Below are 144179 nucleotides of genomic sequence, written 5' to 3' on the forward strand. Positions count from 1 at the left end.
ACCAGGGCTGGCAGTAGTGAAATTCTTAGAAGTTTTATCCATGTGATATGCCAATTCACAATGGCATATGATGTATCTTTCAAATCAGGAAAGCATTCAGAAAGGGAGCAAATTTTAAACTGGCAATTTTCTTCACTGGTTACTTTTCTTTCAATAGGTCAAAAAATCAAAACAGAATTATTTGACTCAGCAGCATCCGACAAAGCCAGTTCTATGTATATAAGGATAGAGCTGAAAGTCTCCTGCTCCTCATTGAGACAGTCCTTTCCACTGAATGATACGTGGATGAGTCATTCTCAAGTTGCCAAACTTCTCTCACATTATTGCCTTGATAACAGGGTGGGTTTTAGGAGCCCACTATTTTTTTTAAAAAAACGAAGCTTCATCCTAGACAAAACCAGGATACCAGAGAAAAGAGTCAAACACAGCTACCGAATCCACGCTCCACCCAATATAACTAAAATTAAGCGTATCACCTCTAGGCCGCCTATCGACCAACCAACTGCAGGACAGCTAGATCGACTGCGACGCTCAGTCCGAATCTGTTACAGTACTCTATCAGCTTTTACCGGCGTCGCGGTATAATGACATCAGCGCAAAGGAAGCGGCGCCGGAAGTTGAAGCGAGTGGCAAAGAGGTGTGTCTGGCAGGGAACCCTTTTAGCCTTCAGCCACTGGGCCGAATCCGTCGACATCTGGGCCCGCTTGGGTCGTACAGGTGAGAGACGAATCCTGGGGCTGAGCCCAGGACCCTCCGCGTTGCGGACCACTGGCGTCTTTCTTCCTCAGCGGGTTTATGTTGGATGCAGGGTGGGGCTAAGGACCCTCCTGCCTTTCCGGTGGTGAGGTCCTGTGGTCCTTTAGCATAGGCCTCACCCGGCCCTTTCTAGATCCATCGATGTTCATTCATTCCCCTTCCCCCTTAATAGATCTCCATATTAAAGTGTGTAAGTTTGGGCCTCATTTGCTGGTCGCCATTTTTGACAGCGTCATGATAAAATCCGGTGCTCTGAAGCAGTAACTCTCAACTCACGGTATAGGTACCGTTGACGTTGCTCAGAAAGACCCTGGATGTGACACTCTTTCACCTCTTTGTTGCCCCACATCCATTAAGAGCAGAGCAACCTGTGTCTGGTCGAATTTAGTGAGTCTTCTTGATCGTGGTGGTCTCTTTCACGTTCATTTTGCCTAAAGGGCTGAGTACAAGATTAAAATAAGAATAAAACATTTGAGTTCATAGTCAGGGATGGGAAGTGGAGCTAGTAAGTTTTCAATAGTAAGAAATAACTGTTTAATAGAACTGAAGTTGTTTAAAATGTCTAATTTCAAAAATATTTTTCTCTAAAGTTGTCATTCAATTTATAGAGGGACTTAATGCAGAGTGCAGATGTGCATGTTATTTTTTAAAAGACATAGTTGTCCGAAATTAGTGGCATGATTTACTCCCATGTAGAAGCATGAAATGCAAAAAATAATGTAAGCTTCCCCAAGAAGGCCAAAAAATACATAAAACACTAAACTTACCTCCAGTTCCCCTCAGAGAAAACAGAGGAAAACTTTGACCCTCATCATTTTCCTCTTGTAGTATCCGTTATTCCCCTCCAACTGCATCCATTTCCTCGCAACTTCAAATAAACAGTTGCTGCTATACATTTTTAATAACATGTTGATTATCTGCTGCTAAAGTGGCTGTCACTAGATTTTGGAAATCATTAAATGGTATTTCAGTAGAAAGTTAGCAAAATGTGGTGTGAGAGACTGTTGTGTCGGAAAAAAAAAGACTTGTAAATTACATTTTAACTGAAAAAGGAGACATCAGGTTATATGAAGTTGGATATAAACTACACAGCAACATAATAAAGAAATTAAAAATACTATAAATATGTTTAAGAGTCCAGAGAATGTAATCTGATCCCAAATTCTGTAAAAAAAAGTATTGTTAGCATAAAAGTTGATGAATATATATGTTCATATCTTGATTTGGGTGTGCACTCTGGCCTTGTGTTATATGATGATATACTAAATGTTTTAGATGTTGCAGTCTTGTACTAGGAATTTGAGGCAGAGTGTGTCATTTCCAAATTTTGAATTCTTCAATTTAAGTATCTTATTGACTTTTATACAGATCACAATAAAAAATCTCCAAATTCTTTCATCATAATGATGGACATTTTTTCCATTTGGGTTTTGAATAGATGTTATCTTCTTTTGGGAATTATTTTTAAATAAATTTACCAACTTTTATGTCTATTCATTTTGAGTCTTCTTTCTTGATAGTTATAGAAGATGGCAAAATTCATTACGCCTGTAGTACAGGACAATCCATCTGGTTGGGGTCCATGTGCTGTTCCTGAGCAGTTCAAAGATATGCCTTATCAGCCCTTCAGCAAAGGAGATCGGCTGGGAAAGGTACTTTTGTCTGAATCCTAGCACAGAAGTTCTTAATTGATTTTAACTCATTGTCTGTTTGAGGCCCTCAGTTCATACTAGGCCTTCTGTTAATGATTTTTTATACAAGGCACTGCTTTCAGCAGTTCATTTATCATTCAGAAATTTGTATATTGCACAGTTCCCAGAACAAAGATTGAAATGGAATCAAACTACATAGCAAATAAATTGTGAAATACAACATTTTTTAAAATTAGTTTTTCTTGCTTTCTGGTTTTTCCGTGTATCTCAACCCATGGTTGTATCCAGTTACAAGGAATATGAATCTTAAAATCAATGATAGACTTTCTCCCAACATCATAAATATTGCCAGTAGTGAAGAATGCTGGGACATACAGTCCTGCAACATTTTGAAAAATACAGATTCCTCATCCCTGCACAAGATGATAGAAAGTAGGGAAAACTTTGCTTAAAACATTGATATTTCCTAATTGTTTAGGGAATTATGGCAATATGAGTGGTGGTGCATATGTTGCTTGCTAATATAAGCAAATTCTCCTCTTTAATTTGTAACAAGGTGTTACATTGATAGCCTGTTATACCACCAATCTCTAGTACAGTGTGTTTAAGCAACGCATGGGATAGTTTCAAAATGCAAGGTGATGGATCACAATAAACAGTTCTGTATATTATACCTACACTACAATAATTAAGAGTGCAAAATTAAATTACTGTATACTGACAAAGACAATTATAATATGGGGATATTATTTTTGGCTGCATCCCCCTAATATATACATAGGTCTTTGTGCTGCCTCTAGGGAAAGAGGTTTAGAACTCAGAAATTCCACTGGATTGAGGGATAATTTTAGAGGATCTGTTGAAAATCTTTTCAATGACTATGTTGCATATATTAGCATAATAATATTCATTTTTATTTTGCCTAGGTTGCAGACTGGACTGGAGCTACTTATCAAGATAAGCGATACACAAGTGAGTCAGATGTCGCTCTTGTCTGAGATAAAGTACATTGTTTCAGGGTATCTGTAGTGTGGTAATAAGAATGTAGCCATACATGGAAAGAGAAATACCAGATGAATACGCAAGTTTCAGAAAAGACAGAGGGACGTGAGAACAAATCATTAACCTAAGATGGATAATGGAGACTCCATGGACTCCAACAAGGTCATTGAAAAGACCTTGAACATAGAAAAGGCTATTGGGAGTGCCAAAACACATAATTCTTCTTCTGAGAAATGCTTATAATGGAGATAAGAATGCAGAATTGAAAGATATGAGAGCTAGAATCAACAGTAGGAAGTGAAAATATTAATTAGTTGATATATGCAGGTGATGCCACTTTTTTACCTAAAGTAAATAAATATAGAAGCCCTAATTGAGAAAATAAAAATGGAATGTAACACATCCAGGGTAATGTTAAGTATTAAAACAAAAACAAAAAAAAATCAGTCTGTGTGCTTAGTAACTTACAGTTGAGGATAAGAAGAGAAGGTAGTAGATCATTTTGTTTTCTTGGTTCAAGAGTAGATAAAGTTGGGCAATGTGCTGGAGAAATAAACAGGAAATTAATGCTAGGAAGGAAGGCAGTGAGTAACAGGATCATGCAGGACAAGGGTATTCCTATGATAACAACAGTCAAAATAACTAAAGCAGTGGAATTTAGACATAACACACAGGTATGGAAGTTGGACATTGAGGAAAAGTGAGAGAAAGAGGATAAACACCTTCAAATTATGGATTTGGAGAAGTTACTAAGTGGACTTTAAGAAGAACCAAGCAATCTCCTGGATCACAAGTAGAAACCCATATGCATGGGTTGATATGTGATGTGGGTGGATATCATAGAAATAAAATAGGCTTGGCAAGGTTGAGGGAAAAGAAGACGTGAAAAGTTAGGATAGTAAACATATGTCCATCTAGTCCCCCGGAATCAAATCCAACTACTGCTAACTGTCATGAATAATATGTAGACTTGGTGTTGAGGTTCTGTTGCTAAAAGGCCTTTCTGATTGATTTAGAGCAGATTATCATCTTTCCACTACTATGTGTAAATGTAAACATTACTGTCCCTCTGCTAAGGCTTTCAGGGCATGGACATTATGGTTCCCCCATTCCATCATTACAGAATAGAAGATATTAACTCTAAGCTTTTCTGCAATCCTACTAGTACCTCATCTAATGAATAGATTTCTACTGAATTGTGATGGCACTGAGATGTATAAAACATTGATGGAATTACACGATATGCTTCAAGTAGTTGGGAAGCTATGGTATATCATATCTCTATTGATCACAATAGAAGTAGAGTTTCTTTTGTACTTGTAGGCTTTAAAAAAAGACCAACTTCATTTCATGATCAGCCTTGAAATTTCTTTCACTTGTATTTCTTGTTCTCAATAGTTTCCCTTTATGGTTATTCTCATATGGCTCTTATTTATAGAAGAATCATTTCAATCCTAGGTCTTCCAAACAATCCAAAACCTGAGCATAAAACTGATAGTGGTTAATATATTTGTAGATAAATACTCATCCCAATTTGGAGGTGGAAGCCAGTATGCTTACTTCCATGAGGAAGATGAAGCCAGTTTCCAGCTAGTGGACACAACACGAACACAGAAAACTGCATATCAAAGGAATCGTATGAGATTTGCACAGGTATGATGTTCTCATTAAAGATCTTACATTTGAACTGGTAGTGGGTTGTACATGTGTGTGTGTACCCATACCTACATACACATACACTTTAAGATATATACAGAGAACTCTATCTCTGCCTGCCAACCTGGTTGATATTTTGCTGCAATTTGTGGAAGATGTTTCCTTCTCTGTAACTCAGAATTGTCTTTTGAAACAAGTTGCAAAGCTGAGAGTCCCTAAGTCAGGAATGGGCAACCTGTAGCCTCTGAAGTTTAAAATACACATCCATTATGCCTCCTAACATGCTCAGTGACATGTCTGACTATATCTAGTGCACTGCAATGAACACTGTGCAGGTATTGTGCAAGACTGTTGTTATTCTCCCTATTTTCCAAGAAATTCTAAAATGAATTGTTCTCTCTTCTTATTTGCACAAATATATTTTTTCAGAGGAACCTTCGAAGAGACAAGGACCGACGGAACATACTTCAGTTCAACCTGCAGACTCTGCCTAAAAGTGCCAAGCAGAAGGAGAGGTAATCTTTCTTGGTCTGTGGGAGAACAGTTTGGTTTCTGTTTGTAACAGTAACAAGAAGTCAATTTTCTGTAAAGCAAACTGTTCACTAAATGAGTTGCTGGGTTCTGCTATGCTGTATTCTGAATTCGTTCAGTTGCTGAATTGTTGCTGCATTAGAATATGAATCAAAAATACCATTTGTTTTGTTATATTAATTAAACTTGCGTTTGTACCCTCTTACACCCACCCTGCAGTAATGTACTTTTCAAGCAATTGCATTAAAGTTTGCAGGCATGGAGTGAAATTCTGCTTTTCACCAAGTACATCTGGAATTAACCATACTCTTTAATTTAGCAGCCTAAATTTATTGTGAATGAAAGATTTGGAATAAGCAGCTCCTTTATCAAACTTGTCTTATCTGACAAAAATATTGTTGGTTTTCTGTTATTTCAGAGATAGACTGCGTCTGCAAAAGAAATTTCAGAAGCAGTTTGGAGTGAGGCAGAAATGGGACCAAAAATCTCAGGTATGGTAATCTCTTTCTTAACCAATTGGGATTTCTCTCTGGTTGCTATTATTGGGCCTAAGTTACTCCATTTCAATTGTTATTGCTGCTGCATTAAACACTGATGAGTTTTCTATTTCCTTTTTTCCATCTCGGTATGTTTCATCTGTTGGCTCAGCAGAAGCCGCGTGATTCCTCAGTGGAAGTTCGCAGTGACTGGGAGGTGAAGGAGGAGATGGATTTCCCTAGATTAATGAAGATGAGATATTTGGAGGTGTCAGAGCCTCAGGACATGTAAGACTTGGAATTAGCAATACAAAGTGAACTGTTCAGTCTGGTGCTGTTCACATTTATTGGACTACAGTTTCCCAAATTCCTAAGAATTAAGAATCCCAGACATCTGAAGTACGCTTTATTAGGAAAGGCTGAAATAATTTTGGTCTTTTTTCTTCTTTTTTTCTTTTTTCTTTTGTCTGTGTTATAGCTCCTTTTGCTAATGTACTTAGGTCCTGAACAAGCAACAAATTAAGATTTAATGTCTGAATACCATTAATCAAAATCAACAAATTTTGTTAAATGTTCTGATGACTGGCATGGACTTAAATGGTGTTTGATTAATATTATCTGAGGTATAAACAGGAGGGCAACAACAGCTATTTAGACTGGCCTGAAGGCCCAATTCCTTGATAAGAATGCCCATCATGTTCACATCTCTAAAATGTGGTTTTGCTACTTGGAGATTGAAACTAATCTGATTTAGCGAAGATGGTGCCAGAGAATAAAACCTTCATGATGTTTTAGAACCCCAATCCCTTTCCAGATTAGTTGGACTACAGTTCCCATGGTCATGCTGTTGGAAATGGTGAGATTATGTACTGGCACACTTGGAGGGTCATGTGTTAGAGAAAGTTGTCATAGAAGTGTGATCATTCATGTTTGTTCCTTGAATTGGTTGCACTGCAGTTATACAGTAGTTACTATCGTGTGACACCTTGGGGAGAATATCTCATATTCTTCAATTTGCAGAGAATGCTGTGGGGCTTTAGAATATTATGACAAAGCTTTTGACCGCATCACCACAAGAAATGAAAAAAATCTTCGTAGCATTAAGCGCATTTTCCATACCGTGACTACCACTGATGATCCAGTCATACGCAAGGTATAATACCTATTTTATTGTTTAGTTTGTATTATTGAATAGAAAACTGTTGTAGTAGTGCTTCGCTTGAAAAAAATAGTATTCTTTCCTTTACCTTCGAAAGAGCAAGAAAATTATGCCTTTGCCAGTACATTATGCTGGGCGAGGCTAGATAAAAGATTCCTTACTAAGAGTGTAATAAGAAATTATAATAAATTTATTAGAGAAGATATCATGCCTTTATGGAAAAGGCATAGAGACGATTATGTATTTGAATATGCCATAATTCCTTATCAGAGATTCCTTAAAGCCCATCTTCAAAAACTGGTAAATGATTTACAGTTGACCTAGTGTTGCAGGTTTTCATATTTACAGTGATACCTCGGGATACGAACGCCTCTGCTTGCGAATTTTTCGGGTTACGACCAGCTCTGGCCCCAAAATTTTACCTCGGTTTGCGAACTCCGCCTCGGGGTACGAGCCATTTTCCGCCTGTGCCACGTGGTCCGCGGCCATTTTCTGCCCGTGCCACGTGGTCCGCGGCCATTTTTCCGCCCGTGCCACGTGGTCCGCGGCTGTTTTTCCGGCCCTGCCGCGTGGTCCGCGGCCGTTTTCGCGCCGTGCCGGGCTGTTTTCGCGCCGCGCCGGGCCGTTTTCGCGCCGCGCCGGGCCGTTTTCACGCCGCGCCGCGCTGCACCCGGCCATTTTCGCGCCGCACCACGCTGCGCCCGGCCGCTTTCCGTGTGGTCCGTGGACGCCAGAACGGATTAACGGTAATTACATTGAACCTTATGGGAAATTGCCTCGGGTTGCGACCAAATTCGGGCGGAGGGCGGAACGGATTAACCGGATTTACATTGAACCCTATGGGGAAATTTGCCTCGGGGTGCGACCAAATTCAGAGGGCGGAACGGATTAACCGGATTTACATTGAACCCTATGGGGAAATTTCCTTCGGGTTACGACCAACTCGGGATACGCCCAGAGTCACGGAACGGATTAAGTTCGTATCCCGAGGTACCACTGTACTAGATTTGTGGATAATGAGTTGTATTTATTACACTGATAATAGTCGAGAGAATTTATAATTTCTGTGAATCTTGGAAAGATAGTGGGATAACTAACAAGCTAAATAGTTGATCTGGCAGGTGGTTAGTCACCCTCTGGGGGAGACGGGTGCCATATAAATTTAATTAACAAATTTCCCATTTCTGTCCTTCACCAGTCAAAATTCTTAAATGTAAAAGGAACAAATATTACAATAATGTTGAAATTGAGGGAAATAGAATGGCAGATATTTTTTTCATTTCCCTCAATATTTTAGAAAAATATTCTGAAATCATCTGTCTTTTTTCTCTCTTGAGTTTGAATTGCTGGAAATGGAGGCACGGACCACTGATAAACTAGGAAAAGTAGATGGGAATTCAGTTCACTTTTGTTAGTCTGGGCAATACATTCCTACTCTTACCCATGTGACTTTTCTCTGTACATAGCTGGCCAAAACTCAAGGGAACGTATTTGCTACAGATGCTATCCTAGCCACCCTCATGGCTTGCACTCGTTCAGTATATTCCTGGGATATCATAGTCCAAAGAGTTGGATCCAAGCTGTTCTTTGACAAAAGAGATAACTCTGATTTTGGTGAGTCTTTGCATATATGTATTGCAAAAAAACAAGGCAATAGTGATGGCCTTGTAATTTCTCTGTATCAAAGAGGGAAAGTGGACATCTGGAGTAAGCAGTGTCTGAGAAGAATCAAAGTGTTCTAATTTTTAAGATTCGCTATCTTAGTATTGAATAGTTTTGTTTTCTACAGATGAGATATTAAACTTTCTGATGATACTTGCATTTGGCTGTATTCTCAGATCTTCTTACAGTGAGTGAAACTGCTAATGAACCACCACAGGATGAGGGCAATTCTTTCAATTCACCTCGCAACCTTGCTATGGAAGCCACCTACATCAACCACAACTTCTCTCAGCAGTGCTTAAGAATGGTAAGGATAGAATATTTAATTTGCCAGAGATGTTTAATATTAATTAGATGTCACTGAATCCAGTATGAATCCTGATGCATCTATGACAAATATCCACCATCCTGACATTCCTTAGACCTGTAGCTTCTTTAAGGACATTCTAATAATTTCATTGATCTTGTACATCCACCATATCTATTGTCTTCCTATTCTTGCATTTCCCTCAAGCTTAGTGAGTGTAGTTGGGTTTGGGTTTGGTCCATTATCCACTTGCATCACAAGTCTAAAGTATGTGAATTTCTGCTTGCTGAGCATAATCACACAGGACCAGTCAGTCCTTTTAGTCCAACATAGAGTGATTGGTTCTTCTTGCAGTCCATTAGTACTCTTACTTAGTTTTCCAAATCCATAATTTGAAGATATCTACTTTCTCTCATACTTTTTCAGTATTCAGTTTCATAGCTGTGTATTATGTCTGGGTACACCACTGCTTTAACTATTTTGATTAATGTTGTCATAGAAATATATGTGTATTTCATGATCTTGTCCGAGATGGTAATTGCTTTCCTGCCTAAAATTAATCTTGTCTTCTTAATATTAAACATTAACCTGGATATTTCACTTTCTGTTCCCCCCGCCCCCCGAGCTGTTCTGTGTCTTCTTTAGCTAATAAAGTAGTATTCTCTGGCTATCTCAGACTGTTAGTGTTTCAGTCTTCTGTTTTCATTCCAGTTATAATTTCTTCTACTCTTGCAACTTTTCTATATTTGCTGAGTATATTAGATACAGGGATAATATGCACCGTTATCTCACTTCTCTATTCTGAATCACTCTGTTTCTTCAAGTGCCATTCTTACAGTAACTTCTATTCGTTATAACTGTTTCTCAGAAAAATAATCATGTGTTCTGGCACCTTAATATGTTCTGCTTTATAGCATGATCTATACTGTCAGATATGTTGCTGTAGTCAATATAAATGTAAATTTCCTTTTTGCATTCTTTTGTTTGTTCAGTTATCAGTCTGATCTCTCCATTATCCATTTTATGCTAGTTATCTGATTTTGAGTCGCTCTGCTTTTCTGAAACCTTCCTGCCAATTTGACATATTTCTTTCCTTGTATAGCTCTATTCTTGGTTTCCCAGTTTACTGCCAAGAGAGTCATACAGAGCACAATGCCTGTATTGACAGACTTCCTTAATAACAGCACTTCACACTGTGTCCCTGCTGTCAATAGTGCTTATGTATTGCTGTCTGCCGCTCTTGCTCTTGGATTGTTACCCTGCAGAGCCCAGAGTGGACAAGCCACTACTAGATAACTGAGCAGAACTGGAATAAACCCTTGAGCACAGAGCAAGTCACCAACTATCTCAACTATGCCTAAACTAACTTATTACCAAAAGCTTTGATTCCCAGATTGAGAGCTCATTTATGCTGTCTCTAGCTCACAAATCCCTCTACAAGCATTGAATCATTCATGCATGTCTCAGATAACCATAAATACCACTTTCTTATACTTCGATGCAGCTATATTACAAAAGGCAAGTAAAGAAGGCATTTTGTAGTAAAACATGAGCAAAGAATACATTTTTGTACCTTTTACTTAAAGAGTTTTACAGTAATTATAGTAAACATGAAGCAAAAATAAGAAACAAGAATAAGAATGTATCTAGATTCAAATGCAAGGCAAGTTGGTTCTGCATCCAATGACTGGGCAGCCTTGGCTTGAGAAAGCAGGGAAGCTTAAATTCAATGTTAGCTGGAATATGAAGAATGAACAGAATGTGAATATGAGGAAAAGCTGAAGTCTAGCTGAAAGGATGAAACACATGTCAAAATGGATGGTGAAAGTGCCAAGTAGGTAAAAACAAAGCCTTTAGGTTTCCATGTAATGTTAGTTGCTTCAAAGATTCACATGTTCTCTGGCTCTCATTGGTTCAACTTGTCCATCAAAGTTACATTTCAGTACTTAGGCAAGGAAAAGATAGACAGTACACAAAGTGCTCCAGACCACTGCTCCCCACAAGACAGCAGTCTCCGGCAGGTTTAGAACTCTGGGAAATGAGGGAATAGCCATCTTGCTCAAACCGTGGTTGGTGCCTTTGAAAGGACGCTGGGTTTGCATACTTCCTTTTCTAATCACTTTTGGAAATTGCTTGTTAACTACTTTTCAGCTATTAATTCACCTTTGGATCAACAAGTTTTACAGCTTCGGATGAGTTTCCTTCAATCCTTAGCAAAAGACGTTTTAAATACAAGTTTTTTTAAAAAATCTGGAATAAACAGCAAAAGGATGATTAAAACTTTGATTTTAGAAAGTTACAAATGGACTAAGGTTCCCCCAGATAAATTTGAAATAAGATTTTGGAATTAATTATAAAGAATCTGTGCGAAAGTGCTTTTGTTTTGAATTCTTTTTTTTTTTTAAAGATAATTTCGAATAGGGCCAAAATGTAACAAGGTCTTCATCAAAACTTTATGTGAAGAATTAATGTAATGGTTCAGTGTTTTCCATTTGGTTTAGGTATATATTCCAATCTCTTCCTATAAGTAGACCACATAGTCTTGTTCCTTAATTATTGGCACAGTGCTGTTAGGATTTTAACTGCCTTTTCTCTTTCAGTTTTAAATAGTTCAGTGGGTATTTCATCTACCTTTGGTGCTGCCCTATTTGACAACTGATATCTTGCCTGTCATGCCTCACTGTCTAGTAGAATAAGATCCTGAATATATCCACTCTGTACAAATATTTCTGTCATTTTGTAATTCCGCTTATAAAGGGGCTTCTTTCCCTATATCTTTAAACTGTACTTGCCTCTATCAGAGCTCCTCCATGATTATTCTTGAGTATTCATGAGTAAATGTTCTGATATTTTTTTTAAAAGCTGTCATTTTCTTTTTCTTGTTATTATTCTCCATTTGTTGATATTATTCACTGAGATATCTTTCCTTGTCCTTTGCCACTTGACATTGGAAGTCTTATTGTCTGTCTTTCCCTGGGTATCATGATAGCTTGAAATTGTGGGAAGATTTTTTTTCTGTTTTAGTTTTTACAGCGTTTCTTATCTTTTGTCATTGCTCCTTGTGTTTCTTCCACATAAGTTAAGTGTGCTAAATCTATTATATACAGTGATCTATATTATGTATTTCAGGTAAAATCTTTCTGTAAACCTATTGTCTTTTACCTTAACCCATATATTTGACATCAGTAATTCATGGTCTGCATCTTGATGCCTGCTGGCTGACTGGAACACACTTCTCCATTTTTTGTTTCTTGTTATGTAGTCTGTCTGATTCTAATGTTACCCATATGGGTACACCCTTGCATAGAGTCTGTGTTTATGTTGTTTGAAATAGGGACTAACAATAAACAAGTCTCTTTACGAAACTATCCCCTGCATAATTTTAGGTACAAGATCCAAATCTTGTGGTTCCAGGTTCTCAATTTTTCCAACTTTTGTATTCTAATCATTCATTAGTAATAATGCATGCTTTCTTTATGTTTTATTTAACATTCTTTTAGTTTGCTATACAATACATCAGTGTCTTCCTTCATTTGTCCGTAGTAGCTACACATACTTGTAGAACATGTGTTATACTGGATATTTATTAATGTTACAGATCTTCTCCTGTCATTGCCATTCATACAGATTCATGTCCTGAATAGTTATAATGTAATCATCTAATCCACCTAAGCTCACCTCATTTCTGCTTATAATTTCAAGTTTTTCTTGATTCATGTTTCTGAGATTTTGGTTCCAGGTCTGTGTATCCTTATAAAATTAGAAATTCCTCTTTCAATATTAGCACCATCAATTGCCAGATTTTCTCTGTGGCTTTGGGCTGGTCATATAATGTTTACCAGATCTACTTTTGGAAATTCTGCATTCTTCTCAGAAACTAGAACACCTTCTGATTTGAGATCTCATCACCTGATACCCAGATTAATCTAAATGTTTCAGCCATGTCCATACAGTTTTCTTGATAATAATGCAAAAATGGTTTCTGGGATTGATTTTAGAAGTTGTTCTAATTGGACTAATTTCCCTCATGCATATAGAGTCAGTTCACCCCACCATGTGGATTACTCTTCCCTCTATCCTTTCAACCTTATTGGCAAGGATGACCCTACCAAGACCTCAGATTCCCATAGTATTGCTCTCAAGGTCATTGGATATGCTGAGTACTTGTCAGGCCTAGCCCAAGGAACTCCAAGAGACAATGCTAATTCAGTTCAGCTATGTTTATTAGCTACAACCTCTAGCAAGAATCTTCCCAGACTAAAACCCCAGTTCCCAAAGTCCTCCAGCCACAACAGTGTGAATTCCTCAGGGAGGTGCCAGTCTTGATCCTCCCACACGGTTCTGGCGAGCTAAGAAAATGTTTGTCTCCCTGAGCTTGGCCTTCATAATTCCATTCCATCACAGTACTCCCACCTTGTCAAGATGGAGGTGTTATGCTTATCTATAAAATGTTGCTCAACCAGCAGTAATCCAATTAAACCAGCAAAAATGGATTCTGAACCATTATTTCTGCTTTTATAAGTTCTTCAGATTTTTCTTAGAGATAATATTTACTCTAAGACCAGAGAAAATATTCTACATATAATGGTGAGGAAATCCACACAGTGACACCCCAAAGCTATTATGAGAGGTTTGGGGAAAAGATTGATAAAGAAGCAGTAACTACAGTTTTGTGATTCTAAAACAGAACTATGAAGCAGACATTACTATCTTGATTGTATATTTATTGCTGTTGGTCATATTTCTGCATGACTTCTTTTATAGGGGAAAGAAAAATACACATTTCCCAATCCAAACCCATTTGTGGAAGACGATATGGATAAGAATGAGGTAGCTTCTGTTGCATATCGGTACGTTGTTCCTTCTAGCTCATTGATGGGACTTGGTGATCCCCATTAGTTCAGGTGTAAATTCTATACCTGTTACAGTTTTCACTGAAACTCATTGTTTAAATAAACAGCTGTTAAAACACTGAAATCAGCAAAACTGTATTTGATTGTAGGTATCGAAGGTGGAAGCTGGGAGATGACATTGACCTGATAGTACGTTGTGAGCATGATGGAGTGATGACTGGAGCCAATGGAGAAGTATCATTCATCAACATTAAAACACTGAATGAATGGGATTCAAGGGTAAGAAATAATAAAGTGGCTCAGCATGTTGGCTGAGATACTGATCAAAACAAGAACAGATTCATGTACAGGTAGTCCTCACTTAACCATTCTTTAGCGACCGTTCGAAGTTAGTGTGAGTGAGTTATGGCAAGTGTCCAAAGTTACAACCATTGCAGCACCCCTGCAGTCACATGATCACGATATGGGCGCTTGGCAACCAGCTCGCACTTTTGATGGTTGCAGCATCCCCAGGGTCACATGATCACCACTTGCAACCTTCCTAGCCGGCTTCCTGCAAGCAAAATCAATGGGGAACTGTGAGATTTGATTAATGACCATGTGATTCACTTAACGACAGCAGTGATTCGCTTAACAGCTGCCGCAAAAAAGTTCATGAAATCAGATCTGGTCATGTGATGATTTGCTTAACAACCACATCTCTTAGTGATCTAAATTCTGATCCCAATTGTGGTTGCTAACGGAGGACTGCCTATATATACTTTGTCACTGATTCTGTTAGATGAGCATTACATAGGTTTTTTGTATATACATTATTTGTGCTGACTAATCTTTTTATTGTAATTACTTGTGTTAGCTTATGAATGTTTTCCATCTCCTTTTTTGTCTTCATCTTGATGGAAGATGATTAATCATCACTGATTGAATATCTGTGCATACCATACTATTGCCTTTCTCTTGTCATACTAACCAGGTTCATTACGCATAGTTTGTTGAGCCATAATTGTTGAATAAACTATAAAGTGGGGATTCACATTTTATGCAAAGCCATACAGCCATAGTTTATGAGTGCTAAGCTAAAACAAAACAAAAAAAATGTGATAGTTCAGCATGCTACCTTCTTTCTATGCTGCCAGTCATGTGAAATACATACATTTGCATGAATTTGTCAATTTTATAGCCTGATCTTAGAAGCTGTGTAAAACCTAATACGCTTGCTTATTTTTCTAGCACTGTAATGGAGTAGATTGGCGTCAAAAGCTGGACTCCCAGAGAGGAGCTGTGATTGCCACTGAACTGAAAAATAATAGTTACAAACTTGCTCGTTGGACTTGTTGTGCATTGCTGGCTGGATCAGAATATCTTAAACTGGGGTAAGATCAAAAAATATATTAAAAAGGGTTTGTGTGATATACAAGGAGAAAACTAAGTCTTCAGGCAGATCTTTGGAATTGCAGCAACCTCTCTAGAACAGTTATCCAAGAAATAGTTTATAAAGCCTAGATCTTTCAATGACTTCTGATGCTTTTGACCATAGCATCCTTCTTGACTTTGGATCAGGAGTTGGAGGCATGGTGTTATGGTGGTTCTGCTCTGACTTGAGAGGGTGGGTCCAAAGGGTGGTTGGAAGAAGTTGTATCCCCAAGCATTTTGTTATGGAGTCCCTCAAAGTTCAATCCTTTCTTCTATTTACATGAAACTCCTGGGAGAGGTCATCCACTGGCTTGGGGTGAGGTATCAATATGCAGATGATATCCAGTTATACATCTTCACCCCAGGCATATTGGAGATGATGTAGAAATCTTAACGCAGTGTCTGAAGGCTCTTAGGGGAAAAACTGGCTCAGACTCAACCCAGACACATTGATTCAGAGACCAGATTAATTCAGATTACTGTACTTTGGTCTACACGGGCTATCCTTGAAAATCACCCAGAAGTTCAGTTGGTCCACAGCAGCACACACACTTAATGGCCAGTCATGTACAGCCACATTAACACTTCTATATGACTTAGACTGTAGGTGTCTTGGGGACTGCCTTTCCCCAATAATTTCTGCCAGGTCTACTTGAGCAACTAGAAAATGCCCACTAAGGATCCCCACCTACCAGAATGTACAGTCTGAGGGCACTTGATGTTGGGCTCCCTTCCTATGAAATAGCTTGAAGTAACATCCTGAAACATGGATGACTCCCACCCTAATGGCCTTTCAAAAGCAAATGAAAATGCAGCCTTTGAGGATTAATTATATATAGCAACACATTTTTTACAATTCTACAATTTTAGCCATCTTACTTTTAATTACTATTTTAATTAATCTAATTACATTGAAAGGTATCAAATGCCCAGCCCCTGAAGAGGGACATAATATGCTTGATATGCAATGGGCAGACATTGTTATATTTATGCTTTCTTGTTAAAGCTGCTTATGGAGCTACTGCTTCTACAGAAACATTTTAAGCATAATGGATTATTAAGACTGTCATATTCTTTTTTATTTATTTTGTGTAAACATTGTTCTAACAATGAAGTAAAGGATACTTTGAAATTACTTGGATCATGTTACTACCTAATAAAATACTAGGAGCTATCTAACTTGTTATTCAGAATTAGAAATTTAGAAATCTCCAATGTTAATCAACTCAACATTGATTAATTGATCAACATTGATAGTTATTGCTAATCTGAGAACTTTTTATACCATATACTCAGTAGAAATGCTAGTGATGTAGTGATACTATAGTGATGAACATAATGGTATCATTGCTTAAAACAATAGTTTGAAAGAAAAGTCTATCCAAGAAAATCAGGCTGCAAGTTTTCATAAAATCATAGCTCATTTTATGTGTCATACTAGTGTCAGCTTTGAGTCTTGTTTCATTCAGTGAGTAGCACAGTGTTAATTGGTTCTGCTGCTTAAATAGAACTATTCAGCCCTTTATTCAGAAGTGGAGAACAAACAAGCCCAAAGGATTTATTGGCCCCATCTGATGGCCATATTGGCTGTAAAACATCAAGCAGTGTTATCTTCGAAAAGTATAAATTAATTCAAAATTGCTAAGCACAGCTAATTTATTTTAATATAAGGGACTTAATATGGACTGCCTGGGTTTTAGATGTGGCTACCAATTGACTGCCATACCAAACTTCTGAAAAGCCACTTCTTACTGCCTGACACCTGCAGAGTACCAGTTTTCCTAAAGCTATATATATTTCAATCTTGCTATAAATATGTCACTATCATTATAAATATGTCGAAGATGAAAGAATTGAGATAGATAAATAACAGATTACCCAAAATTTAATGGTTTGTGGAACAGGTAAGATTGCAACTTCATAATTAGCTGTGTCCAATCATCTCCCTTCAAATCTTGAAATCTTCCTTTTGCTACTAGGTTGAGCTACATCATTGCACTTTCTAATTTTTGCTTCTTCATGATCGCTAGATATGTCTCCCGATATCATGTGAAAGATTCTTCACGCCATGTGATCCTGGGCACACAGCAGTTCAAACCCAATGAATTTGCAAGCCAAATTAATTTAAGCATGGAGAATGCCTGGGGCATTCTGCGCTGTGTCATTGACATCTGCATGAAACTGGATGAGGGCAAGTACCTTATCTTGAAGGATCCCAACAAGCAAGTTATCCGTGTTTATAGCCTGCCTGATGGCACCTTCAGCTCTGATGAAGAGGATGATGAAGAGGAGGAGGAAGAGGAGGAAGAAGGTAAGTTTCAGAACACTGCTAAATTGCTGCTGTTAAGCTTTCTTTCACCACCAAACCTACCTCATCTGACTAGGGTAGCCTTCAGTGATGCAGCAGTTATTGCCTTCAACTGGTATTTGTTGCCCTCACCTTCTTTCCCTCAACCAGGGTTAAAGTAGCAAGGCCAAAAGTAGGAAAATGCATCCTTATTTTGCTACAGGAAATACTAGGGAGGGCACCTTAAATCAGGATCTGGTAGCCACAATGTAGAGCCCTAGACCTTCTGGGGCATGTAATTAGATTAGCCCCAAGATACAAACTGCCTCCAAAAATGTTTGTTATTTAAAATAGTATTTTTAGTATTTTTACAATTGCAAAAAAAAGGGGGGGGTGTTTAAGCTTAGATAAAAAGGATTACATTTTAAAGAGTTTGTATAAACAAAGAATAGCATATTAAAAAGCAGAGACGTCACCTTGCTGACAAAGATCCGCATAGTCAAAGCTATGGTTTTTCCAGTAGTAATGTATGGCTGTGAGAGCTGGACCATAAAAAAGGCCGAGCGCCGAAGAATTGATGCCTTTGAACTGTGGTGCTGGAGAAGACTCTTGAGAGTCCCCTGGACTGCTAGGAGGTCAAACCAGTCAATCTTAAAGGAAATCAACCCTGATTGCTCATTGGAAGGATCGATAATGAAGCTCAAGCTCAGATATTTTGGTCACCTAATGCGAAGAGAGATCTCTTTGGAGAAGACCCTGATGCTGGGAAAGATTGAAGGCAAAAGGAGAAGAGGACGGCAGAGGATGAGATGGTTAGATAGCATCACTGAAGCAATGAGCATGAAACTGAGCAAACTCAGGGAGGCGGTGAAGGACAGGAAGGCCTGGCGCAATATGGTTCATGGGGTCACGAAGAGTCGGACACGACTTAACGACTAAACAACAACAACAATAAACAAAGAAAAGTGGGTAGCTCATCCAAAAGAGAGATTGAGCCTTAGAGAAAAATAGCTTTGAAAGACATTAGGCAAGACTTGAGCGCATCCAGAATAAAAACTCTTAATGTACTCTGATTAGTCCTGCCTGTATGCCCATAGAAGGCTTAGTATATTGGGGTTCTTCCTGATCCTGGAAGAATTCACCCTGCAGAAGGTTTAGGCTACATATTTTTTTTTATTTAATATATTTATTTTTTTTGTAACAAAACTACCTTTAATCTTAAAAAAGGAAACTTTAAAAAATTAAAAATACAAACTAAGAAGGCTACATATTAATTTTGTGTATGTGTTTTGATCTACGGATCTTTGGAAGCTTGCCTTGCTAGAGGTACCTGTTTGAGATACATCACTTTGAGGGTCTAGTTTGTAAACATCTACTTCACAAGAAGTTGTTTGATGGGAAGCTAGTTCCCATTCTATTACCAGCATCTTTTACATGATAAAACTATCCCTAGCATGCTCTATTAGGATATTGGGTTACACATTTTACAAAATTGAGACCATAAATTAAAAAGGGTTAAAATAAGATGTCTTAACAGCATCCTGTGATTTTCAAATAGTACATGGGGAAGAAATAATTAAGTGGATCTAGATAGAAATCCAGTATGGTATTTAGTTCCTTAGTCCAGAGTTTAAAAGAGTGTGTATGGCACTGAATATTAATCATGGATTTTTTTTTTTGCCAGATTCTATCTTTGTCTTTTCTGATTTCAGCTGTATATAAACAGCTTGGAAGTTTCAAAGGTTTTTGCTTAAAACATTGCTGGCATTTGATTGCCAGATGATTATAGGGATTTCTACCATGCAGAAGGTTATCATCTGTATATACAGAAATTAATGTTGAGGATTGTATGTGAACTGCAAAAATTAAGGCCTTTTTTTGTTTGTGGCTTGGGATAGAAAGACATTTTGCATCCTAATGTCTCTTTGAGTTGCAGAAGAAGAGACCTGAACATTACGACCAGGCAATAGGATCAATAGCATCTTGAAGGAAATCCAACGTTTTATTCTTCATGGATGGATCAGAGCTGAATCTGCACCTTGTTTGGCTACAACTTAAGAAATAAAAATAATACCTTGATAAATGTTTCCTTTTGTCTGATTACTAGATAGGAGAATAGGATAGGAGATAAGATAGCGAGATTGATGGATTTAGTAATACATTTAATAAATCTGGGAAAAATTCTTTGCTGTAAAAAGTAAGTTTGTGATCAACACCATCCATTTTAGAGCTTATATGCAGCAAGATAATCCAATGTTTCCCTAAATTATTCTAATTTATACTGCAGATGGAGAATTATAATGATAATAATGCTATAAAGATAGATGTTCTGAAATATTATGAATGTTAAATGATAAAATGATGAATAACTGCATTTTTATCACCAACATAATTTCATCAAAAATAATATTTTACTCATTATGACTCCTTTCTACCTGTTCCACTGAAGGAGCAATTATGTATATATTGCTTCTTCTGAGACCCTATAGCACATGTCCCCCAGTGAAAGAGACAAAAATGCTACCATGAGAAGTTTAATGGATGCAGCCTTTGTCCTTCTGTGACAAAATATACTGAATAGGACCCATGCATGGGAACTATTTCTCTGTCAGTTAAATTAATGTTTGTGTTACAACCGTAGCAAAGTGCTTAACTGAGCCTCTGTACCATAATCAGTGTCTTTGGCAAACTATCTGGTGACATGAGGGTTTGCTCTAATCCTCCCAGTAGCTTCCATGAGAATTACCTGTTTGCAACTGTGGCATGAAGTTCAGGATTCTGTAAAAAGAATGGAGAGTTCTTTTCACATTTGTTTTTTTATATATAATTTTTATTAAAGATTTTTTTAAAAGGAAGATAAAAACTAACAAGATAATGTAAGAAAAAGAAATCGGAGAAAGCTAAAAGTGCAAGAAAGGAAAAAAGTAGAAAAATAGAAAAGAAAGAAAAAAGATACAAAGAAGTTTTTGACCTTTACAGCAGTTAGTGCAATTATACATTTACCTCTTACTCTATGGCTACAACATAATTCTCCTCTTTCTATCATCTGTCCTGTCTAATCACCAAATCCATAAATCATAAGTTCGGGTTTTTTTGTTTCACACAGAGAGTCTATATCCAGTCAGCAATAAATGCAGATACTGTGTTTTCTCTGATCAAAGAAGTCAGTGTAGCCATCTCAGCAAGTTCCATCATCTTCACCAACCATTCCTCCATTATGGATTATGCCAAATCTTTTCATTTTTTTGCATGCAATCATCTCACTGCAGTTACCATGTTCAAAAACTGAGTTCCATGACTTTTTTCCAACTGTCCATCAATCCAAAAAGAAAAACCTCTGGTCTCAGTTGTATATTAATCTTTAAAATCTTCTGAATCAGTGTATGTATCAACATCTCTAAAATACTTTGTCATAATAGGCATTTTTCACCATCCACTCAAGAATTGGTATCTTTTAAGAATGAGGCAATGAATTGCTGGATGATGTGGCATGCCTGTGGTGGTTTAGCAGTAAGGGAGGCTGGCCTCATTGCTATTTGTGAATTTTATTCTGTGAAATAAGCTGTTTTCAACTCCATGGCATTCTGTAAACAGATTCATTTTAAGAAAAATTACTCATGGATTTATACAATGCAGTATATGGGACTGTTGAAGTTATTAAATGCAAGGAACTTCTATGAGCCATGCTTCATTTGTATATACAGGAGGTCAAAGATCTTTTCAGCAGAGAAACATTTTTAAAAAGTCTAAAATGGTAGAATCTAGGAAAAGGTGCTTTTGCATGTGTAGAATGGAGCATTTGTTTATCTGTGTTGTGGGATTTTCATCCTAAATTATTAAACTAAGAATTTTTTAAATTGGCATTTGTTGAATAAAGCAAATGGGTTCACATATATTACACCAAAACCAAATCACATTATTAGTAAGTATGGTATGTGAGCCAGCACTGTCACATTTGACCCAAGTCCATGTGGCTTTTGCTCAAAGGCCCAAAGTTATTGTGAAATGCCTCAGAAATCATGATTTGGACACCATTCCTAAAAGTACCATGGATTGCAAGAAAAACTAGTCAACTTCTGGAGCAAATAAAGGCTAAATGGTTTCTTGAGGTGGTGATCAGCAAGAAGAAACTGATATGCATTGGGCATACAATACAAGAGGATAGTCTAAGGAGAAAATACTTTGGTAGGGTTGAGAGAATGGAAGTCAATAAATATGATGGATGTATGGGGTCAAGGAGACTAATGGAATATCCTCAGAAGAGCTATGAGCTCCTGCTGGACACAGATCAGGATGGCCAGTGCTTCAGGACTGCCAGTGTTTGTCCAGGCGGTTGGCAGAAATCAGTGCCAGCTTGATTGGACTTAACTCATTGCAATCAAAGGTTCCCAGAACTTTTCATCAGGCAAAATGATGAGACACCAGAAAAATAAGAGTAGCAGTCAGTATCTCTGAGAATAAGGACAGAGGTGGTCTGTCTCCTCTCCTTAAGCCTACTGGGGCCGGGGGAAATGATCTTCTGAGTCCTATTTTCAGAAATACAAATTCTAGCTTTTAATTCTGTTTCCATCCTTATGCTTTTTAATATGAGGTAATTTTCTATTGCCGGTAACAGCAATAGCCGTCCAAAACACTTCTCTCCCTTAAAAAAGCAGAAGTGGATTTGTAAGTGAAAGGATTTATGAACCATGCTTCAGTTTCTGGTCTGAACGTGTGCTCAGCGGCAATCTCTTCTTTCAATCCCATTCCACCAGGTACATACATCACCGGTGAACGGGGGGGTAGTAACAAAGCAACGTCTTCATGGTAGATTCGGCAAACCCGAAGTCCGCCTGCCCTCAGCGGAGGCTCTTCAATTCCTCGCCTTCGGGTTCCGCCCAGAAAATAGCTCACAGGGCAAATTATACTGCAAAGCACGGCCTCAAACCCACAGGCTAACAGACGGATAATTTGCAGTAAGTTACTTTGCAAACAACCCAGGCCGGCGAACAGATTTAAGCTGACTTTTTTACTCAGGATTTTAAGGGTGGGTGCTATTCAGTTCCTAATGTCATCTATTGACATCGCATTAATTGGCCCGCATGTTTTAACTGCAGTTTTCGTATTTGATCTTGCATTGTATAATCTGCGTTTAGAAGGGAGCTTTCCGCGCTCCTACGTCTTGGACTTTAAGGGACGGGCATTTTGGCGCCTGCCTTTTTCAAACAGTGCGACGCGACGCGATGCGACGCTCGCCATTTCCAGGGACCACATGACGGCGGCGGGGGGGGGGCTCCAAGGAGGCGGGGAAGGCCTGGCGCCCGCTCGAAACGCCGCGTCACGTGAGACTCCGGCTGCTGGCCGGGTCGCGGGGCTAGCTGCCCTGGTTAGGCGGCGCGCGAGGCGAGCTGCTCCAGCCCGGGGTCTCGCGGTGCGCCTTCCGGCTGCTTCTGCCTGGGAGGATCTGCACGGCCATGGCTTCGACCGTGCTGGTCTGGCGCGCCCTGCTGCGTGCACCCGCCAGCGCTTGAGGCTTCCCTAGCAGCTCCGCTGACAACGGAGACCCCAGGTACGTCAGCACATCACGCAGGTTGCCGATCGCGCCCCTTTTCCCTTTGGGAGTCCGTCGGATGTTGTGGCTGTTTACGGTGGAGGTCCTTAAGAACGGCCGCGTTGTTTCTGTGCCGTCAGAACCGGAGGAGGACTTGCACGTGTTGGGTTGATCAGGCTGATCAGCCTTTGGGCTCCTTTTAGCCCCTCCTTCCTTCTAGGTGGTTTGCAAACATGTTAAACAACGACTTCCATAATGTTGGCTAGCACAGTGGGAGGACACCGGATCGGGTTAGGTTCAGTTGATATTGAAACCTCATTTGTTAGTGGCTTTTTCTTCAAACGCCCAGTGTCTCTTTTTCTAAGACGCTGTTGGTCCATGGGGAAAATAGTCCAAACTCTTTAGCTGGGTAATACTTTAATTAGGCCAAACAAAATAATGGACCTGCAAGGTTTTCTGTTCATGAAAACCTCCCTGAAGAGTGCTAGGGAATTTGAAGGCTTCTACATCATTTTAGGTTGCTTTGGGTTAGTCCCAGTAAAGAAATTGTCACAGCAGGTGGCAGCAGGTAGCCAATCTTGGCTGATCTTGAAAAAGCTAAACAGGTTCAACCTGCTTAGGACTTGAAAGGGAGACCAGCAGGAAATCCCAGGGCCAAAGACTAGAAGGGTGATCAGGAAAACAACAAGGTGTTGTGTCAAGCTCTCTCAACCTTTTAGCAAAGATATCACCCGGGCTTGTATTTGAATGTTTTTTCTCTGATGATATGCGTGGGATGGAAATGCTAAATAAAAAGCTCCCCCACCCACCCACCCACCACCAGATTGAAAAATTTGCTTCTGTTTGTTATGGACCACACAATGAGAGTGGGGGGCAGGATTTTAGCAGAAAGGGATTATCCCAATCCATTCCTTTTTCCTGACTAAATTATTGAATCCAAATCTTTTCTAGAGAGTCCTTGTTTAAGACATTAACATTACTTTTTTTTTTTGCTCTGTTTTGCTTTTCTTGTGCTTAGGAGGTAAATTTTAAGTTTATACAGTGGTACCTTGGGTCACGAACTTAATTCGCTCCGCGACTCTAGTTGTGACCCAAATTGGTCGTGACCTGAATCAAATTTTCCCATAAGGTTCAGTGTAAATACGGTTAATCCATTCTGAACCATATGTATTTTTTTTTTAAACCACAAAAATATGAAACAAAGTACAGTACAGTACAGTATGAAGAGAGAGAACACTAACCTTGCTTGAGGTGACTTCTGGTGTGGAGGACAGGAAGGTGGGTGGGGAGGCGGTTATTATTTGGAGGGAGAGTCGCCCTCTCTACAGGAAGCCACGACCATGTGGGTCAGCAGGGAAAATGGCCGCGGATCCTGTTCGTCACCCGATGCGGAGTTCGCGAACGGAAGCAAAATTTTGCGAACGGTGCTGTTCATGACCCGAATTGTTTGTGAACAGAAGTGTTCGTGATCCGAGGTACTACTGTATTGACAAAGTTTTTTCTAGTCATGCATTAGCATTTGTAAATGCATATATAGAAATAACATGAGGTTCAGTAATGTTTTGATCTGATGAAATCAAAACTGGATCCAGACTTCAGGGAGCCCTGGCAGCCTCTTCAGTAGCTCCTGTGTCCTTTTCTCACCCTCCCTCATCCCTGAATGGTAGTAAAATCCTCTTTTCCCACAAGGTTCAGGGGTGGCGGATACTATTCTACCCATTCTGTCTCCCCAAAATGCTGTCACTGAATAGTGGTTTTTGTCAAAGACTTTTGGAGAGCTGCTAGAGTTTGCAGTAGGCAAAAGGTTGTTCAAGTCAGTGATATGACTTTATATGAGCAACTTGGACCGTTTGTAGTAATTTTTTTTGGCCTGCTGATTTCTGTCACAAAGGGTTTTTACATGGCTTAATTGATGGTCAGTTATGAAAGCCTCCTAAGATTTCTATAAGGTTAGGTGCTTGAATAATTTCTATAAACTAAAAAACTAAAATTGAAAAAATACCAAGATAAAGAGAAAAGAGCCATCGGGAGACTATTTTTGTCTGAATTCTTTGTTTCTATGTTAGGAGGTCAAGCTGGCATACATAGTATTTCTCTGCAAGTTTATCCTCCCAGCAATCTTGTTTGGGAGGTGTGCTAACAGGAACCTAAGGAATGGCTGCATAGGCCAAATATTTGTGCTTGCCACATTGGCCCAGAGCAATCAGGTTTTGTCTTGTATTCTGGTTAGGCAATGGTTTTCGAGATGATACAGTTTTCAAAAGAGGTGCTTAGTTATCCTTTTCCCCTTCCTGTTTTCTGGAATGGAATTGAGCAAGACCTTGTTGTGGTTAAACCTCAGAGACAGGGGGAAAAAAGACACTGTCTGGATTCCTACATTGTGCTAAGCCATAATGTGGCTTGTTTGACTTCGGGTTTGCACAACTTGCTAAACAGATCCTTGTGATTTGGCAGCCATGATGTATCACTTACTGTTACACAAGATTCCAGAGTAGAAAAGCAGTAAATACACTGAATAAATATTCTCCAACCAGTAGTTAAGTAAACCATGACCTAATGCGATGTGTGAACCACATCAAAGCATAGAATGTGTGATCTGTGTTGTCCAATGCAATTAAAGCAAGCTTGAAAAATTTCAGTGAATTTTTTTCTTTTTCTTGTCAGTTCTCAAAAGTGCCTTGAACAAACTTAGCCACCTTACCAGCAATATGGTGCTATCGTTTCTGCAGTATGTGCAAGAACTTTTGCTAATTTTTGCCTTGTCCATAGCCTCTTCCTGGTCTAATGGCTTTCTCTATCATGACTATTGTATTATTGGGGCTGGGCCTTCAGGCTTGCAGATGGCCTATTTCCTTCAGCATGCAGGTCGGGACTACGTTGTCTTTGAGCGTGGAACTACACCAGGGCGCTTTTTCACCTTGTATCCCCGTCATCGAAAATTGATCAGCATCAATAAACGTTACACTGGCAAATTCAATAGCGAATTCAACCTTCGCCATGACTGGAACTCATTACTTAGCCACAATAGCCAACTGCTTTTTCGGCACTACTCTCAGGATTTCTTCCCTGATGCTGATGCTATGGTGCGCTATCTGGCTGATTTTACTTCCATACTAGACCTCCAGGTGCACTATAACACATCCATTGTACTTGTGATGCTGGAAAAAGACTCCAAGGCTTGGAATGGTCATTACTTCATCCTTACTGACCAAAATGCTCAGAATTACAAATGCAGGTAAGTGGTGAATAACTTCATCTGTCCGTAGAAAAATGTCATCATATTTCATGGATGCTCCCAAAGTAAAAATGCAGTTTTTCTTGGTTATTGGTATTGTGTGCACATAAGCCATCTTTTGGGGATGAAGATAATTTAGGTACCAGTGCATATTTCAAAGAAACCCCTCTCAAGATGTAGCTGGGTACCTGCACACACACACCCCGTTCCATCCCCTTTCACTCACAGATAAAACAGAACTTTCCTCTCACACATACATTCGGAATATGGACATGTTGCTGGAGATGACAGACCTGCCATCAGTACGATGGGAGCTGCTTGCATTATTCTAGTATGCTGTTTATAGAATTGCCTTGAAGACATTCCAGAAAGTGCAGCTGGTCTGAAATGCAGCAGTGGGGATGGTGAGCAACTTCCAGGAGATTCCACATTATCCCTGTGTTGAAACAGCTGCACTGGCGACTGATTTCTTGCGGGACATAATTCAAGGTCCTTCCTGTGGTGTGTGAAGCATTACATGAAGCATTAGCTTCAAATGACAGGTCTGTCTGCTCCTGTACAGTGCATCCTGTTCATTGAGTTCCTCAGTAGGATACTTTTTGCCACTCTCCCATAAATAGATTGATCATCAACAATTACCAACTTTAACATGGTGAGACTTACACAGTTAGTGAGACTGGGAGGCATATAAATCTGTTAAATAGATAACATAACTGAGAAAGATTATTTCCTTTTTTGTACAGTTTATAATTTTGAAAAGTCTTGTATTATCCCTCTGTGCAAATTTTTCCCTTTTCTTATACCAGTAAGTGAAAACATACTTTTTCTACTAATTAAAGGTGTTCCAAACTTGCTGGATCAGTTTTGTTGCCTGTTTCTGTACCCTTTCTGATTTTGTTTGCCCTGTTTGCCATTGTACCAAAAAACCCTTCAGTATAGTCACATCATACATTTTTAGAAGTAGCAGAATGAAAATACAGTAGCTATTTTCTAATCAAACTCTCTTTTAATAGTCTCAACTCAGATTTTCACTTTATTAAAATACACTGCATGTTGAAATGCTCTTTTCAGTCTGTTTCTGGTAATTGCTATAGTGTGATCTTTTGCTTTTTCTCTTCCACTAAATTGATAAGTAAAAATGCCTACCCTACTCTAAACTACTTGAAAGCTAATTTTGAAGTTTTTGGATTTCTCAGTCTATACACCATAGTTTTTTGCAAAATTTATCATACATGAACACAATTTATTGTTCATGTATGATAAACTTTAGATAAATGTTTGATGATTTTGTAAAGCATGTAAATAGCTCTGGAATAAGATATTTTGACATATAATATGACTGACCCTAACTCAAATCCTTTTTCTCTGTTTTAGTGTTCTTTTGGTGGCCACAGGTATGTGGGTTCCTCACCAGGTGAACTTTCCAGGTTCAGAATATGTTGAAGGTTATGAATCTGTGTCCATTGACCCAAAAGATTTTGTTGGTCAGTCTGTATTGATCTTGGGTCGGGGAAATTCTGCGTTTGAAACAGCAGAGAACATTTTGGGTGTCACCAATTTTGTACACATGGTAGGCCGCTCTCGAGTTCGTCTTTCTTGGGCTACTCACTACGTTGGAGATCTGAGGTAAGAGTTCATATTCATATGACCTGTTACATAGATTCAGAGATGATTTTTTTTTTTTTTGTATTCATCCAAATTCCAAATGAAAATGTTGAAGAGTTCAGGACCCAAGACTGAATCTTGTTGCCCCTCACTTTATACTTCCTCCAGTGTAACAGAATTGTTGATCAACACACTTTGAATATGAATTTTGAAATAGCTGTGTATTCATTTAATGGTCATGCGATGCACCTCCCATTTAATTAGGTTGCTAATTGGAATGTCTTGGGGTATTCTGTCAGATATATTGCTAAATCAAGATATGTCTAGACTGTTTCTCTAGCTTATTAAGAAAATTAATTGATCACAAAATAAGTTTAATCTGGCAAGACTTATTCTTGGCAAATAGCATTTTTAAAGTACTTACAGAACAATTGCTTTATAATCTGATCCAGAATTTCCCCAAGTATTGATGTCAGTCTGACTGGTCTATAGATCACCTTCCAGTCATTACAAGTTCTCCAGGTTTTCTCAGAGATAATATGTAAGTACTCAGCCAAACCATCAGCAAGTTACTTCAGTACCCTAGGATGCAGTTCATCTGGCCCTGGATATTTAAACTCATTAAGAGGAAAAAGGATTCCCTGATCATGTTTTGATTGGTTTTAATCCTGCTCCTTTTTTCTGCTTCTTATAATTGCCTGGTGCAACACATACCCTCTTGTTAGAGAAGCCAAATTAGGAATAAAATTGTTTTGCTTTTTCTTTGTTATCTGTTAATATTTTGCTCTCTTCACTGGTATATCAATTCTTTTTTTTCCCATTGAAGTTGAATGTATCTGAAGAAATGCTTTAGTTCTTAGGATCCTTTACCAACCTATGTTCATTTTGAACTCTAGCCTTTCAAATATAATTTCTGCAGTTCTGGACTGTTCTACAATTGCCATTCTTTAGTGATCTGTCCTTCATTCCATCTCCCATATATTTCCTTTTTGCTTCTGGATCTTTACTAAGCTTTTTGTGCAGCCATATCATTGTCTTCTGCCATATTCCACTTTTTCCTTGCTAGAATTGCTTCCAGTTGTGCTTGTAATATCTCCTTTTTTAGGAACTCTATCCACTTTGGGCTCCTCTTCCTATTAACTTCTCCAGCAATGGAACCGTACTTATAATTACTCTGAGTTCATTCAAAACTTTCTTGAAGTCCAAGATATGCTTTCAGTTATACTCAGCTTTATTTTCCTTTCAAATAACAACTTCATTTTCTAGATTAAGTGTCCCTCTTGATTAGCATCACATCAAGGGTAACTAATTCTTCTCTTGTGCCTTCTTCAACCCTCTGAAGAAAAAAGCTGTTAATGACAGAAGTCAGGAATTTCCTGGAAGGACTATGCTTTGCAGAATTTGTCTCCCAACAGATGTTGGAATAATGAAAGTTTCCCATCACTCAATTTTTTTCTGAAAAAATCTGCAATTTGTTTTTGGGAAGGCACATCTTCTTGGTTGGTCAGGTAAACAGTAGAGATCAACAATGGCCTCTCTATCCTGGTTTGAACACACTGTAATATTATTTAGGAAGAACAGCCAGGCCCACCTGAGACAGTTGGGAGGAGTGTTGAGTGGACTAATAGCTCAGACTGCCATAAGCCAAACAGCCCTTTTTGGCTCACTTTTTTTCTAGCAGCCAGTCCACATGCACACTTCTATTTTGTTTGATAACTCAGTCCTGCCTGGTACCATTGTTCCACGCCCCATCCCCCTTTTCACTCCTGTCCCTGCCTCAGCCTGCTTAGAGTAAATAGGACAACAGCTCTTTGAAGGACCAGGCAGAAGCATTTTGGTCACTGATGTTTGTCATAGAGTGGGCCTTTCTTCTAGTCTTCAAGGAACAGGACATGGGATAGATTTGTATCTGTGGAAGAGGTATGGTATGAGCAAGTGTAGACACATAAGTGAGATATCCTTGATTTCAGTGAGGCATGGGATGATGATGATGATCATCATCATCTCAGACCAGTGCACTGCAGGATGAAGCTCTCTTCTTTTAATGTAATGGACCATACATCTACCATGCTGATCCAGTGTGGGTTGGGAGACTATGTTTTTCAACCTCCTGGTTTAGGACTGAGAAAGAGTGATTGGAACAAAGTCACCTAGCTGGCTTCTGCACCTAAAGGAGGACTAGAACCTGAGTCTCCCCACATCTAGTCTGATACCTTAGCCCCTACACCATAGAAAGCTATGGCCATTCACAACTTAGTGTGAGGACATCCAGGGAAGTCATTGTTTGGATTATAACAAACAATTGTTTTTTCTTTTCCTTTTCTTTTGGGAAGGGCTTACATTCTTACAAAGAATGCTCCCTTACTTTTTTTTTTTCGTCGCCTTCCACAAGTCATTCTGTTTGTTATATTTGTTAATCGTCTTCCTAGTATATTTACAAAAGAATATATAATAATTTGAAATCAAACAAAAGTAACGTTTTCCCTTTTCCATTAAAATATTAAAACTAATGTTGAACACAATAGTAACACAAGAAGTTGCTTCATATGTAGCCGGAATGTTTCTGTATTTAATCTTGAATTGTCACAGTGAGTGGCAATCATCTTTCTAAAATTGGCATGTAAAGTTTATATCCCACCTGTTGTTTTTTTTCCCCTTCCTTAGAGCAATTAACAATGGCCTCCTGGACACATATCAGTTGAAGTCTCTGGATGGACTAATAGAAGGTGATCTAGAAGACCTAGTTCTCATCAAAGATAGAAAAGGAAAGCTGCATATCACCCTCCGGTTCTACTTGGAGAACAGCAATAGCAGTGACCCAGAATCTGTGACTCTTCCACAGGACGAATTAGACAACTTTGCCACTCGTGCCCCTTATGACCGTGCCATTCGCTGCCTGGGTTGGAAATTTGACTTTTCCATATTCAACAAGTAAGATAGGATTGGTTGTAAAGTGACAGACAGACGGGATGTTTGAGAGGGTTGATGTGTATAGATAGGCATGTGGCATGGCTGAAACATTCTGAGCCTCAAAACAAACTAAATGTCATGTGAAATGCTTTCCCACCTTTTATTAAATAAATGCAATATTTGCAGTATTTTGTAATGATCCATTTCATGTTTGCAAACTTTGTTCCATAGCAGAATGGTTTGGAGTTTTGACAAAAGTTTTTGCAATTCTCATGACATTGTCTTTTATCCTTCTGGGTCTGTGTGAGCAGTAAGATGTTCATCCATCTTTTTTTAATGCAATCATTTTGCAGTTGCTATCCCTTAATTCAGTCTAAAGTAAAATAACAATTACTTGGGTTTCGTTATGGTTACTCATTCATTTAATCTAGCATTGTTTCAGATATCTATTGTAGCGGTGCTTAACTCACTTGTGATTTCCTCCTCTCCTTCCAGTTATTACTAGTGCGACCAAAAACTAGGCTTGCCAGTGTTAAAGCATGACTGGGCACTGCAACAATGTCCTTTGTGAGAGAGACATGTAGACTCTTTAATACTGTAGCTCTAAAGCCAGATGGATAAATGAAAGATTCATGAATATTTTCCATACTACAGAAATATTTTAAATAGAACAAGAGTATTGTGCTACCTATGAAGCTTGCTTTGTTCTCCTTAAAAACCCAGTAGCTGTGTAAATAGGGTGCACTCACTTAAGTATCATCGCATCATAATCCTGTTTAATTTCAGGGCAGCAATGTGTTGATATGCTTCAGTTCTGTCCCCAAACTGTGATAATGTGCCTGATTGTCAATAAGTTAAACCAGTGTTGTCCAAACTTGGCCACTTTAAGATGAGTGGACTTCAACTCCCAGAATTCTGCTGGCTGGGGAATTCTGGGAGTTGAAGTCCACTCATCTTAAAGTGGCCAAGTTTGGACCACACTGAGTTAAACTATAGCTGTCTGGGGGACTTATCAGAAGCTGAAAGCAGAGCCCCTGACCCTTTACTGCTTACAAAGATAAATCACATAATTTTGATTCTTTCAGGAATTCAGCACTCAAAAAAATACAGACATACTTGATTTTGATACACATGTATGCAATAGAGAATTAGGTCCATTCCCAAATATACTAGTGAGATTTAGGACCTATTTCATAAGCACTTCCTGCATGTTGCATGAATAAAATCTATAAAGAAGAACTTGCAGTTCAGGCATAGGGACACCCACAGTGACACTGTTGACGTTCTCTGTCTTAAACGTACATTTAGACAGTTGCCTTATGCTGAGGAAGAGTGTTGTTCTAAAAGGGATATTTCCTGAGCCCTTTTAACTGGAGGACACATATAGATGGTCTTGAGATCAAAGCTGATGTGCTGCCCCTTCTGTTGCAATCTGTGAAGCCAGCCAGATTCCATTCTCAACTTGGTGAGTTTCTCAGTTGTTCTGCCCCCCTCCCCCCACAGGTCTGTTGGCTTGATGCAAGGTAAGGGCAGTAAGAAGAAGTATCCTTTGATCAAGCCCAGCTATGAAGCCAAAGCTACTCGAGGTCTCTTTCTTCTGGGAACTGCAAGCCACTCGGTGGATTTTAGGAAATCTGCTGGAGGTTTTATTCATGGGTTCCGATACACAGGTGAGTTTGGAGATGGGGGAGCGGGTGGTGTAGAAAGTGAATGTGAGCAAGCCCAGCAGTGAAGTTGTTCAGATATTTGAAGCCCATCCTTTTTTTCCCCTTTTAAGCAAATTATTCCATTTTACATTCTTTATTCACAGTTTATTATCAACAGAAATAGCATTGTTGTACTGCATTTTATCAGCAATACCTTTTCCATTATAAGCAAGCAGAAGATCTAATGAAAAGTAGCAAATGCAGGTGAAGAACACAACTTGAAATTCCACTTGAAAAGCCAATTAGTTATTATGCAGTGCATAAGAATTATTATGCTGCCAAATGTTTTTAAGCACTGTAAAAAGATTTAAATTACCATTTCAATATACTGTAATATGATAAAATGCAAAAAGAAAAAGGGATAGGAAGGGACAAATATATTCAGGTGGTACACCTACAATAGCCACCCACTATATCAGATTTTCTCTGATCTTTCTCATTGTTGCTACAAAGAAAAGCATTTTCTGTATTGAGCTGGCAGAATTTGTGGTTCTCCAGGTATTTCTAAGCTACAGCTTCTGTCATCCCTCATCACTGTTTGGAGGGACATGGTCTCCCCAGCTCTGGTTATGATATTACTAAGTCTATCAAATGAAGGTCAACAGAGGTTCAGAAAGCTGAATCTGTAGTTTTAAGAGGCTGTGGGACCGTCAAAGAATATGTAGTAACAGCATTATCCATGTTTTTCTTCAGTCTGCTATAGCGTGAAACTATACGAAATAGTTGTAAGCTGTTTAACTATGGCCCAAAATTCACTTGTTGCACATTTCAGTGGTCTTATTATGTGGGTAGTTCTCTTAGCATGTAATATTAAATGATAATATCTGCCTCTTTTGTTCTTCCCCCCAATGCAGCCCGTGCAGTTCATCGCTTACTAGAAGTCCGTCACCACGAAGTGCCCTGGCCAGCCTCCAGCTATCCTGTTGTGCAGCTAACAAATGCTATTGTCAGGCGGGTGAATGAGGCATCTGGGCTCTATCAGATGTTTAGTGTATTAGCAGACATCATTCTGCTGAAAGAGTGAGTGAGTAATGATACCCATTTTTTTTCCTTTAGAATCAGTGAATGGAATCAGTTAACTCCTGTGAGCAGAACTTTTGTCAAGTGTAACCAACTAATTCTCTCCCTCTTCCTCCTTTCCCTTTTCTGCCACTTTCATGGCACTTTATATACCCTCCAAGCCTGCTCTAAAAGTGTTTATAAAAACTGGAAAGCAGATTTTGGGAGGCATAAGAGCTGCAGGGCAGAAAAAAGAAAAAGGAAATCCAGTTAGACAAGTAGATTTCCACTCATCCAATAATAGGTTCTGCCCAGTTTCCCCCTAATGACCCTATAAGGTAGATAGGGTGGAGAGTTAATGATTGGTCCAAAGGCATCAGTCATTAACTAGATTTGGTATTTAACCTGGTCTTTCCAGTTTTTTGTGCAACATGTTAACCATGTTACACTGATTCTTTTTATGTTTTACAGTCCTTGATGCTAAAGAGGATTCCCCTAAAACTGTTCTTTTGAGAAGTATGTGATCAGTGCAAGAGCTCATTTATGAAGGGTAGTGGCATTGGTTCTGGTGACACATTTTTGCTCTGCTAAATTCAGAACTTAGTGCATGAACTAAAGGATTCAAGCAAGAACATACTCAAAGTTGTTCCTATACTTTATGAGGAGCTGCTTGTAGTATATGTTACAATGCTCTAATCCATAAGTCATGAACGTACAATTGACAGTGGTCAGATCTCTTTGGAGTATAGAGTTTAGCCAAAAGCATACAGCCATAGCTGATGCTTGACAATTATAGAATAAAGCAGAATTTAAAATCACCTCCAAATGATGAACTGGGTGGGGTAGAGAATGGAGTCCCATTTAAAAGAAATGTTTCTCCTTTGCAGTGCAGTCAGTTCACTGAACACCCCATTATTAGCATATCCAACTTGCTTTGATATATTTGAAATGTATTTGTTTTGATTGGTCCTAGGAACGCTACAAAATTTGAATACCTGGAGGAGTATCCAGCTGGAGTCCTACAAGACCTGGAGTGGCGCACAGGGAGGAAGGTGCAGAATGGGCTTTTTGTCATTATGATGGAGTATGGAAAGAACTTCTCTGGTCCTGACAAGGATGTCTTCTACTATAACCGTGCAGTAGGGGAGCCACAGCATGCTTGGCAGTCTAACTTCCTGCATCCTGTTATTTATTATTATAAGCAGCTTCCCACTGGTAAGCAATGTATTTCTTGTTCCTTCTCTGCTAATTACAGTGTTTCATGTAATGTTAAAAACGTCAGAAATTTGGATATATTTTAGTATGGTTTGGATAGCTTGGTAGTGTGCTGGGGCTGATTTATAAAGATAGGATAGCTAGCATTAAGGAGGCATTAGGCAGTGATAGGTACAGCAAAAGTGGCCACACCAGATCAGAGACCCCTTTGGCCACTTTGGATGTGCTTTTATATTAGTTTTAACTGCTGTAGGTTTTTAACTTGTTGATTTTGAATGTGGTTGGACTGGGCCCCAGTGCAGGACACACTATAAATAAAATGTTTGTTAAGGAAAGAAATCTGTCATGCTTTCACTGTTTATGCTTCCTATAGTGTTTGATTGACAGGTTAAGGAAGGGCAATTCATGACCTGCAAGTTATTCTTTTCCTATTCCCCAGACTCTTCCAAGGGTCTTCCAAGTCTAAAGGCAATCATTTTACTCTTTAAAAACCAATAATTTATCCCCCCGGCAAAAGGAGCAGTTTCTACTTATTTCTGTATTTCTTTGATTTCTATTCTGCCTTTCTACTCAAGTAAGTGCTCAAGATAGCTACCAAAATTTAAAGTAGAATCCAGCATTAAAAATCTAAATTACATTATTACTTAATAAAAATCCTAAGGAAATCAGTGGACCTTTACTAGTGCATTTATTTCTTGGCATAGGTCAAGTGACTATCAAGATGATTAAGTAGTTTCAGTACATATCCCAGCCAAAACCCCAAATGAAATGGGTCTAGAAAATCAGGCAGATGTTTGGAGTTCCAAGGAATTGAATATTTGAGACTGCCCTGTTTTACAGATATTCTGAATCAAGGGAGGGTTTCTTCAGTTAAAGTCTTATTATAACATTCTTTGGACATGGGGAACACATCCCTCTCACAATGAGGCATTGATCATATCCCTTAAATATTAAATATTGGTCTGGACAGTTTAGTCAGTCAAGAGAAATAAGGGTCAAATAAACCAGGGGCAGCCCTCATCTGTATACACCTTGTCCATGTCCTCACAATCTCCAAGCCAAAAAACATCAAACTAAAAGGCCAAATATTTGCTGAGATTACATTCCTAGCACTAAATTTGAGCACAACTTTGTCAGGAAAGAATTATACACATTTTTCTAAGCCACCATCTGTACACAGTATTCTGTGGAATAGAATAGTGGTTTGGTGGGTACCTTGACCAGGAATGGTGTTGTTAGCAAGAAGGATATTGTTAAAGGCTCCATTTGTAACTTCTCACTTGTGACAACTGTATAAATATGGCAGGTTTTATCTGGTTTGATTATGCAAATCATAATTTGGCAGAAAGTATGATTGAGATAAGTCCAAATAATATGTGGATGCTGTTTTATCCCATTTTTGGAGGGATTTTAATGCACTCCCACAAAATGCACCAAAATGTTGTTCTTGTCCTTTCTGGTGACATGATCTGCCATAATTTGTGGTCCCTGGAAAACCAAAAAAAAATTAAAGTGCAGTTCATCCTTGCAAGGAAGTTCTCAGCCTTGCATTAGGAAAATACAGTTTGTTTAATCGGCCTTTTGTTGTTGAATGCTAAGTTGTAAAGCAAGCTTCTGCAATCCAGGACTCTCCAGCCAGCATTGTCACATTAGCTTTTTGCCCATTCTTTCACTTTGCTCTTTCAGTCTCTCTCTCTCTTTCTCTGTCTCTGGCATAGTGATAAATTTCTCTGACTTCTCCCAACAGAACGTGAGATGAGACTTTGCCCACCAGACTGGCCCCTGCCCCGCCCAGATGCAATCCATCACATTGTGGAGGACTTCCTGACTGACTGGACTGCTCCAAACGCACACGTCCTCCCACTGAGACGTTTCTTGGAGAATTGCCTCGAAACTGACTTGCGCAGATTCTATGCAGGTATTCTGGGAGCTAATTAGGAATGAACTCACAGGGAATGGAAGCAGGTAGATAGGCCAGGTAACCATTCAGATTCCTTTCAGCCCAGATCCATGTGTACACATAGCCCCTCATCAAAGTGGTCTATCTCGTGATCTCTATGGAGCCCTTGGAAGGTAATAGTACCAGAGATATTGCAAATGAATTCATGATCACCTGAAATGAGCACAAAGTTAACAAAAGACAATTTGGACTTATAGGTAAAATATTTGTGCTGAGAAGTGCACTGTGGAGTCCTTGGGGTTCTCTGAGCTTGGTTGTTTTCTTGCAAATGTTTCGTTACTCAGCTAGGTAACATTTTCAGTGCTAGAAGAACTGCATATTAAAACTGGATTTAAGAGCTTTGTAGAGTTCTGTGGAGTTCCTGCAAGAAATTTATTCTCTGGATTAGCATGCTAAAGGCAAAGTGAATTCTTCCAGACGTGTCATAAATACTAGTAAACATATCTGCATGCCTCCTCTCAGTCAAATACCCCAGAAAGTTACAGTTTCTGATTATGGGCAGATTGTAAACTCATTCACAAATTCATTTACAAGTCTGTTTCATCCATCTCCCAAGTTTCAGCACTAAATTTGTGCAAAGATTTTCAGTCTGTTTGCCAGGGAAGCAGATGGGTATTCTTCTTGCCTACAGTTTTTGCTCTTGTGGGGACAAGAGAACAAACACATTGAGCTAAATTTTGCTTGTACATTGTCTATTTACATCTCCTAAACTAATAAGCTTTATATGCTTGGTTTGATTTGGGCTTATTATTGATATACAGATACAGCTACTGTGGTTTATAGCTGAGCATTAGTTGTGTTATAGCTTGTTCAATAAAGCAAATCTTAGCACGGAATTCTGTAATCTACCTGCAAGTCAGAGAACTATTTAGAAGACAACAAAGTCCATGTCTTTACATCGGAAGAGCAAAAAGTACAATTTGAGGGAGGCTCCCTGTGGCCCACCAGCATCCTTTTTGGGTGCCCCCAGAACCCTCTTCAGGAATGCAATTAGCTAGAAAATGGGGTCTTTTTATTTTGAGACAGTTTGGCAGTTTTAATTTCCACCTAAAGCCTTGTAGATGTTTAAGGTACCATTGTATCCTTTAAACCTCCTCCCAAAATGGGCATTTTTGAAGTATGGGCCTCAAGATGCCACGTAAAGCCTGGTTAAACCCTCAAAGCCAACGACATTTATCCAGACCTGCTTTATATGCTGAGGTTTCAGTGAGCATTGACCATACATTGCACAACTTTAAGGACTACAAACTTGTGTTGCTAATTTTTAATTTTTTTTTAGGCTGAACTTTTGAGACTATTGAAATCTGCTCTAGAGCATAAGATTTGCTCAACCAACAGTTTAATTTTTTTTTCTGCTATAGTATATACTTATTTCTGAGTGGGCTGGCCTCTAACAATATTACATATTTCCTTATAATAGAGGTTTATATAAACTCAGACTGTCTAGCTCAGTGTTGTTGATTCACATAGGAATCTTTGCTAGAATTAGCAAATCAATTACAAACTAAAAACCATAGTCTTCTTGGTGGAGGAAAATGCTGCTACCACTTACTACTATTCTGTTTCAGTTCTTGGATATAACCATTTATAAGGCCTTTGATGGAGATCACTTTTTCCCTCCCTTTGTACAGAGTCCTGCTTTCTGTTTGCCTTCACTCACTTGAAGTTGCCTCCCTTCTGCCAGCAAGGGTACATGACAAAGCAAGGACTTGTGGGAAGTGAAAAGCTTCAGCGTCACAGAGTAGCAACAGAACTGGTTGAGGACTACACAGCTATGGAGTCTCCAGATGAACAGGACAGTGGCAGTGTGCAATCCCACAACCAGCTGCCAAAAGATGCCAAGATATCCAGTCATCAGCTGCAGCATCTTATGAGCTCCAAGGATGAACTTTAGCCTCTACCCAACTGTTTAAAATTCACAAGTGTTACAGCACAATACCATGGCCCAGATTTTCAGAGGAGCTCCAACTTCCAGTATATCTGCTTGGGTTACTACTCATTCCTAGAGGAGGACCACATCTCAGCAAGAATTATTATATGTACCATGTTCTTGCACAAACTTGCAGATCGGTATGAGCATGAATTTATATGCTGCTTGGTGGAACCAAACAGATGAGACTTTAATGGGATGCTGTTAGCCTCTGGAGGTGGGAAATGTTATGCATTGTAGACAACAGAGAAGAGGGATGTCTCTAGGCCAGTAAGAGTGAATAAGTAAGCCTGGCTTCTTTTATACCACGTTGCCAAAATGCACTGTTACCATAGTCATTAGTGTGTTCTGCAGAACTGGCATTCTTGTATGCCAACTTGCTTATTTCAAGACAGAATGTTCTTGCATGTTAACAGAATATCTCTTCTGTTTGCACTATGCCCCACTTAATTTAGTTCAGTCAAGTGTTTCCTATTGTAAATGTATTTCTGATATTTTTTAAAGTAGGTTAGGAATACTGTCTGCACTTTATTGCACCCTTACCTCCAGTGCATTGATTCCTCTGACTACCATTGAGTTGGGTGCAGCAAACTGGAAATAATCCAAGCCCATCTCTTATTTATATCTTCTGGTTGTTTAGCAGATAGAATGAATGATGTTCATACATTCTCTCCTTCTGTTCCAGCAGAGTCCATAGAGGAGGGGCCCACAGCATAAGTGGCAAGCAAAGCGCACATTTTGCACATAGAACATCTCTGCTTTGATTCCTGGCACATACTGCCTCAATCTGATGCCCTCAAGACGTGCGGGCTACATTTCCAAAATTCTCAGCTAGTCATTGTCATGGCTATAAATTAGGGAGGAAAATCCAGCACATCTGAGAGCTAGCAGGTTGAGGAAGGCTACACTAACATTACCAAATTAAACAACAACAAAAGTTGCAGGGTAGTTCTACGGTCTGTGCCCTAGAGATGACGAGAGCTGCATTCCAACATGTTTGGAGGTGCAGATTAGAGAAGGATAAATAGTATTGAGCTAGATATGCCAGTGGCCTGATGCCAATTGTGTTCCTGAATTCATATTAGAGAAACTAGGGGTATTTATATGAATCCAAAAAGGGATGCTTGATAGCATTTCTACTGGGCACTTTTGGTTTAGTCACATTAAAATATGTGAAGATCAGACAATTCTGTCATATAGGAAAATTTGAATTCCTTAGGTACAAGCAGACTCGCTATCTAAATTTTTATATTCTTTTTTTAAATTTTTGCAGCGACACCAGAGAATCTATTTCGTGTTGCTTTTGTCAGTTTTTTTTCCTTTAAGATGGTTGCAATACCTTATTTTTGCATCTTTTCAAATAATCATTTCTCTATATGTTTTTAAATAACAAAACATGTAGTTTAAAACCTGCTCGGGGGAAATGGTGCAGTGGATGGTTGTTGATAATGTTATGAACACTACCCCAAATTGCCCATCACTGCTATTAATGGTCAGTGTTGAAGAAGGAACTAGTTGTGTTCAGTTACAAAGCCAGAAACCAGCATAACCCTCATTTAACGATACTGATACATATCAAGCTACCTCCATTATTCTACCGTATTACATCTATCTTCATTCTCGCCTGTTCTTATTGTCCAGATATTGTTGCTGTTTCCTAAATATGCATGATCAGTACAGCAGCCTGAATGGAACTTAATCCTCTCCAGGTTCAAGCATGAATACTTAAGGAAATTATAATTTGCATGGCTCAAATTAATATGAATATGTCATTGCTTTGTGAGTTAGGGCTGGATATTAATATGGTTTTTTAAGCAAAGCCTGAGTTCCACAGTGGTTGTACGAGACTTTTTCCGAAGGTCAGCTACTTTGCTACTGTTCCACAGAGAACAGTGATACCTTGTTCTTCTCAGGCTACCATATACTTGAGTAGCTTGGAAATCTCTTATTCATTAAATAGTCATATAATTCCAAGGGGGGAAAGGGCAATTGCAGTTCCTTCATTTTGAGAACTATCATATTTTCTAGAATATTTTTATTAACTTAAAATACCTGCCAAGATCAAGCAAATAACTTGTGTAATGTTATACTGACAATATATTTTGTTATGGTTGTATTCTTCTGGATGAACCTTTAAAACGTTTTCATTTTACCACGAAAGCCTAATAGCAGAAGTAGTGTTTGTCTTTGCTCGGTTATGGAGTGGGAAAGACTCACGATCCTTTCAACCTTTCAGGATATTTTTATGAGCTCATAAAAATAGTGAACAAAGGCAATGTTTTTTGCCAGCTCTGAAGTAAACAAAAAACAAAAAAACCCAGTGTGATAAATTGGCTCATTGCTTCCAAATCATTAATAATTGTTTTAACAGTTTGACAGACAATCCTTTCTTCACTAACTTGATCTATGGCACTGCTAGCCTCAAACGATCATGTTTGAGATTTTAAGTTTTCAAACTTAAAAGGTTTAGAACTAAAATTTTAAATTCCACAGTACTTTTGCTTCTTGTCTGTTGGTTTTTGTGTCCATCTGCTTTTGCATTCAGACTTCCAGTACTGCAATCTTTTCTTGGATAAGGTTTGCGGAGCCATTCCCAAAAGTTCCGCTGAATTGTAATTTCTTAAGGTAAGAGAAGGAGAAAATTCTAAATATGGGAATAATATTTATATTTAATTTAAATGTAATTAAATCAATTTAGTTTTTATATCTCACACGCACGGACATTGGAACACACACACAGACTTCCAGCATACTATTCAAAGTTCAAGTGCTGCCTTTGGCCCCAAAAAGGCCTTAGGCACATGAGGATTAAAATTAGTTCTATTTTGCCTTTTAAAAGGAAGAATTTCAAATTTGCAATTTTACAAAAGCTCCTGGAGCAACACTGTTAAAGATAATTTGTGTGATACTGTAGTAATAGTAGAAAAGGCCCCTTCTCTTTAGGCTTTTAATAATATAGTTTAATAACAAACTTCATTATAAAATAAAAGCTAGTTTTAGAAAACTAACAAATGCCACAATGAAGTGGCGATTTAACTAATGCACATACATTTTTTAAATCAAATTATGTGGCAGCTATTCCTATTATGGAAACTTAGAAATGTTTCTTATCTTAAAACTCAGCAGTGTAGTTATATAGATGAAATGCATGGTGCACGCAAACACATTGTGGGAAACTAGTAAATTATTATCCTTCTCAAGTGTTCATAGATGTAGTTTGTTAAGTGTCATGCTGCAATATGACTCAATGAAATTAGGTTTAGTGGTTTAATAAAAATCATTTTAAACAGATTCTTCCCTTCATGAAAGAAAAGGAACATCTACTTCCTTTTATGCTAAAGCTGAAGAGTTAGTAAAATTATAATCCACTGGAAACAGAATTTTGGTTGGGGGGAGGAGTAACAAGAATAGGGAAAGGTAGCTTCAGCAATTAAGCTCAAATCTGTTTCCTTAACAGATTTAATCAATGACGTACTGTATACTCCCCAAGATAGTAAACTGTGTTCCTAGTATAAAGGTTGCACATGCCCGCTATTTTCACTCTAACTCTGTTAATCCATTTATATGGAATCTTGTGATAACCAGATCATACCCTCCTCTATTAATTACACTAATGAGAACCAGAGGTGAGTGAGTGTTAAGGTAAGTGGAGTAAAAAAAAAGGATATATTCTGAAATTCCTGGGGAAATCCCCAAGGCTTTCAAAAAGAAAAGGAAAAAAATCAAGGGGCAAATCTAAACATTCAGTGAGACCAAAACCTCTCACTAGCTACAGAATGCTATGTGTTATGGGCAAGAGGTGGGGAGGATAGAAAGGAAATGTTCTGCATATGCTCCTTGCAATCCGTGAGCCCTTCCCCACTGCGTTGACACAAACTTGCCCTGGAAACATCTTTCTTCTGCTGTGCTCAGTGATGTCTCCTCCATCTCATCCCCAGGCTATAAGTGATACAGGCTTAAGTCGCTCTTAGCAGTACTAGTGTTAAAGGAATGAGTTTTCCCTTAGTGTGACACTGTCCAAGGACAGCTGCAAGGTGTGTAGAATCTGATAGGAAGTCAGATGACTGGGAACAGGGGAAATAGAAGCAGATTGGGCAGTGGCAAGAGGGGACAAAAGACATTGTTGTCTGCCAACTCCAGGACGGAAGGACCTCCCTTCAACTCAGCTGTGGAAAATCTCTCTATAGGAGGATTGAGAGTGCCTTCAGTCACCTTCCTGTATGTTGTACTAAAACGCGGATCGTCTATCAAAGGTGGCTGTGTTGGCTAGGGCTGCTGGCAGTTAACTTTAACATCTGGAGGGCTACAAACATCCCATCTGTGGCATATGATATCCTGGAGGATGGCGGAAACAGTCCTACTGCAGACATCTGAAAACAGAACAGTCACAAATCCCACTAGTATGGAAAATGTCCGCTCCTGGCTTCTACACAGTTATTTTAGAATCCCCAACACTTTAACAGCATTTGATTGAACGGGGGAAATCCACTAATAAAGCTACTCTCACCACTAATAATGGATTTTATCTGATAATTTGGGAGCTTTGGCAGCTTGTCACAATTTTATCTCCTGTTTTATTTCCCTGCCAATACATATACATATATATACATACATACCCTTGCCATATATGTATATACATATATGTGTAAGTTTGGTGTAGTAGTTAAGGTGTAGAAACCAGGAGACTCTGAGTTGTAGGCCTACCTTAGGCATAAAAGGCAGCTGGGTGATTTTGGGCCAGTCACTCTCAGCCCATCCCACCTCACAGGGTAGTTGTAGAGAAAATAGGAGTGTATGTTCATCGCCTTGAGTTATGTTTATATTAAAAAGGGATAAAAATAATAATTGCAATGTAGTGTGCAATTACTCAAAATAATTCATTTTAGAAACCGATTAACTAAGCTAACCACAAACACGGGCGCTTTAAGAAACCTACAGAACAAAACCCTTTAGCAGACTTCAGTCCGCTGGGCATCCACCCGTCCGACCAGGCTCAGCCCGTGTACTTCGACCACGCCCGCGGCGAACTGAGCAAAGACTGGGCAGAATGTACGTTCGCCATTGGTGCAATAAGAACAGGCAGTGAGGTCAGATTTCCTCCAGAGCCAATCAGCACCCAGGCCGAGCCGTTACTTAGCTTCTCTCTAACCAATAAACATACAGGATATGCTTATTGCTCCCGCCTTGCCCAATCAACCACCAAAGTTGTCAAGAGCTTCCTTTCAGCAGCCAATCATCACGAGAGGATTTAGGTTCTGTTTTAAGGCTACGTCTCTTCGTCCAATCAGCTGCAGGAGGACAGTTCAGCTTTTTGGTTCCGTAGTGTGGCCTTGTGGGGCTCTTCGGGGGGTGTGAAGGTGAGAAGGGGAAGCGATTCCTTTGATGGCTTTTTATTAGTATTATTATTATTATTTCAAATCGGGGATAAGGCAGCCCTGGGGGTCACTCCTCGCTGTATAGGGGATGGTGGTGTAATAACAGGTAGGGTATTCAGGGCTCCTGCAAGTGGAAGATAGTTGGCTGAAGAAATAGGGGTACAAGTGGGAAATTAAGAAGCCGCAGGCAGGCTGGGTTTAATTTTCAGCAGGGCTGGCTACTCTTCGAGAAGCTGTCATAATACTGACTAAAGCTAGGAGGTTCTTCGAGCATGTGCAGAGTTCCATTGCCTTATCACTGCAACCACGTGTCTCAAGCTTGTGGGGAGAAAAAAAACTTTCAGATCAGGACGTGAGACTTTGGATAAAGAGCTTCTGTTCTGGACGTTTCAGAAATTCAGATTAAAGTAAGAGGAGCTGAAAGGGCCAGGTAGCGTTGCCAGTGTTTCTTGGCAGAATTTCTGTCCCTTTACTAAATGCATAATTGGAAATTTAGTAAACGCAGCTTTATTCATAACTGTCCTCTGTCTCACAAAAGCTGTTTACATTAGCTGCAAGCTTGCTTTGGTTAAGTGCCAAAAGAGCCAGGCCAAGGGGGTTAGCGAGCATAGATTTAAATTAAGACAAGAAAAGTTGTATTTCATATGTTTAGGGCCTCTTTAAAAAAATAAAGAAGCAATGTGACAAAAAATATTTACCTACTTCTGAGTTTGCTTGAATAAAACAAATTTGACTCTTAATTAATGGGAAAATGGCTCTTAATTTTCTTAGCAAACTTTAGTAAATTTTGAAGACATTAATTTTGAATGTAGAATGATTATTAAAATGTGAATTTTGGGGGAAACATATTTTAAAGCAGATACCCCATCTTCTTTTCCAAATCCCTAAACAGTCGAATTCATTATGTTTAAAGAGTATTGTATTTGCGATACTGCCTTGTTTCTTCATGTTTCTACTTTTCATGAAAGTAGTTTGCTGTTGTGGGATAATGCTGTTACAAAATTGTTGTGGATCAGTCTAAGTAATGTAAGTGCTGCAATATTAATATCGAAGCCATGCATCCTGGCTGTGGTATCCCTTTTAACTCTGTCAATATTTTATAGATGTAGTACTAGCAAAACTGCTATATTATGGTCATCCACTCTGTGTTTTCAGAATAAATTAGAAATGAACCATGAAGCCCATTTTGTACTTTGAAAAGTAAATTGGGAAACAGGTTCTACCATGAATCTCTTTGAACGGCAATGGCAAGTTGCTTAGTATTGCTTAACTATTATACCTTGTGCATTATTTATGATTAGAATTGTAAATAATTTAGCCTCATTGAGATACTCAGTTGATATTATAGTAATAATGGTGTGCTATTTAAAAAAAGAAGGCTGTTTATGTTATGATGTCAGTAAGTGCATTTTAGTAATACACTGGAACTATGATGTCCCAGGATAGAAGGCCTTGCTTTCAGATAAAAGGAATAGCAAATCAAGACAAAACAAAAGGTTCACTCCCAGCTTAGACCATAAAATGGGGAAACCAAGAACAATTGAGTTGGTAGGCTTAGGAAATAGGCCAAAGTGTTGCAGCCCAGAGTGTCTGGAATTCTTGAGAAACTCCTGTTCTGCTTTAAAGGCTGTTTCATGGTCCATAAAATTAAAGTCACTTCATTTGTTTCATTAACCACAATTCTAGTATGGGCTTTCATCATTTCATAATAAAAATTGGCAGCCTAAATGTTCCAAGTAGAGATAGGTGAGATGGCAAACTAGAAGCAAGGACTTGATATTTCCTTCTCTGCCCAGTGTGTAGGTGTGCCCACTGTATATAAAATAAATATGCCAGCATAGAGACTATTTTAAGCATTGTGTGGCATGTATGAAGGACACTGAATTGCAGGAGATTGCAGATAAGGTAGTCAAAGTACTGTTGGATTTGTGAGAGGCAGCCCAAATTGAACACAGCAAAGACTTAAACTGTTTTAGGAATATTGGCAGTAGTTGGGAGGGTGAATGGGGACTTTTGGAATCAGTTGGGAAGAACCAAAACAGCAACAGAATGGCTAGGTTAGAGGGGCAGTGCAAATGTATGGAGGTCTTAGGTCCCCTGTTTGCTCCTTATGATGCTTTTGTTTGTTCTTTTTCCAGATGGCCCAAAACCTCTTCAGATCATTCCTGTCTATTCCAGTCAAGCATCTCACACCATTGCTTCGTCCCCGACCCTCATTGGTTCTGTACAGGGTTTCAGCTCTGCCATGCAGGATGCCCTGGTGTACTTCCTTTTCTTCTCCTGCTGTGCCCGCACAGACTAGGACATTTTCTACTACTCAGGTCTTTTGGCATACTTTTAATGTCCAGGATGAAAATGACTTCCAAGACAGAGTTTTGAAAAGTCAAAAACCAGTGGTGATAGATTTCCATGCCCAGTAAGTATGGTGAATGTATCTTTGTTACAAAGGTGTCAAAAGTCAGTAAGAGAATTTCTGCCCTATCTTTAGTGTGGTGTGTATGTATTAGAGATTATGTAGGATGGAGGGCTTTGGCCCCAAATGGTTTGGCTAATAGGGCCTGCCTCTCTCTCTGCAACTGGTTATCACTGTATTTGCTTGATGGTAGTGATAGCTTTTTCTCCCGAAATTGCTTTCTCTAAAGACAAGAATGATTGAATTATCAGAACTAATAGTTTCCCTCTTTCTTATAATTTTTCCCGACTTGGAAGTCTGCTACAAGATTGTTTTCCCCAGCTATCAGTTCCCTTGCTACCAGTTGTAGATGCCATAGGATAACTGAGAAGCTATACCAGTTGATTACTATTTACATCCTCCTTTTCTCTTACCCAGCAATATAAAATTCTCAGCCATTTGAGTAGATATTACATTTTAAATGACATCTCACATTCTTTTTCTCATGAAACACTGAGCAAGCATATGAGGCTCTTCGGTTATTGAAAAAGAGCCTGCGTGTTTAGTTTATTGGTATTTGCTTTCATCAGAGCATAGGCAGATGCAAGTTAACAGGGCATTAGGGAATCAATAAACGTAAGAAGGCATTATTGCTTGGACATGGTTCTACCAATTAAAGAGGAAAGCCTACAGATGCTTTTATAATGCAGTCCCATGTACCTTTCCTTACTGGAAAGTAATTCTCATCTCTGGTTGTTAGAAGCCTGAAACACTTCCTAGCTGCTTCCTCCTCCTTCCTATTTCTAAAGATAAAATAAAAGGGGAGATGAGGTAAGGTGAAGTGAAGTAAGTGCTGTGTGGTGGAATGGGATATAAACCATGATGAGGTTTCTCCTTTTCCACAGGAGAAAATTTTTTAAAAATGCCTAACCAAGTACTTGAAGAGCTCCAGCAAGAATAGCTACATTTAAATTTCAAAATATGTTTCCTGCTCTCTTGATTTCTAAATTTGCCTAATACAGCAGACATGGAAAACATGAAAAACAAAGAGGCAAGTCAGGACATATTTCAGTTTCAAGATCCTTGCAGTAAAAGGTAAACTAGATGTGCCATCACTTGGTTTGTTTTTCCTTCCTTGCTTGGCTGCTGGATTACATCTTCCTGTTAAGTTGTCACAAGTGAATGGTAAATTCTGTTCAGCTATTTTCTGCCTTATCAGCCTTGTATTTTTATTGGGGGAGTGGCAGTTTAAAGAGTACCCAGAAGTGGGTTACATCATAGCTAGGATTGTTTCCTGGCACTAAACACACACTACAGATTTCTGTGAAGTTATTTGAATGGTATCATACCTTCATGCAGCTCTCCATTGCTCCAGAATTTTTGTATTGATGGACACATAATGGAATATTGATTTGCTTCTTTCGAGATACCTTGTTATATCTGTATTGTTTTGCTCCATATATAATACATCGGAACCATTTCTGACTGTTTTAGGGCTTCCTTTTTTCATTTTTTATTAAAAAAAAAAAGCCACATAAATGCCTAACATAGAAACTAACTGCTGAATACTTGTTCTCACAACATCCTGCTGTTGCTCTAACATCTGAAAATATCAATAGCTGTTCAATGTGTTAAAGCCACTTCCTGTGTAATACAGTGTCAGTTTCCAGAGCTACAAGAAACTGCAAATGCTGCTGTGACACAGAGAGTTGATTTTGGCAATTATTGTTTCATCATGCAATGTATAAATGATGTAAGATCAAAATAACTGGAGCAAAAAATAAGTTTTAGTATGTAAAGATCAGATCAAGAATCACCTGGCCAACAGTCACAGCACAGAATACTATATTAATTTCTTGTTGATTTTTTTTTTTTTTAACCATAGCATCGGTGAAGAACTTTCCATTAGCAGTAACCAAGAACCCCTGATGGCTTAAACTTCTCTCTCTCTCTTTTTTTTAATCCATTCAATTGTGTCTGATTCTCGGAGACTGCCTGGACAAGTCCCTGCAGTTTTCTTGGCAAGATTTTTCAGAAGTGGTTTGCCATTGCCTCCTTCTTAGGGCTGAGAGAAAGTGACTGGTCCAAGGTCACCCAGCTGGCTTTGTGCCTAAGGCAGAACTCATAGTTTCCCAGGTTCTGGCCTGGTGCCTTAACCATTACACTGGCTTTCAAAACTTCTCTTACAAAGGGATAAATTAGTATAGGAGATATGAACCTAGTCCTTTATGAAGTTAACCCAAGTGTCTACTTTGTCTGTTATACAATGTTTGGGAACAAGTTACTGCTAAGTAAACACCAGGTAAAACAAACAGGTAAGATCTTTCCACATGGTCATAGATGGTGCTCTTCCTTCACTGGTTTATACATAGATGGAGAAACACACTCTGATATATAGTAAATTCTGCATTGTGAGCTGCCTTATTAGTTTGGACGGCAGCTCAGTGTGCCCTCTTATGTAGTCTCTCTCTCTCTCTCGAAAGTAACAGAATTCTGTTGGCTAGAAAGCTCATGAGATTTTGAAATGGTTTTGGTAAACATAGTTGTTTGCTGCTCATTATTCACCCACAGCATAAACAATATGCAAGTGGCTTAGGAATACCTTGTAATAAAGCACTCTGAGCAGTTTGTAAGCTGCAGCTTTTAAATCTTGATGCATAACCTATCAAACAAAATGCAGATCTGTATATCATCTATTAATGTAACAATCCAGGCATCAGTATTAAACCTGATACTTCAATGTTCAGAGGTTTCTGCCTGAAGGCAGATGCTTATCCTTGTATTTTGGAAAGTACTGTTAAAAAAAAATGGTTACTATTGCTTTTTCCTGATTAAACTCTAATGTCTTTTTTTGTTCTGAGATGGTGCGGTCCCTGCAAAATCCTGGGTCCCAGACTAGAAAAAGTGGTGGCCAAACAAGCCGGGAAGATTCTGATGGCAAAAGTGGACATTGATGATCACACTGATCTTGCCCTTGAATATGAGGTTTGTCCCCATAACAGCTCTGTGATATACACATGCACATTTTAGAGAGCTAAACTAGTTTATTTTGTTTGTTCTGATCACTATCTTAGATTTCGGCAAGAAGGAATAATAGAATCTGTGACTGGGTGGCATATAGCCCAAATAAAATAAAAATGAGGAAGAGTGTTGTTCAGTTTTCCCCAACTTGTTCATCTTCAGATGTACTGGATTACTATTTCCAGAATTCCCACAGTTGCAGATCCAGCATATCTAGGGTGGGGAATAACATAGCTGGAATTCAGTAAATTGTGGGAGACATAGCAGAAGAGTTGTAGCAATTCTAGGCTAGAAGAAAAGATGCATCCTTTGAGTAATGGTTTATGAGGCATTTTTTAAAATAGCGAGACTTAATGGTCTTCATTGTGTGGGAAACTGAACTGAAGAATGACTGACTCGTGGAGGAAAAAGAAAATCATTATTTAGGCCAATGTTGTTAGGCTTAGAATAGCCTTCCTCAGGTTGCGCAGGAGTAGTGAAAATTGTAATCTAGCACTGGGAAGTCAAAGAACATCTCTGAGAAAGGAAATGGCAAACTCTGCACGGTTGCCAAAAAGCCCACATAGACTTGCCCATGAAGTCACCAGGAATCAAGCTTGATCCAAAGGAGACTTTAGCCTTAGTAAGTTGAAGCTCTTGGCTGACTTTGTATGGGTTTGGAAAATATGTTAGTTTGTGCCAAGTTAGTATTTGCTAGAAGATTACTAGGGAATATCGGGGCCAAAGTTTAGACTGGAAAGTCAAAAACATGCTGGAAGAAGGCCATAGATCCTCACCTTAGTATCATGCCCAAGAACATTCATGAACGCATCTATGAAATTGCCATGAGTTAAGCTCAACTCCAGACACCTTACCTCTACATATGAAGGGCTGGACAAAGGAGAGTTTATAATAACCTCCCATACAAGATCCATAGTCTTCAAAAGAAATCCAACTCTAGAAAATGGATGCAACTCCTTTAGAAGAGAGGGGGAAGAAGGGGGGAAATAAATTAATTTTGCTTTGCCAGAATTCTTTTGCAAATCTAGACACGCTATGTATTTTCATAGAAAATTACAGAGCGGCAGGACTTTACCACAGTTTCCACCTGAACAACCCAAGTACTGTTCTGTATTTCATTTATCTTGTTGTAAAAGTTGAAAGGATGCAGAAGACATACAGATAGGAGATGGCAACTTAGATCTCCCCCACTATTCCCACCTACAGCTCAGTGGTAATATTTTGAATGCAAAAGGTCTTGGCTTATATCCCAGGATGTTCGTTGTATTGAAAAGGAAGGGGACTGAGCTACTTAAAAGCTTGAAAAGCTACTATCAATGGAAAAAACAATATATGCTGAGTTTGATGCAAGTGATCCATGACTATAAGGCAGTTTCATCAGGCGGACCCTTCTGCTTGGGTTCTTGAGATCATAAATAATCTCCTCCTCCTCGGGTTTTTCAAAGTTCCCTTTACAATCTTGTGGATTATCAACAAATTGCCAGTAAACCTCCCACTCCTGTTTGCTGCCCTCACCCACTTCTGTTTACCAGGCAGCTGATATCTAGGCCTGAGCATTTCACAACACCCTCTCTGGAGTGAATTCTTTAGACGGGAGCAAGGGAATGAGAGACTTCCCCTTTGTATGCCTTGGAATGCTTGCACATTCTTCACATGAGTCCTGGCTTGCCCCTGGCTCCAAGTTGTCCCAGAGGAGCAGCCATCCATGAACTCTTTCCTGATATGAAAAAACCTGCAAGGATTCTTCCTATAATAGATACTGTGCAAATCAAAGATGTATTGTCTGGTTCCCAAATTGGGAAGGAGTTTGAATGCCCAGGGACAGAGCCCTTTTTCTGCTGTTTTCTCAGAACCATTTTGAGTGGAGAAACCTTTGATTTCCTACAGATTTACTTTTACTATAGCCTTGCCCAGGTCTGGCTGGGAATTCTAGGAGTTGTCGTCCTTAAACATTCTATGGATGCCAGGTTGGGCAAGGCTGGTTTGCTGCCCTGTAACAAATGCATCATTTGATAATAGATGAACCAATTCTGACCTTTCCTTGTCCTCTGATTTAGAATGCCCTTTCCTCCTTAAAGCTGGGGCTTCTCCTTGCAATGGGAGCCCATCCAGGCTTGCTAGAAAGGTGGGAAGAGGGACCTGCCTCAGCCTGTAGCCACCTTGCCCTGAACTATTTTTTCTTGTACTGACTTGTTGCCACCTCTCCTGCTGCGTTCCAGTTTGATCAGTTCTACTCTAAGGATGATAACCCTTCTCTTTGTGCATCTGCTGGGCAAGGCAGATTGGAGTGCAGTGGAAAAAGAACAGAGGGGACAATATGTTTCTTTCGCCCAGAACACAAATGTCAGCTGCATGGTCTACAACTAGTGTGGATGATCAACCATAGCCCTTATGGGGTACTGAGTGAGTTAGAGAATAGGAAGGCATCCTTTCGGAATGTTATTGTGAAAAAAATATGAAAGCCCATTAGCCTGCAGGGAAACACTGAGCATATTAAAAGGAAACCCGTTGGCATCCTCTAGATGAACTATAACACTCATAAACCTCAACCAGTATGATAGCAGGTAGAGATTTTGGAGCTGGACACATTGAGATTGAGAAGGCTCAAAGAACAGATGCTCCCCACTACTACCATAAATTATTTTTCCATGCACGTGATATTTCTTCCATTGTTAAGAACAGAGTCAGTGTGATATACTGGTTAAAATATTGAACTCAGATTGGAGAGGTTTGGGTTTGAATCACCACATAACCACAAAGTTCTTTAGGTGGTTTTGGATGTCCCATTTTCAGCACAGCCTGCCTCACGAAGTTCTTGCCCTGGCTCTCTTAATGTCTAAAAGGCATTCCTAGCTAAGAATTCTGGGAGTTTAAGGCAGTGTCTAGGAATAGACTGGGGGAGGCTGTGCTAAGGAGTTTGCCATTTGTCAAAGAATGGGTTCTCTTCTGTTGCCGTCCCTGCTTTTTTTTTTTTTAGAATTCTTTGTTTTAATTTGTTTTATTTTAAGACATATCACCCATTATATTATTTTGATACTGTATTTATACAATATTGACTAGAGATTATTAAAACTAATGTTTCGATAACTTGGACTTTTAAAGATAGAGAAAAAAGAGATTTATATCAATGTTAACTATGATTTAAAATGATGATGTTAATAAGCATAAGGTTGTTTAAATTTTACATCCAAAGCTAAATATAACATTAATAATCAACTGCAAATTACATCAAAATATTTCTGTCTTAAGCTGAATACTTAAGGTCTCCACTGTACTGTTACTTATTGTCTGTGCATTTAAAAAAAACAACAACAAAGTTGAAAAGGGAAAAGAAGGCTATTTGGTTTCTAACTTCCCCCTTTTTGCGCATCTATTAATTTGTGGTATTTATAAACACTTAGCCCCCTTAGGAGCCAAAATATAAGTGTTTATATTTGCTGTGCTTTGTAATATATGGTATGCATGGGAAACATTCTTGCTTAAATTCTGTTGTGAATATATACTGTTAATTTTTCCCTTGCTGCATCCCTGCTTCTGACAACTGCCTTCTACTTCAGCTTATTTTATAAGGCTTAACAATTTAACTACAGAGTCTAAGAGGGTCTTGGTATGGATATGAAGCAATTAGAGGACAGCACCTGATCGATCTCTACTGGCCTGTACTCAAAAGCTGAATAGTTTTGAGCTCAGACGAATGATTCATCCATTCCACTGTTCACAGTCAAACCTGAGCCACCAGTTTTCCTATGTGACTTGGGGCAGTTTTTTGTACAGCCTGATCCTCCCTGTGGAAATGAAATGGGAACATGGCAAAGGGAATGCTGGGTCCTCACTTGGATCGCTTCTATTTTATTTGGCTCCAAGAAGACACAAATAAACATGGGCATTGTTAGAATGCTTACGTCTTGCCAGAAAGGGGGGGGGGGGGCATTGGGGATGCATTTTGAAGGCCTGTATGAAGTATTAAGAGTTGAACCCTAGAGGGCACTGAAGGACATCAGACAAAACTGAATAATTTGACTGTTAAACTTTGAAAGAGGATGAGTTTGTATTTCTTTCTTAAAGCCATCCCGGATTAACCATGGGGTGTGGCACCCTTAAGAAATTAGCTTGCATTGGCCAGCAGAGGAAAAGCAGAGGCCAGTGAAAGCAGGCCTTTGAGTCTGGGATTTTGTGTGGCAGACTGCTGATGGCAGCAAGATGCAGGGCAGCTGGATGGATGCATGTTTGATGAGAGCGCACATTCCAGGGAAGGATAGCATGCAAGATAAAGATGGGACATGACCCATTGGCTGAGCTGTCTAAGATAAGGGCGCCAGAGGAGCTGTGGAATGTATCAGCTCCTTCTGAAATTCTTACAGATTCCTTCCAGTCATTCTCTGGACTCACGATGGGCTGGCTTACAGATGGGGGCCCTAGTCTGTGGTTTTCAAACTTTCCAGGATTACACTCTGTGGCATCAGTTTGTTCAGAGCTCCCCACCCAGTTCTCTTGCTGTTCATCTCATTGGTAGTAAGATACTGATAGATCAACTTGGTGTTTGTGTGTGAGAGAGAGAAAGCAACGTTGCTGGGCATTTAGCGTTGTGCTGCAGAAGTGCAGAAATATAAAGACAACGAATCTGTGTTTATGCATGCATGAATTCATACTTGGAGCTAAACGTTTTTTGCTAGCTCTTGTGGCTGGTTTTTGACTAGCTGAGTCTGAAGTTGGACAAGAATAGTACAGGATAGGATAGGCCTCAGTGTTCAGATCCTCCCCATGAGAAGCAGAACTGTGCAAAGAAGATTTGTGTCTGATTTCATACTGTTGTTTTTAAAGTTGATACTGTTTTTCATGCTTGTGAAGACCTGCCCAAATACATTTTCTTCTGACTTTCTTGTGTGCATCATTAAAACAAGCTAGACACAGATGGCTCTCCAAAATTCTCTTTAAAGTCATAGGCAGAAAAAATTGGATGGATAATTTCTCTGGATTTTTCCAGGGCAAGGAGAAATTCTCAAGAATTGCTGAAGGACATGACCCACCCACCCCCTTTGTGGTGATAGCACCATTCCTGAAAATGCAGTGGGAGGAAGTTCCATCATGATGTTTTCCCTTGGGATTGAACTGAAGTGTGGGAAGCCAGGATAGCTGTAAACCACCAGAGAGATGATTGTACAATGAAAGACAGGGCATTATACAAACGTTCCTTAGCTACTATTTAGCTTAATCAATGAAAGAACACCATATTCCACCTATGAGAATTCCTTCAAAACTTTCTTTTTAAAGAATTTCCAAACCAAGTTCTTTTTCGTCAGATTTTATGAAAACTCATAAGAAAAATACAGAGGGGAATGTCTCTGTGTGGCACTAGATAAAACTACTATCAGGGAAAAGTGAAGGAAAAGCACTTGGTGTGATAGCAGCATTTCCAGAATTGTTACTATATATAACAGTATCAGTTGCTGAATCAAGATGAGAGTTTTGCCCTGGAAGTGGCCAAAGAATGAAGAAGGAGCTGCTTAAAAGCTTATTTAATCATAACTGTCAGAGATTATCTTCCTTAGCCTCTATCCATTCAATAAGCTCTGTAATATGTTGCACCTGGAATGCCTGGGCTTGTGGTAAAATTCAGAAGTAACAGGCAAGCTACAACAACCACAGCTGAAGATACCATGTCACAAAAGCAGGCTGCTTCATCATCTTTTTTGAAGAGCTTCCATTTCAGAGTGTACCTTTAGACTTAAATAAAGTGTAGTCTTTTCATCTTTACTCAGCAGTTATAAATCCCATTAATTCCAGTTGTGGAAAAGCTAAGTATTTTAAAAATTAGTCAGGAAATGTTTTCTTACTCTGAAAAATACATCATTTTTTACTTGAAGAATCCTTTGTGCTTAGTAAATAGTATGAACTTTATTTAAAGTTGATTTGATAATCCAAAACAGATTTCATAGTCATCTAGGAAAGAATCTTTCCCAGCTTGGTGCTCTCCAGCCTGTGCTAGGTGACTGCAAATCTGGAGGGCACCAACTTGGGGAAGGCTGGTTGTTAGAATGGCCAAGATGGGATGGATTTACTAACATGCCTGAGTTACAACAGGTTTATCACCTTTTAGAAGTTGTCACATAAAGTGTCAAAGACGTTTTCTAAAATAAAGTTCACTACTGCAAAATTTTCAGGGAACTCTCTAACAGGAAGAATTAATCATTTACCTTTCACCATATCTTTTGTTTTAATGTTTGCCTTACCTCTCGAAATGATGTTCACAGGTCAGTGGAGCTTAGCGATTATTGTGCTTATGCCTTTTCTTTTGTGCTCTTGTTCTTAGGTGTCAGCTGTACCCACTGTCTTAGCCATGAAGAATGGTGATGTGGTGGATAAGTTTGTGGGAATCAAAGATGAAGATCAGCTAGAAGCCTTCCTCAAAAAACTCATTGGACCCTGAGCAGCTAGGACAGTTGCGTTCCATGAGCCAAGGCTTTTTCCATTTGTCCTTTTTTTGAAAAAACATGTTTCCTTAGAGGGGAATGAGGGGAAATTGTATAGTTGGACTAGCATCTGATTTTTTTTTTAAGACAGCGGACGATGCCTCCATCCTGCTTCTTCTCGGGGGAGTAGTGCTAGTAGTTCCTAATGTGATGGAAAGGCTGATTGCTCTGTGATAGAGAAAGAATGGAGGTTGCTGCCTACTAGCAGAGCCCAATGACAAGAAAGTCTTCCTTAATGTAGCCTCTTCCTAATGGATTTTCTCATATATTGGAGAAACTTCCTTTTCCTATCTAATGTAAAACCAGCGCGATTAATTATTGTTGCTTGTGATGGCGGTCACTTGCTTCATTTCTGCAGCTTTCCTCCTCTGTCTAGTGATAGTTTAAAATCATCTGCAGCTTTTGGCTGTAGCCTCAGTGCCTCCCCTGCTGTACATCAATTAAATGGAGAGAAACATTGATGGAGCCTTTTTTTTTTTTTTAGTAGATCTGTAATAAAGATAGCTTTAATTATTCCATTTTCTTTTGGTATAGAATTCCCCTTCTGCAGGAAAACTAAAATTGTTCAACGCAGCTTGTGTGGTATGGGTTTGAATGAGGAATATCAACAAGGAAGTGTTTGGCACGAATCTTCTCCAGGTTAAAAGAATCTTGGCTAGTCCTTGGACACAATGCCTGGTGCAAGGAGAAGTTGTCCCATCTTTTTTGCCAAAGCATTTGAACTCGAAACATCAGGGGACATAAATACATTGGAAGTGCTTTTTTTTTTTTTTAGAACCAATGAAAGGAAATACTTTTTGATGTTACTTTCCATTTATTTTTGAATCTCTTCTCTAGTAATGATAAATCAGTTCAAATTTTAATTTTCCAATGTTTTAATTATAGTCCAGATGTCCAGTTTGTTAGATTTTGCTGTGGATTTTTAAATTTTGAAAAATCTGTGGAAATATTTGCTGGACTAGAACATTAAAGGAGTTAGGCTTCCTTTATTGATTATACAAGGAGGCTGAGCATAAAAAATAATTTTCTCTTCTTTAACAAATAAAGTACCTAGTAGAAAGGCAGCGTCTCTGTGAAGCATCTGGTTCTGCAACAAGCATGCAGGCTTTGCATTTTAAATATTAAGGAAATTAAAAGGAAAGACACATGCAACCACCTGGTACACCAGTAAAATCAATTATATCCTTATTGCCTCTGTGGACTTTTAAACCAAACATCAAATTCCAGCTTCTTATGGGTAGAATCCAAACTACTATGGATCTACTGAAATTGAAATGCTTCAGTTTGCTTCCTGTGTTGTCTGAGGTGGAATTCTTATGCCCCTTCCATTATTCAGCATTAGAACACGATTGGAAATATTTTAATATAGGTCACAGAAACATGAGAATGGTCAGAGGCTGCCTTCACACGTTACTATAAAGCAGTGTTTCTCAACCACGGCAAATTTATGATCCTGGGATTCCAACTCCTAGAATTCTCCAGCCAGGAGGCTGGAGAATTCTGGAAGTTGAAGTCCAGACATCTTAAATTTGCTAAGGTTGAGAAACACTGCTATAAAGGATACTGTGATTTGTTTGGGTTTGGGTTAGAGTATTGTGTGAAACCATCATTACAAAAATGTGGGTGACCCATGGCTTACTGTGCTGTTCAAACCCAGCCAATTATAGTTTGTTTAACAAATCATGGCAGAGTATGATGGGTCAACCAGGTCAGTAATGAAGGCAAGATATTTATGAAGATCCTAGCATTGTCCTTTTTGTTGACAGTTCCCCTAGATTAGATGGACAGAATGTTTTAAATAGTCTCAAGGTGGAAGTAGGTTTTGAAGTTGCTCTATTTCTGCCTTGTACTGTTACATATTTCCTATAATAACAAGGATATTAATCTGTGCCAGGATAATGCATAAAAATGGCTCCTATTGGAGAACAGGATGTTCTGTGAGCTTGTCATCAATCCAATAAAGCAATTCCAAATCTTCATTGCACAAGCTTCAGTAAATTTTTTGGGAGTTCTAGTCTGGAATTAGCTCAGTGTACCATTTGGGCCTTCAGGACATAGCTGATCCTCTGAGCGCACTGACAGAGATGAAACAGGTTAAGACTTTAGATCAGGAACGGCCAATAAGAGATCCCAAAGCCTCATGCAGCCCCATGAATCTATTTAACATCCCCTGGAACTGTGTTTCTGAAACTGCCAGTATGTTTTTCCATCATTTTCATGTGGGAAATACACAAAAGCTATATACTTTGTACGGTTAGCTTAATACAATTAACAAAAGCCCACTTCAGCTTCTGTGCTCTTGTGAGATTTTAATTACCTATAAAGTGACTAAAAGATTCAGGATAAACTTGTAAATGTAGTTTTTTCCCCATATGGTTTATTCATTGCCCACACTTTTTACCCAGAAAAGCTCCCACAGTTCACAAAATATTTTTTAAAAGGCACTCCCTGCCTTGAAACTTGCCGTCTAAGAAAAGAACACAAAGTCTCAGCTGGGTTTTACAACAAAAGATAAAGTAGTTGGAGTCTCAGCTGGGTTTTACAGCAAAATCCTGTGCTAAGCCTTCAGGCTGTAGCTGGTTGTAACCTTTAAACTAGAACTGCTGTTTTTATTTGTTTTTGCCTTTAATTGAGTGTAACTCCTCCCAGCTACTTCTCCATTCCTGTTTTTTTTTTTTTCCCCTCCTCATGTCTGTCTATTCAGTGAGCGTGGCTAACCCATGCACTTGCCACACCCATCTTTTTGTAAAGGCACATCATTTAGAACAGTGTTTTTCAACCTCAGCAACTTTAAGATGTGTGGACTCCAAGTCCCCGAATTCCTCAGCTAGCATACTGTCTGAGGAATTCTGGGACTTGGAGTCCACACATCTTAAAGTTGTTGAGGTTGAGAAACACTGACTTAGAACCTGAAACGCTAAACTGAATGGCTTGCCATGCTAGATGCATCCGTTACAGCTGTCACTCTATTCCAATACTGATTTTTACATTTCTTTTTGCCCTTATTTGTTCATTGGAACTTGACCTGTGTCCCTTCTCTCCACATATAATATCAAGCTTTTAAGAGTTTCTTGAAAGGGCAGGATCCAGGCAGCAGTGTAAAATGTTTCAGGAACAACTTCAGAGGCACTGAAGTCAGTATTGCTTGCAGCTGTTAACTGCACAGCCAGCACAGTTTTTGCCAAATTTCTTCTGGGGGTGCTACTGAGCCTCCTCTGTTACCAGAAGTGGTGTCAGCAAGAGGCCTGACTTTTGACTTTGTCTTTTGAGTGAAGGAAGGCCCTGGTCCATAGGTTTAATCTAGGAAGCAGGTTTTTAATGAAATTTTAAACAAAATAATTGTTAATTCATATTAAAGATCCCTTGACAGAGTTTAAAAGAACAAGGAGTTTTTAATCTGCACCTTCTTAATTTTCCTCTCTGATGGCCACTAAGTACAGTATTCTTCCTGTATTAAAACTGAAGCCAACACTGTGTTTACTTAAATTGAGGTGTTGAGTTCGCAGGTCACAATGCAGAGAAGTAGACAATCTGAAGGCTTCGGGCCAGTTTTAAGGCCCTTGGTCAACAAATCAGTTCAGGCATTTAGAAGTATGACCCCTTCCCATTTGCTACCAGACAGGGAGCAAAAGAGAAAAAAGAAAAGGGATACCAAAGCAGGGAAAAAGGAGGCCTTGCTGCCCCAGTCCTTGGGCAAAATTATCTTATCCCATTCAGTGAGGAAGAAAGAAGCAAACTAAAACGGGATGCTACGCACATTTTTGGTCCAGCCCTGCTCATTACAGGTTTTCAGGCCTCCAAGTGATGACATCCGTATGAATGCAACTCAAGATGGAAAAAGGGTTCCTCATCACAGTTTTAATGGATCCACTGTCCCTTCTGCTGGGCAAAGATTGTTTTGCCCCCAGGAGGGAAGTGTAAATGATTGAATTAGGGCTGGAGAAAGCCCACCTGCCACCTCTTTCTCACCTGTTAGCATTTTAAGGAAATAGACACATTTTCCAGTTTGCAATCTAGCAACTCAGTTCTGATTGCAGAGTTTCAAAATTTGGGATGTTTTTATAAAAAAGGAAATGGTAGTCTGGAAAGGAGAGTAGGGTGATGTACCTTGAAGGGGGGTAAAGAAATGTGCAAGACACAAAAAGTTCCTCCCTGAATTATGTTCATTTCCCTCTTTGACTGCAGAGTTTTTGGCACATGATGAAATCTATTCCCTGAAATAATGAGGGATAGAAACTTAGATTCCTTGGCTGAATTGTACATTCCACGCTTGCTCAGTGCAAAGTTGGATCAGGCACATTTCCTGCTTGTAGCAAAGAGAGGTATTGTCAGCAATGTGCAGGAAAAGGCTGGGAGGAAGAACGGGTCTGCTATGTTTCTACCGTGGTTAACTTTCATGCCATACCATAAACACAGAACAGGAAAAAACAGCTGTAGGCACTATGACTTTGCATTGTGTATTTAAAAGCCTGCATAAATTGGCTCTTTTATCATTTCCTTCCAAGACTCTGGGGCTTGGGTGGTATTGTACATTATCAGGACAAGTCGGAGATTTACTGACAAAACTTAATGTGTGCACTATTTGTGGCAGCCACCATTGCTTATTCTTTGCAGATGAAGTTGGGGTGCCTGAGTTTTCAGAGAAGGAGAAGGCCAACTTGCATAACCTCCTCATATTTCCAAACATTAGCAACTTTTTAAATGCCCTTTCAGAAACTCTCAACTTTTGAATGCTTTTTGAATTGTGAATTTTAAAAAGAATTTTCACTTGTGCAAAGAGGAATTGCTATGGTCCCAAGCTCATTACTACTGTTAAAACAAAGAACACATTCATATTCTTTGGTCTTCACACAGAAAAAAATAGATTTGATACTCGGTTTTACTGCAGTATATTTTCTGTAGAAGGTCTTACAAAACAGTTTCTCAACTTGGATTGTTTTTGCTTCTTCATTGCAATACTTCCTTGTGTATATTCTAGCATAAACACCATACTGTCACTTCTGCTCACCCTGAACTCTGATGGTGGGCGCCAACAGGACTAGCACCCAAACAGGACCCCTGAGAAATCAGAGAGAAGTTTTGGAGTATGCTTATGACATGCCCTGTGTCTGAACACACACAAAGTTTTCAAGACATCTAGGATTTGAAAACTGCTGCACTCTGGAATTCCAGTGAACAGTGATGCTGCTGGGATAGGCATTCCAGCTGATCAACAATTCTTGAGGGGCAGCGAGTGCAAACTCTGAAGCTCCTGGCAAGGTTACTACAGTCCATCCCTCAGAGTAACTCCTGGACTAAGAGCAGAATAATTGGGCAGGAGGTTCAGGAATTCCTCCGTGGAGGATGATTACCAGGAACCATGGCTGTAATAGTTGTATCCTCCATCTGGCAATACTGTACAGGATACCATGAAACCCAGCAACCTTGGTATGCTATAATTGTAGGTTAACTGACAAGATCCCAATCTAGGCTGGCAAATGGTTCCAATGCTGTAAGACAGCCATGCTGTCTGGCCTGAGAAGGAAGCCAATAAAATGTAGGGACTTCAAAGGATGAATATGTGACTTGTGGATATTGATCCAGAGGCTGATTGCAGATAAGAGATGGCGAGTAAAGTGAATATGCTCCCAAGATCTCAAGAAGGGCCAGGCCTTGAAAAGTCATTTGTCACACCATAAGCACATGTATGTTTCATATCCATAAAATCTGGCATAATTTTCCATTTCAATTTACTATGGCCATTAGCCAGCACACCTGGTGTACATTTCATGAATACTTATTGAGTGATAGTAGGCCAAATGGCAGGATCTAAATCTGGAACTTTTTAAAACCTACACCAAATAACTTGGCTGGGGCCAGATTGCAACGTGTCTTTTAAGCTGTTGGAGGCAAATCAGTTTTCCCACTGAAGCAGCAATAATTTGTTCTAGAGCAGCGCAGGACGTTTTATTATCTGGGTAAAGGTACTGAACTTGCACAGCATATCTCCCTTTTTGTTTCAGAATGGTTCAAAAAAGAAAATAAGTATGGATGAAAACTACAAGCAGATATTTTTCGTCAGCTAACTGAACATTTTACTGGGAAGGTTCCCTTACATTGCTGCTGGGCAGTCAAAAAGGGATCTGAGGGGACGGTGGGTACCACACCCAGAAGCCTGCACAGTGAGGATGGCTTCCCACCAAAACATTTCCTCAGTTTGAGAAGGTCCCCAACTGTGACTCTGTGTAGGCCATAATACCAACCTTATTCACCCATGTATAATGCAGAGGAATCACAGGGAAGAAAAACAGTTGCCCTTCCATTCTGTGTCCCAGCTCACTTTCTCCTCCTTCTCATTTCTACTCTTTTTAAGTGGGGGCAGGGGACACAGCCTTTGGATGCTATATAAAACATATTGAGGAAAGTCTTCCATAAGAAGATGGAGGGAAAAGATGTCCTTTACCCCTTTTCCATTTCTGAAACTGAACTGCCCACTGAAAGGCCTGAAAAGCCCTATACATTCCTACTCAAAACTGCCTGGAACAGGAATACTCCTGGAGCTGTTGAAACACCGCAACATCTAGTTGCAAGACCCTCTTGTATTGCTCTATTCTGATCCCAAGAAAAATTGCAGTATAGCTCTGTTACAAAGTTGTACACCATGGTTCTGCTTCGGAGCCAGAATTTATGTTCTAATGCACCAGTGGCTTTGAAACAGCAAGTTGTTTCTAAAAATAGTTGACATAAAACATTCCTGTCTTGCATTTATCCTTGGTGTTTAAAAAGGTCAGATCTTGAACTAGCTATGCCTGGGATTGTATAGTTCAGTGTTAGGCAAGTGAATCCATACTTCATGTGAGATTTGCAACAAAGGTTTCAGTCTAAAATACCTCTGGTTAATGTCTTGGCATTCTGTCTCCCAGAATACTTTATTTCTCCTCATTTTCTTTTCCTACTTTTCTCCAACCAGCATGTTATGGTTTTAGCATCCTCAGTATTCATTGCACTACTCAAGACAGGGTGGGCAATCTGTGCTTTTAGGGCCATATGTCACTTTCTGCCTAATTTCAAAAGCCCTCTGATGGCCCAGACTTCTGAAGAGAACTAATTCTTCTATGAAGCCTGCTGCTTGGGAATGAAAGAAAAGAGTGGCTTTTGATCTTACTTGTTTGTTGACTCAAAGCCACCTAGTATGCTGCCCTCTCCCAAGGAGTTTATCTCTGTGAGAAAGCAATCCTTGATTTTGGGGGGGGGGGGGGGGAACATTGCACATCCACAATTTAGGCATTTTCCATCCACTTAGCTGTTTCCCCCCCCCGCCCCCCAGACTGTTTATTACTTCTGCATAGCTTAGCACTTTGTCAGTTGCTAGTTCAACCTTCTTATTCATGGATGGTATTATCTGGCTATGTAAGATTTCACTCTTGGAGAACTGAGATGTATACAGAGGATGTTCTAGTTTTGTCTTGGAAAAAGTCTTCTTGTCAATCTGTTTAGAGAGCTTGTGAGCCTTGTCCAAATTTTGGTTAATTATTGCTAGACATAAACTGGCTTTACAAGCTGGTGGTTTCACAGGATTTTTTTTCTCAGTGTGTTATTACTGATGCTTTATTCCACATTGAATCTGATCTACAATTAGATTTCAATTTCTTAATCTTGGCATTGTATCTCCTGTACCATGGACCATTGGTGAAAAGGTTGCAAGCAGCATCATTCCATTCTACCTTACCCCATGCCCCTGGACTAGGCCTTTAACTAACTTGGAGCTAGAATGGGAAAGTGGCAAAACTTTTGTCAACTCTTGTTCACAAATATCAGAGTCAATACTGCTGTAAGGTCATGGCAATAAGTGGCCACCACCAGCAACACCCAGAATTATCTCACAAAGTCTGCAAAATGATTTTGGAGCAGGCAAAGTGGTAGATTGACTCATTTACAGTTCTAGAGGCGATGCATGCCCCATTGGAAGACCTGAAGGACCAGGTTAGGAACAGATTGTCATGGAGAAAATCTATGTGGTTGCTAAGAGTTAACCAAAAGTGGTCAGTGGGATCCCAGCTGTTGACCACTTCATGGAAACATTGTCAATGAGCATCATAGAACATTTGTACCACAAGATTTGTCTCAGGAGAAGAGGAAAAGCAGTACTTTAAAATGGACACTGAATGCAGATGTATGGTATCTTCTGTACGGCGATGAGGGGAGAAACATATTGTCCTTTGCCTCAGATAAAATAAAATAAAATAAAATAAAATAAAATAAAATCTTTATTACAGTCATAGACCAGTATAAGGAGGGTGGGGTACAGTCAATTAAAAAGCATAAAAAATACATCAGTGTCTAAAAATTTATGAAAAGCTAGAAGATATTAAAACATATGTATATATAAAAGTCTATAAGAATTTTTTAAAAAGGGGTAGGTGTAAAGATGGGTGTAAGGGAGCATAACAATATGTGGAAGACTATATCTATCAAATTACAGAGCACCCTAATATGGTGAATTAGATGCTCATTTAGACTAGTTTATGGCACTGGTCATCATCTGATGAATTTTAATCACTGTTGTGCAGAATCTGACAACATGTTGTAGGAGGGTTGGCATCTGAAAGCAGCAGGGAGGTGTAGAATTGTCCTGTGCGCCCTGGGTATTTATGCAGTAATGGTGAGATAAGGCTAGTACGAAGGTCTCTGTAGTACAGGTACTAGAGAAGCACATGCTCTGTTGTTTCTGTGTGTCCAGAGTCACAGAGCATTGTCTCAAATCTTTTGGGCCAGTCTTATTTCCCCCTGCCTCCCCCTGCTAATGAGTATTGAGTGATCATAGTAAAAATATGTTTGATTGTCACTGGGATAATAATTATACACATCAGCCCTCAGCTGCTTTTTTTCAAGGAGATTTTGTCACATCCGGCAATAACATTGCAACTGGCTGCATACACACACACTTATTGCAAAACCTACAGACCACTTTGTATGATGAGGCCCTGATAAGGGACAGAGCTTATGTTGTTCTTTAGCAGTAATGAGATTCCTTGTTAGCAACATGATGCACATAAGCTGAGGAATGTCTTTAAATGTTTATATAACATTGTTATTTTTTAATCTAGATTCTTAGCAATCGGCAAGGTCAGCTCAGCAGGGTTATTTTTCATTCCAATTCCAGTTTCATCATCTCGAATTTAAAACAACAAAAATGGTTATAAGGATCATAAACCCATTCTGAAAAAGTGGATTTTAAAACACAACAATGTTCTAATTTAAATCAGTTTAAATTCAGATTTCCCAGAAACATTCACCTTAGGTTGGTGGGAATGATGCGGATGTAGGGGGAAAAGTGTATGGTGGGGAGGAGTCAGTGATATTTCCATATTGGAATGCTGTACTCATCTGAAATAGCATCTGAGGTTTATGGATGGGAGTATAAAACAATTTGTTTTGCAACTTCAACTGTTGCAATGACCAATGCCAACTGCCAGATGTTTCTGAAATGCCTCAAAATAGGAGGGTGCTATAGAAATTAATTGTGCTTTAAATAGCCAACTAGTTATTCTGTCTCGCAGCAATCTTAGACAGCATTTTGCATGCTGGAAAGACCTTAGCACCTCACTGCAAGGCAGTGACTAATAATGAATAAACTATACTCTGCAGGAGACTAAGAGCTTATTCTAGATTAATACTGAAAACCACCACCCCTGCCCCCATGGCTAGTTGGAGAGATATGTCTGAAAGATGAGAATGCTTCTCAAGTAAGGCAGGACAAAAACCACATCCTCTTTCCTGAAGCTGAAATATTCTACTTCAGTATTAACTCTCCAGGGAACAAAGGAGATCGACCAGAATGAAAAGCATGGAGGCTCAAAACAAAAATCAAGAGTGAACATGTAAAAAAGTCCTTGGTGTCATTCATCCTGCTGCTTAAAGGAAGTTCTGCAGGCATCTAGTTTAGGAGTTCAAGGAACAAAACATCTATTGTTCCATATTTATAATGATACAGTTTTGCCAATAGGCAGGAAACCCCCCAACATACAGTAACCAGCTCTTCACATATATTTCACTTATTTCCTGAGATATCATGCCCCTGGCTTCAAGCCTTCCTTAAATATTTTGTATACATGACATCATTTACTTTGATTTTTTTTTCACTAGACACACGATTAGTCTCTGGCTTGTTTAAACACCAAAGTTGCTTGCATGACAAGTGGGGCTACAAGACAAAGCAGGAGGGTATAATAGCAAGAAGCTATTAGGAAAGTGGACTCCAGCTGCAATAGAACACAGGGAGTGTAGTTACTAAAACATCTGGCCTGAAAACAGCATTTCCTGTGGGAAAGTAGGAGTGCTCCTTTAAATATTATGGTATTCTATGTTTATTCTAGATTTTCCAATTTGGTGTCCTCTGAATATGCTTGACTACATCTCAGGACTAAGCCGAAGATGCTATGCAGGTCTTTACTCTGTATTTGGAAACTCTGAGGAATTAGATGGGACAAAACCAACTAAAACAGAATCTCAACAAGATGGAGGTAATTTCATTGTGGAAATGGTCTGACTTCCTTGTAGTTCCAATGTTGGGAATCCATGTAGGATTGCACTCCCTCTGGAGGAGCAGATCTACAATTTGGGATTCTCCTGGAGTCAGGATTCCTGCTTGATGTGCAAGTGGAGACTGCGATAGAGGAACCTTTTCCCACCAGCAGCTGGTATATCAGTTGTGATATTTTTCTGAGTGGAAAGCCCTAGCAATTGTGATTCATGCCCTCATCATCTTGAGGTTAGATTGCTACAATTATGGACTCTACTTGGGGTTGCTTTTGAAGACTTCTTGGAAACTGTAGCTGGTCCAGAATGTAGCTGCCTATTTGTTGGCAGGTCAAACCATTAAGAGAGCTAGTTTGGTGTAATGGTTAAGGCACCAGGCTAGAAACCAGGAGACTGTGCATTCTAGTCCCACCTTAGACATGAAGCCAGCTGAGTGACCTTGGGCCAATCATTCTCTCTCAGCCCTAGGAAGCAGGCAATAGCAAACCACTTCTGAAATCTTGCCAAAACAACTGCAGGGACTTGTCGAGGTAGTTCCCAGAAGTCAACACTGACGTGAAGGCATGCATGCATGCACACACACACACACACACACACACACACACACACACACAAAACCATTACATGAGTGTAAAACCTATTTTGTGGGTGCTGCACTGGCTGGCAGTAGGTTTCCAAATTCAATTTAAATTGATGATGTAAAACCCTTACATGGCTTAGCTTCCTTGTTCTTTGGGAGTCATATTCTCCAAGAAGAATCCATTCACCCTGTATATTCAACTCAGGAAAAGTTGCTTTGGGTGTCTCCCTTATGAGGTGGCAGGGGTGAGAGCCTGGAGAAATGATGGAGTCTGCAGTTCACATCTGGAAAACACCAGAGCAGAATGCCTCCTTCATTACTGTATAAAATTTCAAAGATGGTCAACCTGTAGCCTTCCAGATGTTGAATTTCAATTGCCAATAGGTTAAGGCTCAGGACTTGGGTATCTTTGGGACTGGAAGATAGATCCCTTCTCTTAGGGTATTTATCGGCAAAAGAACACAGAAGCAGGCCTTTTCATCTCCTGCCTCCCTTCTGTGGAAGAGCTTAAGTTCCCTTAAGTTCTGTATGGCCCCAATAGTGCTAGAAAGCCATAAAAATCTAGCTATTTCAACAAGCTCTGGGGACAGATTGTTCCCTTTTGCAATAGGACATTTGTTTAATGGAGCTTTATCAGTTCTTGGTCAGTAACAGAAAACACAATTTTGTAGTAATGTAGGGTTTGGGGTTTTTAAACTTTATTTATAGATCTAGGGTAGGTAAGCCACTTACAATCAGCAACAATTGAAGAGCCATATAAACCCAGTTGAATGAATGAATGAATGAATGAATGAATGAATGAATGAATGAATGAATGAATGCTGGGAGTTTTAGTGTAGCAGCAGCTAGAGAACTACATCATTCCCGAGTTAGATTTTAATATAGCTTAGTCACTGATAGAGAACAATAAAACATGTATCTTTACAAAAGATAAAATACAAAAACGTGTTTTATTTTAAAACTGTTTTAGAACTTTATTTTTTTTTAAAGGTAGATATAATAAAGATGGCATTTAATGACTCAGTAAAAGAAAATCCCCCAAATAACAAATATAATTCTAGCATTAAAAACATCCTTCTAATTTAAGAGGTTTAAATATAAATAAATACACAAATATGTAAAGGTTTTTGCTTCTTTAAAGCATCTGCAGATTAGGGTAATTTTAGCCATAAAGAGGTCTCTTAAGAGTGGAATCTCCATATGGGAAAACTGTTGCTGCCCTTTTTTAAAAAACAAATTATTTCCTCTTTTATTGGAATATTTATGGGGCAGCTAGGAAAGTTCCTAATATGTTGGTCCCAACGTGCTTATAAGCTTACTGGGATTCCAGTGGTTCCTTAGCAATGTTAGCAAAATGAGAGATAACATGGCACTGATGAAAAATACAAGTCACAATTAAGTTCATCAATGTCACAAATGATGTTCATAAGTCATTATACCTTTGTATGGCACCAATGACAGGACCATGCATCCTGCAAGAGGCATGGGCTGCAATTAAAAAGGAAGCAACATTCATCTGTATGGAAGCTCACTGAATAAGAAATAAAACAAGAAATTGTGAATGAGCAGTACAATCAAAATTTTACATGCATCTTTAAAAACCAGCCAGAAAACTCTTTAAATGACATTCCCAAGAAAGCAGCAATATTTTCAAATTTCAACTAGCAACAAAAAGTTTAGGTGAAAAAGGAGAAAAAAAAAAAAAGTAAGATGGGAACAGCTCCCTAATGAAGAGATTACACTTCTCTCCTGCCACACAATCCTAACATAGTTACAGTGATGTAGCTCTTATACCATGGGAATGCTAATGTAATATTTTTGATCTGCTGGCATAACATCATTATAACTTTCCTATGCCAGGACAAATTGGAAGGACAAGGATAGAATTGCTGTGTCTATGTTACCTTAAGTAAATCCTCTCTTTTATCTGGGTAGAGGGGCTCATAGAAAAACAGTTGTTTATACCAAGATATGTATTCCATTAAAGATTTTGAATGTCATCTGTGAACAGGTTGACAGAGGACTGAAACTGGTTGTCCTATCTAGTGATAGAGACTATGTGCCAGGAAAGTGAAAAGCAGGATGAAGGGCCAACCAAAGAAATGTTGCTGTTTGGAAGTAAAGAACAAAATAATAGCCTCTACCATTCCTTCTACATCAACTGAACAGACTAACTGAATACTTTGTCAACTGACAATAGGATGCTTCCACAATACATGGAGGTAGTGACCAATTTTTAGGAAAATACAGATTTTCTCTATGCTACAACCTTCTTAGATTATATTGCCTGAGAAGATCACCTGATTCCACCTAGTAGCAAGCTCAGAGGAAGGCTTGTTTTAATAAAGGTTTGGGCTTTGGAGACTAGATCTGGAGCAAGCAACTATTTTGGACACGTATGTAATTCTGAGAGCATCTTGCAGGAACTTTCACAAAATGGCTGCTATGCTTGCCTTTGCATGTAACAGCTGTTACAAAGGGCATGACTAGTTGCAAAATTCACATTTGCCAAAAGGCAAACTGATGAGTTAACTCCCCACCACACCTCCAGCCTCACAGCATGTTAGCTGCCACCTCAGTTTACCTTATTTTTTTCTAGACATGTGGGCATAATTCCACAGACAGCACAATTTTTCTAAGTTGTCTAATATTGGCCAGAGGCATTGTTACAAATAAAGATAATGATACAGACTGCTCTGCGGTATGCCAGCTTCCCATTTATTTTTATTTAAGTTGAAATAACCTAAAATTAAAGTTATATGGGGTACAGAGGCTGGCAGGCACCAAGAAAAATGTCTACAGGCACACTGAATATAAGCTCCTTCAACTTCTCTTCACAGGACTTAGTCTCTAATTTCCTGACCATTTCTCTTTTTTTGAACTGTTGCAGTTTCTCTTCTCAAAATGTGGTGTCCAGAACAGGACAAATACTTAAGGTGAGGTCTGACCAAAGCAGAACAAAGTAGTACTAATACTTCCTGTGATTTGGAAGTTTTATTTCTGTTGATATAGTCTGGAACCGCACTGGCTTATTTTGCAGCAGTACTATCTCATATTTAGTTTGTGATAATCTATTATTAAAAATCATTTTCACAAGTACTGTTGACAAGCTAAGTATTCCAAACCTATGGGTTTGATTTTTGTTTCCTATGTGAAGAACTTTGTTAAAATTTCAGTCTGTTACTTTCAGGCCATTTATTTAACCTACCCAAGAGCATTTTGAACTTTATTTTTGTCTTCTGGGTTATTAGCTATGCCATTCAATTTTGTGTAAATTTAAGAGTCAGTAGATGTTCCCTCCACCTCCCCAAGTTATTAGTAAAAATATGAAAGAGTACAGGCCCAGCAGAGAATCTGGTGACATCCCACCTGATACCTCAGTTCTGTTTGAGGAGAACTATTGAGAAACACAAACTCAGACTGCTAATTCATCCCATTCTAAATTAGATTGCTATTGAGAATGTCATATGATATTCTGTCAAATGCTCTGCTGAAATCAAGGTATGTCTACAGCACTCCAACTATTAGGGAGGTTATCTGATCAAAAACCTTAAACATCTTCCTTACAAACCAGTGCTGACTTCTTTTGATTACTGCATCCTTTTTAAGGTGCTTACCAATTAATTTTTTATGATTTGCTTCAGAAGTTTCCCAGATGTTGATTGACTGGTATCTATTCTCTAGATCCCCCGTCCCCCTTTTTGAAGGTCAGAATAATATTTGTTCCCCTTCAGTCATCTGTTGTCTTGTCAGTTCTTCAGGATATCTCATACAGTATAAAAAGGTTCAGCCAAATCATTAGCTAATTTCTTCACTACCCTAGGATGCAATCATCCGACCATGGAGATTTAAGCTATTCCTTGACAATGCTTCTGTCAATCTTATTCAAACCTATTCCTTTATCCTCTTGGTGGAACAATTTCTTGCTGGAAAACACTGATCCAAGGTAAGTCTTCCTTAAGTAAGTCTTCCTTTTCTTTCTTACCTCTTAGCATTTTTCTATCTTCATAGAGCAGCTGGTATACTGATTCTTTACCTTTTGTTTTGAACATATATGAAATTTTTTTATTATTATTAACATCCTTCAGCAATTTCTGTATTCTGAGATTTAACTCTTCTGATACCATCTTTTTGGTTCCTAACTAGCTACATGTACTCTTTCTGGGTGACCTTTCCCTCTTTGTTAACAGATCTTCGCTAAGTCTTTTGTGTAATATATTGAATTCTGCTATTGGCTTATATCTTTTCCCTAACTACAATTGTCTGCAACTATGCTTTTAATATCTTGTTTAGAACTCCACCCATCTTGGACTACTTTTCTTCTGCCATGAAATCCTACCTTCATTGCTGTAAGTTTGTTAAAAGTCTGCTTTTTGAAAGTCCAATATACTTTTTAAAATTCATTCAGCTTTAATTTCACTTAAAATCAAGAACTTACATTGTATGGTTATAATTCTCCCAGTTCTTGCTATTTCTACTCTCTCAACTAAGTCTTTCTTAGTTAATTTCTTCAGATATTTATAATATTAATAATCAATGCCCTGTTTTATGTTGCTTTGTTTGCAAGCTTATCTTTATTCAGATAAGTGTGCATTTACCTTTAAGAACACCAGGATGGGACTGGTCCTAATAATTCTTGTGTTAGGCTATATTTCCTCAATCCACATTCAGCCCATCTATGGATTGTGATTTAGCATGTTGCATGAATCTAGTGTAGTTTATAAATGGTGATTTATGGTTTAGTCTGTTAAATAAACACATCCAGTGGTTGCTTATATTACAACCTGTGGCTTAGCATGTTGCATACCCTACCCACTACTCTTGCATTTATATATATTTTTTAATATTTGGACCCAGGGATCTCAGCCTAAAATCAAATGGAAATCCATTCAAAACTATTTTGCAGTCAATTCTGGAAACTCTCATTAAATTGGTGATGCCAGTTGGTAAGGAATGATATGTCTTCCATGTACAGTCAGGCTTAATCTGAATCTCCAAACACATATGGAAAAAAAAATTCCTGTCTTGAGTTAAAATTGGAACAATTTTCCAAGTATGTCTTTTATTCCAGGGCGCTTAACTCTTCAGATACGTGTCCAAGTAGCAACTACAAACTCTACAGTGAGGGGATGAACCCAGAGAGACTGTGGGAAAGAAGAGACCCTGCTACAAGGATGACACATCAGCAAGCCTCAATTCTCTGTGCTCTTTAGATTGCTTTTTAGGATGAGGAGTGGGGGAAGGGAAGAAAAAGAAGTCCTTTCGGTTCACAGCACACTAATTAGAAAGGAATGTTATCTCCACTGCAGATGCTGACTTCAATATCCCTCTAACCTTTTGGCCAAAAAAAGAAAAAAAAAAAACCCAACCCAGCTGCAGTACTGTTCTTAAAATAATTAGAGGCATTGGGGAAAAGGGAGATGCAAAATCTTCCTTGTCATGCAGTCCCATGACAATTTTGAATATAGAATTCAGGAGGATTGTTTGTGGGATCTCATTATTTCCCTCCAATGTTCCCTACAAGCCTGTGTATGGCACACCTAAGCACTGGAGGGATTCATGTCTCCAGTTAGAAACCCTGCCTACAACTTTACTTGGGCAAAACCACCAAAGCAAATCCCAACTCTGTATTGGGATTGAGGGTAGAAGTCATCCCCAGAGTAGCCAGGTATGTATCAGTTCTGCTTGCTGAGAAAAGAGGTGGCCTAGGAATTACGTATAAGTGCAGATCAGTTACTTTGGTGTACAAACAGTCCCCAGTTTAAGAACAAGTTCCATTCCCAAGGTTAGTCCTTAAGTCGAATTTGTATGTAAGCTGGAACAGTATTACTGTATAAGTAGTATTGTGTAATTAACTTGAATCATTGTGTAATTAACTTAAATCATTGTGTATTTAAGTTGAATTTTGCTATAATAGGCTCTGTTCTTAACTATGGGTTGTTTGTAACCCAGGTGTTCTTAACCCAGGGACTACCTATATTCGAGAAGCATCAAGTTCTTCCTGCCTCCAGATTTTATATCCTGTGGTTACAGGACACATTAAACAACCATGATTTACAAGCCACAATGGCTAAGCCAAAACCAAGCAAACCACTCTACACCTTAGCACACAGTGTGAACAAGATACCATGTTAAGGCATAATGTAGTTTGTTTGGTTTGGGCTCAGCCTATGTGAGAACCCACCCATGCTGTGGAAAGAAGAATTTAGTTTTATTCTGGTGCAAAGAATGTAGAATGATATTAATCAGTCTTGCATTTAACCTGCCCTCTTCCAAATGCAAGAGGGTGTTATTCATAAAAGGGTTAGAACAGGCATCTACTGGATTTTAATATTTACCTTCCCTGTTGCAGTTCTGACAATAGACCTTATTTGTCTTCCTGTTTGGTGATATTTATTTCCAGAAGAACTTCCCTATCTGAGTTAGCATATTAATTAGAAGCCCTCCAGTTAAAGTAATCTGTATTTTTTAAAAACCTGAAATGATGCAGTTAAATTTAATTTGGTCATAAAACTGATACCCTTTGTGTAGATTGTTAGGAGGTACAGATCAATGGTAGTAAAATGATTGAAAGCAGCCTTGTGTTTATTAAGCTATTTTGTACACTGGCTAATCTTGGCCAGCTCAATAGGGTCAGATCTGTTTACTACTTGAATGAGAGACCATCAGGAAATATGACGGGCGCAGGATACTTGGTAAAGCAAAATAAGCATCCTGGAAGAAAGCATGACAAAGCACTTCCATATTATTTCCAAGAAAATGACATGGTCCTATCCATGAACTCACTAGGAATGAAGTTCAATTAAAAGGATATTCTACTTATTGTCATTGTTGGGATTCAAGGTAAGAAACCAGAAGTTAGAGGTTACGTATCATAGATTACTGTGGGCCTAAACAGTCTTAAAATATCAATTTCTTTCTTTCTCTGACTTCATTCACATCTTATGCTTAACCCAGTCATAACTCTTTAGAACTGAATCTGGGAACACACAATAATGCACCACCAAGCCAAAGATAGCTACTTTGAGGAATATAGACTCTCTACTCACTTTCTACTTGATACCTATGAGTACCTCGCATCAAGAGAACACTAACAAGCTTTTTTGTGGCTATGGCTCCTTTCCTATTAACCAGGCAAATGAGTGTTTTTTGCATGCTAAATACAACTGGTGGTTGGGGAGTGTGTCCTGCAGCTGCCAGGCCTTGGCAATTAATTTTCTAACACTGCATCTTGTGGTTTCACCCACTCTATATTTCTATCTTGTTTCTTTGACCAGGCAAGACCTAGGTGATAGTGTTTAGTTTTGAGCCATACCTTAAGAGTCTAATCTGCTGATATCTACATACAACCCCCTTTTTAAAAGCAGAAGCAGATTCAGTTGATAGCTATGAATTTCTGCCTCAATAAATTTGGGGATGGGGAGACCAAGAATACATTGACATACTTGGTTTTCTCCTGCATTTATGCAATACGCTATACTAACCACAAAGTGGGTTTTCACAAGTTAAGCTAAACTGTGATTGGCTATTTTGCAATTCAGTATGTCATGCAAACATAGTCTAAATATTAACTTTCATGTTTGATCTGAAAGAGATTTTTGAGCAAGTACAATTACCTTGTCGTCTTAGAGTGACTTAGTTCTCAAGCCTTTATTTACTATCTTAAATTTTAAGAGCCATATATTCTTGTGATATACTTACAGCCTTCTTACAGCTTTTGCAAACAGTAAATAAGCTGCACTGCTCTATAGCCTTCTTCTTTACAGAAACATGTAGCATATTTTATATTAATTAAAACAAATACTTCAGATTGCTCAATCTCTTCCACCTCTCACCCCTCAGAATGCAGCCTTCAACTGAAATTGTTGATAATGTTGTTTTGAAGTAAAGAATATGTCAGTTTCAAAGTTGTGCTAGATTCAGACTCCTAACCTCTCTCATTAAAAGCCATGCTGTCGGGGACTTCAGTTCAACACTTGCCAAGAGTCCCACTTTCCCTCCAGTCCAAACACAATTTGAGGTGGAGCAATGTCCTTCAGAGTTCCTCAGAATGCAGGTGAACCACAGTTTAACCCCTGGATTATTGCTCATGTTGAAACCTGAAAAATATTAAATGTAATTCTCAATATTTAATGCATTTCCTCACTGCTCAAGGCAAAACTGTCTAGCGTAACTAAACAACTGTATACAGGAGACTGTTTTCATTATTTCTGCACCCATTGACCCCAGTGGAAAACTCTGGTATTCTTAGTATACCTAGTCAGTGAATTGGCAGCTGAGATGACACTTATATGATAGTCAATTAATGGCATTGGTGAGAATGCACCCTTAGGAGAAAGGCCTAAACTCTGCTTGCTGATTCTCCTTGGTTCAAGTGCTATCTTTCAGAGGAACTAATTTTATGGTGTACCTTGAACTCACTGTGGGAAAGATGGAAAATGAATGTAAATAATTATGGCTGCACCCTTATATCCCTTCTCCGGAAATCAGCTCACATGTAAGATTGTGCTATAAATTTGGAATAAAGAAAAACACCAGCTTTAAAAATACGCCTGTCTCTGAACATGTGAAAAGTGCCTCTCCTTTATCATTGAACAAACCCAGGATTTTGAGATTGGAAAGAAAAACACACGACCTGCAGCACGTTTAAATAACATTTACAATGAAGGGCGTGTGCTCCCTTGCCGCTCCCAGAGTGTAAAGGCAGCCAGCTCTGCCTTTCCTCCGAGAATCATTACTGCAAGCTAACAACCATTTTCTTTCTTTCGTAATCCCGATAAGAACCAGATATCTGGTTAACGGGCGTTCTCCTTGCACGGAACAGCCCTTTCCCCTTGGAAGAGGGGAACTCGCAGTCCCGCAAACCAGCAGTCCGTGCCTTGGGGCTAGAGACGGGGTGGGTACGCGTTCGTGGCGCGCGCAGCCCGAGCTCGCGAGGGACTTTCCTAGGACGAGCGGGCTCCGGCGGAGCTTCTCCCCCGCCAACTTCGCGGCGCTCCGCCTCCAACCGCCAGAGCTCTTCCAAGGCCCTCTGCCTGCCCATATAAGGCCGCGCGATTGTCCCGAAGCACCATAAATAGTGATGTTGTCATCACCTGCCTCTTTCTTGCTGAACTGGGTTAGGGCACCTTTCCAAGCAAGCCTGACCCTTCCTTCCTGCTTCCCTGCAGCTATCAATCCCACCCTCTTTCCCGGCCCAGCTGCCCCAAAGGTTAACCCACGCTGTGAGAATTTAACGCACGCTGCGAGAATCCATTCATTTCGCTGTTGTCTCATGAAGTGATACGCGACGTTATGAAAGCCTAAACGCAGACTTCCCCAACGTGGCGCCCTTCAGACGCGTTAGACCAGCGTTTCTCAAACTTGGCAACTTTAAGATGTGTGGACTTCAACTCCCAGAATCGATGGCTGGCTGGGGAATTCTGGGAGTTAAAGTCCACACATCTTAAAGTTCCCACGTTTGAGAAACACTGCGTTAAATGCCAGTAGATTTACCGAGGTTTATGCAAGTTTTAAGCCGGAAGAGACTGGACTCAAAATCATTTTCATAAAGCAGAAAAGTGGTATTCTGGAGCTTCTAGAAAAGTGACCTCCAGCCCTTGAAAGTTTGTGCCATAATGGAAATGGCAGTACTGTATCTCCAATGCATCAAAATCCTTTAAAACAACAAACTGAAACTGCTTTCCCAAGACCTCCCTAGGTGACTTCCATAAGTGCACAGGCTGTGGTAACTGAAGTTGTAATGCAATAGATCTGGAAAGCAGCAGATTGATGAAGGCCGCTTCTTGGTCCTGGCACCAACACTATGCTGATATGGAAATATCTAAGCAAAGTTTGTGAAAAATCTGAAGTCATAGCATTGATTTCTGCAAAATAAGATAAGTGAAAAAGAAATTCAACGCACAATTTCAATTTTAGAATTTCAACCTCATTCTCATGAGTTACAAGAGCATAACTGTTGTGACTGAGCTTTGAACTAAAACCTGGAAGACTTCAGATGAAATCCATACTCAGCCATGCAACTTACTGGTGAATTGTGCCATTAGCTTCTCACAACCTGACCTTCTCAAGGATGTTGTGAAGATAAAAAAAAAAGTATGTATGCTGCCCCTTGAACTCTTTGAAAGCAAAATGAGTGTTCAGGATCAATTCATGCAGAACATCATTATACAAAAGCTGAACTCAAATCGCTTTGACAATTTCACTTCTGTCTTTCATTTCATCCTAGGAAATCCTGTTCATGTGCATCTATGTAACGGTATATAGAAATACAGGGACTTCGTATTCAGGGTTGTTGAGCAATTGTTTCTAAAGGAGATGAAATACAGGTGGTCCTTGGTTAACAGTCACTTGTTCAGTGACCGTTCCAACTTGAGACAGCGCTGAACAAGTGGTACTTATGACCAGTGTTGAAGTTCCAGCTGTCACAGCTTCCTGCAGTCACATGATTGCAATTTGCAACCTTCCCTGCCAGCTTCCCACAAACAAATTCAGTGGGGAAGCCAGAAGTCATGGTCATGTGAGGTCCTCATTTAACAACCCATGGTGATTCACTTAACGACAGTTAGTGATGGAAATTCTGGCCCCAATTACCATAATTAGGCAAGGACTACCTGTACATGACTTTCATACTACAGGTAGTCCTCATTTAACAGCCAGTTGTTCAGCGATCGTTCAAAGTTCCAGCAGCACTGAATGAGAGGGACTTACAACTAGTCCTCGTTGTTGTGGATGCTGCAGTCACATGATTGCAATTCAGACGCTTGGCAACCTGCTTGCAACTACGACAGTGCAGCATCCTGTGGTCACGCGATTGCCATTTGCAAGCTTCACTGTCGGCTTCTGACAAGCAAATCAATGGGGAAGCCAGCAGGGGGTTGCCAATAGTGATCATGTGACCGTGGGATGCTGTGACCAAGTGGGATTCGCCTAATAATGGCAACTGACGTTGTGTTTTATGACCGTGTCGATTAGCAACAGAGTTCCTGGTCCCAATTACTGCTGGTAAGCAAGGACTACCTGTATGAACCCCCCCCCAAATATTATTAGAAACATTTGGAAGGCTACCTCATTATTACACACAGTGGCACAAGTCCTGCAGAAAGTAAAACAGCGATGTGGGGGAATGGAAGAATAAAGTGTCAGTTTATCACTGAAGTCTTTGAGAAGATGTGTTTAATGGATATGAGCAAGTTAATAGAATGCTGACATAGACATAATACAACATTGTGGAGAGGAAGCTGAGTTCCTCTTTCAATCACTTCAGCACTCCTCCAATTCCTTCCTGAGTAGAAGGTTTAAGATTAGGGTCTGGATGGGGAGAAACAGGCTGAAGATCAATTCTAGCAAGACCAAGTAGCTGCTGGTTCATGGACCACCTGGTTCTGGGGATTTACCAGCTCTAGCTCTGGATGGGACTGTACTTCTCCAGATGGAACTAGTGTGCAGTTTGGGAGGTAGGGGGTCAATTCACAGGCCCTGTCAAAGAGCACCAATTTCTCCTTGAAGTCACTCATGCCTTAGTCACCCTGTGTGTAGATTACTGCAATATGCTCTACATTTGAATGACCTTGAAGACTACTTAGAAGCTATAGCTAGTCCAGAATGAGGTGGTGCAAGTAGTTATGAGCATACCTTGCTGCATCTAGGTAACACCTCTACTGTGCAAGCTGGACTGTTGCTAGTGGGCTTCAGGTGCAATTCAAGGTGCTGGTTGTTACCTATAAATCTCTACATGGCATAGGTCCTAAATATTTACAGGACCGTCTCCAGCTGTGTCTACCTGTCTGATAAGAGTTAACAGAGTTGGCACGCTTGGGTCCTCTCCATTAAATGCAATCTGATGGGGCCCAGAAGACATGTTTTCTCTGTCACTGGAATAGCATTCGCCCTGAGATCCATATAGCCCTGACCCTGCCAGGCCTTATGAGAATCCTGACAATCTGGCTCTCTCTGCAGGCACTGGGCCAGGATTTTATATCTACTCACCACTGAGTTGTTTTGTCCTTGTACAGTGCGATGGTTTCTTCTGCCGGTAGGACTGTTTTCACTCTCTTTTAGCTTGTTATATTGTTCTTAACCATTGTAAGCCATCCAGACTCATGTACATATGGGTGGCCAGAGAAATAAAAATTATAAATAAATAAATAAATAAATAAATAAATAAATAATAGTGGCAGTCAAAATATAAGTTTTGCATGTAAGTATTTACACATACAGAAATATATGGAAGTTGCAACTTGTATTTATTTACTTTTGTCCTTTATTTAAAATAAAATATATTCTGATATTAGTTTTGTGTTCAGAACATCTCAAAACTACACCCACCCACCATGCTGGCTGGAAATTCTGGGCATTGTTCATTGCAGTCCCAATATCTGGAGGGTGCCAGGTTGGGTAAATTATTATTTTTTTTTCCAGTGGTGATCTTTCCTTAGAAAAATGTAAAGGCCACCATCAAATATCAGAGACTTTTTGGGAACAAGCTCCTAGAAGAACTCAAGAAATGAACATATCATTCCATATTTCTCAAAATACATTACACCATTTATTGTGAAGGGGGAAAAAAGGCAACCTGAGCCTGTTTAATTTAAAAACAAACATTTGATATGGGAAAGAAGCTAGCTTCATTCTGTATGAAAGCTTCCCTACTTGGGAAATGCTTGATTACAGGAAAAGTTGGCAATTTGCTGGTTCTTCAAAACTAATTTTATTTGGCTCAGCTATAATGCTATAAGCAAGTTTTCAAAAAGAACATTTATGAAAACCTAAAGCAAAATTATACATTGAAAGTTATGTGCTTATCCAGATTAGCAAGGACAGCTTTGACCAAGCCACCATGTTCATAACCTTTTTCAGTACAAAAGACAGAGGAACTCAATTGAATCAATTACCTGTACATTACATAAGCTCTAAAATGCTGACTGATATTCTGTATAGCTTGAGAAAATGTTGTTTTTTAAAAATCCAATTGTTTTGAAATCTAGGAACTTAGAATATGGCATGCAGGGCTAGTCCAAGACATTTTGCTCCATAAAGTAAGAAACAAGATCCCATTTCATGTATAGCTGTGGACTGGGCTAGCTGTTCAATCTTTCCCCAACACTGACAGTGGGATATGTTCTCCACTGCCACTGAAGACATAGGTTAGCTCAGGGCTTGCAAGGCAAGACCACACAACCTACATCTTTTCCCTTATTTGCCTCCACCACCCAGTACTGGTGCCTAAGGTAACTTCCACACTATTCCCAATGAAAGGGCTGACCTAAAGGCATGTGTGTAATCAAACACCTTCAACAAACATAGAACCTTAAGGAAGCATGGAACAGGGAAGTTTGTGGAAGAAGAAATAATGAGTCTCTTCTGATTCCCTGGAACCTTGGATTATAATGATTTCTACATTCCTTTGAAAGAATTGGTGTTAATATGGCTGTTCCTGGCACCCTACATCAAGCAATAAAGTAATTGCTGTATTATCAAGATTGACTGCTAGCTTTCTTTGCTGGGGCAAAGCACAGATGCCACATCCTTCCCTGCACCTTTATAACTTTTTGTACCTGAAGATAAGCTGAATATGCAGGGAAATGGGAAAGTAAGTGGCATATGCTGGCCCTTAACTCAGCCTACACATCAGATTCACAGCAGGAAGGGAAAGGAAGCAATGATGCTTTGAATTACTCCCTGCTTTTCATTTTGCACCCCAACTCCTACAAGTAGCATGCTAAGCATTTTCCAATGGAGATAAACATTCAGCTTGGATTCTTCTCTTTAGTACTCAGATGCTTTATCCAAAATATATTTGTATAGAATCTTGTTCATATTTTTATTTTGTTTCTCCTAGTTTGTATGTATATATGTATATGTGTCTGTGTGTGTGTAATTATTATTCTTCCTTTTTTCTAGAGCAGTTTAGGATGAGAAATAGCCCAGTGGCATCTGCATGGGGATCAAAATCTAAATCTACAAGGTGGTGGGGGTGCTATCACAAGCAAACCCCCATCTCTTTTGAACATGACACCCCCGCAGGTGCCCGTGCATACACCCATCATTATGTTTGCAACAATCCAGTGCAGTATGACAGGCTAAAATCACACCAGATTTTTAAAGGAACAGCCAATTTCAATCTGTTGCAGGAAAAACAAAGAGAATGTAGGCAGCATAAAAACCAACAGATTTGTTATACCACAAATGTTTGTGAGTCACGATTCATTACATTAGAGCAGGGGGTTTTAAGCTGGGGCCCATGGGTTCTTAATCCCCTGAAATATATCCACAGGTCTTAGATAGATTTCAGGGAGTTAATGAACTTGGATGGGGGAAAAAATTGCAACTTTATTTTTGCATGTGTTACTATAGTACTTGTTATTTTTAATATTTTAATATTTTGATAACTGTATTTGAGCATAATTGGTAATACAATATATACCTATGTATTTTATTTTAACTTAAATACATTTTTCTAAGAAGAGGTTTCTAAGTTTCACCAGACTCAAATGGGCCCATGGCACAAAAAGGCTAAAAAACCCTGCTTCAGAGGCATGCAATATTATGCTAAGAAAAGTATATACATGATGCTATGGCTGGGGTGGGAGGTTGAAAGCAGAAAAGCGAGAGGAAATTAAATACCGAAGTGCAGACAATGAAAATTATGTACAGATAGTGGCTATTCACAAAACAGTTCTTCAATATAACACACATAATTTATAAGTTAATTCAGACATAATGATGGAGTTCACACAGCACACTAAGGCAATAATTAACCAACCATATTTTAGCCCAGCCATTTCATTCAAACCCAGCCCTTGCATAAGTTTGTAGTTCTATGTTATAGGTGAATACAGAAAATTGAAATAATTCTGTAACCTATGATTAAGTTAACCATGAGTGTGTCATGTGAATGCAGTCACATTGTGATAAATTGCCTTAATCTTTCTTTAATATATAAGAAATTTATATCTCCTAATGGAGGGTTTCAAATGCCATCTCCCTGATTTAGAACTGCCACTTGAACCGTTTCTAGCACAGGGCAAAGACCTATGTTAAACATAACATGTAGAGATTTTATGCGGTTTGAAGAGTATATTTTTCTTTAACAGAAGGTCTCTTGAGGTAGTTTTCATTTTTTTCCCAATTAGAAAGCTGTTATTTGTTCTGATCATGAAGATTTCCATGACAACCGGAAAAATGTCAAATAATCAAGGGAGTGAGAGATTCTTAAACTTAACAGAAGAAAAGGTTCTTGGTCACACTACTTAATTGGAATCCTTTAGGGTTTATTTATTTTGTTTGCCACCAGTTTAACTTCCCTGCCTAATTAGCACTCCAAAAGAACACTTTTGTTAAAGATTCTCCTGTATAAGTCTTGAGGGAGGCCTGTTTGCATTCAGTACACTAGAGTGGACTTTCTTAATTACCCTAAATCACCGTAATGCTTTCCCTATAATTTGCTTTCCTATGTGAGGTCTGGAAAGGGCTTTGGCCCTACGTGAGGCAAAGCCCACCAAACAGAAAGCAGCCCATTAAAAATATTACCAAACTTCTCTTTTTGTAGTTACTGTTTGCCTCAAACTGCAAAACCACAGCACAGACTGCTGAGCACCTGGCAGGATGCCATTACGCCCAGCCTGCGAGCGCTGTTTGGCTTCCTCATGTATAAAAGCAAAAAAACAGCAGTGAGAACTAGTACAGGAACATGAGGTAAAGGGATGACACGGGCACCATTAGGATATTATTCCGAATGACAGATTGAAAAGCCAGGCAGTTTAAATGCTGGGGCTCTGCATTTGGACTTTGTTCTCACAAAAACACCCCTGGATTGGTAACACACCACGTGCCAGTAGTGTTTCTCCTATTTATGTCATTGCTGAAACAGCCACCTGTCCCTGAGAGCAACTCGTCTTTTGCCTCACACAATCTGACAGTGTCTTCCCTTCTGACAAAAACAGTTTTGGCCAGAACTGGCACACTGTTCCCTTTGCTTAAGACCAGGGGACTTAGCAACCTGACGCAGGGAGCCTATTGCATTGGGAGGCTACAGGAATATTTAACTAGGCGAGTAATCCATTTTATCCTGAAAGAAAAGAAAAAAAGATCCCATTACACTTAGTGACTTTTGATATATATTTGTCAAGCCTCCAAGATGACACAGGACTACTGTAGTTATTTCAGTGTTGTAGAAGGCAAGGGCTGAGTAAGGATTTCTGACCAATTAAGACAAAAAAGTAATAGGTTTTGGAGACTGCAGGTTCAGTTTTTTAATTTGATATGGTATTTGAGAGAATTTTATTTAAGAAGCTAACATACCAATATCATTCATTTTTGTCAATTACAGGGGTGTTGGATGAATTAAAAAAAGTCAAGATGGGAGCCACAATTGCACAATCAAAGCCTCTTCTTAATAGTGTTGAATGACACAGAAAAGGACGCAGGACTTTGACTGTGAAGCTGTGCCCACCATCTTGCCTTTTTTGACCCCCTTTCCCAGCAGATGCCCTGGTCATTTCCTTCCATTTTACTCTGGCCAATCACTATGGAAATCATCTTTGATTAAGCAGCCTTATAAACTGAAAAACATCAACAACTATAACAGTTGTAAGTTGGATTATCAAGCTGCAACTTGCAAAAATTTACTTTTTGCAAGTTGCAACTTGATAATATAACAACATTGTCATTACTTTTGAAGGCTAGCCTATTTGTATTTTTTAATTTTCACCAAGCATGTTAGTTGTATGTGTTTAATTCTCCCTAATATCTATTGAGTACCTGGACAATAATCTCCTGAATTTAAAAAATGAAATAGAAAGCACAGAGCATATTTGTATGTACTTAAACTAACAGTAGAAATTTGGTACATTTGATAGGATCATACTGAGTAAAGTTTGTGACCTTGAAGAGAAGTATGAAGTACATTACTGGGAACAAAGAGTGAGGCTCATTATGATTTGGCTGTGCCGGGAAATTGATGGTGTAGAGAACACAGACTGTTAATACAATTCTTGGCACTCAATAAACTACAATTCCTAGGAATTTGGAGGAGAAACCATTTTAATTAAAGTGGTGGGAACGTGGAGTACAAGTGATAAACCAATTGTTAGAGTTCTTGATTTTAATCAAAAGCATAATTAAAAATGGTCAAACGAATTTTAGAAAGGCTGATTTTAATAAACTAAGAGAAATAGTAAGGCAGATGCCATTTTCCTGTGTAACACTTTAATCACTTTATTGCACTGACTGAACAGAAAAAAATTGTTTCTGAGCAAACATACTTTATTTGGGATCCTTTCTTTTGACCCCAATACCCCTGTGAAGAATCTCACAATTTTTCTAATTTTTCAGATTGTAAATTAATGATGAGAGATAATCCATTATCAGACAATTTGCCTTTATACAAGTGGAATTTGAATACAGGCCTCCCAGATTCAAATCAAACATCCTCTCCCTAATTGCCCAACCACATTGCTCATGGACATTTAAGTTATTAGGATGCAACTTCTTGCTATCTATTCACTAATCACAGTGCATAACTGAGAATTTGGCAGGAAAATCTATTCAGCTGATTTCAGATCCAGTCTCTTTTCTCTCTTCATTCCCTTATGCTTGACAAACTCTGGTTCTTTAATTTTAGGAAGCTACTGATGAAAAAGCCTTTGAATTTGGAACACTTATAACATCTAGAAAATGCAAAGAATGCTATGATTCTCCCAGGAGATGAGGAGGGAGGGGCAGCAATTCATGTTTCTTCTCCTAACTTGATACCAGTCATTTAAACTTTTGCCCTCCAGAAGCTTCAGCTGGCTCAGAATGCAGTAGTGTGTGCAGTTCAGCGGTTGCGTGAGTGGCACTGGCTTCCAGTTGCTTTCTGGGCGCAATTCAAGGTGCTGGTTATCACCTTTAAGCTCTACATGACACAGGGCCAGGATATTTGCAGGACCACCTCTCTCCAAGGGTATCTGCCCATCCCACTGGGTCAGATAGGGTGGGTGAGCTCCAGATCCCCTCCCTTAAATGCTGTCATCTTATGGCACCTTGGAGGCGCACCTTCTCTGTAGCTGCTCCAGTACTTTGGAATAGGTTTCCACCTGAGATTTGAGGGGTGCTACCCTTTTAGTCTCCCCGAAGGCTTAGGAGATGTGGCTCTTCCTCCAAACACTGCACTAGGATGGGGATAGTGGTTGATCTGGTGGCTGGTGAAAAGGGTGTTGGGTTTCTATTGGTTGTTGTGAGCCACTTAGGATCACTATGTGAGATAAGTGTCCATATAAGTTCTATAAACAAACAAACAAACAAATGTTTGACTAGGCATATTATCTTGGTATCAATGGATAGAAACCTATATCAGACTGAGCCGTTGAACTGTATTGAACAACTGTGGTTTGTTCAGTACTGTAAATCACAAATTATTGGGTTTACACAAGAGTCTAAATCTTGTGGTTCACTGTGGTTTATAAACAAGACTGACAGGTTTCACACTCATGTTAAACTAAAAGCAAAAAATCCTACTAAGACCTAACGTAAATATAGTTTCTGCAATAATTTCTCTAGATTAAAAATACGTCATATAATCTGTTGATCTGATAAAATAATTGTAATAGTATCTAATAGTAAATAATCAACCTGCCTATTTAAGCTTTTGACTAATCATTTCTAGACTTGTAAGACTTAAGCAACTTCTTAACTATTTATTTATTTATTTATTACATTTGTATGCTGCCCATCTCCCCCAACGGGTGACTCTGGGCAACTCACAATTAAAACCAAAAACCCAAGCCATTAAAAAACAATACTATATAAATAATTAAAATTAATTAATCAATTAAAATCCGACTAAAATCAACCCTATACATAAATACTAACAAACGTTTATTGTTACACAAATGGATGGAGGGGACCACAGTTTAGGTGAGACAAGGAGAGGCTAAGAGAGAACCTAGCTAATTTAAATGAATTCAGGTCTCCAGGGCTGGATGGATTACATCCCAGGGTACTGAAAGAACTGGTGGAAGCACCTGCAGAACCACTCTCAGTAATATTTGAAAACTCCTGAGGGATTGGCAAGGGTCTAGAAAAGTAGAGAGAACAAACAGCTCCATCCTCAAAAATGAAAAAGGGAAGGATATGAGAAACTTATAGACCTGTCAATTTGAAGTCTATACTGGACAGGTCCTCAGACTAACAGATTATTAAACAGCATTATTCGTGAGCACCTGGATAGCCACGCTATTATAACTAATAAAAGCCAGCATGGGTTTGTCACAAACAAATTATGCCAGACTAACCCATCTCCTTCTTTGGCAGAATTACTAGCTTAGAAATTCAGGGGAATGCAACAGACAAGGTATACCTGGACGTCAGCAAAGCCTTCAACAAAGTTTCTTATATTTTCCTTAACCATACAGTAAAGATGACATCACTGTTCAATGGATTTTCATTTGGATAAATGACCACATCGAAAGAGCATTTGTACCACTTCAGCTTGGAAGGATGTATTAAGTGGAGTACCATAGGGATCTGTCCTGGGCCCACTGCTATTGAACATTTTTATTAATGACTTGGATGAGGGGGCTAAGGGACAGCTGATAAGTCTGCAGATGACTTATCAAATTGTCAAATTGGGAGTTCTCACTAATAGAGGAGAGAGATGATTCAGAAAGATCTAGAAAGGCTTCAGCAGTGGGCTGAAATGAATAAGTTGAAATTTAACAGGGAAAAATGTAGAGTTCTGCATCTGGATAGGAAAAATTAAAGGCACAAGTATGGGATGGAGGAGATGGAGACCTGGCTTGGCAGTAGTAGATGTGAAAGGGATTTGGGGCTGCTTGCTGACCACAGTTTAAACATGAAACAGCTGAGTGATGCAGCTACTAAAAAGCCAAATGCAATCTTGGCGTGCATTAACAGGACCACATTTGTCCATATCATGAGAAACAATTGTTCTATTCTGCCCTACTCTGATCACATTGTAGTTCTAGGCAACCATAGTTCAAACAGTGATGAACTGGAGCAAGTTAAGAGAAGGGTTATCAGTGGTCCAGAAACAAAACCCTAAGAGGAATGGTTAAAGAATGTGGTTATGTTTAGCCTACAGGAAAGATGACAAAGGGAAGATATGATAGTCTTCAAATATCTGAAGGGTTGTCACACAGAAGAGGGAGTAGAATTATTCTATATTGCCCCAGAGGTCAGGACTAAAGCCAATGGGTTAAAATTACCAAGAATGAGTTCAGGCTAAACATCAAGAAGAACTTCCTGACTGTATGAGCTGTCATCTAATGGAATAGGCTGCCACATGAAAGGTGAGATCTCCTCTGCTGGGGATGTTCAAACAGAGGCTATAGGGTCATCTGTCAGAGATGCTACAGTGGATCCTGCTGAGTGTCCTCAAAAAAGCAAGGGGGCAATTATGCACTGCACAAATGACATTAGGTATCCCATGATACAATAATGCAATAGTAAACAACTGAAATCTAAATTTTAATAGCAAGACAATTCAGAGGGTAAAGTAGGAAAGGAAGTAAGTATAGATTATGAACGACATCAGTAGGCATTTGTATTTATTTTTATTACTTAATGTGTGGAAATCTTTCACCTTAAGGTAAAATAAATGTTTATGTAACACCAAATTATGATTTGTAGGTGTAAAAGTCTCATAAACATAAGGCACCAGAGAGAAATTTAATTTTACGTCACTTCCAATATTGTCCTGTTAAGCTAAAAAGCTGGTTAACAAGTCTATGTGCCTTGTCATTATATGTAGTTTTTAAACTAGTATCTGACTTAGTCTAATTTCACCCAAAATAATAATAGTTTTAAACTCAATCTAATTTATATGATGCATTGAGCCATAAATTAGCTAAAGGGAATGGGTTACACAAAACTAAAATGCAGTGAGCTGTATTTTGGGTGTTGTGTAATTCCAGAATTATTGGGATATCCTAATTGCCCAATTGGCACTGAAGATGTTACCTAGCCAGGTAACAAAACGTTTGCAAGAAAACAACCAAGCTCAGAGAACCCCAAGGACTCCATATCCTAATTCAGAAGCTGCCATTTTGTGTTTGCAGAAGGTAGAATGTAAACCTAGAAGCTTTAGTTGCAAATTTCAGCTTCATTAAACTGATATCAATTTTGGGTTCATATAACAGAGTAAACCTAAGATTATGATTAAAGATTCCTGTTGATGTGCTTGGCAACTGGGCTTTGAGGCTTAGTATGTGGCGTGAATAGAGAGATTGTGTTTTTCAGTGGAGTTAGTTCAGCTACATAACTATTAGTTACCATGGCTTGTCATTAAGTCATACTTTGCTTAACCATGGTTTATTGACTAAGTGGCTGAATGCTTACAACACACTAACTCTAAATGAGACAGACTATATTATGGCCTAGCACCTTAAGTGAATCAGGTGTATATATCCTGTAATCAAATATGGTAAATGATCATGTGAATCAGAGTGTAGAGTTGAAAAAAACAATCTAGTCCACTCCTCCAACCCCACACCACTAGCATTCCATGTATTGGCTCACATAATTAACTTGACAGGAGACTATAAAAAAGAGTAGGTGCATCAGAAAAGGAATTCACAGATTTCACTTTGAATGTGGTTATCTAAAACCATGATGCAAACAGCTATCATCATCTGAGACAACTTTGGCTGTAATTACATATTGGGCGGGTAAAATCATTTATTCTTAATATAAAAATGTTCACATTATAGGGAACATATTTATAATTGCTAGATCTTCAGCACTATCCAAAAGTGGGCTTCTAGCTGCTGAATTGAAGAAGTCAGTCTTGGGTAAAAATGCAGTGAGAGTCTCATTGTAGCTATTCAATAAAGTAGAAACTAGCCAGAAAAAAATGTCAGCACAACAGGGCAAGGTCTGAAGAAAAAGGAAGGACATGTACAAACTGAGGGAAACCACAAGCATTTCCACCCTCTCTCCCCACTGCGCTGAGCTAGTTACTATGGCAACCAGCATGCTCCAAATCTACTGAGAACACTACATGGTAAAAAATGCTTTGAAATATTTCTGTGTTATATTAGGAATGTGATGTCTTTGAGCTGATAAATTAGCTATAATCCCCTCACAGGCTTCTGAAGAAACTGAAATGTCTAATTCACCTGTCACACAATTAAGATGGAGACAACATCAAGATTTCCTGGAAGGAAAATGCATTCCAGTTAAATTAAAAAACAATTGACTTCCCAGTTGGTGCATACAGCATAGCTTTCTCTAGTCTTGGATTCAACTTTCATAATTCTCAGCCAACCATCTAGAGGCCACTAGGTTGGAAAAGCCTGGCTTATGTGACGATTTATGCTATGATATTGTGTTCACATGACACTCTAAGTCATAATGTAGTTTGGTTTTGGAATATCATATTCTGTAAAGCCAGGCAGCTGTAGTATATTCAGTAAACTATGAATAAGTAAACCATGGCCTGGTGTAGTATGAACCCAGTCTTTATGGTGCTTATACTTTTTAATTGTGAAGTGGGGAAGAACTGACAGAACATTTTGGTAGTCCTTGAACCTAGATCAATAGAATGTTGATCAACCTAGAACCATAAGAATGTTGTAGCAACTGGTGGTGTATTGAAACAAAAGAAATGTTAGACATGGCTGGATTTAATTTGCAGAATTTCCCAAAATGTGTTAAAAACAGACAGCTAAACATCACGTGGCTATTTGCTTCAGGTACTATATTTTGGATTATAATTAGAGCAACTAATAGTCCTTTTCAGTATCAGGGAGCAGTGTTTGCAACTTCCTGTCTCAGTTACAGTTCCTTGGTACATAAAGAAAATACTTTGGTGTTTACAGATGGCTCCTCTACTGAACTTTCACATTCCTGTTCTGTCACATATATGGCAGAATAGGAGACGCACTGAACTAGGAAAATTATGAAAACTTTTTGATTCAGAAAAATCCATTGAAGTGTGTGCATTTAATTCTTTCAATTATGAACCTATTTTTGTTCTGAAACTAAAACCATAAATATTGAAATGTTAAAACTAACTCCACTAAGAGGAGCAGAATCACTGTTGATGGTCTGAAAAAGCATGAACAAGGTAGGAAACATCTTATTTACTCACTTATTTACTTAAACCTTTTATAAAAGCATACACCAAAATATGAGATTGTCCTTTTCTTTAAAGAATTAAAACTATAATAAACACTATCTTGAAAAGTTGTGTACCTAACTTATGTATCTATTGTTTAATCATGGACAAAACAAAACTATCTTGCTAGAAGGGTATAATAAATGAAAATCATATAAGCTTTTTCCATTCCGTACTTGTACTACCAACAAGTGAAACAGACCTTTCACATTTTGGAGTGTAAGATGGGGTTCCCTCCTCTTGGTTTGCTTGATGATGCTTATTAACTAAACCACAATAGCTGGGTTTCCTAACATGTTAAAACACAAACAAATTATGGCTTAGTGCAAAGCATGAACCTAGTTGTAAGATCACAACACTGAAACATTATCTTTTCCAGCACAAGATGCTTATACTTACACTTCCAGCTTCCCAAATATGATACCTAGTTAGGGTGAGCTTGTAGCTCAAGACTCTGCAGGAGGAGCCTCCTAAAGACTGAAGTTAGGCTAAATGGGGAAAAGTCCTTATAGAATAGCTCTCATTCTCAATCATCCAGGTGTTACAAGACATAGTGTTGTAATGCCATGTCAAGTTTTGTAATACTTTGCTATACGTTTGGCAAAATCTCACAAAACGTAAGGGCAGCCTCAGATAGATTCATCGTAGCACTACTATTAAATAGCAGCTATCAGCAGTACAAGACACAGGGAAGCAACACATTTCTTTCTCAGATGCAAATGGATTATGCTGGCCTTGCAAACCCTCTCCCACTTCATTCAGCCCCTAAGCTTCCTTGCATTGCAATTTTTACCCTCTACTTTGTCTCAGCAGTGCAAATGTAGGTATTACACCAATAATACTGGGAAAGGAAAAGCAACTTTAATTACCACTACTGAGTTGTTGCATCCTGTTAATGCTCTAACCAGCTAAAACCAATATTGTAGATTATCTATTTGCCTATAAGTAACAGCTGTGAAAACAAATCTGCCATAAATATGACAGAAGAATGGATTAAAACCAGCTGCTCTTTGGACTGAATGTGCTGCACAATGGTTGCTCCTTTTGACTTTTCATACCATGTGATGAAAGTAGAACTGTGTGAAAAGTATAAATGATCTGTTCCTATGCAAAATAAATGTAAATCAATACAGTATTTGCCAATCAAAGAAGTAGAATACTTTCAGAGGTAGCATTTAACAAGATGATATTTTAATGACAATATTAGATAGTTATTTTCTTTGGCCTGGTAAAAGATATTCCAGAATTCCAGTTCTTTCCTTCATAATGTCATTATTTATGACTCTTCTCCTCACTCCAGTTATAAGTGTTAAATTATTTGCAAAATTCTAATTACTATCTTACTCAATTTTTTTCCCTTCCCTGCTTGTTTTATAAAACCCTTCTGCACAACCCAACTGCATAATGTATTATACTTCAGTCTTCCCCAAAATGTGGTCTTGCATAGTTGTTAGGTTACCATTTCCATTAATCCTGTTATTATAATGGAAGTTGAAGTCATTTGGAGAATACTACACTAGGGAAGCCTGTCACGTAGGCTGCCAGTTGTTTTATTCTCTGATTCCTTGCTTGTCCAGGTATCACAATACCAACTTTCCCAACCTGGTGCCTCCCAAATATGGTGGATAACAAATCCCAGATTTATAGGCAGTTTGGCTGGCTTGGGAAGGCTGCTTTACATAATTTCAGGGGCATCTACAGGAGTATGTGTCAAAAATGCAGGATGACAGTGACAAACACCATCTTGACTTTTTTACCCCCTGGTGGATGCCCCTACATAATTTAATTCTTTGTTCTATTAGGTTTGGTTATCAATATCTGAATATTTAAAATGGTCATAGCCCACTCCTAACCTTTTTCTTTCCTACATTTGTTTCTCACTAATTTTGAGAATAACACTTTTCAAAAAATATCTAAAACCCCCATTTATATTTAATCACTTTGCAAGTGATATCTCCCTCTTCACTCCTAACCCTTTGCACCATTTATAATCTAAAGTATAATCTAGTAAGATTAAAACATTAGCGTTAGATACATAGCATGCTGTATTGTATTAAGTCAAATAGTTGACTCCTCTAGTTGGGTGTTACTGTTATCAGCCTTGTACAGGTTTGTATTATATTCCACAATAACTGACAATATCCTGGCCTCATTGCCAGGATATGGTGGAAGCTGTAAACCAAAATGTTTGGAAGGACCAAATTTGGGGAAATCTGCTCATACTGATCAATAGCAGCTTCCTGAAATTACAGAATTATCTTTTTCTAACTATTCTAAATCTGGATTGGATCTTGGGCCTTCTGTATGAAAAGTATATGCTGAATCAATGAGTTCCTGAACAGGAGTTCTGGGGGATTCAGAGGCATTGGCAATCAATTGCTTAGTGTATTAATAATAGGTTTTACAGAGCCTTTGAAAAAAAAAAAAGGACAGAGGGAAATAACAGGGAAGAGTAAACTGAGGAAAAAAACAATTGTTTTTATTAAACATTCTTTGGTGTAGTGTTGGGGTTTGTTGTAAAGCCTTTCCAGAAAATATGGTTCTTGAGGAAGAAGCTGAAATAAGGGAAGTGGAAACAGGTGTTTGAGGAATCAATACTAGGCACCAGTGGCTGAAAGGGAACAGATGATTTTTGGCCTATGATAAGAATGGTAGGCCTGGAGGATCGAAACTTCCTCAAAAGGATGTTTTAGTATACAGGTAGTCCCTGAGTTCAGAACGCCCAGTTTACAGACAACCCATAGTTAATGATGAAGCCTGTTGTACCAAAATTTGAATTAAATACACAATGATTTGTGTTAAATACACAATGGTTCGAATTAATTACACAATACTACTTATACAATAATATTGTTCCAGCTTATGTACAAATTCAACCTAAGGACAGACCTTGGGAATGGAACTCGTTCTTAAACTAGGGACTACCTGTACAGTGTAAGTGTCTCTAGACTGCAGCAGCATAGAAATGTGAAAAATAAGATCATAAAAATGAAACGAGTAAACTTAGTCCCTAGAAAGTTTTTAAACAAGAATGAGAAATGTGCACAGGATCTTATAGCAGCTTGGAAGCTAGTTTAGTGACTTAAGTCACCTTTTCCAAGCAATGAGAGAGCTGAGTAATGCCAGTAATTGGCTGGCAAATGCTAAATGAAAGTGAGAGGCAGTTAAGAGAGAAAACCACACAAGAGAGAACACTACATTGTAAGAGTTACCTCTAAAAAAAGGCGAGGAAGGGCTGTGTCTTAATAACGATCAGACCAAGGCATCCAGACAGAGCAGATGGAATAATGACAAAGATTAAAATCCAATTAACGAGTGTAAATGTGAGGTGTAATTTAACGTATCTAAATGGATACACTGCTTTTTAGGATGCTTAAGGCGGCAATCGCTCCTATACTTATTTGCCACGTTAAAACAATGGGGCTTTCTTCTGAGTAAGCATGGATAGAATCTGAGCAGCCAAGAAGGTGAATTGAGCTAAACATGGATGACAGACGCTCGTTCCCTCTGCAGTCATTTCCCACCACTGTGTTACTGGTTGGCCACGCCTCAAAAATCACCGAAGCCTACCAAGGACGGCCCTCGTCTTCCATGCATGCATTGGTTGCCTAAGATGTCAATCCTTGCTCCTCCCCGAATGCGAGTCCATTGGCTGTGTCCATTTCTGGCGGGGGAGGGAGGCTAATTGAAGAGCGGGAGCTGGGCGTCAGTTGAGAAGATAAAAAAAAAGTCTTGCGCCTCCTTTGAAACACCGCCCTCCGCTTGAGTCTCCATTGGCAGAGACTGGTTCTCTGTCAGAGCAAATCCCTGTTCTTATTGGCTGACGATGCCGCAAGTGGATGTTTCAGACCTTAGCGGTGGCCGCTCCCTCCCTGCTTGAAACCTCGCTACTGCCGGTGAGTTAGAGGCGTTGAAGCTGGAACAGCGCAGCGGGTGGGGCGCTGGGGCTCTCTGAGAAGGTGTTAGTTATCAAGTCCAGTCTTTCTGCCTCAAGAAAAGGAGTCGCGTCTTCGTCTTATTCTCAACGCTTTGGCCAGACTCAGGTGAAGTCCCAGCTCGGAATTGGTGCGGGAGAGGACGGGAAACGTACAATACGACGCATGCTTTTTAGTTTGGCGCCGGCGGGTTAAGGTTCATTGAGAGGCGGGCGGGTGTGGCTTAACTTCTAGATTCCCTTTTTATTGCCAAGCGCGCTGGAGTCCAGGAAGTGCCACCCGTTGAGAGCATCGACTTTTGGGGAAGGTGTAGCCTTTTACCTTTTCTGCCTGGGGCCAGGAAGCGTCTTCCACGCGCAGGGCCAAGTCAACGCTTGTTCTTTCGTTTTCTTTCTTTGATGCGCTAGTATATGACTTACCCTGCCTTTCTCCTCCTCGTCTTTCCCACCCGGCGACAACCGGGCAGAAAGAATTTTAAACTGCAGCCCCTGAAAGCGGCCTGAGAAAAAGCAGCCGGTCAGGTGATTCTTGTACCTTTCTCTCTTTTACTGTATTTTTTTTTTTAAACTGCTAGATATTAAGTCTTCCTCGGGAGCGGTTAAACCTGCTTTACTCTCGCGTCCCCATTTGCAATTGGTATCCTCACCTTACTGATCAAGGGGCTTTCCGACCCTCCTTTGAGTTTTTTTAAGGTCCTTTTTGGAAATAACGGGGAGAAGACCGCTTGGCAGCTGTCAGGTCGGCGATCTGAGTCACGGGCTGCCAATCTTATTGCAGACATTGCAATGGGTTCGGCTTCCGCCCGCGGAACTCGACTTCCTCGTTGGGTATGCGTTAGTCAAGGCAGGGAGGGAGGAAGGAGTGACGGGGCAAGACGAAGCTTGTAAGTTAGAGCCTGTAGCTTACCCCATTATTAAATCGGATGAAATGCTCTCTCTCTCAGCGAGCTTTTACTTTTTTTGTTTATTAAAGACGGTGAAATAGGCCTGCTGAATCAGGTTTTCTTATCAGGTAGAGTTCTGCATACATAGTTAAGCAGTGCCAGAGCTATACTAGAAATGAGCCACTGATTTATTTAAACATAGAGAAAATCAGGCAGAGCATTGCAGCCGATTTTCTTGCCTCCATGCTGCCATAAGAAATGGTATATTTCGAATAAAAATAAAACTTAGGTAGATGTTTTGAGATGCTAACTTCTAGAATATCCTTATCTGACATAACTTGCTCATGATCCATTGTGTAGCTGGAACAAGTTTTTTTTTAAGTGTGGATTTTTTGGTGTGTACTCAGTTCTTCACCATTGTTGCAGCTTTTAAAGTTGTAGCTGTGGTCTGGGTGCTTAAAGTATCTAGAGAAAAAGATCCTTCAGATTCCACAGAAACCCTGTGGGATCGATGTTAGTGCAGATTGGTTATCTTTTCTATATAGAGTAACTGTGGTAATTTCATATCTTGATTGCTGCAGTAAGGAAGATGCCCCTTCCTTTCCAGGAGAAGAGATTCTGCTATTTAACTGAAATGGATTAGTTGAATTTTGCATTTTCTGTTGCCTGTACCTTCTTTCAGTATATAATTTAAGGCTTGTTATCCTGTCTTTCACACACTTTAGGTCACATACCTGGGTGGCTCTGTTTAAAACGAAATCTTTCATGCAGTGTTTAAAAGGTTGTTGATTGTAGTTCATTTCTGCAAAGATAACTGTATTTAGCAACATGCAGTCTAACTTGCTGGCACACTTAGGAATCGTAGCATCCCAGTTGGGTTCATCTGGGATAGTGACTTCCATGTGTATAATTTAATATTATACTGAACTGAACTGGCCACAAATGGCCCTTGTGTATATATAAACTTGTTCATATCACTGTGTAATTCAGGGTTTTGTTGAATAGCTTTTTGCAAATGGTAACACATGTTTTTCTGATAAATGTTTCTATTTGAGCATTTTTGCTAAAACTGCTCTTTAAACTATGTAAGTGAAAAATTGGGGTAATAAAATAAGCATGTCCCTTTTTCAAGAAAAGCTGGTGAATGAACATGGATTCTTAAATTAACATACTTCTGCAAATATAGTTTCTCCCCTCAGGCATAGGTGTGATACAATTGACTCCAAAATAACTGTATAATCAGTTACTGCTTGCATAGAGATGTGTTCTGACTTAGTCACCAGGTGAAAAATAGGTTTAGTTACTTTGCTATTCCAGTGAAAACTGCAGACCTTTGCACAGGCTCATATTGTCTGACTCATGCAGTTGCTGTGTCTGGAGCTTTGTATGCACTAATATTGTCTGATACATGAAGTTGCTATCTGGAGATTTGGTGCTATATTTATATATTCAACTGAAATAAAATAATTTTAAAATCAATTCATTAACTTGCTAGTTGAATGGCTTGAAAGGCCAATATAATTATCCTTTTAAGAGGCCAATATAATTTTGTATACTGGAGGTTGGTATGAGCTTGCTTCTTATTAGAGTTTTGGATATGGAACTAAACCTTTGTTTATGCAGCTTTGGAAACAACGTTTCAGCAGATGGGCTTATACTAACAACAGCATAGTTACCATAAGTCTTAGATTTTTCTTACATCTTTTTGTCAATGGTAAAGAGATAAAGTCTCTCTCAAGTTAAGCTTGACATAACCACATCTATGTTGTTTTGCTATTGCATTCTTCTGAGAATTTTGTTCTTTCTTTTGAGTCTAATATCTGTACCTTGCAATTTTCTTGTGTTCTTCCTCCAGGTCCAATCCTGCTTTGCTTTTTCAAAACCAGGCAAGGTTGGCTAGGTGCTGCCATCTACTGTGATGAGGACAACAAAAAACATATATCTATAGGGCTACACTTTGATGTTTGATAGAACAGTAATGTATTTGTAATCACTTTGACAATAGTCAACTCTTTAGCAAAGTGTAGATAATAATTAAAACAACCAAAGGTGAGTAGGTAGCATTTGATTATTCACTGTCTAAAGAATTACTGCTTGTGTTTTAATTCAATCCATTTTCTCAATATCTGAGTGAGAAATTTGGCTTTGGCCTTCATAATAGTTTAACACACCATCATAAATGTTACCCTACTCCCCTCCCTCAACACTGTGATTCTGCCTTGATTTAAACAATTGATATTAAAGGAACAGACCTAGTGATCCCTGGCTTGCTATGCTACCTGCATATCATGACATTTCACAACTTGAAATAAAGATGGAATTGTCATTCCGTCTGAAGATTAACACTGGAAGAAGTTGCCTATTTGGAAGTTACTTGCACAAGCCCTAGTTACTTTTAAAAAAATAGGCCCGTAAACCCAGAAATTAAACTAGTTTGCGATTAAAACCTACGTTTGCAAATAAATGTATTACTATTACTAATTTGAGACCGAGAAAAAAACCGTTCATATAAAATCTGTCTTTTTTTAACCTCTCTCAAGATAGTATGAGATCTGCATTGTTCAAAAAGCCAAAGTGTTGATAGTTGTGGAGCAGCTGAGCAGCATGTGATGTCATTTTCGATATTTTGGCTTTAATGACAAGAAAGCAAGTTAGCTCAAAGAATTTTAGCATAAATATAGTTTAATTACATGCTACTTTTATGCAATTGCAGGTTCTTCCCCCATATGCAAAACCTTATTGTCCTTTTTTGTAGGAGAAAAGAATCACTTTAATTTTGCATATGATTCCCTTGAGAGTTTTTTTTACAGTTTTTTTATTTAAAAGGCTCCAACTGTAGATCTTAAGATAGAATTGCTGAATACATTGTAAGTTTGCTTGAAATAATTTTTGAAAATACGCTGATTTTTGCATATGTTAGATACACTATTTCAGTTGCTTAATGCAGTGGCTTTTAACTACAGAGAATACTCCTTGAGTGTTTTGTGTCACTCTCAGAACTTGCCAGGATACTGCTAATATGAGTATAGCTTGCAGATTTATGTGGTATTATCTTACATTTTGGAAAGAAATGAGTCAGTGTAGCCCTGATGCATGAGAGAAAAGTGCACATGGGAAATTCATTGCAGCAGCAGTTCTTTATAAGGTGCCATATCAGAGGAAGGTTGCTTCAGGGTATATGGGAGAGTTTCATTTGAAAAGAAAGCTTAACTCCCCTCTTTCCCACTGTGGGTGGATGCTGGGCTGATGCTAGCTTTGTTCCAGGCCATTGTAAATCTGCTCTTGCTTTGCAGATATGGTAATTTTTGTGATTTCAAAAACAACTTTGACTGGAAAGAGCCACTGAATGGGAGTGTTTTGGCTTCTTGTTGAAGTGAGGGAGTGCTAGAACTACTTGCCTTAAAATGCATGTGTCTAAATTTGCTTTGTGTTCTCAGAGGCAGCCAATGTTCGGTTAGGATTAAAGTAGGCAGGAACTGAGGATAACATTCTTCCTCTTTAGTGTGGGGATGTACTTAAGTTTCTGTAGCAGCACTCAAGTTGTTTTCCGTTGGAAAGTGCACTCTTAACAAAATAGCCTAACATTCAGAAGAACTTTATTTTCACCAGTCTCCAGAAATGTCAGAAGTGAATTGACACTAACAACATATGATATGCTTTCAAGTGGAGCACAGTTCTAATATGTGGAAAGCATTTTCTTTACTATTCTTTATTTAACTGTGTACCTGGCCTAGAATAGATATGAGAATAAATTTTCTAATCTGTACACCTAGGGTCCTCAAACTGAGGGTTGAAAGGGATTACACATTTCCGAGTGGCCAGAAATGCTGAAAAATGGGTAGGTTTCCCCAATTCTTGAGGAAGGCTGAAGGGAAAGAATTTATTTGGGACATGGCAGATGGGAAGTGAGGTGTGAGCTTTGGCAAGAGTGCTTCTTCAGAGCAAGGAAGAGAGTGTGGTACTAGTCTTACCATTTTGGATAGTTTCTGGTAAAATTGGCACACTGGTTTGGCTGCTTCTGTTACTATCAATATCATTTATGGTGTGTGTCTGTAGGTGTAGTGGCATCACCACTGATTTATAGGATTGCATTTATTTCTTACATGGGAAATCTAAGGCAAGAGGCCATCTCCCAAGGAAATTCTGAAGAGGTACAGCCGGAATTGCCGATATATGCAGTTAAAAAAAAAACTTATACCTAGACTTCCCTGAAGAATGCCGTGTTCTCTGAGGTGGAATTTACAAGCAGCAGCCCCTTAAAGAAGCAATGATGCAATAATGTATTGTCAGAGTTTATATTGCCCATTAGGCCAAAATGTAGTTGGTTAGCTTATGGCAGTGTTGTCCAAACTTGGCCACTTTAAGATGAGTGGACTTAGGGTTTGGACAACACTGGCTTATGGGCTTTGCAGACCCAGCCATGGTTAATAAATGGTTCAATATGCTGTGCAAACCTAGACAATTGGGTTAAATCAGAATGCCATGGCTCAGTTAACCATGAATTTAGATACAGTATTATTCAAACATAGCCATTGCATAGCTTTAGTATTCGGTTAAAAAAGTACTGTAAATCTTCTGTAGACTGGATGCCTGCTTTCATAGTTGTAAATATTAATTGGAACATTATTTTGGGGGGGACTGTCATGAAATAAGCTTGATGCAATTCTTTTATATTTACATTGTATCAGCCTAGTTTTGCTGATGAATTTAAAAGTAACTTTCTTACCTTTATTTTAAGTACTTCCCCCACAAGATGAATATGGATTTTGTGTTGTAACAAAAGTGTCAGAGAAGCCTTTGTGTCTCATCTGAGCAAGCTGTAGGCTCCAATACTTGTTTATTTGGCATGCTAGCTGGGTTAATGGGAACTGGGGTCCAGTAACATCAGGAGAACCATAGATTGTTTTCCTTTATGGTAAAAGTTAATGAATTACATGCAGCAACAGCTACAGACATTCCTAAAAATTATACATTGAAGTAGTGCATTGGTAATATCAATACTTTCTTATGAGTTATTTCTTTCCTGCTGTCTTGTCCAGTCTGAATAAGCATGCTCCAGCTTCCCAAGTATTTTTATATTGATTTGTGTGACAGAAATTAAAACATTTCCATTCAGAGCTATATTTGCTTGATGGAAAACAGCAGAGGTTTATTTTTAGAGTGCTAATTCTTAGATTATATTGAAAAAGTTAAGAGGGGTCAACATGATTACTATTTATATCAGTACCCACTGAATGCTTGGACTAGACTGGAAAGTAGAAAAAACATCGTGGAAGAAGACAGTGGCAAATCACATCATTTCCTTATAATTGTCAAGAAAAGAATATGGATGCATCCATGTAGTCACTAGGAGTCAAGTTTGACTTGAGAGAGACTTTACCTTTTATCCTACAAGTATATGTAACAGTCATGGCTGGCTGGCTCCTAATCTAAGCCTATCCCAATATATGTCCTATAGAAGAAGCAATGTTAACTGTTTATAGTCACTAGCCAGTTAAGCATGTGTCCTTCCCTAGCAAGGCTGGGCAAGAGGATCCAAATGGTTTCAAGTCCTGTTAATTCGGAAATTTGATTTTCAGTATTAAAGCATCCTAAAATTTCTATTAGCTGATTGTTACAACTATACATGAAAATAAAATATTTATTTTTAGTGATACCATTCCGTCTAACACATTTTATTAGGTAGATAAATACAAAATTGCTTCAATAAACAGTAGATGAAATGTTCTGTTTTAGAGAGGCTTCACTTAAAGAATACAATTTTGTTTGTCATATAGTTCCAGTTCAGATATGAGTAGTATTTACATTTACTATTATGTTCTTATTTGATGCAAACAAATTGACATTAAGTAGGAAACCCTGAGTTTAAACAAATGAGCTGTGTTTGGCTGATTGGCCAAAAGTTTTTCATTTGACTTCTGGGTTAAAGTCCAAATTACAAACGACAGTAGCAGTTCTCCATGCTTAGCATGGGGCAAGACAAGTCAATGCTATTCTCAGAGCTCCAAGTGAATTTGGCAGATTAAAAAGGGAGAAAAAAGCAGGGGAAGGACTGCGGGGCTCAAGCCTGTGATTGAACCATCCTTTCTGTTTCTAAAACATCTCTCACCTTATGTTGCTAAATTGTTGATTTGATTTGATTTGAAGTCAGCCAGATTTGTGAATCCAACCAGCAGATGGGGGATAGTTTCGTCTTTAATCTGTTGAACTGTAATGGATCATGACTAGTGTGGCCTTGAAACATGTTGCTTTGTGACTCATATTAGTAGACACAACATAGTGTAATTGCTAATGAGTCTGAAAGCATCTCTTGATTTTCTGTTTGCAAAAGCAATTATATCAAGTATCTTTGTGTAGCCAACCCCCGGTTAGTGTATATAAGACCTTGAACTTTGCCCATAATCTCCAGCTTTTAAAGTTTTTGACATGGAATTTGAAATCCAGAGTGTCTGAAGAGTATCATATTAGAGAACTTTGTTTAACATGTAAATCTGCTCCATACCATTTGTTCATGTCTGAAGTTACTTTGAAGTATTGTAGAGAGAAGGTGTTGTTAGATAACATAGAACATTTTGCCTAGTCTTGTACAATACAGGAGTTGAGGATATTGCAAGGGAAAAGTGTCTTGGCTTCCTTTGCTGTACTGCAGAAAATATAAGTAGGTTCTTTTTTGTATGAACCTACGTATGAAGCTTTTTAGAATTTGATGTCATTGTATCATTTGTCTCCCATTGTGTAAAGTATATGGGAGGAAAATATAATTACATGAGACCCGGTGTGGTGTAGTGGTTAAAGTGCTGGATGAGGAGCAAGGAGATGGAGGTTGCAGTCCTCCCTCTGCCAAGGATGCTCCCTGGGCAACTTTGAGCTAGTCATTCTCTTTCAGCCCAGCCTACCCTCACAAGGTTGTTTTGTGAGAGAACACTGTATATACTCTTTTATGTTCCTGTGCAAAAGGCAAGATAGAAATCAAATAATAATCTGGACTTTGGGAGTCTCCAAGGCTATTAGTAAAATAGGGAAGTATGGGAGGGATGCTAAATCCTGCTGATCTGCTCCTACACTCGGTCCCTCGAACTCCCTTCTTGCAGCTGATTTTATTTTATATAGAATCTACCAAAATCATATACTGTAGCTGCGGGTGGGAACCTCCTATGAAGAGAGGCATCACTCCCTCTCTTTTTCATCTCCAAAAATCTCCTGCTCCATCTTGCTTATGCCCTTGGATGGCAATAAATTCTAAATAGAGATGGAGCTGCTACCATTGTATGCATTTCCACTTGGAATCTAGGAAGCATGTTAGAAATGCCACAGTTGTATGTACCTGCACTGGTCCAACTGATGTGAATGGTAAATCGTAAAGAGCTGTTGTGGGAGAAATTTAAGTTTAGAGAGACTTATTTATAAGTGGGAAGTTTGATGCTGATGTAGATTATGGAGACTGTGGAATGGTGATGAGCAAGAAAATGGACAGCCTAGTTCTCAGAGCTAAGGGAACGAGAATACGATTGCTTGCTATACAGAAGAATAGAATTAAGTGACTAGCTCTGATTGGTAGCGTGCTGTGTAGCTATTGTTGGCAGTAGTTTAGACATCTATGCTTAAAGTCTGTGAGGAAAGAAAGAATTCTTGCTTTGGGTTTTCTATCATAAACAATATCTGGTGCCTATCCTGAAGCCCCTGTTGCCTTGGGAGACATAGTGAGTTCTAAGCACAATCCTTTAAGCAGCAGGGATGGGCTGTAGTTTCTGAAACTGCTGCTCCAGACTTGAAGTGAGAGAGTGGTCACAAAGAATGTGTTCTCCCTCTGGAATGTTTTCCTTGTGGAATGCTGTCTCTTCTCTGCTGAGAAGGCATGTACACATATAGTAACAGGAAATAACAGTAACAGGAAGAGTATTATGTTAGATTTAATTTGGAAATAAAATATATTCCAGACTTTTAAAGTAGTGGATAGTTAACAGTTGAACTTAAGTGTGCTAAAAATGAAGCCTGAGACTATTTTTATACCCTATCTTCTGAAGATAAGATGCCATTTCCATGTAATAGTTCCTGTGCTTTGCAAGCTCAGTTAATTAATATCAATTTCACTTTTGAGTGCAATGTGCCTTAACATTCACTTATATTAGCAAGATTGCCATTTGCTTTTACATTAATTTACCGTGCTTTGTCCCCACCCAAGTGCTTTTTTCATGGATCCTCTGTACTGTAGAATGCTTCTTTGATTTACATCATGCTTTTCTTTAGTGTTGATTTTGGTGAAAAGGAGGTAATGTTACTTATTTGATTTGAATTATACCCACATTCTATTTTTGAGCTTAAGGAAGCATACGTATTGTTCCCTTCTTTTGTTTGCCCTGCAACCATGATCCTGTGGGATACACTGGGCTGAGTGTGTGTGACTGGCCCAAAGTCACCCAGTGAGTTTACATGGCCGAGGATAGACTAGAACCTGGATCTCCTTGCTTCTAATCCAACACCTTAACTACTGTATCACAAAGCACTGCTTTTAATAAAGCCAGCTTATGCAGCTAAGCTTATTAGAATACAAAATACCATAACCTGGCAGCCATTCTTTTCTCTTCCTCACTTACCCCTACACAGCTTACCATATTTTAGAGCCATTTAATGTGAGTCTATTTCCTCCTGAAGATCAGAGATAATGGAAAACCACTGCCTCCAAGTGGTCCTTTTGGCACCCCTTGAAAACATGGCCAGCAAAGTGGGTGCCCTCATACAAGGGTTGGAACAGCAGTTTTTGCTGCTCCTGCCAGGGCACTGAGGGCTAGAGAAGGGGACCCTCCTCTTCTGTTGCCTTTGTTTCCCCCCAGCACAGATTCCTCACTGCCTTTCACCAGTGTGATCCTTCTCCTTATCTCCATGTTTGCTGGAGAGTACTGCTGCCACCAACATCCTCACAATGGTGGCAGCAGTGGTCTCCAGAAAATACAGAAGTAAAGGCAGGGATCAATGTAATGAGAAGCAGCAGAGGTTACATCACCTTTCTGGAGTCACGTTCCATGAAGTCAGGATCCTCCATAGTCAAAAAAGGAGAAATGGCCGTGGAGGCACAGAACACTACAGCCAAATGTGAGAGCAGCACTGCAGCAGACCAGTTGGATAGGTTGCCAACCTTCCTCAAGGTCCTCTTCCATGCAAATCAGAATATTCTCACATAGGAGAGCTCGTACTGTTTTCCACTAGAAAATACTAATACTAAGAAAATACTAATTTTCATCCAGATTTCCTTGATCCAGCCTCAGTTGCAGGTTGGCCCTGAAATGGAATCTTCCAGGTCAGATTATGCCTTCACTGCCAGTATACAGGCCATCTCAGCTCTAGGGCATGGGGACTGTGTGGATGAGTCCCTAATTAGCCAATAACAGATTCTTCTGAAATTTCTGTTATGTGTTCCCATGGTATCTCCCCAGATAGCAGATAAAGGCTAATAATGATTTATTAATTTATTAATTAATATCCCTCAACCCCCTTTGTGTTCTGTCATAGATAGAAACTATTAATCTGTGTTAAGTGATGTACAGGAGAGGAAACACATTCTCTGTCTGCTGGCTTGCAGTGAATTGGGGGGGGGGGGGAAATGAACAAGAAGGTTGGAAGAAATTCAGAAGCTTGAATAGCAAAAAGAAGAAATAGTTAAAGAGTCTAATACTTTAAGTGATAAAAATTCAAACAGTGTATCGCTGGGAAAAATGTAATTTAGATTGTTTTACTGAAGTTCTGTGGTTTTTATATTTGGTTTTCATGCAAGCAGTAGGATCAGAATGTGGAGAAAGTCTATATTAATATTTAGACAATATTTGTAAAATACTTTGCATCTCTTGTTTCAATCTAAAATGCCCGAACTATTTGTTTTTTCTTTATAGAGAATAGATGTTGTTATCTGTAAAGCTGCTCTGATGCCAAATAGTATTGAAACTTTAGATTTTACATCAAGGATATGAATTATCCAAAGGGTAATAGTTATCTCATGATAAACCAATAGTGGCAAACACATGGTCCTTCAGATGCTGTTGGCTCCACTATTGTCATGCTGGGAGTTGTATTTCAGTAATATCTGCAGTGCCAGAGGTTGCTTTCTTGTGATAAACACATGTTTTACTAAATTTTGTAATTTCGTCTTCCTTGCTGCAGTTCTTGATTTAACAATACAGAACGGATTAGTTCATGTTAAATGTCTCAGCGCTTCAGCCTACTCTTTGTGTACTTGGAAGGTTTTCATTTAAGTCCCACACAGTCTTAAAGAGATTAGAAAAATAGGACTCTCTTTCTTTTAATGCCTTTGCTCAGCTGAAAGAGGTTTTAAACCAGTAATTGCTTCAGGCTGAAATCTTATACTCACTTACCTAGGAATAAACTTATTGGGCTTCGTATTATACAGTAAAGTTTTGCTTTAATTGATTAACAGTAAGGAAGTTTTTATTTGCTGCCTTTACACGTAGGGAAAGAGTTCCTTTACTGAAACAAAGGTTGAATTAAGACGGGTAATTACACGTCTATATCTGAAGATGATAGTTAAATATTAATATGTTGTGGATTATAGAACACGGTGCTCTGGTGCCTGATAGAAAATGGGATTTCCCACTTGTTCAATTTTGCCCTCAAAATTATACTATTCTCTTGCCTTAAGTTTGCTTTTGCTTTCCATCATTGCTAACAGGATATTACTAACCTAATTGATTCTTATTTCATAGTTTGAAAAGTCAAGGAGTTTATTGCTGTACTTGTCATCTCAGTTAATACTTATACTACAGTTAATACTTATACCTTATACTACATTAGGAACTCCTCTTTGAGTGGACTTCCCAGGAAGTGTGGACCTTTTCCATACTCAACTACTGCTGGCTGATCAGTATAATAATAATATCTCTCTGGCAGTGGCCAAATTCTGCTTTGCTCCCTTTAAGATCAGAAGCCAAATTCTGATCCAGCAAGAGAAATACTCTGCCCCTGGATTTAAAAAAAAAATAAATCCCAATGCTTTCTGTCTTTTCCTTTTCTTTTAATCAGCTTTTAAACACCAACAAAAAAAACCCCATGATTTTTCTTTTCCTTTTCTTTCTGTATTTTAGTCTATGACTATAAATTGAATAAATGAATGAAAATACGTTACAGTAGTTCTTATTGTAAATGTCTCTGCTTCAAAGACTATATATGGAAAATACCAATAAGCTTTCCTAATATTTGGGTACTTTGGAACCAACTCACAATGAATTATATACAGAAATTCTACAGAAACAGACTTCCAAATGTGAAGGACAACATGTTCCTAGATTTGGATGTCAAAGGTAGATGCAGGGCTGTGTTTTTGCCACTAATGACAAATACTATCAAAATAACATCTATATTGAATGATCTTTTAAGCAGTTTTTATGCTTCAACTACAGAACAACTATCTAGATATATTTTCTCCAGAAATAGGTTCAACTTCTATGCAAATGCTGTAAAATATCCAATAAATCAGGCTGCACAATCCTGTAGGCAATACATTTTCGTGATGTATTGAAAGAGTATGTTTTATCCATTAGTCTTCACTTAACCTACATACTGGCCTTATTAGTTTGACAGCATCTGCTATTTAGTTACAACTTACTGCTGTTTTTTTCTTGTATAGTCATGTGTTTTCTACTTTTAGGTGTCTAGGAAAATAAACATGGCTTCATTAGCAGAACTAACTATAAGCATATAAAGAATTTTACCCTATAGGTTGCACAAAGTTCAGTAAGATTTCACTTTTGATTGGAGCAAATAACGAACTGCTTAAGTATTGATGGTGCTCAATAGTTCTCATTTTCAGGGTATGAAGAATTACTTAGATTATTTTAACATTCCAACCGATCACATAAAATAATAATAAACCTTTCTTGAAGGTTTTTAAACATAACTGAAAAGAATATTGTATCTCTTTCCAGCAAGATTGCCTGTGGTGTTTTGTACCCTTTGCGAAGGTAATGAATCTCAGTCCAGAAAAACTGTTGGTTAACATTAGTTGTATACATTCATTTAACATACTCTAATCATTGTAGTGTAGATAGACTTTCCTGTTATACATGTTCCTGTTTATGGTAAGTTTAATATCTTGTCCTTATCAAGCAATTGTAAAACCCCCAATATATAATTAGTAGATTTATATTCCACCTTTTATTTAGGTGCTCAAGGTAGCATACACAGTGCTGCTGCCGCCACCTTCTCCTTCTCCTCCTCTTTCCTCACAACCATAATCCTGTGAGGTAAACTGGGCTGAGAGAAGGTGACTGGCCCAAAATCATTCAGTGAATTTCAGAGCTGAGGGTGGATGAGAACCTGGGTCTCTCTGCTCCTAGTCTAATACCGTATACTACACCATACTAGCTCCCTGGTTTTTCACTGTTTTTTTTTTTAACCTCCTGTTAAACAACCAGTAGGCCAGTGGGTAATACAAATACTTCTAACAAGATAAATTATAGATAGCTTATGTTGTTTTTCAGATACCTCTGATATATAAGTAAATGAGATTTGAAGATTCCCTGATGAAACTATCTTACTTTCTCATCAGTCCTATGGTGCTGAGGTCATATTTGGTTATTGGTTTCTCTAAACACATCTTCTAAAAAGCCAAATTCAGACTTCTGGAGATTATATATCTATTTTTAAACGGGTGTTCTTAAAATATTCTGGAAGAGAGAAGTACAAGTGCTGCAGTGCATGGATCCATGATAGAACAGCGTGGGTGTGTGACACAGTGAAACTGATGAACTGGGAATTCTGTGTTCAGACCTCATCTTTATGAACTTCGGTAGTGCAATCTAATTCAAATTATCATACATGCACACACACCAAAGGTGCTGGTTTTCATGGGGACTATGCTGGATCCTTCTTGTGTCCATTCTTGTAATCTCAAACTTCTTTTATCTGTGTACTTGTCTTTTATTTCACATTGTTACCACTAGTGAGCAACTTAGCTTGAGAAAGATGATATAGTATGGGAAAATAGAGGTGGAAAAATAGTTTGACACTATATAACTGTTTCTAATGAATTCTTAAATCCCCTGCTTTGTAGGACTTTATGAAGACAGGATTGTTACTATTACATTAAATTGGTTATGGGATACGTGCTTCTAAAAAAATAAGAATAGAGATCATTTGGGGATCAAATCAAATTTCCTATTTATCTCTCATATATATATATATATCTTACATGATGGCTATAACATTACTTACAATGCCCGTTTCATTTTTAGAGTATTCTGAGTTCTGTATTAGTCCCTCTCTTACCTCTGGGTGAGTGATAACTTTATTCCTTAATAAAGAAAAAAGAAAAAGAAACATCTTACTGCAGGTTGAATTCTTGAATTGTTGCACCATCTAGTTCCAGTGCTCCATTTAACTTCAACAGTTTAGCTTGTGCGATTAATATAAAATGGTAGCAACTCTTTTCTCTAGTTGCCAGGATTAACATAGGTGGTGGATTTTCTCTAGAAGAGCTGTTCATTGCTTAAACGCCTTGTGAGAAAATTATGAAATATTTTCCAAAAAATGGTAAAATACATGAAGCAGATCAGTTACATCTGATTTTTGTACAATTAAACACGAATGGGTTGGAATGTGAGTGTGAGAGAAAATGAAACTGCTGTGAAAAGTACTTCTGTACTAATAAGAAATGATAAAGGGTATGTAATCATCATAATCCTGAATCTGAGATGACACTGAAGCTCTCTTTCAGCCTTAAATTGGATTCTTTGGCATGCATGCACACTATTAAGGGGCTTAAGATTTATTTATGAAATATATATGCCACCCAACTCCATATTCCGTATTTGAAAGAATTCTTTCTTTAGCTCATGTGATTTTTTTTTTTCCTTCAAGGGGTGGAGAGAGGCAGGCAAATATCTGTTGTATTCCAGAATTCTATAGGTAAATATTTCTTAATCTCAGATGTGCCTACCCAAAATGGAATTTTTTTACAGAAGGGTCTTGGAATAGAAAGTGCATATATACTATGTTGTACATATTCAGAACAAGGAGAAGTTCTTGAATGCTTAAGAGATCCCCCAAACATAACAATCCCACATTCTCTCCTAATTTGTAAACAGCTGCAGTCAATTAATAAACAGATGCTTAATTTAGATCTAAGCATCCTGAAGATCAATGTAATTGCTGTTGCACTGTATTTCACTATATGTAGCCGCCCTCAAATGGAGACCCTTCCTGTAAAGTAGAGGTTGGCTGTTTAGAAAGTAAAAATGATAGATTTTGCATAAATAAACATGTTTACCTGTGTTTGTAACTCTAATCCTCTTGCAATTCCCCTGTAACTTAAGAAATTGGAGCTGCAGCTATCTTAATGATCTCGTATGTTAATCATTATAATCTTTTTATCTCACCTTTTGTAATATTTAGTAACTCAAGGTGGTGAACATACCTAATACTCCTACCTCCTATTTTCCCCACAACAACAATTCTGTGAGTTGGCCTGATGTGAATGGAGAAAATGCTGGCAGTGATATCCATGCTTCCTTAGACTGGCTAAAGAGAGGAGGGTCAATTGTGCATGGCACAAATATGTATGGGAGAAGGAAGCTTTTGGCTAAACAGCCAATTCTGTTAATTAAACTAATCATGTACAGTGGTACCTCGGGTTATGAACGCCTCTACTAACGAACATTTCGGGTTACGACCAGCTTCGGCAGGAAAAATTTACCTCAGGTTACAAACTCGCCTCGACTTACGAACCGGATCCGTGGCCATTTTCCCTGCTGCCACGTGGTCGCGGCTTCCTGTGGGCGAGGTCACGGTAGCAAGGAGACGTTCGGTGAGGCTTGTGGTGTGTTTTGTGGTGTTTTGCGAAGGTTTTTGGTGTGCGTGTTAGCATGGCTCCAAAGAAAATGCAGAGCAGGCTTGGCGGGAGTAAGGCTCTGAAGAGAAAATTGCCTCGGGTTGCGACCAAATTCGGGAGGAGGGTGGAACGGATTAACCGGATTTACATTGAACCCTATGGGGAAATTTGCCTCGGGTTGTGACCAAATTCGGAGGGCGGAACGGATTAACCGGATTTACATTGAACCTTATGGGAAACTTTACCTCGACTTGAGACCAACTCGAGTTGCAACCAGAGTCACGGAACGGATTAAGTTCGTATCCCGAGGTACCACTGTATCTTATGTGTGCTTCAGCTGTATAACATTTTTTAACATTTTTGAAAAAAGAGGAATTAAGGGTATAGAAGTATGCAGCAAAAGTGGTGACCAGTATCAGTCTTAAGGTACCTAAGAGACTCTAAGAAAGTTTTAATACTTTCTCGAGGATAATGACTGTAAATCTCCACATAATATGAAAAGGAAACAATTCATCCTTCCTAATAGTTGAGTGTTAAAGTTGGGACAGATAGTTGCACCCTAATGTCTCTTTCCAACACATGTGTTGTATTCCATGTCAATATTGATTGGTGAAGTCTGTATCCATAGCTTGACTAAAAGTAGTACATACCAGGTCTGCACTGCACAACTTGTACTGAGGACTCTTCCTATATGTTATCTTAAAGCACATATAAATACAGGTCTGATGTTTGGTTAGAATTTATTGGCTGAGAGTTGTATTCTTGAAGAAAATTGATTTAAAATCCATGATTGGGTAAAACTTATTAAAACTGACAAAAAGGTACAATATATAAAAAGTATGGGTAGTCCTTGACTTATGATAGCAATTGGAACGGAATTTCCAGACTGCATCGCTTAGCAACAGCAATCCCTGCAGTCCTGATTGCCATCGTTAACCAAATCCCGTAGTCGTTAGGTGAGGCAGCTTCCTGGCTTCCCACAACCAAAATCAGTGAGAAAGCCGGCAGGAAGTTGGAAGTCACAGGCCAGCAGACAGGTAAGTGTCTGCTTCTGGGTGGCAGAAGGAGCCGAAGGGGGTGCAGGAGAGGCATGGCAGAGGTTGGGTGGTGCAGCACAGGTCAAGGATGGTACGCGGGGGTGCGAAAGTGGCTGGTGTGGTATGAGCGCAGAGGGGTTGGGTGGGCTGTGTGTGGGGGGGAGACTTACCCAAGCAACTTGAGACCTTCCCTGTTGGCTTCCCTTTTGACTTTCTGGGGAAGTCGGCAGGGAAGGTTGCAAATGGCAATCACGTGATTGCGGGGTGCTGCAACCGGTCATTAAGTGCAAACCAATGGCCAAGCACCCAGATTGTGATCACATGACCAGAGGGAGTGCTAGGACAGCTGGAACTCTGAGGACCGGTCATAACCATGATTTGTTCATTGCCATGGTAACTTTGAATGGTCGCTGAAGTCATAGGTTGAGAACTACCTGAATTAAAATAAATAAAAGTATAACTCCAACTAAGTACTACTTGAGTATTTTATGGAACAACACTTCTGTTATTTGGAATTGATTGTGTTTATTCATGATGCTAATTTGATCATTAGGACTGTTTCATTTTATAAGATCCTTATTAAATTGCTTTTCATTTAAGGATTTTAGGATTCTGTAAATAGTGAGTGCTGATTATGTGAAGTTTGTATTTGTCCTATAGTCTAGTAAAACAAATTTATTTATTTATAATACAGTTTTGAGGCCACCCAGCTCCAAATAATCTGTGCAGTTTACATTTAGAAGAAGTAAGAATTAAAAAAAGAAACAGATCATAAGCATCCAGAAACACTTTAGTGTTTCCTAATAGGTTTTTGGAAGAAAGGTTATGGGCATTCTGCATGCAAACTGTGCATTAGCTAATGAAGAGTTAGAAATTCTACTACATATGATACTACTGTATACATTTTATAGAGATGAAACAAGATTTATTTACCATTTGATTTCTTTTCTGAAAAGATAATTGAAATACAACCTTTCTATTTATGGCTATAATGTTATGTGACTGAATTACTTGCCGTTTTTATTTGAAGCTTAAAAGATTCATAAACAACTTGCCTGCTTATGCACTGTTAAATGGTACATGCTATTTTAATTTAGTTTCAATCTTGTTTTAAACGTATTAATCATGAAACATATATTCTTACTGGACTATTGGATTTCTGAGTTTACTTTCCCTTTGTTGTATGGAATGAATTGTTTGGTTTTAAAAAGTCTTTTTATTTAATATTATGACCTGGCAGCGGGGAGCAGTCATCTTTTACCCTCGGCTCTCTGCAAAATCATAAGGTGAAGGAGATTGGCATGTAGACTGCCCTCTTTCAAGGTTAGAGATTCTTTGCTCTTGCAGATAACAAGTTAAAGCAGTGGAAAGGGCAAAGGAGGACAATTTACTATGTTTCTCAAAGTGTATTCTCTTCTGAAAGGCATGAAGAGTGATAAAAGCACAACAGAAGACTTCTAAGCAGAAATGATGAAATGAAATAGAAGAACATTTCAGGCTGACCAGTTAGGATTATCAGGATATGATGAAACTGAAAGTAACCAAATTCAGCTAGAAGCACTTGAGAAATGTCCTGCTCAATATAGCCAAAAAAAGGAACAATTATAGAATATAATTCTAAACCACATTTAGAATATGGTTGGTTGTAATACTGGTACATTATGAAAAATTAGAGCTTTTAACTAAGCCTTTCCAATGTCTGTCTTCCATAAAATTCTTGAATAATTATATTCTTTTATACAGTATACGTCTTTTCCCTTTTCCCTTCATAGGAGCTATGAGGAGACAGTATATGGATATTTTCACCTTTTGGACAGTGGGTTTGGATTGCATGACCTGCTTTGATCAGACTGCTGCTTTAGAGCCATAAATGTTTATGGATCCTGTTTTCTTATATTAAGTGATCTTGTCTCTGTTATATAAGCTGAGATGTCCAAACATATAAATATTAGCAATTCAACAGCTGTAGATTGTAGGTGGTAAAAGACTCTAGTGCTATATGCATAATTAATCAATTTATTTTAATAGGTCCATTACCATAAACCACCATGGCTCAGAGAGATGCTGACAAATACCTATATGTGGATAGAAATGTCATCAACAATCCTCTTGCTCAAGCTGATTGGGCTGCCAAGAAACTGGTGTGGGTACCATCAGAGAAGAATGGATTTGAGCCTGCTAGCTTGAAGGAAGAAGTTGGAGATGAAGCTATTGTGGAGCTTGCTGAGAATGGGAAGAAAGTGAGAGTCAACAAAGATGATATCCAAAAGATGAACCCACCCAAATTCTCTAAAGTGGAAGACATGGCTGAACTGACCTGTTTGAATGAGGCCTCCGTGTTACATAATCTAAAAGAGCGATACTACTCAGGGCTTATCTATGTAAGTAATACTTTTGTCTGTTTAGTAAAAGGGTTAAATAAATATTTAAGTTGATTAATAACAACATAAATCAGATAATATTGATTATTCTCTGCTTTATGTTATTATTTCTGCATTCTCCTTAAATTAGTCTCTGACTCATTCTCAGAGGATTTTTATCCTCCTTAGACTTTCCAAACTTTCAATGTTTAGAGTAAAATAATCACAGATACAGAGATAGCGTAGAATCCACACATAATTAAATAATGCTTTGAGAGTTGGTGGGACAGCTGGTGATAGGTAGACTAGGAAATTTAAAACATGCCTGGAGAGAGATGTTGGAAACTCTGTGCTGAGAGATTATCTAATCTTTATCGTTATAATGGGTTGGCACACTTTTTTATGACTGATGTATTAGAAAATGTTTTGTGACAAGTATTTGGAAAATACTTCAGAAATTACAACATTTGATCCCAAAATGAACCCAGTCTTGTTATAGACATGTCTTGTTTTTCCTGTATTTAAAACCTTAGTGGTAGGGATTGCTTATATCAATGTAGGAAAAGACCCTTTTTACATAATTGGATTCAGCTGCACAGAAGGCTTTGAGGATTTACATCTTCTCTAATATCTACTTTGATCTAACCAACCTATTCAACACAGAACACAAAGAACTTCAGAACAACTCAGCTATTCTAGTTTTTTAAATTTCAGGCCTCCATATGTTGCTTCAGAACAGATCTTGAGTAGGTGACTTGGCATTTGCTCTCATAACTCAAATGTTAGTATGGTTCTCATGAGATCGCTGCCATGGAAACAAGAATATTTAATTGTTTATATGAGAATTGGCACAAATAAAATGCTAAAAATATATTTGTCCGTTCATGAGCCATCATCTCACAGATTAAAGTGAAGATTGAACTTCAATAATAGTTTGGTTTTTTCTTGAAAAGAACTTCCACTCTGTGGTATTACTCCCTAGATGGGAGAAAATGATAATAACCTGAAGAAGGTGGCCTGAAGCAATGGTGGTGGAAAATTAAGTACTGTGTGTTGAAGATAGCAATGCTGCTTCCAGCAAAAGAAACCTGTCTGATTACCAATTTAGTTTAGAGGTATCCTTGCTATTTTGACTGAGTGAGATTACAAGCATTTACATTATATGGCATTTTCTTGTGCTGGTGCTAACAACTGTGGAATCTTCTTTCTTTGAAAGTTATCTTAAAACCTTAAGTGAGGAAGCCCTGCTTCATAAATAGTATCTTTTTTCCCCAAATAGTTCTTCAGTGATCAGTTTTTTTTTAAACTGTTAAGTATTAAGACTTTTTATAGTAGATATAGATTTTTAAGTGCTATTTTATGTGATTTTAACTAACATTTTTATGTAGTAGGTAATTTAGTACATTACTCAGATACTACAGAATTAAAAAAAAAAAACCAGTATAGCAATTACTTGCAGAACAAACTGAATTATGCTGGTCATTTGGGTTTGCTTACCCTTACTTTGGAAAACAATTCCTCCCTACTTGGAGAGCATTAACCCCAGTCCAGGCAAACCAAAGTTTCTCTTAATACCTGCTAGAGGCTGGTTGCTGTTGTAATGTAAAGAGATCTTTACATATTTATCACAGATTCTTTACTTGCATGAAAATTTGGATCAGCTTGTCAGCTACTGTATGTAGTAAGGAAGATGGCCTTGATGGAGACGTGCAGGAGCCACTGCCTAGGCAAAGGGGGCTGAAGCATTTTTTTAAAGTCCAGAAGAAAGAGATAACATTTGAAAGCCGCTCAGGCAGACACCTCCCTAATTCATTCAGCTATAAGGAAGAGGAAGAGGTATAGCACAATTAGACTTACAAAATTCTGTTATTACAGCCAACCTCAATAAAAGTACTTTTAGCCTACCTGTGGTGTCGATTTCCTGGTCCAATCCATTTAGTGGGGCTGACATCTATTTAATGTTACTTATCAAAGAAAAAAAAACAGTGGTTCTTATTGGTCTCTGACATCAAGACAGAGGTATCAAACTGACAACTTCTGCATTTATATGTAAATTGATTTTATATGTGAATCAGTTACATCAGAATTTTAGATGCTAATTAGTTTAACAGAGCTTAATAGTTTAGGAATAGCCAAGGCTGCCATAGAAAGAAGTATGGATTTATCTAAAGCTCTGAGTTCAAAATCAAAATAGATATTATTGATGCATGTCTTCTAATCTTTCTGTGCAGCTTTCTATAGTATGAAAATAATATTTAGCCATATTCTTTACTGATGTTATTTTATTCTCAAGTTTCAATCTGTGATCTATGTAGCAAATCAAGATTTTATCCAGCTATAGAATGTGGATGAGTCCTTGTAGTGAAAACTGTCTCTTGCACAGTATACTGTCTTATCAGGCCTGCACTTGTAGAAGGGAAAGGGTCATATTGATAAATTAAAAATCCTTGTGGGCCACAAAGGAATACCTGACGTGCTGATCAGCTGTTTGGCGGCTAGTGGAGCCACAGCAGGGCTGGAGCTGGTGAGGCCTGGAGGTGTTGGAGGAGCTCGGCAGCATGTTTTGGGGGTAGCAGCAGTGAATTTATTGACTTTAAAAAACACCTGCAGGCCCCACAAGGCTATTTGGCAGGCTGAATGCTGTGCAGTCCTAATCTATACAAATATAGGAAAAAGAACATGTATTCTTTTTTGTGAAAGATATATTCTTTGCATGTAAAATAGACTATGCTGTCTTTTTACATTGATTTTAACATAAGTCATCTGGCTATAGTTAAGCTAGATAATGTTTAAATCAATAAAGTTTGCTCTGAGGCTTGCTGTTATATCTGCTTCTAGCACAATACAGTGACAGCCTTGATCTTGTAATCTTCTTGTAAAATATGTATTAAATATTTCACGTTCTCATCAGTGATATCCTAACAATTTTAATTTAAATCTGTTACCCAGTTCCCAATAAATACTAAGGTTATTTGAAATAAATGTGTGACCATGTGGAGCACATTGTAGAGACCATATATTCTGGGTAGCTATTCTGACCTGCATATGATACTGCATTCTACTTTTGGATTGGGGTGAAAGAAATGTACATAGTATCATAATAGATGGTACCCAATTATACATCTCAGCCACAGACCTACCTGGTGAAGCTGTCAGGGTCTTGCCTGAGTTTCTGGAGGCTGAGAAGGACTAGATGGGGAGGAACAGGTTCAAGTGCAACTCTGACAAGGCCAAGTGGTTGTTAGTATTTTGGATACTTCCCCCTGGGGGGCTAGGGATATTTCATGTTTAGTCCTGAATGGGTTGCATTTTGGGATTGGTGCACAATTTGGGGGTATTGGACTCATCTCCTGTTTGTGAAGTGGATGGCAGCTTTGACTAAGAAGGCCTTGCACAAATCTATCTTGTGTGCCAATTGTGCCCTTACCTTGACCGGGAGGCCCTTCAAACAGTCACTCAGGCTTTGGTCATTTTGAGCATGGACTGTTGCAATGCACTATGCACAGGATGACCTTTGAAACCACTCAAGCTGTAGCTGGTCCAGAATGTGGTGGTATAGGTAATATTGGCATTCCTTATCAGACTTACGTAACACTTTTGTTTCATGAGCTGCACTGGTTACCAGTAGACCTCTGGGTGCAATTCAAGATGCTGGCTATTACTTATAAAGCCCTTCATAATATAGGATTTGGTTATCTAAAGCAATGGTTCTCAACACGGGCCATATTTCGAGGGGGCACCCAAACTGAACTGCCAGGTTATGATCAATTTCTAATAATCCTCACATTTTCTGCGCTGATTTCAGCTGCATAAATACTTTGTCTTTATATCGGTGTTTCTCAATCTTGGCAACTTTGAAGTTATGGGGAGTTCAACTCCCAGAATTCCCCAGCCAGCCAGGCTGAGAAACACTGCTTTTTATATGATACGGTTACAGATTAATAAACAGTGCAGATGGTAATTTACCTTTTTTTTCTAGCTAACAGCAATTGTGAGGGGGAGTCACAGAGGTAAATAGGCTCAGAAGGGGGCCATGAGCAAAAAAAGGTTAAGAACCCCTGATCTAAAGGATCATCTGTCTTCTGTGACTTCTGCCCAGCCTCTACAATCAGGCAGAGTCGGCATGGTCCAGGCCCCATCTATCAAGCAGCACCACCTGATGGGACCTAGGAAGTGTGCGTTCTCTGTTGCAGCACCTGTTCTCTGGAACGCTGTCTCCACTGAGATAAGCATGGCCCCATGTTTAAAAAAACCTTGAAAAACTGGGTCTTTCTGCAAGACTTGGGTTAGAGTGGGTGCCAAGTCCTGTGTGCTTGATGGTTCTCCAAAGGTTTTTTCTTCCAGTGTTTGGGTTTCTTAAACTGTATTTTATGATTGTATTTATTGTAATACACCCAGAGTTGTAGAATTGTACAGCCTTATAAATTTCCAAATAATTAAATAATCTTCATGCAATACATTTTGTAGACCTACTCAGGCCTGTTCTGTGTTGTCATAAATCCCTACAAGAATTTGCCAATCTACTCAGAGGAGATTGTGGAAATGTACAAAGGCAAAAAAAGACACGAGATGCCCCCACATATCTACGCTATCACAGATACAGCCTACAGGAGTATGATGCAAGGTAAGTATACCTTTAAATAAAAGTATTTGTGGACATGAACCATTATTATGCTCAGCTAAGTAAGCTAACTAAATAATTTGCTCAAAGACAGGCTTATGAAATGTCGACAAATATGTGCAAATAGCACATTGTAGCTTCGGCTATAACTTATAGCTCTTTTATTTTAATCAAGCTTCTGGTCTCTGAAAAGCAGCATTCTTCTTTTGCTTTGAATTTAGCTTTAAACCATGGGGAGATTTCATGTAGTGGCCAGTGGTATGGGAAGAATCTGTGTTGAAATGCCAGCAACTCTGCAAGAACTCAGGGCATTCAGGATTAGCTTTTGTGCTCTAGATTCCGTTCAGAGCCTGACAAGCAGGAAATCTTTCATGGTTTTCAGCGTGCTTTTATTTTTTTATTTTTTAAAAGGCAAGCAAATGACTCTGACACATTGTCAGCATGAGATGCTCTTATTTCCCTCAGTTAATGGAGCAGAAAGATTGAATGTTAATTGGTCAGCAGCTTGGAGTAAAGCATTCTATTGGAGAATAAAGTTTTGCATGTTAAATGATTAAGCATTTGGTTTAGGGCTTCTTAATTGGCAGGCACCGCAGTAGAAGCTGAGACTGCTTGGTTGAAATCAATGTTATGGCCTTTTCTAGAGTCAGCATCTCTTTCCGTAACCGGGGTAATTCTGCAATGAAGAAACTTCCTGCCTCAGAGCCAGACTGTAACTGGCAGGGATGGGGCATAACACTTTGTGCAGCAAGGTTGCATTTTTCAGTTGGCTGTGTCTCAACTCTGACTTTGCTAAATTGCTTGTATTGCCACAACTTGCAGCCATAGCCTTTGTATAAGGGAACTTTTAAAATGATTTTTCATTTTATAACTCTCAAAATCCATGACTTTTGTGCATGTTCACTGGTATTTTTCTTTAGAGTACATAAAAAGAAATAATTCTTTGTGCTTGCTTTTAAAGTGAGTCAGTTTTTGGAAATCATTTATAGTTTTTTTTAATCTTTTAAATTGTGTATTTTTTAAAAATAATGTCAGTTCTATAGTTAGAATAAGTGAGTGCATTATGACAATACAGCTAGAACCTTAAAAGAAAGGAAAAATAAATATCACAACTGCTCTTTTGCTTTAGGTTTACTTAGAATAATGCATCTGTTTTGTGAAATTAGTATTTAAAATAAAGGATCCCTAGATCCTGCATGCCAAAAGTACCACACTGATGGTGCTTTAGCTGTTACTCTGTGTATCTTGGTCATCTAAAACAGGGTTTTTAAAACTGTTCTGTGGAATCTTAGCGTTCTGTGAGAACTTGATGGGGTTCCGTGAGAGACTTAAGAGCAAACAGAAAAAAGAAAAGTTCACTCAAATGCAGCCAATTTTCTATCACTAGAACATTGCCTCTTAATCAGGGATTCTAAGATCTTTTTTTAACTAACAGGTTCTGTAGCCTGATTTAAAAAAAACAAAAAAACCCTGATCTGAACTCATGTCTGCTAACTGTATTTGCACTGACAATGACTGTCCTATTTCCCACCCTAAAACCAGTATGTGTGGGTGGATTTATTTGACTCCAGTTCTTTCTAGGATTTTGCAAAGGAAGATAGGAAAAATAGATAAATTCAAGAGGTGCCTGATATTTATTATTGCTGCTTTGGGAACTTAAAATGGGATTCTGTTCATCTAAATCTTTGCTTTACATCTAGAATAGAGGGTTTTTTAAAAAACAAAACAAAACAAAAAACCTTGAAGTGTCTCAGCACATTGGATCACATTGTGTGTGCTCAGACAGTGAGACATACAACAAGAAAAAATAGTTACAGTTTTAAATCTATTTTGCCTTGGTGCTGATCCAGACTAAACTATAGATGCCTTTTGAACAGGCATGAAATGCATTTTAGTTGTCATAGGTTTTCATGATTAACAGCTGTGTTCTTTGTCTAATGAAACCCACAAAATATAACAGAGCTGTGACACATTGAAAGAGGAATGATAGTGGCTTTTAAATAATTTCTTTCATGTGAAATTTTTCTTTAGTACAATGTTAATGGGAAAAGGAACAAGTTCCTCTGTTAAAATTATTTAGTTTCGTCTTTTTTAAAATTATCTGTTCAGAGTTAGCATAGTATGTTTCAGCTTAATGACATCCAGAGATATTGGGATTATACTCTCTAAAATTTCCCCCTGGCTGGCATAACAAGAGATCTGAAAAGTTTCATGTGTTAGTAGTGAAATCTCCTGACAAGAACAAACACAGACCAACTTGTCTATTACTCAGTGCATGCACTGAGTTATATGGAACTTTGCTTACAGCTTAATACTACATTTTGAAATGGTGTGCATTAGTTGGATAAACCTTTTGCAAGCCCCACTATAAGCTATACTAAACTTGCTTGTTAGCCATAGCAATATTCTCAAGTATAGACAAATCAGTTAAAATAGTCCTTGAAACATTCTCCTGTGCCTCAGCTTATTTTACCAGCCCCATCAAAATCACCCTGTATTAAGAAATATCAAATATGAAGTAACAATTGCTTTATTATTTCCTTCCCCTTTTCCAAAATTGTTAAAAAGGGAAATATTCCAGAGACTTCTTAGTTTCCCCCATTTTGATTCTGGGATGCCAACCCTTTTAGTGCCTGCGGATCTCAGGGTTTTGATTTCACGTGATAAACACTGACAGTTTTATAGATCTTTGTGTCTATCTGTGTATGTGTACAGGAGGTTTCAGTAGTGAGAATATCAGTGCTGGTGAATCAGCTATAAGCAGAGAATCAAACCTTTTGCCCTTTTTTGTTGTTCCACTTCCTCTTGGCTGAAGGGATGATGTCACCATTCTATGAATGCTATATTCTCCTTTTATGGAGCTAAACAGACTCAACTCAGAGTTGCTCATGCAGAGGAAGTGGGTGATAAGGATGTTTGTTAATTGACTTGTGAAGCACCTAGCTGCATATTGCTTTCACTCCCCACCTCCATACTTTCCTTAAAGTTTAAATAAGCTCTTTTGGGCTTAACTGCAAATGCTTATAATGTAAGAATGACTCAGTTACATATATTTAAAAGGACAGCAATTAAACTGTTGGATTTTTTTGATGCATGACTTTTACAGTACTTATATATTCAGCTATTGGGACTCCACAAATAAAACTAATTAAGCTTGCATGATGAAGTAATGTGCATAGTTTTTCCTTAATAATCTATTTAATAGGACGGACTTTGGTAGATGAGTCTGCAAGTCTCTGTATAGCCTAGAATAAGATGAACTGTATCTGTTGAAAACCTGTATTACTCCTTGAATTTCTGTATGCCAGAAAGTAGTCGTGTTGCTACATAGCGGGAAGGTAATTAATAGACTTACAGATTTGATTATTAATGTTCTGAAATATGAAATCTGTTACAGTCAGAGTAATGGGTCCTTTATTTGAAAAACAGTCACAAGATGTCATTCCTTTCTTTTACTAGTACTGGTAAGAATAGTTTACAAAATGTAACTGAAAAGAATCTTAACAACAGCTGTTGTTAGATTCCTTTCAGCTACATTTTGTAAACTATTCTTACTGTGATGATTTGGATATACATTTTTCTCCCCCTTCCCCACCAAAAAAACCTCATAATCCAAACTCAAGGTGTTGCAGTGTCCTGGTCTTGAGTTATTCCAAATGTAGAGAAGGAGGAGAAGCCTGTTGTGTTATCATTAACTGTTTAATTGGGTGCCTCTGATGCTGGCATCCTGTGGACAGAATAGACCCTAGATTAGAAAGGAATGTATATTCTGGAATGTTTCGTAACTGGCTAAGATCATTATATGCCAGCTGTGTGTGCCTGCACTTCTATTGTGAGGGTGGGGGGAGGAAAAAGCATCTCTTAATACTGAACAACAGGAAATAAGAGAGCATGCCACACTTCTCAATTGTCAGTATGCAAAAGAATCCCAGCTATCCTAATTATAAGTGCTCTACAAGGGCTGAGTAAATTCTTTTTCCTGGATTCCAAAAAGGATGTTTCCTTTTATGGTAGTGTCTGCATTCAGCCATGTGATCTGCCCATACACGCAGGTACATTCCTTAGAGTTTTTGGAACAGGCAACTAAGAAACCTGCAGAAGATAAGAGGGGAGGGTATGGGGTGAAGAATGAATTGCTGAAAGATATTGCCCATACTTGGAAATTACGTGGATTTCTTTGACTGGTCTCTCAGTTGCCTGTGGTATGAAAAAATGAACATGGTAATTCCCCCCAACTCAATAGCTAATTAGTCAGCTCGTGAGTCATTGTTTCTTCTTTGTGCTGGAATAAAAGGCAGTTTTGTCCATGTAGGACACCACTTCCTATGGATAGAACAATTGTATGTAGGGGGGCTGTTACAATCCATTTTCAGTAGACATTGCTGAAGATATTACTGTACAATGGAACTGTAAATGTAAAATTGCTCTGCAGTTTCATTTTACCTATACTATAGAAGCAGGATTTAACTTACGTTGAAGAAAAGTATTTAAATATCTGCAGCTTGAAAAAATAATTCAGAACATTTTCCTGGTAATTTTCCTGGAACTGCTTGTGTAATATAGATTCACCTAGGTTTCTGTGCTACTAAATACATCTCCTGGGGCTAATACAGATGAATCATTAGTTGATCATTTGATCCTCCATTTAAATGCCCAGTCATAGAGAATCCTTCTGTATGATCTATATAGATCATATAGACCCTCTGATTTATAACCAGTTTCAACTTTTAACAGCCTTGAGAAATCTTAGGTCTGATACTTATTTGGCAAGATGAGTATATATTATAATGTTAATTTGTGCATGCAAATATGTGAGTTGCTGAATTAGAAATTATGAAACTCTTCTTTCATCTTTTAGCAATGATACAATATTTTGCTGGGTTTTAACATCTGGCTAAACATATAAACTAAGCAGGAATGAGCCTGGTTAATATTTTGATGGGAGACCACCAGGATGAATAAAAAAGTAGAACTATAGGCTAAACTGGGTAGTCAAAGAACTTCTTGAAGAAAGCAATGGCAAATCACAACCTGTGGTCATCCAGAGTTGAGTTCAACTTACGTTGTGCTTAGTCCAACTAGGTAACAGCATCTGGTTGACCTTGGCTGATCTCAGAAAAGCTAAGCAAGGTCAGGGCTGATTAATACTTGAATGAGAGTTTATCAGGAAACAATATGGCTGCGTGCTAAAGTTGGAGGTAAACACACACGCACGTACATACAAAGAAGGCAGTTCTATATTGCTGTGAAGTAAAACTGCATGGATGTCAGGAGTCAAGCTTAACTTGAAGTCTTTTTACTTTGCTGTAAAATGTTCAAGATTATCTAAGAGCTCTGGATTGAATCTTGGTTTTATGGTTGGTATTGCATGATGCAATATGAAGTTTAGTGGTGAGAAAAAGGCAAAAAAAAAAAAGTGACACTGTTTGTGCCCACTTTCCTAATACCAGGACTTTTATAGAGAATGAAGTACTAAAGGTGGCAGAAAAAATAGTATGGATTTTACATGATTATTACACAAATAATATGGTTCTATAGTGCACTCAATCTTTAACACATCTCCTTTCTGTTTCATCTGCTAAATTCCACCAGGAGAAAACATAAATAAGGTGTAGACTTTGTGAGAGGATACATAAGTACGTTGTCAAGATGTGTGCGTGTGAGAGAACTTGTATTTCAAATTAGAAACATTAAAAGGGGAGATTTTGTTTCAAACATCTCTCTTTTTTTCATTTCAGATCGAGAGGACCAGTCCATTCTCTGCACGTAAGTATTTAAGTAATTGGTTGCTTAAAAAGAAGAAAAACAATTAAAGGGTAGTTGACCGGCAGGAGCATTCCCTAAAAAAACTTAACATCTTTGCATTTAGCTAGTATTTCAAAAGGTATGTATGCATGGAGTCATGTATTTGTTTACGTTCTATGAAAATAAAGACAGATAAAGTTTAGGAGAGGGTGTTTCAGGCCTTTCAGTAGTAAAAGCTTTAATTCCTTTAAAAATGGTTGGGGAACTTGTGGAAGCTAGCAATGCAACCAAAGCTTTGTTGGCTATGTTCATCTTAGCAAAATATTTGAGTAGCTTTCTACAAAAGCCTTGGCTGGAAGTTATTATCCATCACATTAGATACTAGGTTGGGAAAAACTAGCGTCCTATTTTTTTTTTTTTAAACAGAGCTGTTGGGAGAGAGTAAGCTTTCATATATGCAATATGTCTTGACTAGTTTCTCTGTCTGTCTCTCTCAGAGGTGAATCAGGAGCTGGTAAGACAGAAAACACCAAAAAGGTCATTCAGTATCTGGCTCATGTTGCTTCGTCACATAAAAGCAAAAAAGATCAAGTAAGTTCTGTTAATCCACTTAAGATATTGCTCTCCTACTTGAACTAAAAACATAATTTGACTTCTTTATCTGAAATACTTTTACATAACCTGATCCTTTATTACCAGTGTGAATGTTCACTAATTCTGTGTGATATTCTTTATTTGCACTGGCAATAAATGTAGATTTCTCTGTAAATTATTCCAAACCTGAAGGGATTGGACAGGTTAGTTTCCTACAGATTGAGCAATAGAACCTTTGTCTTTATTTTGCTATCAATCTAAAATAAGTGAACTACTTCATGTAGAATTCACCAGCTACAATTGTGGGTTTTTTATTTGTCTTGCAGTGAAGATATTTCATGGCTAGACTCTTTACTGTTATCAATAATCATACAAACTCTCTGACAATGTGTATCTTTTGTGCCAATAAGAGTCTGTGAAATATTGTCTCACTTACTGTTTCCCCTTCTCTTGGCGGATTATGTCAGAAATCATCAGTTGGTACTTCATAGGTGAGCTGCACGTTTAACTGCACGATCTGCACCAGGAATGTGTGTGTGTTGCTCCATTGTGTGATTTTTAGCAGCTTTTCACTCCCACCTGTGTCACTTTTTGCTGCTAGAACTATTTGTAAACCATTCACAATTCACATTGGCTTTTTTTAGGTGATCGGAATGAAAGGCTCTAGGTTTTTTTGAAAATAAATACACTATTACTTATTATCTAAACTTAGTACTCACATTTGGTCTGCCTTATACAATTGCTTGTGTGCACTAAGTAAGGCATTCTAAGCAGCAGTACAGATGTCCTTTTAGGTACAGAGTGTTTGGTATCTGGTGATTTGGCCAACAGTGTGGACTGATTTTCTCCAGGCCTTCCAGTCCCACTCAGAATACTAGCTGTGGGTGCAAGATGCTGAGAAATATCAAAAAGAAACTGTCCCTGCACAGACCGGTTGTTCCAACTCAAAGCCTCTTTTCCAGAAGTAATCACATGGGGAGATATTTAGTTATCTTGCAAACATTATAATGAAACCCATTATAATATACAGTATTTTCTAGTGCAATTAATATTTTCCACTATATGAAATCTTGACTTTGATATTAAATACACTGGCATGATGCGTGGCTATAGGTTAGTTCTATGAGTATCTCTGCATGGTGTGTGTGTGCATATGCACATTCTAATGAGTGGCTTTTGGAAGAAAAAAATGCAGCTTTCCCGTGACAGCTTTTTCTGTCCATTGCCAGCAGATATACTTAAATATTCTGTGTTCCTAAGTTTCAGAGATCACAATTTATAGTAAAGCTTGTTAACTAAGATATCTGGCCTAGTGGAGGAGAAAAATCAGTAGTATCTTCAACAGATTGTGCTATTGATTGGTGTGATAATTAATCTGAAAATTGCGTCATGGCAACTGAGCCCTTTCTGAATGTCTTTCAACTAGTTTGAGTCATAAGTAGGGGCTGGTGAAGCTTCTTAAAGCTTTTTCCAGGCCAGAGGTCAACCATTCGAAGACTCCCAAGAGTGTTACTGTTCCTGGATTGTTTCCTAGAGGAAATATTTGGAACTGATTTGTGGAAAAATTAAGATATTTCTGCATGTAAGATCTTCTGAAATTATAGAAGGCAAAGATGTCTGTGTATCCCCAGAGTATGGCCTAATGGAATAGAAGCTGGGACTACAGTAGTGTTCCCAAGTTTAGATTTTATTGGCGTTAAGATAATATTTTGTTGTGCAAAACTAGAATCTGAGTATAATTCAGGTTGCAATTAAAAGAAAAATTGATAAAAACATACTTTGCACTTCCTGAATTAATATATCAAGTAGAATACAACTATCCTATGTATTTCACATTTCTCAGAAAACTTTAGGAAAATATATTCATGAAAAATGCAAATAAATATTGCATATTAAATGTGTGTATTAAATAAAGCTGAATAAATGCATGTTACAAAATGTGCTAAAAAGTATTGATATCTTTGTATAGTTTAAAATGCTATGCTGATATAGAAACTAGAGAGAACAAGTCTAAGACATGAATAACAATGGAAAATTGAAACTGACTACCAAGATCATGTCTGAATATTATATCACTCCTGTGATAGTCCATGAGAAGAAATCTGGAAAGGCGTTGGGCTCTCCTCCCCTCACTAAGAGCACAAATCAGTCCCATAGTAGTTTGGGATAGCTCTCACTCTGTGGTACTAGGTTTTCATGAAAGAACTTTAACTCTGCTCCCAATTTCTCCCTTGGCGAATAAGAAAATCTCTGAATAGGCCCCTATTCCAGACCTCTAGAGATATTTCTTAAAATAGTGCTTGTACGCCATCATTCCCTCTATTCGCTATCAATAAACTTGGGTAATGAGTCCTGACAGAAGTGGAACCAAAGCAGAGTAACTCAGAGGTGAATGGTAGATACAGTACAAAAATAAGTCTCAAAACCTGGAGGACAATGTGCACTTCTTCCCCGCCCCCCGCCCCAACAGCTCAAGAAGACTGAGCATGTTTAGTATGGCTGTGCAACACTTTGGATTTGAAAGCAAAAAAGTACTTGGGAGTACATAGATGTGCACATGTAACATGTAATGTGCACATGCACATGTAACATGTGTCTGCAATTCCTTAAACCAGAATGCTGGCTGGAGAATTCTGGGAGCTGAAGACCACACATCTTCAAGTTGCCAAGGTTGAGAAACACTGCCTTAAACCAAACATTCATTTTCCTGGAATTGCATTGCAGCTGTGCAACAGAGCTGTGCGGCCTCAAGAAAAGACACTTTAAGAATGTGCAGGCAGATGCTACAGGATGCTCCAAAACATCTTTTTTGTCTTACTGCACAGCCCTAATGTTTAATATATGTAGGATGTTGACTGTCATTTGGAAAATAAAAATAAAAAAAAACTGAGCTAGAGAATGGTGAGGGGAAGAGAACGGCTTGCAGGAAGCAGGCTTGGCTGATGCTTCAGACAGAAACACTCCTATTAAGAGACGAGAAGATGCTGCAGCCGAAGCTCATTTTTTCTTTTACCTTTAGAAACCCTGAGCTCTCTTGAAGTGGCACTGAATAAAAAGACAGTTTCTTCAAATTCTCTTTTGCTGATTACTCGAGGAAGTAATAATGCCTTAAAAAGATGCTTCTTTCCCATTTTCTTCTATGCTGTGACTTGCCCTGAATAATTCACATCGCTTGCCAATTATTTTCTTAAAGTGGAAAAAGTATCATAAAATAGTAGCTACATGAAATATTCAAGGCACCCAATGAACCCTATAGTTTCACTTAGCCAAACACTGCATTTCTGTAACGGATCTGCTCTTTGCTGTAAACATAGATTTTCTTCAGATGTTAACCCTGTATGGAAGTTGTAATGTTTCATTTTGTGATATCACTCATCACCATAGCAACAGATTGCAATCAGAAGCAAGAATTAGGATTCAGTTGCTGGATCAAAGAAGAAAATGGGGATGGGGGAATGACAGCCTTTGTGTGTGTGAGTGAGAAAGAGAAAACAGAGGAAATTCAACATGCTGACAAAATAAACATTTTGGAGTCCATCTGAGACTTTATGACTTTGCTTCCTTCAGTGCAGTTGATACGGTGGTCTTTGATGGATAGCAGCTGTCCCTGAATCGTATCTATTCTCATGGCTCAGTAATCTCCTGCATTCACTGTTGTTGCTACTGCCTTCCCCCAATAAAGTTTATTGCTCTGCCACCTGAACTGCTTGGGTAGAGTAATTTTTCTGTAATATTCTAATAAGTATTAGTGCAATAAGAACTTCAGTACTAAGTTCTTGTTGGACTTAGAGAATGTTAGAGCAATATCAATCATTGCCTCTGCTGTTTGAAAGAAGGGAAGGTTGTGAAGAAGTAGAAGCTTAAATAGATACTGTAGCATTTGCACATTCAATAATCTCCAACCGTCTACTATTTCAATTACTTGTGTATTTATTCACTTTGTCACTTGTGTACCACCAGAATTGCACATCTGTAGGTGGTTCACAAATATCAGTCATAAAACAATACTATAAAACCACATTACAATATTCATTTTAAAAAATCTTAAGTGGAATTTAGGATTCAATCAAAATGAAATACTTTGAATTGTATAAAAAGGGGTTCCTCAATTTCTATGGATTTCTGGGATAGATAAAAAAGGAAGAAGAAAAGGATTGCATCCTTAAAAAGAAAATGACTGTTTTGTAAAATAAATCATTCCCTATGCCTTGCTCAAATGGCCTTATCTTTGAGATCACCCACCACTGAATATGGCTCTTTGTCCCTTAGAGCTACCATATCTGGGCTGCAAAAATCCAGACGCTAATAAGATGGCAAAGAATTAAAGTTATTCATATCTCATTGCTGCTGTTTAGTGGTGAACAGGATTTCCGCAGCCTGGATATGGTATCCCTATTTTAGCACACAAGAGAGAATTCCCTGGATATTCCGGTTAGCAATACTGAAGCTTTGGTTCTCCTGTTTTTTGACATAGTGAGACAGCAGTTTTGTTTTTATATTTTTGTTCTGACAAAATTGCTTTGGGGTTTTTCAGCGACCTGATACTGAATTGTGGTTAAGTTCATGAAAGTGATCCTTGGTTCAGAACTTGGATGTCAGCTTTATATGTGGCCTTTGGATAAACCATGGCCTCCTAAAACCACAGCAGACGTATAGGCCTAATACAGATCTAATTTAAAACATGATTCTAAAACATGAGTCTTCAGTTTGTTGGGCTAGTGGATAAAGTGGGAATTTTTAGAGTAGGTGGTACTACAAAATGGCTGTCATATGCCTGTCAACAAAATGGGTGTTGCCATAGGAAAGACAAAATGCTCATTTTACAAGAAAGCAAACTGAGGAAGCTAAAAGATAACTTATCCAGAAAACATGTGGATTAGAGGTAGCTCACTTGTTTCAACCAATGCTTCTCTTGTGCGGGATCCCTTGGAATATTTTCTTACTTGACATAGTGATATGCAAGACCACTCATCCCAGTCACTAATTTATTTTCTTTTTCTCAATATACAGTCTTTCCTTGCTGTGCCTCTACAATCTTTCAAGTTGTCTGATAGCAGCTTTTACACATTTTTTGTTTGTTTAAAAAAGTGGTTGGAGAATAACAGAGTTCTGCTCACCAGGCACTCTAGCCTATGTGAGACCTTAGAGGCACACAAAGGAAAGGGGAAAGGAAAGGAAAGGAATTTGGTCAATTCGAAGGCTAATGTCCAAGGTACAAACAAAGCAACACCTCACCAAGTCTTTAAACCTTACAGTTAACAACCAACCTCCATGCCCAAAAAATAAGGGTTCAGTAATATTATTAGTTAGTCTTACTTTGTTGTGTCTTAATTATTAATTAATCTTGGTAAATATTATTGGTAATTATTAAGTATTAATCTTGGTAATGGAAGAATGACAAGTCTTAAAGTGTTTATATCTTCTTAAGGTCAATATAGGTTGAAGCCAGGAGATGCTGACATCCTTGGCCAGTAGCTTCTGGAGAGTAGCCAGTTGAGAGTTTTATATTTGGTTTCCTTATTCTAGGGGGAGCTTGAGAGGCAGCTGCTTCAGGCCAACCCTATATTAGAGGCTTTTGGAAATGCCAAAACTGTTAAAAATGACAACTCTTCAAGATTTGTAAGTATTTTTTGCTTCATGTTGAATGATGCCTGCCGTTTCAGAAAAGGAGAGAAACTTGAATGAGGTTTTAGTTGCTTTGTATGGAATTCTAAATGCAAATAGTTTCACTTTATTGATTTTTTGCACACGTTATGTTAGTGTAATGCGTTATCCACAAAGAATCCTGATAATGTGCTGTGTGCATGGTCTTGATTGCCTCAAATGTACAATATACTGTGAAGGAAATGCCTTTTAAAATGGGTTGAGGATTAAACTTTCTTTTAAAACAAGATAAGCTTCACCATTAGAAACACGTTGGAGGTAGAAATATATGCACTGGGGTGATGTTGTTGTATCAAGTAGCACCTAGAAAGTAAGAGTAGAAAATAAGGTAATTACATTCCTTCCTACTGTCACAAGGAGTATCTTAGGCTGCTAATGACAGCTGATCAAAATGGTATAAAACAGATAAAATCTTTGTCTCTGCTATTCTGTAACAAACTGTAGGAACTTACTGCCAATAAGGGATACTCTACTATCAGGTTCCTTTTATCTACTGGGGCTGTCCTGTGGAATGAGCTCTTCCTTTGTGGGAATTTAGAAAAATGAGTATGAATCAAGATATGGATCTTGCATTGTTTCAGTAGCAGTTGCTTAACTCTTATGCATTTTTTTCCTTAAGGGAAAGTTCATTAGAATCAACTTTGATGTAAATGGATACATTGTTGGAGCCAACATTGAGACTTGTATCTTTTCCACCAATAAGACTGATCCAAACAACTCATAAAAAGCTGTATAATGGCTTAGAAAAAATTGTGGCTGGATAGCATTTTGAGATTTTACTTGGAAGAGGCGAATTGCCGTAATGAGCGGGCAATTCTGCTTTGTGGAAAACCTTAATCATCCTGAGACAGAAGGATTGGAAAATTTCTAATTGCAGCCCTGTACCTACTGTAAATGAAAGCATTTTTCTTTGAGGCTGAATTCTTGTTCTTTTTTCCCAGTTCAGCACTATTGCCCATTTGTGAAAATTATATTTAACTCAAGAGCATTGTGGGTAAGTTTACAGAGAATCATGCCAGGAGAAAATCCCAAAATATGACAGAGCTATATCTGATACTTCTTTTAAATTAAAGCTTTTGGGTTATATCTTTTTTTTTAAAAAAAAAAAACCCTGCCAAAGCTATACTAAAATTTAAAAATCTTTGGAGTATCTTTTAAATAATAATATGGTAATTGAAAGTGAAGATAATTTGCAAGAAACTCCAATGTTTGTGCTGAATTGCTGTGATAGCCATCAGGCTGGGCCATCTGGCTCAGGGTCTTTGGCTAACAGCCTTTCCTCAAAGCTTCTCCTCCTCGTTTTTTACCCGAAACTCTGGCCTGCTACTTTGCTGCTGGTTTACCCATTGTGCCCTCCTCCAGTAATCCATCCCAGTTTAGAGGCTCTGGTTTTGAACACTGGAGCGTTTTAAAGCAGCATCTCATCCATTGATACTTTACTTGAAAAGAAAAGTGCTTTGGTTGTGAGATTCTCTGTGTGTAACATTTTAGGAATGAGAATCTGTTTTCCTCCATTCCTTAACATACCTAAAGATCTGTTAGAGAAATCACGAGCAATACGGCAGGCTAAAGAAGAAAGGACATTCCATATTTTCTACTACTTGCTGACTGGGGCAGGGGAACACCTGAAGAGTGAGTACTTGATTATAATAATTTTGCTGTTGTCCCAGGCATTTTGATTTATTAGACTTCTTCCCACCCTTTTCCTGTTGCCGGTTGTGTGTTCCCTGTTTCTCTATTTACTTACACAGAGTTTTAAATAAATTACCCAAGACTTTTGGGTAATTCCTTGTTACAATTCCCAACTATTGTCTTTTATTTGGTAGAGCAATATGAAGAGTAAAAATTAAAATTATTCAGTCATGGCATAGTTGAAAACCTGCTTCTTACTGAAAATTTAATATTGAAGAAATCTCTTACTAATGTAGCTAAATTTTGCTATAGAAAACCTAATACAAGCAATCTTACTTGTGAGCAGTGATGCATTATGCCATACTTGTCATGGGGAATTTAAATGTAAAGTATTGCCTTTGAATATCTATCCAAACAAGATACACCCCAATTAGAATGTTTTCAAACTTTTTTTTTTTTTTTTTACTGTTTTAGATGACTTGCTTTTAGAGCCCTACAATAAATATCGTTTCCTTTCCAATGGACATATTACAATTCCGGGCCAGCAAGACAAGGACATGTTTCAGGAGACCTTGGAGGCAATGAGGATAATGGGCATTCCAGATGATGAGCAGATGGGTATGGAATTCTAGAAACAACTCCAGAAAAATAAAAGTGTTGTGACAATGATAGCTAAGGCACATGATAATCAATTCTGTATATACAATGAACACTAGTCTATTACAATTGAAAAACAAAACAGGAACAATTACAAATAAGTATCAATAGGTGAATAATACAAAACAATGAATACAGTTTTATATAAAGCCAACTAAAATATGTAATTGTTTTCATTTAAACTGGGGGTGGGGGATTAGGTTTAATACAGAAATAAAATAATAAACAATAAACAAAATAAATAGATGTCCACTCTCAGAAATAACACACAGTTCTCTACAATTGGCTTACCACATTTTTTTCAAGCATTGCTTTCATTCAGCTTGATATTATCTGGTCCCTTCATTAAACACCCAAGATTCTCTTTAAGGCATCAGAATTAACCAGTGAAACTAACACAAGATTCATAATAGAAAGTGGCACAATATACATTTAGGCAGTCTTGTAATTATTATTTTCACAAGGTAGAAAATTGAATGGTGCATGTGGGTGGGCTGGTATAGTTCAGTTGCTGCAAGCCCTTTCTTATGTTTGCTTGTAAGCGTGGCTAAAACTCCAGCTTTACTGTCACACTTTGATAGCTATTCAATGTTGGCTGAACAGCTAACAAAAGATTTGAGATGTTTGTCTGGGTAATTGGGAAGACAGGATGAAATATTTCTATTTCTACCAAGTTTCAACTATTGAGTTGCATTAGGTACTGCATTAATCAATCAGATGAACTTGCAACATCTGGAAGCCAGCTGGTCTCTGAGTGATTTAGGCTAAAGGCTCTAACCATCCAAAACAGTATTTGTTTAAAAAGGGAAATGGAACTAATCTGTTGGCTAATTGTTGGGACATCTGATGCAACAAACTTTCAATAAGGACATGTCATTTCTGTCCTAGAATATGTTTTATAGAGAGATTAGGAACTGCTCACTACTACCTCATGTGGAGAGCTATATAACTGCACATTTCAATTATACATTGGAGATACTGCAAATTTTGCATAATGAATGAAGTGCAAGAGAATTAACTTCCTATTCTCTGTGATAGCTCAGATGCTTCTTTTAATGAGTCTTCTCTGTCCAGAAATTATCATTCTGTTTCTATTCAAAAGGGGATGCTTTCATTTATGTTACTAAACTGATATATTCTATGTAATAGAAATGTAAGGAGGCCTGGAGAAATCTCAGTAATTGTAAAAGAACAGGATTTTGCAGAGGGAGGATCTAAGGGCTGGGTGGATTGCAAAAACAGCCTGCTGAGAATTGAAGCTGCTCAGAGGCCACAGAATGCTGACTGGTGTGATAAGATAAAACAGAATGGGAAGGAGAATGGAAATACCATGAACAGGTCACATGGGTATCACTGCTATCAAGAGAGTAACGGGAATAAAACAACTGCAGATTAAGAATCTAACAGATGCTTCTTGAGAAATCTATATTGCTGCTTTGTTCTCCTCCCCAGGACTGCTAAGGGTTATTTCTGGTGTTCTTCAGCTTGGGAATATTGTTTTCAAGAAGGAACGCAACACAGATCAGGCTTCCATGCCAGACAATACAGGTAAAGAATTTTCCCTGGATATGAATTAGGGAGCAATGGTTTCTGTTCTTGGTATAGTTCATATTTTAAAATTGAGCACACTTAAAAACAATGAGGAATTGTCCTGGGCACCATGATTAAATGGTTGTTGTAGAGATGTGCAGGTAGTTTTCTCAAGACCCTGAAATCAGTGAAGAGGTTAAGGTTGAGTCCTCTATGTCAAACTGCATGAATGCTTCTAATGAATAGAAGATAAGCATTTTGCAGAAATAAAATTAGAGATGATTCTCCATTGGGGGAGAAAAAATCCTCAAAAACAGTTCTCTATTTAGGCAATGCATGCATTAAAAATGATTTGGAAGAAGTGCTTTGGACCCTTCATGAGTGCAGCACCTCTCAGCTATTTATTAGAATATCGCTACTTTTTTTTCAAGCTTCCATGTATGCTGGAAAAAAGAGATGCCACTGCTTTAAGAGTCACCTTAACTTTAATGAGGGGATCCCTTAGAACCGCGGCATGTTTTTTCAGGCCTATGAAGAAGTTTCTTTTGTGTCATATATATATATATATACATATACATACATACATACATACATACATACATACATACATACATACACGTTTAAATGCTACACTTGGACTCTAACATCAGATGTGAAACTCATGACTTTGGGGATTTGAATATGTGTATTGTATTTATTAAGGCCATGGTTTCTTGCATTTGAGCATAATATTTTTGATCAGAAATTATTGTTCTTCATTGAAGTAGCTGAATCTGAAATGAGTCTTGATACATAAAATTCTCTTTCTGGGAAAGGAGGATGTATAAGGATCACTTGTGCCATTGTATAGCTGAACCCTTTCCATCCAGTTCTTCTAGTCTCCTGGGTGTGCTGACTGTCATTAGGAACTAGAATAGTTTGCTGCAAGTATTCATCTTTTCTGAAATAAATATAAGAAATTAAAGTACTAAACATCTCCTTTTGCTTTTCTCTCGTGTAGCTGCTCAGAAAGTTTCTCACCTTCTGGGTATCAATGTTACGGACTTCACCAGAGGCATTCTCACCCCTCGCATCAAAGTGGGCCGAGATTATGTCCAAAAGGCTCAGACTAAAGAGCAAGTATGTATTGTACAATATATTGGCATAGGCTTTCACAGCTGGCATCTATCAAGTAGCAATGAGCTTTTGAGCTGAATGGCCATGGTCTACTTTTCTGGTGTCCTAATATTTTGCCAGCAGCTGTGGCTGGCATATTTAGAAGCAGAGCGAGCTGCTTTGTAATATTCTTCTCAGCAGCCCACAGGCAATTGAACAGGGACTGACTGAGCTCTTGTATTTAAACTTGGCAAGCTGATCTCTGAGTGGTCCAAATCATATGTATTATGCAGATGCAACATATTTAAAATCCATTTTCTTTTAGAAATAAGTCACTTAGATGTAGAAAAGTAAACAGAACAGCATGAACCTGGCTGGCCATCTAAATTAACAGACTAACTCTGCAACGTTAAAGATAATGCTGTTAAATATAAGTAGTCACAGGATTGCACCTGTAATCTTTAAAAACCAACTTATGAACTAATTTAATTTTATGAAGTTCCATAATGCAGAGAGTAGCCATTACAAAAGATCTCTATTTCAAGTGCTACATTAAGGGTGGGGTTAGGCTATAGGTCTCTAATAATGTTCTGTATTCATATTGATGCCAGTCTGTATTGTGCTAACATCTTAAGGTGACACTTTACAATATTAAGTGAATTTTAGATGACCTTGAGCATACATACAGATTGTGCTGCTTAAGTTACTGATGCTGTTAATGAAAACTTCATGATCTCATTATTGCTACTCATCACAACAGAGATAATTTCTCCCCTCCTATTTTAGATTGAATTTGGTAAAACCAGCCCAGTAGCCTTAGATAACTCTTCTATGTTGTTGTTATTATTAGATTTTTATCCTGCCTTATATATACATTGTGTGTGAATGAGAGAGAGAGAGAGAGAGACTGGCCCAAAATCACCCAGCTGGCTTTCATGTCTAAGGGAGGCCTAGAACTCACAGTCTCCTGATTTCTAGACCAGCACCTTAACCATTACACCAAACTGGTTCTCAATGTTGCATGTAGAGAAGGGCTGGAAGGAACTGAAATCACTTGGACATTCAAAACTGTAACCATATATTTGTTGTTTTTTTGCTATTGAGAATGTACAATGGGCTTCTTACCCTTTTTCAGGCTGATTTTGCTGTTGAAGCTTTGGCCAAAGCTACATATGAACGCATGTTCCGTTGGCTTGTAATGCGCATCAACAAGGCACTGGATAAGACAAAGAGACAGGGTGCATCTTTCATAGGAATCCTTGACATTGCTGGATTTGAAATCTTTGAAGTAAGTGAAAGGAAACAGCTCTTTAATTAGTTCAGCTGAGATAATCTAAGAATCTCCATGAAGGAAGCATATTTAATATATTTTTAAATAAGTAACAGTCAATATAAATTGACTGTTAAGTACTGTAAAAACAAATTAAAATGAATTGAGGTACAGGAATTTAACAGATACCTTTCTGCTAAATTCTCTGTTGCCCAGAGAAACAGAATTCCTGAGTTAACTTAACAGTATATGTCTAATTGAGGACTTGGAGTAGATGCTCTGGGCGAAAACTGAAAGAACCATAAATTACATACTGTTACTTGAAGAACTAATTTGAGTTACCATCTTTTCATTCTTACCTATGGTCTCAGATAGTAAGAGGATATTTCAGTAAATCCTAGCCTATGTTGCCTCCAACACTCCCTGAAATGGTAAAGAAGCCCACCTTCATTAACTTTAAATACTGTGATGCCTCCATGATGCACATTTTCTTTGATCTTGGAGAGAAAGGACAAAAGGTTTAGAGGTGCAATGGGAAGGAATTATTCTTTTGAAGAAACTGGGTGAATTCTGCTTTAAAATGTAAAAATACAGTGCATGTTGCTTTTCTGGGAGATTGTGTTTGTTAGATTTAGTATCCTAAAGAAAAATACTTAAGTATTTGCCAAAAAAACAACTTCATTTTGTAACAGAAGTGTTACACTTGGGGATGATGGTGTTGCTTTGAAATAATTTGTCAATAAAAAAATGAGATTCTTGATTGTGGGAATTTGAAAAGTGAGATATAGGCAACTACTTATATAGATTACTCCTCACTGGAATTGCTGTAGATGGTGTAATATTCTGTTCCAAGAAGTAAAAAGGAAAAGAACATTGCTAAGCATGTAAAATAATGCTCTCTTTCTGTAGAGAAAGCAAAAGAGAACTCATAGCAAAATAGGGTTTGGCAAACATTTGCTGAGTCTGATAATAGGCAGCAGTAATTTAAACATACTTTTTCTTTTTCTTTTCTACCTGCAATAGCTGAACTCATTTGAACAGATGTGCATTAATTACACAAATGAAAAGTTGCAGCAGCTCTTCAACCACACCATGTTCATTTTGGAACAAGAAGAATACCAACGGGAGGGCATAGAGTGGAACTTCATTGACTTTGGCCTGGATTTGCAGCCCTGCATTGATCTTATAGAAAAACCAGTGAGTGAGGCATCCTGTTATGATTAGTAGAGAGTAGCCAGAGCACTAAGCTGAGCCAGCTCTTGTTGTGTATATTAAATAGTGTAAACAACTCATAGGAATGATGGGGAACAAATGTTATGGTTGTAGAGTTCAATTCTTCTAATTGTAAAGGTTGGAAAAAATGAAAATAATAAGGCAAGATTTGGGGAAAGAGGTGCTGAAAGACTTCTCTGTCCTATGCAGGAAGCCACTCTGACTACACATGTAGATGGTGTTTGTGCATTTTATTCTGAACTATTAAATCTTGGCAGGAATGTTTATTAACAGTTTTTTTAAAAAAAAAATAGGCTGGTCCTCCAGGCATTTTAGCCCTGCTGGATGAAGAGTGCTGGTTTCCAAAGGCTACTGACAAAAGCTTTGTGGAGAAGGTGGTGCAGGAGCAAGGCTCTCATCCTAAATTCCAGAAACCAAAACAGCTGAAAGATAAGGCTGACTTCTGCATTATACACTATGCTGGCAGAGTAAGTACTGTTAGTGTAAAGAGAGACCAAAAATCCTTCTAAATCTGCAGCTGCAGTAATCCACACTGTACTGATTTTTGGGGGGAGGGGGTAATTCTTCAATAGTGGAAGAAGGTACATAATCACTTGTCCCACAGGGAAACAGGAAGCACATTGATCATAATGTTCTGTGGTAGTGCACTAATATAAAGTCCTGTCATGGAACAAGTTATGGGCCCTACTTATTTTCTCAGGATGATGGATAGAACATGTTGTGAGCATGCATTTTGAAAGGGCAAGGAGGGTGGGTGAACCAACATGTTGCTCAGTTAATACCAACTTTTATGTGCTCTCTGCCTTTCACCATTAATTGTTGCTAACATGATGTTGCCAGCATTCATTGACTGGCACTTTTAAGGGATTTTAGGTAATTCACATAAGCTTCATTGTTTGTGCAATGGATCTAGATCAGTGTTTAATCTTAAAATACAGAGATTCATAGCCTTGTCTCTTTCCACATTACAGAGGCAATTTGATAATCTGTAGTTAATACTGGTGACAAATGTCTTGTGTAGGTTGATTACAAAGCTGATGAGTGGCTCATGAAGAACATGGACCCCCTCAATGATAATGTTGCTACTCTGCTACACCAGTCCTCTGATAAGTTTGTATCTGAGCTATGGAAAGATGGTACGTAATCATATTTCTTGTCTCTTTTTCTTTAAGAGTGTTCATCCTTTGCTTTGAAGCATCAGATTGAGTGGTCTTCTCTTAAAATTGACAGTTGCCATTTTTATTTTTCTTAAAATGATAGTTGCTTGACAGTATGATACTTTTCCTGTTACTGAAGTAAGTTTGACCCTTTTCCAACCTATCAGGCAGCATCCTAGACTAACATTCAAGCATATGTCCCTCATAGAACCCCATTCAAATTTGTGATCTGTTTCACTGAAGTCAAAAGTCTACAAGACTTCTTTGCCTGTTCCAGTGTTCTTAGATATCTTGCTCTCCAGAATATTTCTTGCTTTAAATCTTACTATTACTGTCTCTTTTCTTGGGTTTTTCTTTGACGTCTCTGTTGCAGAGATACAGAACGTTCAGAGAGCCTATTTCTATCAACATTTTCCTATTCTACATCTAGAACCAGGTGACTGAGCAATGCAGCTATTGTGTTGTGTGTGATTCCTTCTAGAACCATGCAAGGAATGCTTCCATTAAATCTTCCTATTTTTCCTGTTTCTGCTTGTCTGTCTCATTCAGTTCCTCTGCTTTTTGCTAGTAGATTCCTCTTGAACATTGATTTTTAAGCAAGTTGTGATCTTGCAGGTACAGCAATAGAATATATGGATAATACCTTAAATCTCTATCCAATGGAAGCTGTTTCTGATATGAAATAATTAAATAAAATATTGATTGGCCAATGATGCCATTAGGACTCCGGTCTGAACATTTTGTGCATAAAGCTTAATGGCTACTAAGAACTACTGTTGCTGGTCAAAAGAATATAGCTGATCATCCTTGGTGAATTTATTTTCTGAAAAATTAAATATTTTCTGCCTCTAAGTAGATACTTGGGTATCAATTCTTCCAAAGAGTATTTTGGCCAGGTCTCAATGATTGTACGAGTGTTATTTTTTATATGGGTTTTGCAGACTTTCTTCCTTTGAATCCATTGAATAGCTACTTATAAGAGAAAAAAGTGGTATCTTAATTTTATAGCCAAGCCATATGAATTATGCTTCTTGTCGTTTCCTCAGTTCACCTTCAGCTACTTAAAGGTTTCCTTTGAGTATTATTTCTGATTTTAAAAAGTTTTCTCATATGATTGAGATCAGAAGAGGCTGTAGTTGCCTTGGCTGCTATCAAGCAAGTGTCAGTGGCTTGGTTAGTTCCATTTTTTTAGCCTGTCGAATTCTAAAAGTTTCAATCTGCTACCACGCCTACCATCCTGACTAATTCTATTAAAATGACTTTTTCCCCATTAAAGCACTCAGTGAAAGATATGTTCTTGTAATCATCTTAGGTATCCTGGTATACTGCCAGCAAGAAAATAAAATAAATGAATGAACAGGTTTGATTGCTTAGTGCAAGAGAATTGCTATTATAATACATAGTACTGAACTGCTTTCTCTCTATGCATGTAGGCAGATGTCAGCTAAAATGCATACATGGTACCACCTAGAATGTTTGGCTACAGTTTGATAAATTCTACATATTATACTAGTTATTTTAGGGTTATAAGTAATACAGAAGGAATTTAAACATACTGCTTACTACTTAAACATACTCTTCCAACCTGTTTGAGTATATGGGCTTATTCCCTAGTGATAAGGCTTAAGTTTGACTATTTGTCTTAATTTTGACCTACATGATACCATTACTTCAAGTGGTTTGCATAGAAAAAAAACCCTTCAACTTAATAGAGACAAGCTTTATTAGAGTCATTGTTGGCATCTTGTTAAAGCAATCATGATAAAAATATTTTAACTGAAGTAAACCTGCTGTCTCAAATTCTGTTTTATTCCTTGACCTAATACTGCAGTTTAATCTGCCAGCTGGATCTGTCAGGCATGAGATGGATCCAGCCTCTACTTGTTGGTGGCTGTTTTCTTTTTGTTCTTGTTGTTATCCCAATATAAATTATGACTCAGAGTTCTACATCTGTAAAGAGATCAAGTAAATGGGTCCTGCGAATTCTTCTTGCATCCTTGCTCTCTTTTGTTAAGTTATGCATTCAGTCATGAAAATTATAGAGAATAATGTAACAGTCTTGTATATTCCTATTTCCTGCAGTTGACCGCATAGTTGGACTGGATCAGGTTGCTGGCATCTCAGATTCAGCGTTACCTGGAGCCTTTAAAACCAGGAAGGGCATGTTCCGAACAGTAGGACAGCTGTATAAAGAACAACTGGCCAAACTAATGGCTACTCTGAGGAACACCAACCCCAACTTTGTCCGTTGCATCATCCCCAATCATGAGAAGAAGGTAAAATTCAACATTTTGCATACTTAACAGTAGTATTGTATTATATATGGATCATATGTGAACCTTGGAAGTGATTTGAAGATGACTTTGAAGATTGACACTCTTTTTGACATATTAATATTGTGTTTCTGTTTTGAAAATAGTTACCATTAAATTTTCATTCGTAAAATTTCTAGGAGGAATACTGGAAGTGTCAAAAGCATTTCTTTGTGTATTTTGATGATTAGCAATTAATGAAACATGCACAAAAAATGATTCAAATCGAGGAACAGAATTATAAATCAAAAGAGCAAGAAAAAACTTGGTAGCAAGAGCAAGAAGTAACAATTTCATAACCTTCTAGTTGCTGATATGCATGCTTTAGAAGAAATGTCCAGAAGAGCTATGTTTTCCTCATCCAGCAGAAGGCAGTTGATATTGGAACCTGGGGAGGTAGTTCTGTAGCTGAAATGTCACAACTGAAGAAACTCAGCTTCTTGCTCATGCCTACTGAACCTCAGATGGGTGCATGTGCATGGGGGGGTTGGAATGGTTGACTTTGTCAGTATGTGGTGAAACAGGTAATAGAAGAAAGATCACCACTGAGAACAACACATTAATTTGGGCCTGAAAATGAATTTATTGAAATCATCTTCAAGTCATATGCTCCATCTCATCCCTAGTTGAGATCCTGGAACTAAAGTCTGAATGTTTCTCAAGGGGGCCCAATTTAATACACACTACAGTAATCTGCTTGGGTTGTTTCAGTATGATTTTAATCAGAGTTGTTCTCTCCAGGGAAGTGTAAAATGGAACATGCAGTAGATGCTTGTGGCTGCAGTATCTTTGGTATCCATATGACATACAGAGATTCTGTTAACATGAGTCTTTTCTGCACAGGCTGGGAAGCTAGATCCACACTTGGTTTTGGATCAGCTTCGCTGCAATGGAGTACTGGAGGGGATTCGTATCTGCCGGCAAGGTTTCCCTAACAGAGTTGTCTTCCAGGAGTTCAGACAAAGGTAAAACTGAGTTATGGTTTCAGATTGTGTGGTGGATTATTAACTCAAGATTCTTGGCTCCTGTGTTCATTTCTTAGGTGAAAATGTGCCTGGCCTACTATATTTAAATAATGGCTTATTGTTCATTCTGTATGATATAAAATCTCTATTCAGCGTTTAATTGTGTCAGAAAGATACGTAAATACTGATTGTTCAGTGGTGGGTGAGGTATAAGCAGGATCATACCTGCTGGCACATCCTATTAACACTTCTTTTTATGTTAGTAGCCATGACCCCAAAAGCCATAATGTATCAGTTATGGCATGTTTTTGATAAAACAACAAATACTTTTTCTGAGAAGGTTGCTTTCCTTTTTTTTTTTTTTGTAATTTAAAATTGGTTCTTTCAGAATTCCATAGAAATTGTTACATCCATAGTCTTGTTATTCCTAGTTTATGTTTCATGCATAGAGTACAACTTCATGATATAACTATATTATTTTTCCTTCTAGATACGAGATCCTGACTCCAAATGCCATTCCTAAAGGTTTCATGGATGGAAAACAAGCTTGTGTGCTGATGGTAAGTCTCCTGTTTCAGATGCTGAAGTCATAAGAAGTATACCGGAGAAGCTAAGTTCACCCCTTCATTATCTGGCATACTCTCAAACTCAAACGTGAATGGTTAAAGCTTCTAATGTAGCCCTCCCCAACTGGTGTGTTCCAGAGAAAATACAACTCCCTAAATACATGACCATTTAAAGCAATCTGGAGGGCCCCAGCTTGTGGAAAATTCTTGTGATACTTTATATTGAATTAATCTCAATTAAGGATTATTGCTGGTGGATCATTTCTAAAATTAGTTTTTCTAAGAAACAGAGCTTTTTTTAAGGCATATGTTCTAATTCTGTGTGTTGACAGTTTCAGAACATAAAAGTATATGTTCTGAAACTCCTTTTTTTTAAGAGTGTGTCTCAGTAGAAAAGCTCTGTGCTAGTTAGCTGAAGAGTGCTGAATATTTGAGTGCATCTTGGGAGGTCATATGCAAAGTCCTCAGTGTCTTGTAGACTCCTTTCCCCTTTGCTTGTTTAAAGACTGAGTGTGAAGAAATTATAATTGGATGTATTTTTCAATATTGACAGCTTACATTGTTCTCTGCCATTTTAGATCAAAGCCTTAGAGCTAGACCCAAATCTTTATCGAATTGGACAGAGCAAAGTGTTTTTCCGAGCAGGTGTCCTTGCTCACCTTGAAGAAGAAAGAGACTTGAAGATCACTGATGTCATCATTGGGTTCCAAGCATGCTGTAGAGGCTACTTGGCTAGAAAGTATGTATACAGTAATGTGTAATCCTTTCTCATTAATGTCATTAGTCAGCTGGCAACAAATTACTGGTATTCTGAATTTAGGCAACTTTGAAAATTGCCAAACAAGATCTTTTAAAGTAGCTAAAGGGAGACTTTCAAATATATAGTGGTGGAGAAGAAAGGATTGAGAACTGAACACTTGGTTGGGAAAAGAAAATGCAATGGTATAAGATCTCTGCTAATTAGTAAGCACGCTAGTTCTTTTCATCCTCTTCTTCCTCCCTCTACTTTTCTCCCTATTTTTCTTTTCTCCATTTCAGGGCTTTTGCCAAGCGCCAGCAACAATTAACAGCAATGAAGGTGCTGCAGAGGAACTGTGCTGCCTATTTAAAGCTTCGCAACTGGCAGTGGTGGCGGTTGTTTACAAAGGTATGATTGGAAGAGAATTCAGTAATAGGAAGGTCAGCTACAGTGCTAAATAGACATCCACTCCTTAAAAGCTCTTCACCAGTTACTGTACATATTAAGCTAAATATTTCTCCAGTGACAAACCTGTATGTGAAATAACTTACTTCTGAAATTGACTCTCTGCAGGTAAAGCCATTGTTGCAAGTGAGTAGGCAGGAAGAAGAAATGCTGGCCAAGGAAGAAGAATTGGTGAAGGTGAAGGAAAAGCAGTTGGCTGCTGAAAACAGAGTGACTGAAATGGAAACTCTGCATACACAGGTGAATAAATGACTGACCTTCTGATATGCCACTTTGCTACTTGTTCATATTCTTAAAATACTGTAACTGGCTTTGAGTAGCATTTTATAAGCTTATGTTTCACATTAGTGGTTGCATAGTCACAAAATGGATGGCTGCTGCTGTTTGTTTAGTTTTTTTTAGTTTGGTAATGATCTCAGGATACTTTTCATTATAGATGCAACATCATGTAAAAATATGTACATATTTCTGTGTACTCTTTATTTACATTTAAATGATATGTGAAGTAGGGAGGTAAATTTCTTCATAGGATGGACTATAGTTTTGAATGGAGTGATACCATTTTTC

The 144179-nt window shown here is 38.4% G+C and overlaps 4 protein-coding genes across 9 annotated transcripts in view; all 4 read left to right on the top strand.

Moving 5' to 3' along the window:
* The first annotated feature begins 577 nt into the window (after window positions 1–577).
* On the top strand, window positions 578–19837 carry EIF3D (eukaryotic translation initiation factor 3 subunit D). Of its 3 annotated transcripts, none has more exons than XM_007439179.3 (15): window positions 578–717; window positions 2277–2408; window positions 3335–3380; window positions 4927–5063; window positions 5496–5581; window positions 6016–6088; window positions 6246–6361; window positions 7094–7226; window positions 8699–8846; window positions 9071–9201; window positions 13966–14051; window positions 14204–14333; window positions 15285–15427; window positions 17498–17778; window positions 19685–19837. In XM_007439179.3, exons 2-15 carry the CDS (start codon window positions 2286–2288, stop codon window positions 19702–19704), a joined length of 1653 nt encoding a protein of 550 aa, XP_007439241.1. In that variant the 5' UTR covers window positions 578–717; window positions 2277–2285; the 3' UTR covers window positions 19705–19837. The 3 variants fall into 3 exon arrangements, with proteins under 3 accessions (XP_007439241.1, XP_007439243.1, XP_007439242.1); XM_007439181.3 differs by having other exon boundaries at window positions 579–717; window positions 19691–19837; XM_007439180.3 differs by having other exon boundaries at window positions 579–717; window positions 6249–6361.
* Window positions 19838–23025: 3188 nt separating this feature from the next.
* FOXRED2 (FAD dependent oxidoreductase domain containing 2) lies at window positions 23026–42070 on the top strand. 2 transcript variants are annotated; one of them, XM_007439182.4, is made up of 9 exons: window positions 23026–23302; window positions 25949–26519; window positions 27894–28145; window positions 30789–31055; window positions 32538–32704; window positions 33595–33760; window positions 34713–34954; window positions 36702–36872; window positions 38546–42070. In XM_007439182.4, exons 2-9 carry the CDS (start codon window positions 25993–25995, stop codon window positions 38806–38808), a joined length of 2055 nt encoding a protein of 684 aa, XP_007439244.2. In that variant the 5' UTR covers window positions 23026–23302; window positions 25949–25992; the 3' UTR covers window positions 38809–42070. The 2 variants fall into 2 exon arrangements, with proteins under 2 accessions (XP_007439244.2, XP_087997191.1); XM_088141065.1 differs by having other exon boundaries at window positions 26143–26519; window positions 38546–42069.
* A 1993-nt stretch (window positions 42071–44063) lies between these two features.
* TXN2 (thioredoxin 2) lies at window positions 44064–58081 on the top strand. Its single transcript, XM_088141066.1, has 4 exons — window positions 44064–44201; window positions 46358–46635; window positions 49473–49596; window positions 55943–58081. The coding sequence occupies exons 2-4, from the start codon at window positions 46358–46360 to the stop codon at window positions 56057–56059; spliced, it is 519 nt and encodes a 172-aa protein (XP_087997192.1). The 5' UTR covers window positions 44064–44201; the 3' UTR covers window positions 56060–58081.
* A 36023-nt stretch (window positions 58082–94104) lies between these two features.
* Window positions 94105–144179, top strand: part of MYH9 (myosin heavy chain 9) — a 69977-nt gene continuing 19902 nt past the window's right edge. Inside the window, exons 1-21 of one of the 3 annotated variants that reach the window (XM_015888529.3) lie at window positions 94105–94215; window positions 113036–113388; window positions 117835–117991; window positions 123727–123754; window positions 124231–124324; window positions 129854–129946; window positions 130611–130674; window positions 131525–131623; window positions 132098–132241; window positions 133733–133828; window positions 134811–134929; window positions 136041–136193; window positions 137199–137372; window positions 137702–137875; window positions 138430–138544; window positions 140648–140841; window positions 141721–141842; window positions 142333–142402; window positions 142987–143147; window positions 143447–143555; window positions 143721–143852. In XM_015888529.3, the coding sequence (XP_015744015.1) occupies window positions 113056–113388; window positions 117835–117991; window positions 123727–123754; window positions 124231–124324; window positions 129854–129946; window positions 130611–130674; window positions 131525–131623; window positions 132098–132241; window positions 133733–133828; window positions 134811–134929; window positions 136041–136193; window positions 137199–137372; window positions 137702–137875; window positions 138430–138544; window positions 140648–140841; window positions 141721–141842; window positions 142333–142402; window positions 142987–143147; window positions 143447–143555; window positions 143721–143852 (2631 nt within the window). In that variant the 5' untranslated portion in view covers window positions 94105–94215; window positions 113036–113055. The other 2 variants (XM_007430725.4, XM_015888528.3) reach the window with 2 other exon arrangements.

Source organism: Python bivittatus, unplaced genomic scaffold, assembly GCF_059951505.1.
Source record: "Python bivittatus isolate LINGU-HERP-01145 unplaced genomic scaffold, Pbiv_v1 ctg000330_np1212, whole genome shotgun sequence".
Classification (NCBI taxonomy): Eukaryota; Metazoa; Chordata; class Lepidosauria; order Squamata; family Pythonidae; genus Python; species Python bivittatus.

Coding starts and splice junctions, on each gene's coding strand:
- EIF3D (XM_007439179.3), top strand. CDS start 2,286: ATGGCAAAATTCATTACGCCTGTAGTACAGGACAATCCATCTGGTTGG. Junction 8,847..9,070: donor AAGAGATAACTCTGATTTTG/GTGAGTCTTTGC, acceptor CTGTATTCTCAG/ATCTTCTTACAGTGAGTGAA. Junction 14,052..14,203: donor GTAGCTTCTGTTGCATATCG/GTACGTTGTTCC, acceptor ATTTGATTGTAG/GTATCGAAGGTGGAAGCTGG.
- FOXRED2 (XM_007439182.4), top strand. CDS start 25,993: ATGGTGCTATCGTTTCTGCAGTATGTGCAAGAACTTTTGCTAATTTTT. Junction 31,056..32,537: donor GACTTTTCCATATTCAACAA/GTAAGATAGGAT, acceptor CTCCCCCCACAG/GTCTGTTGGCTTGATGCAAG. Junction 36,873..38,545: donor CTTGCGCAGATTCTATGCAG/GTATTCTGGGAG, acceptor CCCTTTGTACAG/AGTCCTGCTTTCTGTTTGCC.
- TXN2 (XM_088141066.1), top strand. CDS start 46,358: ATGGCCCAAAACCTCTTCAGATCATTCCTGTCTATTCCAGTCAAGCAT. Junction 46,636..49,472: donor GTGATAGATTTCCATGCCCA/GTAAGTATGGTG, acceptor TTTTGTTCTGAG/ATGGTGCGGTCCCTGCAAAA. Junction 49,597..55,942: donor ATCTTGCCCTTGAATATGAG/GTTTGTCCCCAT, acceptor TCTTGTTCTTAG/GTGTCAGCTGTACCCACTGT.